The sequence below is a fragment of the Melozone crissalis genome, unplaced genomic scaffold (assembly GCF_028551555.1).
Source record: "Melozone crissalis strain CALT ecotype California unplaced genomic scaffold, PUWL_Pcris_2 ptg000027l_1, whole genome shotgun sequence".
NCBI lineage: Eukaryota > Metazoa > Chordata > Aves > Passeriformes > Passerellidae > Melozone > Melozone crissalis.
Genome location: NW_026535805.1, coordinates 23947961 through 24092139, shown reverse-complemented (window position 1 = coordinate 24092139; position 144179 = coordinate 23947961). Strand labels below are relative to the sequence as shown.

Here is a 144179-nt window from a genome sequence, read left to right as displayed (position 1 = left end):
ATTCTTCAGTCCAAGGAGGAGCAAATGCTCAATGCCACAGGGATTTGTGTACTTCCCAACACAAATTCAACAGTTCTTAATGCACTCAGGCCTGTACCCAAGAGATATAAAGGTACTTCTCTGTCTTTAAAGCTTAACCTGATTAGAGTCACCCCTATGACTCTTAATTTACCACTATCAAACTGCCTCTCCTATTGTTGTAACCTTTCTGTCTTTCATGAGGGCTCTTTGGAAGCTTTTCACATACTTGTTAAATGCTCTTGGTCACAAAGCCTGCTCAAAGTTCCCTTGATCATGTCATTGCTATGGTGTAAAATTGAATTACTTTTACAATGCGTGCTGTACCCTGGCAAAGCAAAGCCTTTCCCACAGTTAACAGAGGTGAAGGCCTCAAAAATAAATGAATAAAGGAGGACCAAAATAAGTGAATTTTCATTAAAAGGGGGAAAATAACTTTTTCTTGAAATGCAGGGAAGGCAAGCTCAAACAGCTTCTTTAGTGAGTGTCTGCCAGACACATTATATTACTGTTTCAAAAGAGAAATGGACAGCTGGAGAGGGGTTAATAAGAGTGAAAAGTAAAACATTTAAAGTTTGCTTGATTGTTTTTTTGTGGTGGTTATAGAAAACATCTTGTCTCCCAAGAAGAATCAAGAACATGAACTGCTTTTTTGTTTCAGAAAATGGCTGTGGGATATTGTAGGGCTGTGCATCACAAAGTTAGTTCTCATCCTTATTTGTGTCTTCTTTATAGGATTGGACATCAAATGAACAAGGTTATCCAAACCAGAAATAAGTATCAAAGCTAGGCAAGCAATACACTGAGAGCATACTCCCCATAACCCCAGAAGAAACCCTCTCATGCATCCCTTCCTGAAAAATAAGCCAGGCTTTGTTACTTGTATTGTATCACCTAAATGAAGGATTTTGATGAGCCTTGCTTGTTCCAGATTCTTGTTACACTGCGCCACAGCAAGGCCAGACTGGCAGCCCCTTGCTCCCTGCTGGAGATGGCAGAGTGCCCCTTGGAAGGCAAGGCAAGGCACACAGAATCCAAGGGAGAATCCAAGCTTTGGGAGAGCTCTGTGGTGTTGCACTGCCTGCAAGGTGTGAAACACCTGCAGCAAACCACAGGGACACGGCTAACATCTTTCTGGAGTTCAGCACAGTCCTCCAGTGACCCCACTGATCAACCACTTTCCCTGGTGTCAAGAACTCAGGCTAATTTTCCTTTCCCCTCTGTTTTTGGTGCCTGACTGTTCGTTGCTATTACACTGAGAGGCTCAGGGTCCCTTCTGTCACAGCCACAAATGGTTTCCTTCACCTTCAGGTCTTCACCTACTTAGCAGCACATCCAGTCCTCAGGCCAGGGCCGGGATCCCCAGGAGCTCATGGCCAGGGGGGCAGCAGTCATGGCCAGGGCCCTAACTGGAGAGGGTCCAGATGCACCCATTCTTATCTTGGGCAGCTCAGTCTTGGGAGTCCATGGGCTTCATGACAGCCCTGGGTGGCTCCAGTCCTGCCTGTCCTGTAAAGGCTCTGTGCCGCCCTATCATGGGTAATTAATAGTCATCCTCCCCAGTGGTGTTCTTGCTGAAAACATGCTTTTGTGAGAGCTTGGTCCTGCCAAGAAGGGGGATTTAATTGTACTATTATCATGGAAGGCGTTTGTGGGGAGCTGTTTCCACAATGCCCTGCTCTCTGATGCAGGCACAGCACATCTGGACAGATGTGACCCCTCTGTTGCTCAAAGGGATTCCCAGTTAACCAAGCAGCAAGGAGAACAATGGGAGCAACACCCTTTTGACTTGCATGTTTTTCATCTTTCTTTTGCTTCCCCTGGATTTTCTAAGGCAGGCAGTGAATACTGAAGTGTCACCACTTGCACTTAAAGCCTTTGCAGGTGATGGTGTGATGCTGCTTCACACCAGCATGAGAGGAACCCCCCAGCAGGAAGTCAGTTCTTTCAGGCCTCTTTAGAAATGTGTGATAATCTTATAGTGTATCAACACTTTCTCCCTCCCTCTCTCCCTGCCTCTAATTTCTCTTAAACAAGGCTGTGTTAGTCTCTACGTTTTGATGCTGCTGCTGACACAGCTCTCCTTCCTTTATATTTGTCTGTTTCACACCTCACTACTCAGGGCTTTGAGGACAGGTTTATGCATTCAGTCTGCACCTAGCCTGCTGTGTTGCACTCTCCATGATGCTCTTTTCCCACGTGCTTTGGAAAAGACACATTTGGTGATAGATATGCAGGCCTTTTTGTGTTCTCTTTCTTCCTTTTTTTTTCCCCTTGTGCTTTACCTTCTCTCTAAGTGTTGGTCCATATTTAAAATTTGCATGTATGAATCGCAATCTTCAGATCCAGAAAGATTTTTTTTTTTTCTTAACACAACCAGCTTTTATTATGTACTATAATTCTGAAGTTTTCCAGGAAAGGAAAGCCCGAGGTTCAAGTCCTTCTCCGAAGTCAATGACAATTTGAATGTGAATCCACATTCCATGGGGAGACACTTACTGTCAAAATTATATTTGTTCTATGTATGTATTTGTTTCAATTACCAATCCACCAAATAGCCTTTGAAAGATTGTTTTATCTTGATGTGCAATAAAGTTGAAGAGTTTAAGAAGAGTTTCCTGGCCAGCCCTATTTATGTCACTGAATTTCTCTGAGAGGTTGATTAATTTGCTCATGCAATTCAGCAAACAAAGCAGCAACTTGAGTTTAAATTTGGGAAATTATAACACAGAGGACGGGTTAAGCAATATTCCCAGGGTCATGCTCCAAACAGGAATGTGCTCTGCCACAAGACTGATTTGGAACATGTCACACCAGGCATCACATGTGTCATGATCATCCTCACCACAAAGCTGAGAGATGAAGGGCTTCAGAACCCAGACTTGGGCTTGGTTGCACCCAGTGCTACTGTTCTGTTTGATGCAGATGAGAGGCAGCTCAGGAGGAATTTATGTGTGAACAGGTAAGTGTGTGGCTAAACCATCACCTCTGGGAGCTGAAGGGGACACCTCTGCTCACTCCTGACCTGTAACACCCAGTGAGTAACTCAGATTAGGTTTGAAGTGTCTCTCTAGTGACAGCAGATAAGGTCCCTGTGGCTTGTTTAGGGAAAGACAAATTATGTACAGTGAAAGGCCTGGAGGGAAGGAGGGGAAACCATAGTGAGAAAGACAATACATTCAGTATTGCCCTGATCCTGCAAAACAGAAAAGGGGCAGTGACCAAAACCCTGATCTATCTAGATTAGATCCAGAGGTCTGGTTGAGGCTACAATAAGATCATCTTCAAAGCTTAAGTCCTGACTTCAATATTTGCTTTCTCATCTTCGGTAAGAGCTGGTTTGAGGGTACTGCTTCAGGCATACCTTGAATACAAAATAGTGTGAAATTCAAAGTGAGAAAAATCCAGATAGAAGTAAGTCATTTGGGAGATGGGAACTTTTACCAACACTGAATGAAATTATACAAAAATTCCAAGATCAATCAAGTAGGGTATCTTAGCATATTTTATTGTGGTTAAATGCCTATTATCATGGGCCTTTCCAGTAAGTGTCTTTTGGTGCATTAGAAAGAATCAGCAAAAGAGCAGTTCTCATGGCTCTTTGAAAAACTCCTGATTTTTAAAAACTTAAGTAAGAGTTGGATTTCTGCCTGAAATCCTGTATCACATATTGTGTCTCCCAGGGTGAAACTCTGTGTTCAAACATGTGCATATCTTTGCTATATCCAAGCCCTTTATTGTTATGGATTATTCTTTTTAGAGGTCCCTGAGGACTTTTAAGTAATTTTCTTATAATTAGGGGTACATGGTGAAGCATGCACACGGCACTCAAAATGGAAATATTCCTCACACTGCATTATCTGGCACACTCCTTCTGAGGGGTGTCTGGTTTGGGCTGTAGGGTTTTTCTAGTTCGTGTTTGTAGAGTTTGTCTTACATCAAAAGAGAACCAGGAGAAAAGGGAACAAAATATTGAACCCACTCTCTTTCCTTTGCCACTGCTGTGAAATATGTTCCCAAGAACAGGAACAAGAATGAGAGCAGGTCAGATTATGCAGTGCTGGTATATAAGTGCCCTGGGAAGGGTTACCGGGGCATTTCCATTATTTGCCGTGGCTGTTCAGTGGTTGTGACATTTAGAGGGTGCTTTGAAGAAAACAGCCCGGCTGGGAAATGACAGCAGAGAAAGGGGAAGGTAGGCAAACGGAGAGGAGGGAAGTTCACGGAGATTTCCTGACAAGATGAAAGGGGAAAGAAAACTCAGTTCGTTCTTATTCAGAAACCATTTTGGTGGCCTCTGTTTGAATGAGAGAACTGTTTCCTAGCATGCTTAACAACTCCTTGGTCCTGTCCAGGAGCAGGCCTCACCAAATGTCTGCTGTGTTTAACACCACAGTCAGCTTTGTAATGTGTGATGAGAATTATTTTTACAGCTGAGCTTCTTAAGACAGGCCCACATGGGTGTAAATCCTGCTGGGTTTTAACACACCTCTGTTTCACTAAAGAGAGAAGTACTGACCTTCACCAGGATTTATAAGGTACACAAAAGTATTTACACCTGATGTTTAAGCCAAATGAAAAGCAGCCTGGGAACCTGGTCTCTCTGCAGAGTGTGCATGTGTTGAGATGAGCACGATGATGACAGTACTTTCCCTGCTGATTCTCAGCACAGCTTTGGTCATGTTACATCCAAAACCTTACACAGACAATGATAATGATAATTGATGTTAATGATAGGAAATCTTCTGTCTTTTGCTTGTAACATGAAGCCAACAGTGAAAAGCTTTGGCTTTTGCTAAAACTATGGTGAAATGGGTGTGGGGTTTGAAGGAAAAGATGCCCAAGACCTTCAGCAGTGCCTCCATGCCCTGGGCAACCTGGCCTCCTCTGTTTTCATAGCAGCCTCTTTGCTCATGTGGAGCTCTTCACCCAACCATCAATACACTGAAGGTCACAATTTCCTAACCTGCCCTGTTGGCTTCCCCATGGGATTTAGTAGCTCCCTCCTTCTGGTGATCTCATTTCCATGTGTATGGGATGAGGTGAGAGCGTGGCCATTTCAAAGCCTCGGAAGTGGACCTCCAGCACTGGGGTGCTGAGGGAGGACAGGGGCATCAGCATGAGAATGTTATCCTAACACCTTGGCAAGAATGAGAGCCCTCACACAAATGTTTATTCAGAGGCAGAGGGATGGCCCTGCTGCAAAAATAAAATGCTGGCAGCATTTTATTTTTCACTCTTAGAAGTGTGAAAGGGGGACGGGTAAAGAAATTTACAGCTTGTAATTCCCCCTCTGAGACCTACAAGATGATACAGAGTTGTGGGGAAGCAAAAGGTTTTTAAGATGCGAGAGGGAATTCACTGCCCATGGTGAGCTTAAACCTGCAGCTTGTTCTTCTGACTGTGCTTGGAAAGAATTCAGGCATAAAGCTGATGTCAGCAGAGATGGATCAGAAAAGAGCAATGGGATTTTGCCCAAGTCATGGCTTTCAAAATCAAACAAGATCATTCTTGTTTGTGGCTGGAAACGCTCAGCAGCCTGATACAATCTGGCCACAGAGCTGTGCAAGGGGTGAGGTACCTACCCGGAGTTCAGCAAATCTGGTCAGGTAATGAGAGTTATCCTCTGCCTAGCAAAAGCTGTGAGGACTTATCTGGTGCTCCTAAAAGAGCTCAAGGCGTGCTAATTAGTGTTGGACACTAATGAAAGGTTAGCATGGTGATTGCTGCTGAACCAAAGCAGTGGCTGCTCCTGCTGCTGCTCAGCACAAGGTGCAGGAGAATGCAGAGAAAAGGTCTTGTGTTCTGAACAGCCCAATTTGTTCTCAGCCCTGTCCTGGGAGCTGCCTTCAGCTCCCAAGAGTTCTCTCTCATCTCTTCCATCTCTAACAGGAGCAGGACACGTGGTTTTCCACATTAACATATCACATCTTTCTCCTGGATGAGTGCACATATGTGATACTGCTAAACATTTTGCCCAATTTTTGAGACTTTTGCTGAAAAACAAGCCTTGTCTGCCCCCACAACATCCCTTGGGAGACCAACCTGTAAGTGTATTTGACATGTGTGTAGCAACAGAAAAATATAATCAGAACATACTGTAGACAGGAGTATTTCAAACCCAGAAAGTCCATGAGATTTCTCTTACCTGAACACTTGTGTCCTAAGGATCCTGGCTATGAAACTTCAGCCCATTCTTCTGTACTGAGAAGGGCTTTGACTCTGGGAGGATGATAAATTGCAGTGCCCTGAAGGAGATTAAAGCAGGTTAACAGAGAGCATGGCCTTATTTCTCACACAGTTCACACGGGTGAGTTCACCCAATTTCTAAGGTTACCTGCCTGTCAATGATAAGCAGTTTGTATTAGTTTCCTCTTTTAACCACCAGCCTCTGGCTAGCTTGTGTTACAGGGTCATGCCTCTCCTCCTGATCAGCGAGTCCGTCCCATGTCCAAGCCTGACCAGCTGAGGAGGAGCTGAAGGGATAAGCCTGGCACAGTAGCTTGATCTTACTGACCAACCACTCTGGACAACTGAAAGAGATTACCACATTTATCTGTACATCAGAAGACAGTGGCACATACTTCTAGCTTGTGTTAATGTGATCAGGATGAACATGAGCCAGGCCACTCCTGTGGGGCAATGTGTTGGCAAGTTTTAATTTTTCATTATATTTAGCTTTTAAAACAAAAGCAGGTGATTTAATTAAATGTATGAGTGCGAATGTGTTGTGCTCAGATGTCACAGCAGGCTATTTTCTAATCAATATAGCATATATTTTCACTTAATGAAAGCTTTTGGTTTGGTGTTTTTGTCCCATAGATGGTAACACTTACTCTTCCTTATTTGGGAGAGCAACAGGTCCCAGAGATTTCCAGAAAACCAACAGAGCCCATGGGTTCTGCAAAATGTCCTCTCTCCCTCTACTCTGGTATAAGACTTTAGGAAAACAATCTGGTTTCATCCCAGTGCTATCTGAGCTGCCCATTTCTGACAGCCAAAGGAAAAGCAGCACTTCCCAAGCACAGATCTGGGTCTCAAGTGCCCTGAATAACCTGTGTAAGAGACTGGCTTTCCCCTAGCTGGAGCAGCAGCAGAGGAACCATGAGGCTGACTGGGATAGCACACCTCAGGGAGCCAAGCCACCACCACCACCAAGCCACCAGGCTTCTAGCTTGTGTCAGCACTGCAGGCTCCCTTTGCAGTCAGAAACAAAACAGGCAGTCTGTGCCTCTTGGAGAATATTTTCCCACCTATTTTAGGAGGGCCTCAACTGACCTCTGAAAATACTTGCTATGTCCTGGGCTGGCAAGTGAAGAAAGACAGACTGCCAGTTTGTATCTGCAGCTTTCAGACAGCCGGTGCTGGATGAGTGCCCCTAGGTATCATAGGTTAGGTGCCTCCAGTTGGTGGGAATCTGGGCAAAAAATTGCCAAAGATACCTTTGTCAGCCTCAGAGAGGAGCTTCACATTTGCAGAACTGAAACCCTTTTAAAAAGAATCAGAAAAAAATATCGGAAGAGTTAAATTAATGTTGCAGGCTACTTATTGGACACTTAGGTCTTCAGATTGAATCATCTTCAGCTGTGTGGCAGCAAAACAAGAGCAACCAGAAAAGGCTGCAGTGATTTTTGCTGAGGAAAGAAGCCTTCCAGCCTGGGCTGAGATCTTGCACACAGCCTGGTCACTCTGGCTAGTGCTAATCTCACCAGCATCGTGGAAGGTCAGATGATAAGCTTGCACATCCACATGGAATTTTCCACAACAGCCACAGGCATAAGTTATTTTCAGTGATCCAACCTCAAACTTCCTATCAAGGCATTTCAATTCCCATAGAACTGAAGACAGAGCACAGCTGGCTACTGCTTTTGGGGGTAGTAAAACTGTATGGAAAATTTGGGCTATAGATTTAAAACCCTCAAATAATTATAATTAAACTCAGGACACTCTGAGTTTTATCTGTCGTGGAAGAATTATGCAAGCAACTTATAGCGAACCAAAGCAACATTATACATTCTTTTCAATGTTATAAGGAAGGATTCCTGATTTCCTTATAAATTATCAGGCTCAGCCCATATCTGGAGATTCAGGCAAAGTGAAGTGATGGTCTGATCTGGTGTAGCGAATCCCACTCTGGTTTCAGCCCCTTTTTTTCCAGCAGCAATAGTTAATGTTTGATATGCAGGGCACAGGGATAATTATCACCACATCTGTTTTCTCTGTTACAGACTGCATTTTTAGCCATGTAATCACTAATAATTGGATGGAGGATTCTCAGAATATGTTTATCAAAGACAAGCATTGAGAGGCATCTGTTTCATTTAGTCTGGAAAGAAAAAAAAGTAGTCAAAATTGAATACTTACCCTGGAGCAATGATGAAATTATGCTACACACTACAGTCCAAGCTACTACTCTATTAAATCAACTTTTAATGCATCCTTGTTAAATCTGCTAACCTTTCCTGCTCCAGACATGCCAAGATTTCATGAGCATCTTTGCCAATACTAGGAAGCAACTGATGGTAACCAAGAATAGAACGCAGCAAAATTTAATTCCCAGAGTCAAACCAGCTTGTATTTTCCACTGTTACAATAAGCAAACTCTAATTAAGTGTACTAAGCAAAGGCCTGGCTTGCAGAAGCTCTGCACAGACAGCAAAAACTCTGAAGGGCAGGACATGCTTTATTTGACAGCTCCTGCTAGAGAAAATAAAAATAAATACTTACAAGGAACATTCACATAACCCCTTGCTCATTTCGGAGTCTGTGGTTTGCAGATCATTGCAGACAAACTGAAATTGCAGTGCTTGGCTAAGTGAATTCCCACATTTCAGTCTCAAAGCGTTGTTGTTCTTTGAAGACAGAGGAAGTTTCAAGTATTAAAATCATCTTTAAGATCTTTATGAGGCGGTGTGACAAGGTACTTGGTGCTTGCAGGGCGATGAAAAACTAAAAACCTGTAATTTTTTTCCAGCTATTCTTATGTTACTGGTAAAGCACCCTGGTACAGGGAGACACTCTCTTCTCACCCATCTATTCTCCTCTCACCCCTCATCTCCCCTGCAGCTCCTGGCAGAGCTGCTGGTACAGAACCTTGGGCTGCAGAGCAGAGGCATCAATTGTTTGAGAGCTGACACTTGCTAGGTCTCAGCTGGGCCTCAGCTGTGCCCCATTCTGCACCTGCAGAGGTGTTCAGGTCCCCAGATCCAAACCCTGAAAGATCAGGTGGGATAAATTAAAAACATCTCTTCCAGTAGGGAAGATCAGAAGTTGCTTTGCAAGAGTTTTGTGTCTACATTAAAACTCTTAGATCTATGGTAACTTCCAACAGGACCTGGAATTATCTGTCTATCATTCACCCATCCACCCATCCATCCACCCACCCACCCATCCATCCATCCATCCATCCATCCATCCATCCATCCATCCACCCATCCATCCATCCACCCACCCACCCATCCCTATCAGTGTTAACTGGTGTTAATAAAGCACTGCACAGTCAGACTTAAATAGAAACACACATTTCAGATTAATAAAAATGACCACCAAAGGTTGACTTCATGCTAGTCCCTCAGCTGGCTGCTGCCAGTGTGATGAGCTGAGCAATTCCATTTTTTAATGCCATGTAAATGATAGCGCTGTGTTGTGATATATCAATTAAGTTCTTTGAATAAAATAATCAGAAAATTCTGTAAGGATGCTTCTTTGCTTTCTAAAGGGAAGAAATACTAAACCCAAACACAACCTCAGGCTTTGTGTTTATCTGGTGATTTGTTTTCCTCTGGAGTTAATTCATGGGTTGAAATCTCCATGCATATATATTCACACATGTAAATCAGGAATGAAAGGCTCCACATTCTGTGTGAAAGGCCTCAAAACACTTCTCATAATTTAACTTAATAGATGTTAGAAACGTGCCAACTAAATAAAGTGCCTTACACACATTTAGATGAAGCATCAGTTTTGCAGCTGACTGACTACTGCTCCATTATTTCTACTAATTACATATTTATCTGCCTTAAGGAGCAGTTCTAACTATTGATTCAACTAGAAACAGCTTGCACAAAGCCAAAAATAAAGCAGCATTATGAAGTCAGACTTTTACATGCAAATACAGGACCCAGTCAAGAGGGTATAAAGCAGCAGTCATGTAACTTCAGAAAGACCTGCACCACCTCGTGTGACAACTAAAATTGTTTCTTCTCAGGTTTTAACACAAAAGCACAGAAGTTGATGAAAATGGGAGGAACTTAGGAATGACACAGCGCATGAGGATGGCCTGTGGTCAATGTAAACACATCAGTGCTACACAAAAGAACGAGAGCCAGATTCATCAATGCTGAGTATTGCTCAAATGATATGAAGAGCTGGGACATTCAAAAGGCAGCAATGCTGTGTTTTGAACAGAGCCTAATTTCTCAAAAATTAATAGACTCTTCTTTTTGCTTATCTACTACTCACAGAATTATCTGAAATCAAATCTTGGTTATGCTTGGCCTATGTTCAAACATTACAAGAGCCAATACCTTTCCTACCTAAGTCTGGATTGCTGCATCAAACTTACACCTTTATGTATAATTTAAGTCCCAAATTCCATTTATATAAATTAAATCGTGATTTTCAGTGCTTACAGCTTCTCAGAAGTGGCTCTGGCTATCTGAGGAAATGAGTACAATGTTTATGTGTTGCACAGAACTCTCAGATGCTGATTTTGCTCACCCATCTCCAGTTATAACACACTTTCAGTAACTCATACAAGGTGCATCCTATCCCTTGTCTTCCCCAAAAAAACCATACAAACCAAAAAAGTGAGAATTATCATATGTCATGGACCTAAATCTCACCTGGCATGAGCCAAGACACTAATGCTGAGAGTCTGTGGAGTTGCACTGACTTATGAAACAAAGAGACTAGATGCTGAACTGATGCAGTTTCAAAATATGTTCCTGTAATTTCTCCAAGACTCAAAGCCCACAAGTGAACATCACAGCCAGGTCAGGCAGCAGAAGTTGAGGTCTTGCTGCTGACAAGACTTTGGGAGGTTGCCTTACACCTTCCTTCCTTCCTTCCTTCCTTCCTTCCTTCCTTCCTTCCTTCCTTCCTTCCTTCCTTCCTTCCTTCCTTCCTTCCTTCCTTCCTTCCTTCCTTCCTTCCTTCCTTCCTTCCTTCCTTCCTTCCTTCCCTCTTTCTTTCCTTTTCTCTTTTTTTAATAATTAATGCATATCTTTAGGGATTTTAACATCTAGCATATGAAAGGTATGTATGTGATCACTGTATGTAAAAGGAGAAAAGGTGTACATTGTATATAATGCTGAAAGTGTACTCATACATGTGTAAATGTCCATACATGCTGTGCATTTCCAAGGGAACCCAGGAGTGCTTCTCCTGGAATAATGGAGAGAGCAGTAGATGACTGGGGGGGGGGTGGAAAAGTCACCCCAGCCCCTTGCAAAACCAAGCATCATCTGCACTGCAGGCTGGCAAATAATGAGCATTAATGCCCTGAAACAATGTGTGCTTGAAGAAAAGGGATGGATGTATTGAGGGAGGGGAGATTTGTAAATATTGCCCACAAATCATTCAGAGCTGCTTTCACAGTGCACTACTAAAGACAGACTAAATTAGCAGTCCACTTCCCCCGCTCTCCTTCCCACTCAAGTCATGTCTGTTTACCCTCAGTAATGACAAAATGTAGACAACTGTCTGCTAGGACTGTGGTGACATTGGCACACACATACCAGACAAGCAGAATGTTGTGGGAAACAGAGATTGAAGCATCTTGATATACGAGAAACAATTATCATGGGAATTGTTGTTTCTCAATGCAACAGCTATAATAAATAGTTGCCATATGCTAAGCACAGATGCCTCCTTGAAAAGCAGCCGTGTGATGGCACAGCCCATGTTCTCCAGAGTCTGGGGCTTTGATGAAATGACTGGATTTTTGTTAGAGTTGCTGCCCCAAAGAAGGGTATCTCAAGACACTGAAGACCTTAAGGGTGTAAAAAAAAAAAAAAAAAAAAATAAAAAAGGGGTTGCAGTGGGATCTGAAGCTGATTCCTTCAGTCAGCTGAGAGAGCTGGGATGCCTCTGGGTAACATGATTTTCACCTCTGCCTGCTTCTCAGAAAACCAGGTAAACAGAGGGGCACGGAAAGCCTCTCTGAGGAAGAAGTGCTGCCTGCATTACTCACGTTTCAGACCTGCAGGAGGATTTGGTGCACAGCAGGGGCCTCAGGCTTTGTTTGATTTCAGGACTTATGGGTGGAGTGCTTCATCTGCATCTGTGCAGACACACACATACACAGGCACGTATGCACATGTGCATGCAGGCATGTATCTGCACCCATGCATCACAAAACTTCTGTCCATCTGGACAGCAAAAAGTTATTTCTGTAGCAGAGGAGAAAAAAGAAGCAAACAGAAAGATGATGATGTTCTTCCACCTATTTCACTAATACATCTCAGGAGATTTGCGCTGTTTAATACAGAAACAAAATAAACCAAAACCCTAACAGGTCCAAATGAACCAGGCAGTCTGACTTACACAGTGCCCTGCTGAGGCTGCCAGAACTGATGCTATTTTACCACCACTGCCGATTCTGCATCTTTCTAGAGGCCAGGTTCTTTAAAACCCTATCTTCCTGGCATTCACAAAACCCTGCAGGCACATTCCCAGCCTTTCCTTTCCCAGCACAATGCCAAAGCTAGATTGTTTAGGTGCCTGAGAAGAGCCCAGCCCTGGGGCCATTCAGTGTCTGAAGGCAGCTACCTACCAGGTTATAGTGACAGATAGAAGGTTAGATTCTGGGAAAAAAAAAAAAAAATCTTATCTTTATCATTTGGCATCAAAAACTTAAAAATAACCCCTGCCTCTGTATTCTTCAGGTTTTACAGCACTCAGCAGTGTCAACCCTCACATTGTGCTACAAACAGCTACCAACATTTTCTACTTCTTTGCTTGTGCAAAAATGGAATTATGGCCTCAATCTGGGCATCCAGGCGTTACTGTAACACGAACATCTGTTTAACACTTGGGTCTTCCCTGCCAGGACACACAGGACCTGACACTCCAACAGGTTCCACTAAGTGAGAAAAGTGGATGGAAATCTAAACCTGCCAATGATGCGGGGTCTGTGTGTGTTTTTGTGTGTGTCACTTTAAGAACATGGCAGGGCATATATTTGGAAAGCCAGCTGTAAACCCCTTAGATAGGCTTTGGAAAAAGCCAACCCATCGTGCACAGCAGATGCTGGCTTCATAAATGTCACAGAAGGCAATGATGTAACCTGCTGTACTGTTTGGCTGACATAATTTATGTGTGCTATCATGCAGAATGCTAATAGTGTTTAAAATATATTTTTAAAAGTGTCAACCAGACTAAGAAATGTGTTACAGAAATATCAGCTAGTTTTTCATTTCTCATATGATTAACACAGCAGTGTTTTACAGCTATGAGGAATTTCCAATAACTTTTCATGTTTTTCATTCATGCAGTCCCTTTTAACCAGAAACTTTCTTTTATCTGAATGCAGTTGTATGCTTTGCTAAGAACTGTTACTTCAACAATACCAGGAACTTCCTTATTATTATCCTATTTATGCCGAGGATTCTGATTGCTACCCCCCACTCCCATCTCAAATTTAAAGGAAAATGGAAAACTGTTTAGGAAAATTAAACCCTGCCGAGTGGTTGCTATGCATTTTGAATGGACCTTTTGTGCATGTATTATACATACATACATACTACATGAACCTTTTATTGGCTAAATTTGTATCTAGTGTATGTTTATTAAACAGCCAAAAAAAAAAAAAAAAAAAAGGCACTGTGAGGCACTGTGAAGAGGCTGCCTGTTTTCAGCCCTTACTGGATTTGCAACAACACAACATAGCTGAATAAAGGACAAATGCTGAAGTGTTAAAGATCCTCTTTTTTAGCATATGAAGACTTTACAGCTTCACACTTGGAGTTCTCAGAAGTGCCTCTGTTTCCAGGATCTTTTTGAGCTCTTATTTAAACCTGTCAAACTTTTTTTTTGTAAAGCTGACCTATTGGTCATTAAAAAACCAAATCAAATCAAACCAAACCAAACCAACAAACAAAAATCCAACCAACCAAACAAAGAAAACCCCAAAAAAACCCCAAGGACCAAAGCAAAAAAACCCAAAATCCAAAAAACTAAACAAACAAAAAAACCCCAGACCAGAAAAAAAAAAACCAAAAAAACAACCCACCAGGATTTTTCCCATAAGCTGCTGTATTCGCCTGTTAAAGATATCATACAATGATGGCAGCATCAATCCACAGGCTATTTTCACTCTGAATTCCACAGTGCTGTTGTGTGTGAGGGACGTACAGACTCAGATCCCATGGCTGCACTTGGCTGGTGACAGAGCAGCCTTTTCAGTCTCTCAGAGCTGATGAGAAGGAATTAAGTTCAACACTGGCACTGGAGTCTGCTTGACTTTAGACCTAGGGCTGGAGGCATTTTACAGTCCTTACCAAAACCTTCTCCTCACAACATTTCTATGGAGAGCAAGGGAAGCACCAGCCGGAGTAAGACCCCTTTTGGATTCAGCTTGTAGCTAATGCCGTGCAAAACAAACTTTTTGGTGAACTGAGGTTGCCCTTGACAAGTGTGGCACAATGAAGCTGTTTAGCCCATGGAGTGCTACCCAACAGTACGGGGCAACACCTGCAAGAGAGAGCTGAAGCCATGTGGATAAGAGGGAGAAGTTCAGTTACTCCAAATTTAGTGGAATTTAGCTGCAATGCGCAAGTTGGCACTTGCCAGCTGTGAAAAGTAACAGAAGAAGGAGTCAGGAGCCTGCCTTTAGAGTCTGTTTGAAGGAGAAGTTCAGGCACATCAAACAGCATCTATGATGGACCAACTGTGTTCATAGGAGACAGGAAGCATTCCTCCTCTTTTAGCCCATGCTCATTAAGGAGGGCAATTTCCTTCTGCTTCCTCTGGATGAGAAGGCTTGCTCTGGAGATATTTGCAAGTGAAAAATCTGACACTCAGATGAAGGGAAGGGTTAGAAAACCAGTAGCTGGTGGAGTTAATGACAAGAGGTATCTGCTCCTGTGTGTTGCACCACGGTGTGTGTGAGAGGAGTGGCACCAAGCACCCTGCAGGATAGATCTCGTGGAACAGAAGGACACTCACCTGCCAAGTTAAACATTTAACTAAGCCCTACTAGCAGGAGCCCTGCCCCAGCCTCCCTGTACAGATCTCCTAGCTGAAAACTCTGATCAATCAGCAACACACAGTACTGCCAATACACAGTCTCAGGATCTAAGAGTTGGAGCTTTTAGAAAAGACACATCTCTAAATTTATCTGAAAGATAAATCTCTAAAGATACATCTACATTTCCTCATTTCTTCTTATGAGCTCAGGTGGAAGTGTCTTTACAGAGAGTGTTATGGCACACTGTCTGCAAGGAGTTCTCCAGGAATGCCCTGAGCTTGAGCTCTAAATGCAAAGTGGTGTCTCCACCATCCCTCAACCCCTGCAATGGCTTACAGCACACCCTGCTCCAAGTGTTTCCTGAATGCAGCTGTGGGGCAGGAGAGCCCTCACTCCCACGTCTCACCAGCCACTGGCTGCCATGAAAGGGACGAGCATGGGTGGCACCAGCATGTCCCACTGTGGTCCAAATGCCACCACAATGGAAACACTGAGGGAACAAAGGGCTGAAAAAAGACAAGTGCAAAATGTTGCTCTTTACTCTTTCCCTAGTGCTTCTCTACAGCCACTCAGTTTTGACATTTATTACATCATCTCTAAGCACCTCAGCTGATTTATTTTAGTAACATCTGTGTGTTTTCATGGCAGATCAGATCTCAAATATTGTTGCACACCCTATTGCCAGCAGTTATCCCTTAGCCATGCTCTGAATGGGGGGTACTGCAGCAATCCCAAGGGACACCTCCTGCCCATGTTGCTCACTGGACTTGCAGGCTCCCTTTCTTCCACCTCCTCTGTCCCAGTGACTCATTTCTGATGGGCACTGAGGCCCCTGGGGAGCAGGGCTCAGCCTGCTGGCACAGGGCTTTTGTTAGCTCTGCTTTCTGACACCTCTAATTCACGGCAGTCTCTTAAGCTTTTGGCTGGAGTGTCAAGAGTTCCTGTAGTGGGATCTTCGTCTAATCTCCTCTGGGATAGCCTTAAATGCCTTGTTTTCCCTTTTGCTTTGGCTTGGGCATTGTTCTTTTTGGTTTGCATGTGGCTAAATTCTCAAGTTGACAGCAGCTACTGAGAGTATGGAGGTAACTTCAATTACTCCTTTCATGGTGAGAACTCCCTCCTATTTTCCTCAGCTCTGCTTTACACAGACTGAGTGGTTGCTTTGGCTAATTACCTTAATTGTCCCGCTCTAAGACAGATCTGCTCCTTGTGTTTGACTCTCAAGTTTTCCAAGGCATAGGAAAAAAATAGGCAAGAATGACCAATGGTTTCAAGCATGCAGAGCTGTTTGAAATAGGACAAAACCTCACATTGGAGACATAAATCTGTGTTCATTGTAGTTGCCTAAATTTTTAAAGGAGATAGGCTGTTAGGAAAAGTGACCTTGGCATCACATTCCTAAATGTGCCCAAGAAGTGGAGCCCAACACATCAGGGATTCACAACTGCAACAAAAGCTGGAGGAGGACAGAATATTATTAAACAAAGATAAGAGCCTGATGTTTAACAACCATTTTAAAACAAGTTTACTAAAAGAGAGGTTTGTTCAATAATTTTTCTGTACATTTGCCCAGACTCATGTACACTCAGCTCTTTGAATATCCTTCAAGTTGACTGGCCACTCTCCACTAGATTTGATGGAAGTTGAAATTGCACTACAAATTATTAAATTCTTACAAGTCTCTATGTAAATAGACACCTCGGTTGAGGAAGGTGGTTCTGTTTGTGGCCTCACTAAGGACAAGTCCCTATCAAATGCTAAAGCTCACTAGGTGCAGGGAATCTGCATGGGAGACATCACAAATTTCTCAGACATGGGGAAAAACCTCGATTAGAGACAATATTTTATTAAACATCAGACTATACAAACACAAAGGAGAAATCCTACAGACATCATGCTCTTCCAGTTTCTCTACTCTTGCTGTGAATTTCTTGCCTCAAATTTTAACTAATTTGCTTAGGTGCACAATTCCCAAGTTTCCCTGTCTTGCTCATTATGGGCCTTTTGAAACATCTAAATGAAAGCAAAAATACAAAACATTGTAGAGGTAGTTAATTTGCCTTATCAATCAGATTATTTAGTCTTGTATGTTTGTCCATCCAAATACAGGTGATCAAAGAAAGGTGAGTGGGAGAAGTGTACTAACAGTGTTCTGCGCAGGGTGTTGCTTTCTGAGGGTAATTATTTCATTTATGGCACTACCAAATACAGCTCTCAGGGCCTAAAGAGGGCATTTGCAACCCCATAAGTTTTTGTTATATATGTTGTTTTAATAAAGATTAAATTCTTCCCAGGAACATATTCATTTCAATGATTTTCTGGTCCAGATCCGTCTAGTCACTTCCTATTACAGAGACAGTAAAGAATGAATGGAAAGGTTTCAGTTTTCAAGACTATGAAAATCCAGTAGCAGGAGACTTCTCTATCTGGTTCCAAAGAGGAGACAGAAAAATAATAGAATATCAGAAATTTATATGAGTTGAAAAAAGCAAAAATTTGAATGAAAGAAATTTGTTCTGATGGAAATACATATTTGCATTTTTTTGCCGTTTTATCTTACTGAAGTTGTCAAATTCTGCCTTTTTGCTAAAATTTCACACACTCTGTGTGATATGGGGAAGTCAGAGATAGTGTAAAGAATATCTGCACTCCTCCTCCTATTCCTGTTTGAGTGTTATCTGAGGTGGAAATAGAGCACTGTTATTCTTAATCAATGACTCTGGTAACTAAGCGTACAATTCAAAGGGCCAAATTTTAAGTTAGGAAGGTTTTATTAAATTTTATTTTTATAGGAATCATCAGACTTTTCATCATCTCTTTGGTTTGGCTGTTGTTACAGAACTTAGCTAGGTGTTTTAGCAGCTAGATGACAAATTACTGCTGTCAACCTGGTTTAGCTTTTCCAAGATGGTAACCAAATAAATGAAAACTGAATACCACAATATCAGTTTTCATTATACATGTGCTCATTCTGATTATGTTTACCTGATGGTGAACTTTGCTGCTGCCTCCTGTACACATCTTCTATTGCAAATTTGTTATATCAGTGAAAGTAACCAGTGGAGAGAGAAGTCAATGTTTCTGAAACAAGAGAGAAAGCATGTGAGGGTCCAAACACTTCACACAATTTTGGAATGCCAAGCTCCGAGCTAAAGTCACATTTGACTGTTCATTTGAAAATACTCTTCTGAAAGCTGCTCAAATCTGCAACCAGATTCTGTTTCAGGATGCTGCCTGAGGCTTGAAGAAAAGTGAAGCATCACACATTCAAGACTATGAAAAGTATGAATAACCATGACCAAAAATGGATCTTCTGGAGTGCCGTTGGGTAAAAGGGTTAAAGCAGCAATGGCTGCACAGAGAGACATTTCCAGAAAAACAAAAAGCCAGGATCCAAGTAGTATGATTTTGTCTTCAAAAAGAAAAGAAGCGCAAAACTCAAAACCTACAACCCCATCAAAATACTCCCCTGACGTGATACTTGAGAAGACAGAGCAGCAGCAATTGCCTGTAAGATGTAAGAGACCATGTGCTGATGCTCAAGGAACATTGCAAAGAACCAGGGTCCTTGCCATTTTCAATAGAGAAACTGTGGCTGCAAGAGTTCACAAATTTCTGGTGGTGTTGCTATTTTACTTTCAAGCAAAGACAACCAAAATAACAGCACTGAAAAATACCAAATGGATAAGCCAACTTTTGGATATTTCACAAAAAAAAAAAATCCCTTTTGCATACCAGGCTATCTTTGCATTTTTCATGAAGTGTCTTTGTCAGTCCAGATATGATAGCAACTTATATCTCAAAGCAAGAGTGATTCTATTGAGAGAGAAAAAATAGAAACCAATAAATAATAGTTCAGCTGAGAAAAAAAGCCCTTGGAGCCCAAAAGAACCGGTTTGAAGGAGACACTAGGTATGTATCAGCCAGGGTGACAAAGGGAAAACAAATCACATATCCAGACAACTTGTTGATGGATATGCTTGCCAAAGATAATTTAGTGCTGAGCACCGAGCTGAAAGCAACCAAGTAAAAATCAATAGGCATCCGAGTGGTGCTGTGTAGAGCAGTTTTACAGAGGACAGCAGACATCAAAGTCTGCAGTGAGAGTGAGCTGTGGCCTTTTCAGTGCTCAGAACTGAATTAAGTCGAACGCACATGGCTTCCTCATACAATGCTAACAGGATAGAAGGAAGACTTAAGCCCATCAGCAAGAACAGAGCAACGGATAAACCTCTTTGACTAAGACTTAGTTTATTTAGTCAGATGGGGAAAAAAAAAGCAATCCACCAAAGCCCCCCTGAAACCATCACTATCCCATCTGTCTGTGTTATTAACAAAGACTTGTCCAAAGGCTGAGTGGTGTTAACAAGGCATCTCTGCTCATTTGAACCATACGAAGGTGCAGAAAGTCATAAAGTTAAAACATTGTTAAGCATTTACCAGACAATAACAACAAAAGGTGCTGAGAAATCCAAGAGGATCCTCTGCCAGCAAATATTTCAAGGATACAACTGCAGGACGTGAAATCCAAATTAGAGACAAGTGTTTTTTTCTTGTCCCATCAGCAAGTCAAACGTCATGAAATTCTTTCTTTAAAGATAGTGTGGGGGTGTGGGTGTAAATCACTATAGTAAAGTACATCTCAATTCCACTGCGATCCTCTCTTGCTCCCTAGTCAGAGACCACCACAAGAACACAGGACTTCTCAGAGAGGGAAGATGTGTGTTACACTGTATGCTCAAACAATGGGCACAACCCAGCAGAATTATAGATCTTGGCTAATGCCTGAGAAAGTCAGAAAGCAGCCACAAAGCATCACTCCCTGACAGAAATATAATAGTGTTCTCCCCTGGGACTGACACTTGCAGGGCACTGATTGGTCTGCATGTCTTCTGGGGATGCAGTGCTGTTGGTGTTGTTTTCAGACAAAGGAAAACTGGGAGCCCTAGAACTCATGCAAAGAAAATGTCATTATCAATATAACTTCTCAGTGTTTGGACAACCCTGGGAGCTTTCATCAGGCTTCTTTAAGAAATTACAAGAATTCACATGCCATCTGTTTGTCCCTAAAAGTGCAACAACTGATGCCATTATCAATCCTTCTCTGCCAAAAGGGATGAAATCGACTCCAGCCAGCTTCCCCCATGCAAAGATTGCTTATTCCAGCGTGAACTGCATGCAAACCATTAAGCAGGCATTTGGAGATGATTCCTGCAATGTGAACCCACTCTGCTGGATCCAGCAAGTTATGGCTGGACAACTGATGCCAAAGGGAATTTGGACATTCAGTGGATGCCTGAATCATCATCACCAAAAACTGTCTTGAAGCTTATGAATTACAGATGTGTAGTGTCCCTTCCTGCCAAACTGATGAATGCTTATGCATTAGTAATGGATTCAAATGCACAGAGATATGCAAGTTCCAAGCTGCACCAAGTAAAAGACTGAAAGGAACAGTTTGCAAGATCACTTCAGTGAAGATTTCGCAGAGGAATATTAGAAAGAGAATAATCATCTTATACAAGACCTGTGAAGCAAATATCTAACACAATTCCGCAGGGGGAAAATATAATGTTGTTTATTATGGTTTATTTAAAATTATCAGTTCCCTACTTGTGCTCAGAGCCTCTTTTTTAGCCAAGAGCTATGTGAAGGCTAAAGTGAAGGCTGTCAACAAAAGCATGCATAGCAGCTCTGAACTACTCCACTGAGGAAGCTTGCACATCTACACAAAGTCTAGAGGCAGCAGCACCTGCAAGGAGCTTCAGAAGAATTTTGACCACAGAACCATGAGCAAGAGGAATGCCTGACCTTGGCTCACCAGATGTTGGCTTGACAAGACACTTGTGCGTTGCAAGATCTCCTCAACTCTCTTCTTTTGAAAGATGATCCTTTCAAAGCTGCTAAGAATGGGAAACTGTCATTGTGAAATGGAAATTAAATAAATTTCAGTGGAGACAATAAGATAGTGCCAACATGGGGGAAAAGCGGCCCTGGTCTCTCTGTGTCCTGGCTCTCACTGTCCATCCTGGTGGTATCTTGTCCTGTCTCCTGAAACATGGACAATTCATGCCATGAATTAGACTGGGCAAAGCAGATTCAGGTACACCCTTGTCCTCTCCCAGCTACAGCTGAATCTGCTCCAGTTTGCCATTAAGCTAGTAAAAGTACTGTGGAAGGAAGAGAATGGCACAGGGGGAGAACAAGCAGTCAGAAGCAGAGGAAGTGTGGATCCACTGCTTTTATCAATGCTGAAAACTTATGCCAGCTTAAATTATTTGTCTGACTACAATCCTGAGATCTTCCAAATGGCTTCTCATTCCAGCTTATATATTACCACTCCATAATCCTGTCATCACCGCCTGAAGCTGGTCAAAACACTGCAAAGGAAAAGTTTTATTGAAAAGAGGGTTTCTTTCTCAAAAACTAAGCTCAGGGCTTTCTCCATGTGTGAAAAGGACTGAATACCTGAAGACTACTCCTGCACATTTGGATGACCCCAAAACTCACTTTGTCTCATTGCCCTTTACAATTACTACTGCCTGATCACTGAGCACTGAGTTCAAAGCAGAGAACATCCTACTGTGAAGGTGATTGAAGAGACTGAGGAAGAAAACCAAAAACCAAAAGCCAGAGCTGAATAAATTGCTCACACTCATTCAGAGACCAACCTAACTTAGACTGAGCACTTCTCTCCCAAATTACAGAAGCAAAACCATCCCCCTATTTCCCTCTTTTCTTGTATTCCCATACAGTTTCTTGTTGAGCTCTCACAGTGTGCAAACCCCATGGAGGGCTCTCATCTTCAGTGGAAAAAACAAGCATTATTCACACAGCTCTGGCTCGCTCACTTCTGTTCACTAACAGTGTCAGCAACAAGTGCCAGCTTGAAAGCTTTAGGTCAGGATTTTAAAGTAAATGCCTTTCTGTCCATTAGAGCTCCCATCTCCAGGATGCTTTGATTTCTACATTGCTATGAAAAGAAAACTTTTTGAATTTTATTAATTTTGTCACAACTTCTTAGTTTCATTTCACTTGTTATCAAATTGGCTTTTGTAATAAAATTATTTAAAACACACTTTAATAAATATTTTGTTTTAAAAACTTACCATAATCTGCCATATTTTACTATTAATTAATATGCCTTTTAATATTGCATTTTTGAGTGCTTTAATATAAGGAGCATAAAGAAATTGGCGTGACTGAAATCAGAACTTCAGCCTTACTGTAATAAAAATATTCAGTCAATCTGAAAGAGTAAAAAGGTCTCTTCTTTGACCTAGATAAACACTGATTCTGAAAAAAGCAGATTTCTTGCACACTGAATCTGGAAAGAAGCATCCATGGCATTCCTGCCGTCCCATTACTCTCCAGCCCTGCAGACCCTGGCTGTGCTGCTGCATCTCCTTTGGACAGAGCACGCAGCTCCCCCTGACCCGCAGCTCACTGCTAACAACTTCATGGCCATTGCTTTTTGGTGAAATTGATTTTTTAAGGCCAAGCTTCTGCATTCAGCACCTGCAGTCCTCTTGATACCTGCTGAAAGTAATTCCAGGAACAGCCAGAGATGCCTGTGGAGGGAGGCACAGTGCAGGTACCGCAGTCCCCTCCTTGTCCCCAGCAGCTCCTCCCCTGGACGGGAGCGCGCTGGAGAGCTTTTATGAAGTGACATATGTCTAATTGGCTGAAAGGTAATATTGAAAGCTGCTCTTGGAGCTCAGGGACTGCAGCTGGCAGAGTGTTAAATCAGTTAACAGTTGGGCCTTTGCTGCGCTGCACCGCTGCTGCTGCTGCTGCCGCTGCTGCTGGCGGGGCCGCTGCCCACTTGGGCTCATTGAGCTCCCCACTCAATGGAGAAGGCTTCTCTATTGTGCACCTCAAAGCAGGCTCACGGCCCCTGAAAGAGAAACAGGCCCCAAACTACTGGGGCAGATCGTATGACAGGATTACTTGCTTGTTGTTCCTCTTTCTTTCCTTTTTTCTTCTTTAAAGGACTTCTATTGGGCTACAGGAAGGAATTACGTGAGGAGGAGACCGTATTACATAGTGACAGCTGGAAACCCAGGGATTGCAGGCTAGTAACGGAGCTGGGTTCCTTCTGTGCCGGCTGGACACCTACCTAAGGCATCTTTTAATTAATTTGTGCAGAGTGATCTCCAGAGCCCAGGCAGCACAGGGCAAATCCTCTCACGACTGGTGTTGGTGGCAGCCTGCCCCAGCACTGGGGTGAGAATGGGATTTTTTCACAAAAGCACACACAGCAGCTCCTCATTGCCCGCCTCAGAGCACAGAAGTGTGAGTATTTGTTGTTCTTACAGGATCCAGACATCCAGGTTCAGGAAATGTGTTAGAGCTGTGATTAAACAGAGTTCTGAATGCCTAACACTCCAGTCACAGCAGAGATCAGGTTCTTGGCTGGCAAAAATCAGTATTTCTCTAATGGTGTCAATAACCATTGCCCAGCTGATGAAGTTCCCTAGCAGCCCAGCAGTGCTTCTGTAACTGGCTGTGGTACACCTGCCTAAAGCAACATCAGACAGGCAATTTGTGACCACCCCTCTCTTTCTGCAGGCTGAGGCTGTGTGTGCACCTCACACCCCTGTGCCTGTGTTTCCAGTAAGACATCTGCAATTTGCCTTCCAGTGCTGCAAACAGGCACAGCACCAGGGACCTCTGGCATTGCTCAAGAGGAGGATGGCAGTCATTCCATAGATGCCCATGATGGCAGCAAGGGAATTGCTATCTGGAGTTTCAGCATGACCTTTGGCCCCTACACTTCCCCAGAAATGCACAGACATTGCACATTTCTGGTGAATTACACATATATGCCTCACCTCACCTCACCTTGCTGGTAGCATCTCAAGGCTTCAAAGCTCTTTAATTGACCAGTCTCACTGTTCAAAGCACTCAGTTAAGATGCAGTGCAATCTATCTTCTCAGTGTGTGTAGAAGACAGTGCCACTGTTTAATCTGGGCCTAAGAACTGCACAAATGTGCACTCCTGCCCTGGGTAAAAATAGCACTTTCAGTTGGAAGCCACAAATCCTGCTGGGGGCTGGACTTTTAATGGCCAATGACGTTAGTATTCCTTCACATTTTGGACTGAGGGAAAATCAAGCTGTTGAATCTTGAAGCAAAGTGTTAAATTCTGCTTTGTTTAGATTCAAAATGCAGAGTTGTCTAGGTCTGTAAAGATACCAAAACTACCAAGCTCCATGTTCTTGGAAAGGAGAAAAGATCAGCCTAATTTTCATCTACATGCTGGCACATTTGCACCATTCTGGCAACCAACAAGGACACCAAAGTGGATTTAAAAGCAGACTGGCATGAAACAAGTTGCCACAAGAGAAGGTTTGAATTCAGAGTGCTCAGTTTCATTTGTGGTAATTGTGATAAGCTGCAGATAAATGCTTTTGTGATAACCACAATAAAGGCAAGGTAAGAGACCTGGCATGCAGCTCGACACGAGCACAGGGCACTGCCCCACGTGTGCCACAGAATAAGAGCCAACACTCAGGCACTCACCACAAAGCAGATGAGGCCGTGTAAATCCCCACCCTTGCTGGCTTTGTGGTAATTTGTTCATGTGCTTGTCCCTGGGGTGAGCAAAACCAGCCTGTTCTGCCAGAACGTCCTGAAATAGCAGCATTTGCTGAAATTGTACGTTATTATTAACACCTAGGATTACGTCAGAATGGATCATATCTTATCCAGCTCTACCACACGTGTCATGTGGTCTCCGAGCACACAACATTATTGTACTATTTAGTCATTTAATTAAAACAATAATTGATGCAGACGATGAAAAATAAAGAGCCTTTTTTCCGAAAAACTTGTAACTTAGCCTTATGAAAAGATGGTATAGATACCTGACAGAAATGGGAAGAGGATTTTTGTGCTAGGAACAGAAGAAAAGGGGATTTTAGAAGCATGAGAAGCAAGGGGAGCTGGTTGAAAGGCCAGCCAGAGTACAGCTGACTGGCCAGGCTACAGGAACAACTGGATTGAAGTAGGAAACAGGAAGGATAGGCTGGATAAAGACTAAAAGTTTGCTTTTGCATGCTAGGGACTGAAAAGGGACAATATATCTGAGAAAAGATTTTCAGAAAACTTGAAAGAGGCAAGGCTGGGAGGTAGGGAATTGAGAGAAATGGAAGGATGATGGGATAGTCTTCAGTTCCAAAATTTGGGGCTGAGACATCATGTCATTCAGGAACCAAAACCCCTGGGTCAGTGAGGAAAACACTGAAGAATATCCACACAACAAGTGAAAGACCAAGCCATTTCACAACTTCAGAGTGTTTAACATTCCCAAGCACCCAGACTTTCTGTATCCTAATGGCTGCCACATTTCACCCTCTCTATCTGGTCAGCTTCACCAACAGCATTCCTTTATCAGATGCTGCCCAATCCCCTTCACACATAAGATGGGAGGAACGACAGGGCAGAGTCTCCTCAGCCCTGGCGTCTGGAATGCAGCTCCTCCTGGCACCATGGCAGAGCTGGGGCTCTGGTGGGTAATGAATGAATCTGCTCTGGTGATCACAGCAGGCAAGGCTGGGAGGTGGGCACGCCGCCCGTCCGTGCCAGCTCTCACACTCGCTTCTCCCCCTGAGAGCTGGGAATGCCACCTGCCAGCCCCACAGGCTTGTCATGGGCATTGATTAATGCCTGCAGACATTTTTAAGAGAGGGGGAAGCTCTCCAGACAGAGCTGCTAAAAGGCTGAGTGCAAATGGTTTTATCACTGCTGTGGCCTAAACTGAGGCCCACGCCATAAAAAAGAATTGTTACATTTGGATTCGGTTATGTCCAAAAGATCTGTGGCTGTCAGGCACAGCTACAACATGCAAAAGTCTCAGAACAAGTGACTCTTAACCAAGGGGAAAAATAGCCCATCCCTTGCCTTTTGCTTTTCTCCAAAAATCCCTGTGTAGCCTTGCATGTCTCCGGAGCTGTGGGTGTTTCTGCATGATGCCAGTCACAGCTTTGTCACAAAAGCTTTCTGAGCACCACCAGACATGTCCCTCCATCCTGGGCTCCCACTGGAAGCATGCCTGGCCCTGGGTCCTGGCTGTAATGCCAGCAGTTGGTTCTCAGGCACATCAGCTCTGCTGCAGCCTTTCAGCAACTTGCCCCAAAAGCTGCACCTTGAATTCTGACCGCGCTCCCCAGCCAGGCCGAGGGGAGCTGCAGGGATGGGGCAGCCCCTGCCACGGCGGAGCTGCCATTCCAGAGCACAGATAAAAGTGAAACCCGAGCAGAAAATGTTTGCGGTGCCACTGGCAATCAAGGGCCGGGTTGTCCCAGCAACGGGAACACTTCATCAGCTCAGCTAACAGATGGTCAGTGAGCAACAGGCAGCATATGTTCCAATAAGCACTGACATCAGCACAGATGGAGGGTGGGCAGGAGGCTGGCCCTGAAACATAACCTGACATTTCCTTCTCATTTGGTGCTGCATTGTTATAACTCTCACAGGAAGATTAGCAGGGAAAAGTGAATAGCATTAGGGAATCTGCTCAGGAACCGATTACTAACACTTCACTGCAGTTTTAGATTTTTACTTAACCAGAGTGCAACATTGTTAACAACATTCAGGGGCAGAAAAGGAAAATGCACCGGGTTTTAACGATGGGGCTTTATTTTCATCACAGACAGGTTTTCCCAAGAACACTAGTTAACAGATTGCCACCTTCTAGGAGTCTAGATCTCCAGTTCCACTATTTCTACAGCTTTTCTTTTACTCCTTCCATCCCTCCCCCAACAAAATGCACCCAAATACCTCACCGGATTAAATAAAGCTCCACAACACATTGTCACAAAGGGCAAAGCTTTCCTCGGCCCAAATAAACTTTAATGCTTGCTACAAAAGACAGAAAAACAGCCACAAAAGGAAAAAAAACCAATTAAAATAAAACATATATTCCTGCTGATGAACATTCAATAAAAATAGGATTCAAAGAAGACTGTAGTCCTTGGAATCAACAAGTGATCCATCTGGGATTGAGGGCTGCTATACAAACAGGTTACACACAAGCTGTGTATTTGCAGACTTGCACTGAGGATAATGGGCAAGCATGCTGCATGGCTCCAAAGTGCCTCTTTGTGACAGGCAGCAAGACGCCAAGTGGATGCATGCAAGTGATGTAAGAGTACAGCTGTACCACAGGCAGATATTAAAGGGGGCAGCATGTGCAGCCACAGCCTTCTGTTACCTCGTGAGATACCTTTAGAAGCCTTTTCCTCCACCAGCTCGTGGGAAAGTTTAGCAGGCACCTCCCTTCAATGCTAATGGCACTTGTATGTTCATCCATCTCTGGTGTCAGCACAAGAACAGACCCTCCAGTGAAGCCTGTCTGCGGTCCTGGGGGACTGCCAAGCTGTTTTGGGAATGGCAAATGCTTCCATCCCTGCTCCCTGTGCCTTTCTTTGGAGAGCATAAATTTGGTCAGAGATTTGCAGCCTGGATAACCTCCTGTACATCCTCCTGTTAATTCACAGCTTCTTCTCATGAGCTTTACCCAGATGCTCTGCAGTTGCATTGCCCAATTCACACAAGCATCTCCTGCCTTTCTTCAAACCACAGTATCTCTGAGAGATAAATACAGCTTTTTAGCAAAGAGCTGCACAAGGAGTCATCTGCTGATATTTTCAAGTGGCTCCTAGTTTTGCACAGCTCAGTATCTGGCCTCAGCACTACAGAGTTATTGGGGTAATATTCCACACCTTTAGTGTGGAATACACACTGCAGCAATCACTTCTCATGTCTCTCAGCTTCCTAGAAACTTCTAAAGATGGATCTGTGCTCCAGCTGATGACAATGAGTGTCACAAGGTTCTGGTATATCTTGAGCAAGGTCACAGAGTCAGTAAATGATAGCTCTAGGAAGGTGCAGGGGAATCAATCAGGTTTCCTAACTCTGACCCCCATCCTAATGATTAGACAGAATCCTCTTAGAGCAGAACAAATTAAATCCTCATCAGCTCTGAACACGTGTTCAGTGAGAGCTCCCTAATGAACCCTGTGTGCCACTGAGTGGACAGACACAAGGAAAGATCGCTGCATAAGGAGCAAGGAGTCCCAGGACTGTGCTCTTGCTGCTGACTGCCAGAGACAAGCACTGCAACTCTAGCAAAGCCACTTAAGAACACTTTCAACCTGAGAAGACTGAGCAGCTGAGCCATTTTTGATCAATTTCAAGCACAAGGATGCCAGACTGCTGAGAGATGCTCATTTTATGCTCTGGGCTGTGTTATGCTTTATGCCATCCATGACTTTCAGTATCAGAAAGGCAATCTGCAAGTCTGGGACCGTGCTCTTGGGAGTCCACCTCTTCTAGTGCTGTTTGGGGAATGGTGTTCCAGTCATAGGGGATGTTTTGCTCCTTTCCTCCACTGCATGTACAACCAGAGCTGGTACATACTTACTGATTCGGTGCAGCCTCACTCTCCCAGTTACACCAAAGACTGTGGTTCAGTCATCACCATTGGGTCCTCTGGCACATCTTCACTGATATTATAGCAGTGCAGATCCTTGACAGTGAACAGTCTTTTTAAGTGGAAGTTGGAGATGGTGAATGATAGCTAAAGCCAAAATGAAAAATCCAAAGCATGTGTTTTAATTGCAGCAATAATGCTGACTGTTTACAAAACAGCTGCAGGGTGAGCATATACAGCCAGTTTCTGCCAGTTAGGAACACTTGGAACCACATTTAACAATTGAAGTCTTTCAGGATCCAGAAGGATTGGTTTTGTTTCATATAATGTGCTTTTTATGAGTAAAAAATTTTTCTGTATCTCTATTTGCACTACATATGTTCAAAAAGATGAGGCAAGTGGGACATTGGGATTATTTATCCAACAAGTGTGAGTTGAGGGTGCTATTTCTAGACAGAGGTATTTTTCTAAAAAAATCAGCAGCCAAAGGATGTTAACATTGCTAAGATCTGCAGAAGTTCCTGCCTCCATGTCCATCAGTTAAGAAATCAACCTGGCCAAGGTACCAGAACATTCCCTTCTAGTGAGTCCCTCAGTTCTCTGAAGCAGCATGGATAATCTGATGGCTGAGCAGAGGAGTAATCTGAGCAAGGAACAGAAAGAGGGGAGACAGTTTCCACCTCTCCTTCACTCTCCAACTTCCTGATCCTCAGAATGAGCAGGATATTCATGTTTACTGAAAAATGAAGACAAGGGGCAAGGAAAGGTTTAATTTCAATATAGTAAATAAATTCTTTACAATGAGAACAATCATTTACTGGAACAACCTCTGCAGGGATGTGGTGCGGTCCTCATCACTGGAGGTTTTCAATGTGTGATCAGACAGGGTGCTAAACAATTTCATCTGGGCTCCTTCTCCCATGGAAAGTTGGGCCAGGTGATTTTACAAGGCTCCTTCAAACCTGGGCTGTTCTATGATTCTATATCTCCCACTGCTTAAAAAAACCCATCAAATAATTTTTACAAAATGCTTTTGGGAAGTGAGACTGGTTTCACCTTAATGTGGAGCAAGTCCTTCTCCTAAAGGGAAGGGAAGGTCCTGTGTTCCCTCACCTGCTTCCAGCTACCAGTGTCTGTCCCTTCTTTGTGCTGGCCACAACAGACAGGTTAACTGATCAAAAGCTAGAGTTTGTTGCTAGTGTCTTGGGGAGGTTTTCTCTCAGTCAAGCTTGAGAGCTTGACTCCCTGACTTTGTGAACAAGGCATGAGCAAAGCGAGCCTGTGGACAGTAGTGTTCAGTTTGCTGTAAAACAGATGGCTGGAATTTTCAGGAGAGACAAGAGTAGTGTCATTTGCCTTTGACTTCTGTGGACACACAGCCACAAACGTGGCAGACACTGGTGGGTCTTGCCTTCAGCTCCAACCACTGAAGCCGCAAAGTGTGACCACGGGCAGGACCTTGTGCTGCACCCACAAGTGAAATCTTGTTCAGGCAGAGAAATGAAACCAGGGCATTGTCAATCCATAAAATACAGAAGAGTCTTTACTGAGAGCACATCATAGAGCACATCCTGGAAAAGCAGGGTGAATGGTGCAGCTTCTTCTCTTGATGTCTCCACCAACGTGAGGGCACCAGTGACATGTTAGAGAGTCACAAATAGAGAGATCCCAGCAAAACTTGCTCTGAAGCAGCATCAACAGAGCAGTTCTAACAGGGCTCATGCAATGTCAGGGCATATTTGTGCAGGGACTGGCAGTGTCTTACAAATAATTGCAGGTGCCTGATCTTAACGCTAGCAACTGCTTCTTTTTGTCTGTACTGTAGCCAGGACTTGTGAGCGAGAGAGAGATTGAATGCTTTGTAATGAAGGTATATTGTAACATTTCTCTCCAGGTGGCACTTTGTTAACAACAATTAGATCCTGATTCATCTTTGAAGGGCTAATTCTTATGTGGTTTGCAAGGGTCCTACAAGGAGCAAGTGTTGAGTGGGGGCACTTTAAAAGTATTAGTGAGGGGGGCAAAAAAAAGAATAGTGCCATAAGAAATTTGCAATACAATGCCGAAGCCTCCTTTGCACCCCACAGTAATTTGTTCTTATTCCTGTTATTATCCCCTCGGGCACTAATGGTCACTTTATTAATTAGTTGAAAATTGCATTCTAGGTCAAATGGCAGCTTTTTTCCCTCCCATTGTTGCAAATTGCTAGTGGTATGGCCCAGTAAATGGCAGTGTTACTGCAAAATGGGAAAGATCCTTTGCTTTTCAAGATAAAGCCTATGGACCAGCTGCACTTTCCATGACATTTCTAAGCAGAGCATTTCCCCAGGCCTGCTTTTAAGCAGTTAGGAATTAAACAGAACTCACTGTCATTGTTAAGATTTCTAATCATAGGCTGTTACTGTATTTGCTCTCACTCTCCTCACCCTGCCCCCCATTTTAATTCCAGCCGAGCCTGTTCTCTAAGGTGCATCTCTGCAGTGCTTAGCCCCATTTTCCAGCAAAGCAGGCAGTGTGTTTAGGTGCCTTCATTTCTGGTGCTCTGATGGAAATACTTTAGAGACATCTGCTTTTGCAGAAGAGGACAGATGCTTAGCTTATTTCTGAGAAATAAGGCCATGTCTGTGGCCTCTGAAGTTAGAGACACGAAAATTACAAATCACTCTTGAAAATGTTTGCTGGCTACTGAATGTAGGAATAGAGCAAACCACAGTCTCAGAAAACTAAATGGAAATTACAGATTTTGTGAAAGTTTTTTCATAAAGAAAACTCCTCCTGGGGACAATAGATGTTTAGCCTTTAAACCAGAGGATCAGCCCACCAGAAGTGAACATCAAAGCAGTCTATTTTCCATTAACTACTTTCTGCAGCCTACTGTGCTGGATGCAATCTGTCATGCCAGTTTGTAGTCCAGCAGTCAGGGAAACTACCAGAAGTCAGAAGGCCTGGGCTAATTTCCCAGCACTGTCAGCCTAACACATCTAAAAGGATGCAGTTCATATGAAGTAAGTTGCACAAGGTGCCTGAGACAAAGCACGGCCTTTAATTTTTAGTTTTCCAAGCAACCCTGGCCTCATATCTGATTAATTTTCTTTCGTAAAATTACTTTTAAACTTCTGTTCTGGTAGTCCCAACTTAAAACCCACAGAATTCAGACAAAAAAAAAGAAAATACCCTCCCTCTGGGCCTTCAGGGATTTTACTGAAGTCGTATAAAAAGCAAGAAAACTTTTTGTAAGGGAGGAAAATGCTACTGAGTCTCTTACAGCAACTTCACACATACTGCCCTCACCTACCTAAAAGCACAACTGTTTTGAAACTATTTCCTCTCTAAGGATAGATCATATCCAGCACACAGAGAGGCATCTTATCCTCCAGCAGGCTGAGCACTCTTCTTCTCAAAGCTTAAATGCTGGAGCTGGCACCATCTGTAGCCCCTAGTGAGCATTACACAGGGCAGCCAAAAACCCCCTGAAACTGCACTCCTGGATCATAGGGACAGAAAAAAAAAGCTTTATTTCTCTTTTTCCTTTTTGCTCTCTCCTCTCCCCCCTCCCTTCCTATTTTCTAGCATCATAAACGATCAGCCTTGCTAAGCTGGACTCTTTCTACAGGCAGATGGGGGTGTTCATGAGGGAGAGGGATGGTGGAGTGATTAAGCAATAACACCTTAGTGTAAACAAATGCACAGTGACAAATTTGGGATTTCTTTCCTGCTTCCAACAAGGAAGTGTTAAGACATGCAAACTGGCTCTTGTTAGCACTTAATATTTTTTCTTTGATGCTATTTTTTAACTTGCTTGGAGCAAAAGTTTCTTACAGCACTATTTGTTGCCAAGAATTAATAAAGTAACCAGCAATGCAAATAAGTAAAACAATTCCCTCCTCAAAAAACAAAAAAAGAAGGCTGAATTTGCAGGTTAGTATTTCTTTTGTTCAAAAACTTCAGGAAATCATTAAAATATAATATTTATTTAAAGCATAAACCACAATCAATGCCTAGATTTGCACTGGTGTCACACAGTTACAAGATGAGCCTAGATAGGCAGGCAGTCAATAAAAACCACAAACAAATCTGCATTAAGTGTATTCCAAACCAGTATATGCTCAAGGTTTCTGATTTGCTTTTAAAACCTAGAAGTTTTGGTCTAGATGCACTGACCAACTTCTAAATGCTCTGTGCTACTGTACATCAACTGTATAGCTGCTCTCCCTCTTCTGTCTGGAAATGCAATTTTGTAGGGGATTTGTTTGAAACTCTCCTGATTGCTCCTTTGTGAAATCCCCTCTCTGCATAGGGAAGGTGGAGCAGAAATTAAATCACACCTACAAAATGAATGCTTTGTTAAAAAGAGGAGTATTGCAAGTTGCTCAAGGATTTGGGGGCAGCCTTATCACCCTATTGAAATGTGGTGATCTTTCCTGTGTGTATTATGTAACAAGAGGTTCAGCACCCTGCCTCAGACCTCCACAAATGTCACTGGAATTGAAAACCCTCCAGCAGAACGTAGATCAGAAGGACTGAAGGACCTGATGGGTAATTAAACTGGGGACAAAGATTATTATCAAAAGGTAGCTCATTATACACTTACATCCCTTGTAGATGAGCTGCATCTTGATCACAAGTGAAAAATTAAAGTGTTATCAGGAAGTAGATACAGAGCCTGCTGGTTTTCTGCTATTAACAAACAACCTCTTGCCTAAAATAAAGCTGAATGTCACAAAGGTAAGTTCTGAATGGTTACCTTGACCTACCTTTTCCAAATGCCATAAATACCATGCAAGTTTCTCATCACTTTTCTAAAAACTGCGATTGCTTTCACTGATTAATGAGTTTTTAAGCCACCTAAAACATCATAAGGAAACACATCTGATATCAGAACATCTCTTACAGTACAGTTTTGCTCTTTAATATGAGTCCAAAAACCAGCTGCAGACTTGGCTACCTCATTTTTGAGACAGAGTGCACTGTTAAAAAGTCTGCAGCTTTATATCCAGGATTGGTTTCTGTGCCTAATATTTCTTGTATCTTCTGGCATGAAAAGAGAAGCTTAATACATTTGAAATATCAATGTATTAATATTTAAAAAATCATGCCTAGATTAACTATATAAGCAGTTAATATATCCCTGTTTATCTGTGGGAACACTGCTAATAAAAGGTCATTTGATAAGTGATCTAATATGTACTGGGAAAATAAGAATCAATGCAAAGACAAACACTCAAAAAGACTCAAAATACTTCAAAGCCTCAAAATACTAAATGGATGGGTTGTGTGCACCCATCCCTTGCATTCTGTCTTGTCCTTGCTGCCCTAGCCTGTGTAACTTTCAGGTTTGTGCTTGAAACTGATCACCAAATCAAGTCCTTCATCTCCAAAGGAATGGTAAATAGTCATCACAAATGTCACCACTGAGGAGAAGAGGGTCTTTTGGTGAAGCTTATTGGCAAGATACATTTTGATATTGAGCATGAACACCCAGTGCAGAACACAACACATTTCAGTGTGACTGAAATTCTGCACTCAGAACAGTTCTTTGCCCTGAAGAAATGCCCATCTCCCTATTTCACAGAATCACAGAATGTGCCCAGTTGGATCATCGAGTCCAACCCCTAGCCCTGCCCAAGAGTCACACCATGCGCCTGAGAGCATTGTCCAAACTCTCCTTGAACTCTGCCAGGCCTGGTGCTGTGTATTTGTATTTGTGGTTTTTAGAGGTATAGGAGACAGTAGGTGCAATTGCTACAGCTGATGTCCTGCCTGCACTCTGATTTCAGGTGTGTTAGTGAGTTTATGCTGTGTACTACCATAGCTGCTACCCAGGCAAGGAGCAGCACCCAGTACAGCATCACAGTCAGTAACTGGTTTGGATTCCTTACCTGAACAAATATTCCAGACTCTAAGATCGAGGGGTTTTAATACAATAAAGGTATTTTCCCAGTTGGCACAAGCAAAACCAAACATTAGACCCATTAGGCCTTAATTTTGTAGTAAGATAAATTTAAGATAAATAAATTTAGGCTGATGAGCACTCAGACAGAATACCCTGCCAGCTGCCCCTGTCTGTTACAGACAACTTTTCAACTCATGTGTTGTTTCAATGCCATACTTCTAGGTAAAAACTGTAGGCTAAACTTAATGCCTGATCACCAACCTAGGGCTCCAAAACAGTACAAGCCACAATGTTCTACAAGAATCAGTTTCAAGAACATACTCTTCAACAAAGGAACTTCTGTGTTCTGAACCAGCTTCACATTTGTGGTGGGCACAGCTGAAACACAGTGTACCCATCAGTCTGGCTATGGGTGAGAAAGGTCTGGGTGTCAGCTGCAAGGTTTAGGAAAGCAACGAAAGCAAGGTCCTAATTCTGCAGGGATGCACTAAGACACTTTGCTGGTTTGTAGCCATTTTCAGTTTTCTGAGCTGTTTTCAGCCCACAGGCCATATCTATTGCTTTGACACTATCAAAGCCCTATGGTGGTTTCAGCCAAACATCCTGACCCCCTGTGCTGTCATGGAGCAGCAAGGAGGGCCTGCTGCACAAGGGAAGGCAAGCCAGCAGTGGAGGGGCAATGTAGGGCAGTGGCCTCACTGCTGAGGCTGCAGTGCCACAGCACCTGAAGAGCAGCAGAGCAGGTCTGAAGGTGGTAACCAGTGTCACACAACAGTCCTGGGACAAGTCCATGGGGATGAGGAAGGTCCATGTCACACAAGGAAGTCAAATCATCAAGGCAAAGGCAGAATCAGACAGGCACAGTGCTGGATTCCTACAAAGTAGATTAGGCAAGCACCAAGGGCAAGGACCTGGGTTTAAACACTGCTCTTGAGTCAAGAGTCTCGTGAGATTCCCAGGAGGCTTCCCACAGCTCTCTCAAACAGATCCTCCTCACTGAGCAGCTGGATCCAAGGGCACCCAGCTGAAGGCAGTCAAACCCCTCTGAGGACCAGGAGGAGAGCCTGGCAGTGCCTTCAGGATGGAGGCAGGGAGCTGTCAGTCACCTCTGCACCAGGGACACGGGGAAACACTGGTGGCTGTAATAGTCACCATCACTGAGCCCCATCCTGAGCAACCTCAGGATGACCTGCACTGAGGAGCTGCCAGGCCAACAGCGTGTACCCACAAGGGCAGCCTCACCAGACTCAGAACCTCACGGCATTCCTGTGCTCCCAAACACCCTGTGCCTTTATGGCACAAACATAGCAAGGCTTCTGCATATTTACTGGGCTCACCATGCTTCCATAGAACCCAAAGTTACCCTCTAAGAGAAAGAGGCTCTGCACCACAGAGGACTGTCCCATCAAACTTCCAAGTGAAGGAGCATATACTAGTCTGCCTGCCAGTTCAGCTGCCAGTTCAGAGTCAGTGTTTAAATGTGAACATGTACACTTTTGATTTTCCTCCCCAGCATTTAAATAAAGATCACCTTTGCAATATAATACTACATGTTGGAGTATCCTTATACTTTTGCTCAGCATGGCACAAAAAGATCTGTAGAGCTCCATCTCAGCACAGCATTTGCTAAGATAGCAGAGCAATTAAAACTGTTGTCTCCTGTTTTATAAAAGAGGCACAAACTATAAGTTTTGATAATTGCAGTGCCATGACATCGTAAGATTAACTCATTGTTTCAGAGTTTTCTTCAGCCCAGATTCAGATTCCCAGTGTGATGGTGTCACAAATGAGCAAAGCAATTTGAGAGGAAGGATACATGAAGAGGAAAGCTGATAGATGTGCTCCTGTCAGTCACTCTCTCACAATGACCATGCCACAATTTCTGCTGAGTCACTGACTAAGTTATTGATGCTATGGAATGCTCTCTGGATCCCCTTCCAGAAGGAGAACACATAAAGCTATTAAATCAAACCACAATTTCAGCGAATATTTGATGAAAGGCAGCTACCCAGTGCACAGGCTAGAGAAGACTAAGCAGTACAGCAGAACAGCTTTCTTTACTTCACTTCTTTGAAGTGTTCCTTCACTTCAAATCCATGTCTGTTTGTCCTCTATTCTAGTAACCATTCAAAACAACCCTGTGGTCCACATATTAAGGAAACCCTATTAAACTGGAACCTTTATGGTCATGTTCTCTGATATGATTTCTTTCTAGAGTCCATACGCTTTGTGATATTGTGAACAATTCAAAGTTCAGTGAGACAGGAAAGCATCACCTCTGTGTTTCAGCTTCATGCTTCTGCTTTCCCTCTACTATTCCTGGTGGGAAAAAATTTTTCTGGCTTGGAAATAATAATAATAAGCAGCTTCTCCTTGTGGTCTAACATTAGGAAGAAAAACAACCTCACAGAGATGTTATCAATTCTTCAGTAATCAGGGTAATTATTACCAACAATTCATACCACAGCTAGCACAGCAAAACTCCCACTCTGACTTTATTTAACTTTGTTTATTGAGGATAACAGACATCTTTTCTCATATCAAAGCCTGAAGAGGGAATTACCAACAAATTCTGGCACAAAATCACATTCTTTTAAAATGCACTATTACACATCATGAGATCCCCGAAACCAGAGAAGTCTCCATAAAATTCAGACCACATTATTTCAAAAGGTTTGTCGGGGAGGGATAAAAATGATAGTAAAAAAAATGATACTACAATTACAGTCAGTGGAAAATCAATTGAAAAAGGAAGCAGGAATACCCCTATGATGACAGTGCATTTCCTGAAACACAAATCAAGACACAAGTGTTGTGTGAAATGGTGCCGGCTCATACTTTAAATAAAACTAGAAATCCTTATTTCTTTTTTATTGTTGGATTGCTGCTATATACAGAGTATGAAAAATATATTTATTAATTATAGAAGTAGAGCATGATAGATTCCTTACTCAGTTGAAAAAAATATAAAAAGTTCCTTAACTAAAAGTATCAAATGTAAAAGAAACTTTTTTCCTTTGTAAAAAAGTGTTACATTTTACAAAAAAGTCACATTGTTTCATTGGCAGATGATGCTTACAGCAGTGATGTCATGTTTCAAACTTTTCAGGGTTTCAGAAACAATGGTATAACCCTTAAAACACAGATATAATCCACAATCAAGACATAAACCACAATACAGCATAGACATCACACATTATTCATGGTGAGGAAAGTATTGTAATATAAACAACTATTACAAAAATATGCAAAAATTATAGTTTAAGTCTTAAATTTGCACTCAGGAATATCTCACAACGTTATAAAAAACAATTCAGACTTTCTCTTGTCAAATGGACCAAACAATGTAGCTATACTGGCATGCTATTGTGCCTCAGGTAGCTGTAAGTTAAGTTTTGGTGATTCTGGTCTCATAACAAGCTTAGACCTTACATGATAAATGATTAACAAGCTGAACAACCTCAGCTTTGTGTGATTTTCTCCACAGTTACACTGTCCAGTTACTCTGCACAGTTCACAAAAACAGGTGAAAGCATGAATAAACAAAAATGATCCCAGTGGCAATTATTCCATCATCCCATTTGCCACTTGTAGACATGAATTCTTTACTGAGGAGGATTGTGATACCTCCTCCCATGTGGATGCCCTGATCCTCTACCTGGAGAGAGTAAGAGAGGAATTAAATCATTCAGTGAACATTAAAGCAAAAAACAAGGGCTTATTAAGATAGCATGCAAGAAAAGCTACAATTATACATATCTTAAAAAAATACATGTCCCTCTTCAATTGGTGTGTAATTATGTATGTATGCATGCATGTATTCTGAGATCCTGGAGGATAAAGTGCATGGTGGCTCTTTTTAAAACTCTTGGGTGACTGTAACTTTCAAGCCTAGTCCAGCTAATGGGTTGGGATAGTGTATCTCATCTGTGCCTGGTAGATCTGACTATATGAATTCAGGTAAGGATAATATGCTGTTTAGTTAGAGACCTCTATTAGCAAAGCAGCACCCACAATGTAAATTTAATCTTTTCTCAGCACTGAAGCTCTACCAGGTCCCATCTGCATTACAGTTCTACCAAAATCCTATTAATCAGAAGCATGCTTGAAAGCAGCACCAGTATGGAAGACTTGACTCAGTACCTTGCAAATGAGAGGCTGCTTGTATTATCAGCAGTTATGTGTTTTACAGTGTGCTAAAACTGAAGTGACTGTACCCTTTTGATGCAATTACATTCTGTGAAGAAATGGATAATTAACAGTGGTTTCCATAGTTCTTAATGCTCAGTTTATTTTTAGGTTCTTATAGATTGAGTTAACATTGTGATGTAAAAACCAATGTATTAGTGGTCTTAACTTGTAATTAATGAAGTTTGTCTACCAATAGGGTATATGGGCTGTGGTGTGGTGTTGCAGCCACAAACCTAAAATCCATGAATTATCAAACAAGAAATATTAAGGGAAAATCTATCTTCCTGAGGCTTAGATGTCCTGCTCTGAGTAACACAGATGTGCTTTAGTCCATTTGTAACACACAGCCGAGAAATTTACGGAGAGAAGTTAAATTAATACAATCGAACAAACCACCCCTTCCCCCTTCCACCCCCAACCTTTCCAAAATGCAGAAAAAGCCACAGCTGAATTCCCGGCACTCAAAATACAGCACAGCAGCTGGGTACAGCAGCTACCACTGGCCATGTAACGAAGGATGCCTGAGTCCAGTTCTTGTTCTGCCTGAGGGCATTCCAGCCATCCTCCCAGAGAAATGCCACTGCTTCTCAGGTTGATGCTTTCTTGGTGGAGGCACCCTTTCCTCCACTGCTGAAGCTGAGACATTGTCACAGAATTCTTAAACATTAACTGATAAGAGAGAGCAAAGGCTGCCTAATCATTATATACACTCCCGATACAGAAGATATGGGTCCCATGGTTACTGTTCCATTACTTTTTACTGTATTTAATCCAATGATTTGTGTATTATTTGCAACAGTGGGAGCCATAACAGTGTGCCATGGAAAGGTACATAGAGGATGGATAGATAGATATCAGTATTATTACCAGGGAGTTTTATCACATAAGCTACCATGAACAGAAAATGGCTGTTCTTTTTTTCTGTCTCTTTGCTGAGACACACATGTAACAGACAACAGCTACATAGAGAAGTAACCCAAATACCTGTGCTAATATTAGCAAACTTAATAGAAGAATTTTGCCAAAATGAGTCATGTTGGCAGATCACTTTAAAAGGAGCTCTAAAACATTGAAGGGCTCTTTTATAAGGACAGATGTATTTTTCCAATAAACCTGTTTCACTTATAATACTGGCAATTTAACTGCAGTTATGGGATCATGTTTTAAGAGTGTCCTGAGGGTAAGAAATAGGGATAGTGTAGAAGAAGCCAAGATGTTTAAATAATGCTACTGAAAGACATTTATAACACAGCAGCACAGTTACTGTGGAACATACTTTGTGGAATACACCTAGCCATAAAATCTCTGGAGCTGGTCAGAGATTATCTGACCCCTGAATATCAGGTTTCTTCAGATGGTCAAGAACTGGTAACAATGACCAGTTTGGGTTTTGCATATGGTCAGCATACATACTCTATATTTTACCTTTATATTTTACATAGAGGATCAAATAATATTATTTATGAATCAAATGATATTATCTTACTCTGAAGCATTCAACAGTGGCAGCTGAAACACATTTAAGAATTCACTGTATCTATTTTTTATTTATCTTTCCTAATCAGTGATCTTATTTGAAACCTCACTTGGAAATATAAAATAAATTCAGGTTCTGCAGACTTAATAAAATAATTGATGTTTTTTAGACACCTCTCTTCCTTATTTTCTTTAATCTACATGTATGTGCTTCAACTCACAGTAACGAGGAAGTAAAACTGAATTAACTCAGCTCAACAGTGTTATCCACTGTGGTGTTTCGCTGAAATGTCTGTTCTTTTCAAGAAGTGAGACTGGTGAATGATTTAAGATTAATGCCAAGGCAAGACAAAACTTGCATTTGTATCACTTAGGCAGTGACCTGGAAGCAGGGACCCTGATCTAGAAAACCACTTAAGAATGTGTTTAACTTTATTCATATGCTTGAGGGTTTTGTTGAAGTATGAACCAAGATCTGCAGCTAAAGACTTCAGACACATTTCTGTGCAGCTGTGCCAATTTGTTTTAGAACTGTTACAATTTTAAACACAGTTCAGCTGAGACCAAGCATGAAAATTACAAATACCACATGAAAGCTTATTTCCCAGAACACTGTGAGTAGAAGATGACTGCAGATTACAGTGCTACACTCCATCTCACCCTGCAGAGTCGGTTTTTGCAAGGGGCAATACAAAACTGTGTAACTGATGCTGATGCCTTGCGAAAGCTGACCTAGAACAGAGGCTAGACAGAGTTAAAGGATGAAGCAGGTATTTTTTAAAAGGCCTCAATGGATACACCTTGGGCAGTACAAGAGCCCAGCCAGGACTACACCCAAGATGAACCCAAAATGGTCACAAAAATGGATGACCGGTCATGAGGTCTCACATTTTTGTAAGTTTTGGTCCATTAGCATATTGGAGTTAATTGTCCAATTACAGCTTTAGGTTATGAAGTCCCATCCTTCTTGTTTTCTCTCTTCTGTCCACATTGTTTATGCTTTGGGCCCGAGACTAGTATGGATTGTCCTTGGTCCCTAGCTGGAAAAGGACTTGTTCTGTCTACCTACTCTGTGAAGAGAGCTTACCAAGCCTTAAGATGAAACTCAGAACTAGATACTAAAGCAGCACAAAATCTGAAAAATATAAAAGCTAAAACTTAAAGCATCAATGCAAGTTTTGTTGCTGACTGCTGGAGGGTTACTGCACACATAAACATGAACTGCAGGTAGACACAGAGCTGTTATACTGGTGGTAGGGACAATTCCAAACCCACAAACATGCACCCATTTTTTACCTTGGGATTGCAGATGTCTTTGTGTGAACTCCCTCATCTGGTTGTGATATGGAGAAACAACATGACTTCTGTGTGGCTGTTGGAACCTGGGATTAAAATCTCTTTGTTCTTCTTCGGAAAAACCGTATGCACTGAGCAACTCTGACAATATGTAAGATTAAATGGAGAAAAAGAGGGACAGTGTATTCTTTTTCAGGAAACAGTATTTCTTAGCTCTGTGCCAAAATACTCAAGCACAATTACGATCTTTCCAAGCTAAAGTCAGCCTAACAAGCATGGTTCTTGTCCTCATTTCCATCTATGCACATCATGATTACAAGCTGTTAACAAGTGTATTTAGAAACCAGATCAAAATTTTATGACACAGATTTGGAGACTGCAGTCATTAAAACAAACAGAAATCCCTCTCCAAATTGGAATCACAAATCATAATTAAAATGGTTAAATATAGCTCTCAAGGAAAAGCAGATGCTACCAAGGTCTGGTATTATAAATCACCAACAGATATCCTCAATTTTGAGTGTCCAGGATGAGCTTGTTGTGAAGCCACATCAGAAGTATTGCTGCCACATAATGCAAAGTACTGAACTAGCAGAATATAATTCTGTCTGTCGTAATTTGCTCAAGGAATTCTGAAGGGGTAATTTTTATCCTCACAGACATTATAACTGATCAGGTATTAGGCAGGTAATAAATATAATATGAGCATAAACACTGAGATTCAGTGTAAATTATTTCAAAGTCTTGAAGCCTCAACATTCAGGCTGATATGTGATTGATTTTAAAAACTTTTTGGATGTTTTTTACCCCAAAAGTCAGGCAGCTCAGGTAGGGAAAACAAATTTGCAAACTGAGTTCTTTAGCAAACTGTGCTGTAAAGCTGGGTGAAATAGCAAGATCTTAAGCAAGAAAGCGAAGTTTTTCAAATTGCCCAAAAGCTCTCTTCTATTTTGAAATGTGTCAGCGAATGCAATAAGAAGTATTTAATCTTCAATGCCTCATTCTGACCTTCAGTTATCAATGTTAAATAGCTCCCCTGAGGGATTGAAAGAAAAAGCTGGGCAATTTCTCCTATAAAAATATCTTTAGTCACTGAATAAATAGTGATGTTTCTGTCAATTGATGATACTTATTGCACATATCTCACTAGCTATGTACCTAGATGGTAATATTATTCTACATAAACTTGGGTAATCAAATCCACATAAATTGCTAAAAAGAGTAAATATTTTCTTAGATCTTTTCATTGCTTCTTGGAGAAAGAACTTCAAATTTACTTAGCTTGATGGCCTGCCTATGTAATTGCTGCTGCTGTTGAAGGATAATTTAGCTCATCTATATATTAACTTAATTGAGAAAATTCACACAATGCTAACCTGCTAATTCATTCCCTCTTGGTCTGCTCTGTATTGTTCTGTTCTTTGCCATGCAAATCTTGCAAATGAGAGATTTCAGATTCTGGAAGGGTGTGTACAAAGACTCCTGCAGAAAACACAGTTAAAAATCAATGACTCTTCTGCTCTTCTTTCTTCAGGTGTAGCACAAATTAAACACATTAACAACAACTATAAGACTTGTCTTAGCCACACTTGTGCATGCATGAAGCTGGTAGATCTGGTTCACACTTTAACAGGAAATAAAGTTTGAACATTTAATATTAAATGTGGATACCTGGAGGAGTGAGTAGGGGTGCAGAAAAAATGCTTTCCCCTTTCTCAGTGAAGCAGCTTTTCCTTCTCTGCTCACATCTGCAAATCCCTTGCTGTCCTGTCCTATTCTATGACCTTGCACCTGTAGATACCCTTAACTAGACTTCCATCTGCAATACCTCAGGCAGAGATGGTTAAAGCTTCCAGATAAGGACTGATGAACTCATGGGAAACACACCAGTTAGAATCTGTCTCTTAATCTCATACATTCCCAACAGAACTTACCCAACAGTAATACATCTGCCCCAATTCCTGGCTGATAAAATATAACTCAGTCTAAAAAGAAAGGGGGGAATTAAATTCAAATGTTTACCTTGTAGTGTGATAAAAAAATCTACTGTCAAAAGGACAAGCTGAAGCTAAATAAGGGTGCAATATTGAGAGATGTGCTACATCCTTGACTTTCTCTGATTTCTGTGAGCTTTGAAAAAGTGACAGATCTTAGAATGTATTTTTTTTTTTTCTTTTTGGTACCAGGCATGTGGGATTTACTACACAATGAAGAGGATTAGGAAAAGAGAGATTTTAGAATAATATAATAATTTGTTATTTTCATAAAACTGAACTGATTTTTACAGGATGACATTTCCCTTTGAAGATGACAGGATAAGGTAAAAGAATCTATGTAGCAAGGCTGCAGTAACTAGAGAGGTTTCTTAAATTAAAGGTAGAGTCTGACTCCCTGAATGAACTCTGCTGAGAACTTCCCTAACTTCCCTAATACATTTCTGGAGTTAACAAACATCTTCAGAGAGACTTGACTAAAACTCACAGATTTTTTAAAAATTTTGTTTTACCATACAATCTGGGTCTAGCCTGTGAAGAACACAGAGAAAAACCTTTCATTTTATTCCTGGGAGAATAAACTCAGAATGTATGGAGATTGGATGAAAAGTGAGATCAGAAAAGAACAAAACATCAATTATGCCGACCCCATGATGTAATTTGGTTTTAATTTAAAAAAATTGACCATGAACATACTCATTAGTGAGAAGCACAATAAAAAGGCTAATAAAGTGATAATATCATTGCCTCACTTCTTTATGAGACTATTATAGCCAATTTTCTGTGTGGATAAACAAACTAATATGATTACAGTTTTGAAAAACAGAACTAGCATAATATGAGCTTAGCATAATTTTGTAAAAAAACAAGATGGCTCTATTTTTATTCTTATCACAAGCTGTCCATTTTTTTATCTTTAACAGCTGTTAGGCTACAAAGAGCTGAGCTACACAAAAACTTGCCCACAAAAATATCAACTGTATTTAGTGTACACGTTTTCTTCTTTTGGTATAAGAACCAAAAGGAAGGTAGGAAGCAAACCCTAAGATGTTCAAAATTTTTGATACACATGTAAATATTTAACCAGGATTGTATTTCCACTGTAATTGTCAGAAACCTATTAACTGTATTTAAGCCTATCAGATTGAAAACAACACTGATTCTGAGATTGCCTCAAGTGCCTGAAGTAATGCAACTGTCCAGATAACAGAGAAGGGACCTTAGGAGTTAGGAGACAAGCACTGAACAACCAAAGGAATAACTTTTTCCTATATTTTTTCTTTTCCATAACAAAACATACCACGTACAATAACTTCTTTTCTGCATACAGTACTGTCACTATCACCAGATTAGATTGGTGGTGCTCAAGGTTAGATTGTTAACAAACAAGTGCTGAAAGATCTTGGCTTCCAGCAGTACATTAAGCTCTGCCAGGAACTAAGTACCACTTTTATTTATTAAAGTTGAACTTATAATAAGAGGAAAAACCAATCACATATACTTGTTCCCTTGCCAGTGTTCCCAAGCAAACTGGCATCTCTTGGCAATTCTCCCCAGAACAGATTCTTGCCTCAAACTGATAAGCTGAAAGCTATTAGTCTGGGTACATATCTCTGCCATATATGTACCATAAAATTGTACCTAAAAAGAAAAAGGTATTTAAACTACTCTGAAAGTTCACATAGCTAGAGTATTCTTCCTCACAACAGAACAGTTTATCTGGAGTTTGTTTAAAACAGAGCATCAGGCTTTAAAAAACTCTAACCTAGATATTTCAGTTGACCAAACATATTTCTAACTCAGTTCTAGGAAAGTAAGATCTTTCTTCATCTTCATTATAAAACAGAATAAAATAGAACTCCAACACTAACACAAGATTTTAAAATGTTAGCTAAAACATACTACATGACACATTTAAAAATATCTGTTTCAATTAATATAAAAGGTGTACAGATTTAAATTTTTATTGTCAAAGTTATCCACTAACCTGAATTCTACCCAAGAGGAAAACAAGTATCAATTTAATTTTGGATACTTTAACATTTCCCCATTTATTCTTTAAACCCTCTATTGTTTTGTAAAAGTCCTACATGAAATTCCTGGATGAACCATTAGCCCAATCCAAAATCTACTGAAATCAACAGACCAATTAATAGAAACCACAGGATTTGGATAGAGGTTATGGTCCTAATCATATGATTGAACACATATGGAAAGGATTATTCTCCTCCTTCATGCTAAAAGCATGTTCATTCCACCCACTCACAAGAGCTGCACTCCTCACTCCAGACCAGCACGGTATGCAGCTGGACACAAAATCAAAAAAGATAACCAGTTATATAAAAATAACTGGCACTGATGCGTAAGATTAAAATAAATCAAAACTGAAACACTTTTTCTCTGCAATTAATTCAACCTCAAGTGATACGTTCAGTAGCAGGTAAAAGCATTTCAAAGGTAAGATTTTCAAAAGTAATTAAATGGTACAGGCTTTTCAGACATGTTAATTGAGAAAGACACATCATTGAAGGTCTTTAGAGCTACCTTCCCAGATGGGTACAGATCCACCCAAGCATCTCTCCACATATTCTGTGCTGGTGGGGCACAAGGCAGGTCTGGTTTGAGGCTTCCCCAGTGCATCAGCACAGTCTGGCACTGAGCCCAGCAGACCCCACCTGTGAGCCTGGCCATGCTGCCCCTGAGCAGTGCACAGTGCTCAGCAGCACTCCCTGCCCAGACAGGTCTGAAATCACACTGCTCTTCTGGTAACATAGCTTGCAAATCTTATAAAGCTCCAGATTTGTAAGATAAAGTGGGACTGAGAACCAAATAAGTACTTAGAGATACAGGAAGGTACTTGGTGCGACTCTAAAAGAAATACCCATATTTACCTACTCTAAAAGAATGTACCTTCTTCTGATTTGAAGTTCTTCTTTGAATTTGCCAAACCTTCATCTCAAAATTTAGGTTCCTTAATGCCTTTAAAAATATCACTCTTAAATATTTGGTTTTTTAAAGGTGTTCTTAATATGTTGCTTAAAATCTTATGGGAGAAAGATCTCATTAATATCTCAGTACTAGAAAACTATCGTGGGCATTTTCATTTTTGAAATTGACAACTATTTTCCTTCTATTATTTTCTGAGTAGTGGGAACAAAATTAAAGGTAAAATTACAGCTTCCTTCATAAGCTCAGTATTTCTACTTTTTTTTTAAATTATTTTTTGTGGAGAGAATGAAAAAGGAATAAGAGAGTGAAGAAAAAATACAAAGAAAAGGGGGAAGTGTAAATATGAATACAAAACCAATCAACAAAACAGACAGGTACATTTTTACAAAGGATGCAGAACTAAAAGGAAGTGATTACTTACATTGCCTTCCAAAAGTTCTTCCACAGAGCAACCTCGGTGTGCCTTCTGGTATTTTTCTTGAAAAAGTTTTCCATCAAACACTGCCCAAGGCATCAGATCATCCATCCTGAATGGAAAGCCACAGGCACTGTTGGCCATGAGCAGCGTGGTAAGGCCACGGATAAGGACAGCACCCAGGTGTACAGCCCTGGAGTCCACCTGTGCCAGCTGGGAATACACACACACACACACACACACATACACACACACACAGAGGAAATATGAGCCACGTCATATGGTTTTCGTACCCCATATAAACACACAAGCAGCAGAGAAAATGGTCAGCTGTCCCACTGTTGTGACAATGATGGTCCTTGACTCCACAGCACAATTTGTCTGACGGTTCTGTATCTAGTTTTATTCAATAAAGTGGAAAAAGTGAAGTTTAACAAATACAGCATCTCATTCAAGTTTTTAAGACAAATACATTCAAAATGTAAATGGAAAGACAAAATAAATGGCCCCCCCAGTATTTTTCAAGCATTAGCAGCTCTGCAGAGAAAAAAGTTCTGTTAGTGGAATGCAAAACATGAACTGGGAGTACAAACTGATGTGTACAGTGATCCACTGACCTTCCAGAGTTTGCTTACCCCGGAAATGTTACAGTGTTTAGATATCATTTAAATTGCAGCATTTGACAGAACAAAGTTTATTTTGTACCCCAGCTTTTATTTTAAACACTCCAGAATTTCCTTTGACTGTAATCTAAAAGTCAAATTATTTCACTTCAACCTGGATGTCTCCAGAAGAAATACTGGAATCGTGTGACCTCATTTAGAAAATGCAAAATGAGAAGCTCAACAAGACAATTAAAACTCACAGCCAAGATAAACTCCATGTGTGAATTTAACATCCTGTTGTGGCAGAGGACAGCAAAATATAAAAACCTTGAATCCAGTATGGGGAAACTCTAACTTTAAGTATTGTTTAAACAGTACAAAGCTCTCAGTGGGCAATGCCTTTTCCAGTCTGTTCCACAGCAGTCTGTCAGGATCAGGAGAGATTCATAACAGTGTGGCCATCCATGCTGTAATCCCTGGTAGCTGGTGTACCCTTAGGGTATAAATTATACCAGAAATGGAGTATCTGGTAGGGATATACTCAGGAATGGAGTAACCAAAACAGTCTAGCACAGAAAAGGCAAAAAGTGACTCAAATTGTCTTAGTCCTAGCTCCTGCAGAGGTGTGAACTATTTGTCTGAAATGCAATGGAAAGGGTTGGCCATTATTACTACATATTACACCTTGAAAGATCTCCAAAAGACTTAAAGGTATAAACATACAGCATCAGTGCCTTATGTTTTAAAAAATGACAAGCAAAATCAGTGAAATGTAGTACTAATGAATCACAATTTTTCCTTCCTAAGGCCCACATAACAAAATCAGGAAAACTTTGCCAGCAAAAAAGAGCTACAAAGCTTCTTCCAAGAATGAAAATCATAAATCGTTTGGAGAATAGAGCCAGACCCTGGTGAAGGAATTAGTTTTTCTGCACTATTATACAATGAGCTGAGGTCTGCTGCAAAATTTGACTAGGTGAAGCTGACTTCTGTGATGGGGCTCTCCCCTGCCACAGACAAGGGGCAGTAGGGTTCTGTTAAGCTGACTTGAAGATACAAGGTGCATCTCCATGAGCTGCTTTCTGCAAAATGCAAAAGCAGAAGAGGACTCAGATATGAAGTTGCAGGCGGGGAGATGCCAGGCAGGGAGGTTCAGAGCCCTCTGGGAAGAACTTATTTTGCCTCTAGTGATTCCTGGAAAGGCATCAGGCTCACCACCAGGGCACTGACCCAACATGACAGTCAGTAGCTGAAATTCATCCAGTGCAGACAACTGGCGACAACCACTGGCATCCAGACAAATGCAGACAACACAAGCTAATTTCACAGAACTGTACGATGGTTTGAGTTGAAAGGGACCTTAAAGTTCATCTTTTTAGTTCATCTAATTTCAAGCTCCTGCCATGGGCAGGGACACCTCCCACTAGAATTAGAGCAATCATTTAGAAAATGAAAGATCCATATTTTTCTGATCATGACATTTCATATTAGAGTAAGGAGACTCTCGAGACTCTCTCCTACCCTCCCTTTAAAATAAATGTACTTTCAGTAGGGGATAAGGCCATGGAGTTTCAGGAAGTTATTGCCTCCAGATGTCAGCTACCATTTTGCCAGCTGAGACTAGGAACTACATGCACACTCATAACTCTCTTGCTCTGGCAAGTAAAGCAGGGGTTTGCAAACTGTTTAACGATGTTGAAGGGTACTTGAAAGAGGAATGTGGTTTAAGTGAACCAGTATTTGTACTGAAGTAAACGGCTAGAGTGCACACAATCACTTATCATGGTGCAGCTGAGAATCTCACATTGCATTTACTAGATTGTTTCTGATCACCAGATCAAACCTAAAGATCTGCTACGGTGTGTGTCCACATCATTTACAACCCTAGTTGTGTTCTTTTCAGTTAAACTTGAGACATAGTGACCAAAAAGATAAAATAATGTTGCTGGTGAGAGCCTCTATGGTTAGAAGACTTCATTGTCTAGGGATATCAGTCCAAGACTTTCCTAAAGCACTTTAGTATTGGGGGGTGGAGGGTTTGTGTGTGTGTGTGTGTGTGTGTGTGTGTGAGGGATATCAGGTAAGGCGTGGTGTTTTAATGGAAATTATTATGAGCAAGACCAATGCAAGAGCTATCAACAGTGATTTCTTTATTTTAAGAGGATAGGAAATACATTGACTGAAGGGTATTTTCTATTTTCCATGTCTGGCAATGAAAACCAAAGAAAATGAAAGCACAGTGAGTCTGTAACAATGAGACTGTGCACATGGCAAACCACAGAGTGGCCTTGCCATGGGAATGCTCACAACTGCTTGGTGTCTGCAAGGTTAAGATGTCATGATGAGAAGAGGAAAATTCCAAAAGAAAAGAAGTCTTGTCTTGCAGGGCATTACACCCTAGAGATTACTTCCTTTCGGAAATTGTGTCCATTCTTTTTACCATTTCTATAAACTCAGGACCCCAGTGAACCACATGAGATGCAGCCCTGTGATCTCACTGCTGCTACTCCTACCACCAACTGATGACATTTGTGTGAGAGACACAGGGACTGTGTGAGAACTGCTCCTCCTGCACCAGCTGCCTCTGCTCTGGGCCTGCTGCTGAGCCTCCCAATGGCAGCTCCCCACCCTCCCAGCACTTGGGGAAAAAGTGAATTTTTTCCTGTTTGAAGACTCAGAACTCAAAAGTTCCCAGTCCTCTAGCATCATTGCAGCAGAGGTTACTGATATCAGAGGCTTGATCTGAACTGGGTAAGCTACTTGAAAAGAGCAAGAAAAGTGCTACACAACACTATGCATGAAGTTTTTTTCTAACAATTTCAGAAATCTCTTTGCTAGAAGACTTATATCACTGAGTTCAGGCCAATCTCTGTGGCTGTGTGCATGTGCTTTGGTGACAGAAAGAGGCCTGGCAGGGTGGAAGGTGTTTGCTCACAGCAGCACTTTGCAAGTCTAGACCAAGACTGCACATCCTGCTGAAGAGTTTTAACTTACAGGAAGAGAAAATACATGGATCTTGTATGTGAAATGCACACTTCCACTTCAAATTTAATCTAATGAAATAATAATGAAAAAATAATCAGGATGTAAAAAGACTTTTATGTTTAAGGAAATACTATTAGTCCTCTTTGTAGATTCAGAAGGGAGTTTTTGATAGATGTGTAAACCTTATTCTATGCATTTTGAAAGCTGCACAAACTATTTCCAGGAGCATACTAAAAAAGTCATTTGCCCCTCAACTGATTGGAGTTTAAAAGCCTCAAATTCTGTCAAAATGATAAATAGGTTCTATGGCAGTTGAAAAGTGAGGGTATCTGAACATGCCAGATGTCAGCAGACAACAGCAAAGCCATCTCACCACCTGAATTTCTCGAAACCAAGGAGAAAATATATGATGACAATTTCACAGTTCTTTACTTGTGCTATTTTACATGTCCTCTGTATCTCAATGTACTAAATACAACATTTAATTTAAAATGTGTTCCTTTAGTAGGATTTTCAAAAACATCCTGGGCATGCCCCTTTTCAATGTAAAAAGTCTGTATTAATAATTGTTACTTAGGTTAGAGTTTACTTTTTTCCTGTTCTGCTGCCTTCTTCCTGTAGTGAAGTTGAATACATAAGACATGACTATGGCTAACATTTTGATATAGAAATTTTAAAAGAAAAAGCTTTAAAATTACATAATGCATTTCTCCACTCCTCCCTTCCCCACCTTCCTCACCCATCTATAAAAGAACACACCTGTTTTTGTGATAAAAGGGAAAACATAACACTCAAGGGCAGTTAAAATTAATCAATTCAACAATAGTTATCAATCAATATAATTTGTCCCATGCAATAAACTGCTGGAATTCAAGTGGTAGTGATCAAAATCTGTGTACTTGTCTGGTTTAACCAGCTCCTTTTAGATCCATTTGAACTCGGTCAGTATATCATCAGCATTGCTGCTTCTTACATTAACTCTCCTAGCAGCCACCTGTATCTTAAATGATCAAATATTTAACCATAGGCAATTTGTGCTTGAGCAATAAAGGCAGCAGGTAGATGCTATCTCAGGAACTCGTCACTAGAACAGTCAGGCTTAGCTTTGCCTGACTGAGGCCAAGAGCTCTAAGGCACACCATGTTCTAAATATAGAGATGAACGCTCAGCTGAGACAAGTCTGCAATGGGAAGCATCACTAAACAACCTCAACCCAAGACAGGGAGCAGACTGTCTTGCCTTCAGCCATTACTATAAATTCCCAGTGGGAGCAGGCAAAGGATGCTAAAGCCCCTGCACACTGGAGCTCTACTCTCTGCTCTTGAGAAAAGGATACCTACACCGGTGCAATGCTGGTAAATTACAGGAGTGTCACCCTGCAGAGGTGGGCTGGTGAAATAGTGCATTTACTAGGCATCAGTCAGCTTTAAGCAACAAGCTGCTGGGCCCTGTCAAACTGAGGGGGGAGAGGAGTGCCAGTATTTTGAAAACAGACTAAGGTTTATTCTGATGAAAGATTATGGCTTAAATTAAGCTCTTCCTGCTTAAACAAGGTGTGTGCAAAGGAAAACGGGGATTGAGAAGAGACCCTATGAGGGCATTGGCTGCAACAGAAACTAGAAAAACCAGTTTTTAAACCCTTCTAAGACTTTGAAGTAAATATTTAGCTGTAAACAACCCAATTGTTTAGTATTTATATGTTCAGGAAAGTTTATTTACTGTGTTTTATCAGGACTTTGATGTAAAATGATACCTCTCTGTGGAAAAACACTTGTATTTACATTAAACCAAAACCACCACTGAAGTAAACTTTTAAAAAAATTAAATATTGCTTTTACCATTATGCACCATTAAGCACAAATAATAACACAAAAGTATTACTGCTAACCAATTCACAACTAGAAAAAATTTCCTTCAGTTCCAAAAAGATTACATCTTGTTTCTTGTTTAATTTTCATAAACAGTTGCTTTTATCAGAAATCTCTATCATATCCACAACAAACCCCAGCATAAGTGACACTTCTGTGATAATTACTTTCACAATTAAGAAGTTTTGTCCTCTCAGCTTATTTATTCAATTCTTCAGTGGACAGCACGTTAACACCTGCAGAAAGACTAAAATAACATTACTTCCCTTATTTTAGCCACAACTGCTCAACTCTGATCTAAAGTGCTAGTGACAGTCCCCAGTACCTATGACTTCTACAGAATGCTGACATCAATTTTGAATTATAGTCACCAAGCTAACCATCTGACTGTAGCCCAGCCAGCAGCCATGTCCCTTCTACAACTGTGAATGGATTTTAATTTCTAGTGTCTTAAATATTTACTCATGTTTTTGGTGACATACTTATCCTCACATCTCCTCACCTTTCCAACACATAGATAATATTGAATTTAGTTGGTAGGGAAATACATTTTATTTTTTGGGACTCTGAAAATACTTGTAGCCTGTAGCAATGTCTCCCTTTCACATGGATGCCCTAACAAAAGTGATGCCACAATAAAGTTTCATCCTGTTGGGCAACTTAGAGTGCCCTCTCCATCTTCCCTGCTGCCTATTTAAAACAACCAGCAGTAAGTATTGCTCTCTCAGACTCCTACATTTCTGTCAAATGCAGCTGAAATTGGCCAACACATCCAAACATTATTAGGGGACACAGAGAAAAAATTTAGAAAGCATGCAAAAGGTCACTTCTCTCCCAGTAACTTTCCACTGTAAGCCTTAAAAACACCAAACTTTTTCCACTCTTTTACTTTCTGACTTTCACCATATATTTCTGTATTCTACTCTACACTGTCTAGCTCCATTACCAAAATCTTCAAAATGAGGGTCTACATTTGCTGCTGCCTCATCCTGACCATACTCCTGACCTGAAGTCCTTATCCACAGATTAATCATGATTCTTTAATCATAGGACTGGTCCATGGAACACAGTTTCAGGTGTAAAAATTCTGCCACCAACAGAATTACTGGGCAGAGTGTGCTTGGCTGCCTTTGCTAATGCAGTCTGTCCTTCCAGAGCCTCAGACCCCACTGGCAAATGACAGCTGCTTAGGCCTGCAACTGCTCAGTTTGCTGCTACAATTGTCCCAGGCTTAATTAGCTAAGCTTAAAAATCAGTGTTCTTTATTTTCCTCCCTAGATTCAGAGTGGATGTTCAAGGTTTATTCAATTGTCCTAATGTAGGATCATCCCCTCTCTTAAGCTGATTGAGTTTATATTTCTTAAGGGTCTGATTTATTTCACACTGCAAACAACAGAAAGATTGGTGAATTTCACAGAATTTGACCTGGCAAAATTTAGCATGTCTGCAGCACTGCAGCTTCCAGAAACATGATCACAACTGTTACTCATGTCATAAGCTCTTCAAATAAAACTGTCATTGAACCAAGACACCTTGTGTAGAGAATTCTAGCAGAGCAAATATTGCTTGCCAGGGCAATATAGGTTTTGTAGATTCCCCCCCACCCCCGCCCCCTTGAGTTTCTTTGTATTGCAAAGCAGCTGCACAGTAAGATTGTTGATACTGCGGTTCACCCTTTGAAGTGATATGGGCCACAGCAAACAGCTCTGGCTAAGGAATTTTCTAGGTGTTAAGTCCACAGGTTGAGAAGGAAAAGAAGAACTTGTCTGCTTCTATTTCATGACAATCCCAAGCTCCAAGACAAATCAAATGAGTCACGCAGCAGCATTTCAGATGACCTGTGAAGGGAACTGACAAACTGTAACCTGTGATCAGGGATGTTCAAGATACCAGGATTTCATCTGAAACTAAGGTACAATAGAGTTTCCACTTCCAGAACACATATTCCTTTCAAAATGGAAAATTGCCAGACACAGCTTGAAAGTTGCTGCCTTTTGCACAAGAATGCCAACCCCGTGCTGTGGTTTAGATGAATGCATACAGAGAAATTAGAGAAACCTTCTTTGGTGCACACAGCTGTTGCATAAAGATGGTCTTCTGAGCTATTCAAGAACTGACTCAAAATTTAGGTTTTTAATGAAAATAAAATTATTTACAGGTAGTATTCTACATTTTCCTGTGTTAGCACTATGTCAGAGCAAATTAAAAATAAACAGGGATACAGTTAATGTGACAGTAACTTGGCCATTTTTAAAGACTTATTGAATACAGAGAAGAATGTTGTTTTAAAGAAAATGCATGCTCTGTAATAAGCCAAACTTTGGCATTGCAGCCCTTCAGCCAGCATTGGACTCTGCAGGCATTTTGCTGATAACATTTCAGCCTCAGGAACTGATACCCAGCCATTTTAAAACAAAGGATACCTTTTTTTTTCCTTTTTTTTTTTTTAATGCAGAAGGTGCTGTGCCAAAATAAACTTCCTGCAGAACACCACTATGCTTTCAGCCTCCTGTAATTGAAAAATACTACTTACCATTGCTCCTAGGCTGAACTATTCCTCTATTGTACTGGAGCCTCAGGGTACAAATACAACACACAATTGTATGATTTTGCTAGAAAGTTAAACATGCTGACATGCTGATGAGATTATGAACATTTAACTAAATCTCTCCATAAATCACTAATTTTCTTTGGAGGTAATACACAACTACCTTTACACATTTGGTGTTTATTGTCCCTGTTTGTTCTTTCCTCACATGTAACATTGGGATTAGAATGTCTTAAGAAGTGATGATGCCTTTGGATGTTAAAAAATAATGCTGGAAAGGGATATTATAATGTACTTTTATCACTTTTCTCTTAATACAGCTCCATTTCTTCAGAAAAAGTTCCTTCAAGCACATCTCAGCTGTTTCTCAGTGAACATCAAATGAAAAACAAGGATGAAGGGGAGGAGAATACATGTGTGACATCAATCTTTATGTTAATATATTAAAAGTTCACTTTCACACAGCAATTTTGGCTAAAAAACTTATATTATTGAGACTAGTGTCACAAGCAAGAACTAAAAACTGAACAATTTGACCAAAGTCATAGAAGAAGCAACAGATAGGAACTGGACACTGTCTTGACTTTTAACCCCTGGACAGTGGCCATGTCAATCAAGAATACACTTGAAAAGAAAGGGAACAAACCAGCTCTTGCTGTTTCTGACATCTTCCAGATGAACATTTCTACTATAGCAATTTGAAAACCTCCAGTAGGTCCAGCAAAGCACTGTAGCCACACGCCTACAAATGCATCCACCTCTCAGTGCTCATTTCAGCAAACACTTGGCTTCTCTGAAGCCGCACACAGCCATCTGCTCCTTTTTCCAGGGCCAGCCCGGCCAGATGTGCAGCTGGCATTGCTGCTGGGGCGTGCCAGAGGCGCGGGCAGGTGCAGAGCCCCGAGCAGATGCCGGGCAGGTGCGCGCGTGCCGCCGCTTCCCGACAGCGCCGCTCCCTCCCTGCCCCTGCCCCTGGATGTCACCTGCCCCGGGGGACACAGGGCAGCCCCTGGATGTCACCTGCCCCGGGGGACACAGGGCAGCCTCAAAGGCAGCGGGGAGCAACCCCACCCACGCCAGGCAAACACCACCTCCAACCCCCACGGGCTGCTGGCTCCTTCCCGCATACGATATGCAAGGAAGGCAGAACTATTGAACTCAGAAGTAAACGAACACTTTGACCAACACAAACTTGGCAGGAAAATGCCAATTGATACCAGAAATATTTATTTTCCCCTCTCTGTAATAAGTTATCTCTGACTTTTTCAAAGCTGTCAGTTTGCTTGATATTTTGGGAGAGCTTTATTACCCTCACTACTAACAAACATGTTTCACTTCCTGCAATATTATTTGGCATGGATTAAAAATTAACAGCAATTTTGTTATATGAAATTCCAGAGTGTCCTTTACCTTAAGAATCCTGAAATATTCTTTAAGCTATATACAGTCTAAAAACAATTTATAACTGAAATATTGCTGCATTTCCATGTTGTTGAAACCTTGCTAATTATGAGCTACAGGACAGTAAAGGGGAAAACTCACAGAAATGCACAGCAAATTTAACACAATTATGCAGAAACATGCAAGACCATCTTCCACAAAGGATAAAAATCCTTTTTTTAAGACCCTTGCTCAAAACCTTGAGCAAGATTTTCTCCCTGGGCAAACTGAATCCATGTAAATAAATGAATTTTTTTCACAAAATAGAAGAGATGACCTACAACTCAGCTCTTTATGACTACCTGAAAGGAGGCTCTAGTAGGTGGGGGATGGTCACTTCTACCATGTTTCAAGTGAAAGGATGAGAGAAAAATGGCCTTAAGCTGCACTAGGAGAGATAAAGATTAGAAAATAGGAATTTTTTTTTCACTGCAAGAGTGGTTCGGCACTGGAGTAAGTTGCTCAGGGAGGTGGTGAAGTCACCATCTCTGGAAGTGTTCAAGAAGCATCTGAAGATGGCACTTGGGGATGTTGTTTAGAGGTAAATATGGTGGTGCTGGGCTGATGGTTGGACTAGATGATCTTGGAGGCCTCTTCCAACCTTGACAATTCTGAGATCTAGTTATGCTGTGGTTTGTATTTGTGCCAGTTTCATATAACAGAATTTACACAGCTATGTGAATTCTGCCATTGGGGCTTACGTCAACTGCAAAAAATGTTCCGGAAAATAGACTCTAATGATATTAATAAATATACCAAATTTTGTCAAGAAGAAAATGGGGAGAGTGGGGCAGAACACCAACCTTGTCTGCAAGATTTCTTTTTAATATGCTTATGAACCAACAGTAGCAAAAAAGGTAGAGCTAGTTGTCAATAGACTAAGAAAACTTTATTCAGAACTTTAAAAGATGCTTATGAAAATAGCCACAAATTTAGAGATGGGTCTTTGAAAAGTGCTGTAAGCAGTGAGTAACTACAGCTCCAGAAAAATAATTGTATTCACACTAATGCTTGACCCATGTAAGTGCAGTGGAACTGTTCTATTTGGACTGGTTCATTTAAGATCTTGAGTATATGAGAAGACTATTTCTAATTTTCAACAGGGATTGAACCAATACCAACTTGAAATCACATCCCACACTGCTGCACTTTAGCTCCAGATTAGCCCAGAACGCTGAGGAAACCTAAAGACCGCAGATGAGAAAATGGGCTGGGGAGCAACGCCAAGATCAGCAAATCACCTCAATCCCCCCTGCTCTCCACCACCTGCCAGTTACAATCCTGCCTATAATTTTTAGAACACTTTTGACAGATGCAAATTTTGAGGGAATATGAACCCTGATTCAGTAAAGCATCTGGGAATGCACTCAAATTCCATTTTAGTTACTACTAATGTACATTACAGAAGCAGGTCCTTTGTATATAAAGAATAAGCTCTTTACAATATTCTTACTTGCATTTTATGTTTTACTCAATCCAATTAGACTTCAAGCAAATATTAATTAGGAAACAGTCATACAGACACAATAAACACACACTCCCTGGGGGGAAAAAGGATTTTTTAAAATAATCATATTTTGACAAATACAGATAACTCACAAAGGCTGTTTGGGGTGTGAAAAATATCACACATAATGGTGTTGACAAACATAGCCTGGCTTGCCAGCACATCAGGAGATTGAAATTATTGAGTGTTTAGAATCTGGATATTATTTATGTCTTTTAATCTGCATGGCACAGAAGAAAAAACACGGAATAGATGTAGCAACATCCTTTAAATCTGAGGGATCCCTATCGAGACATCCACACTACTACTCACGACTCTAAAACATAGTGCTATTTTACATGGATGTGGCCAAGTATCCCTCAGGAAAATAATCACAGAAAAGTACCTTGTGTAACATTGGTATAATACCAAGGTAAACCGAGGTAATTTTGATTCCATGACACTGCACAATGAAAAACACTCAAAAGTTCTGTGCAACTAAAATTCTTGCTAAAGCTATTTCCAGCTTTCAAGCTAGTTACCTAGTTCGCTGAGTACTTCTTCTTATTATTATTCCAACTGTAAATTAAATAATGCCTAATACATATTGTGTGAAAGTTCACTTGCAATCAAGTAGCAAAGACTCTTTGAATCTTATACTTTCATCTAAAATGACTGTGCTGGTTTCACATCAGTAACAACTTTAAATAACAAAAAACTCTTAAAAAATTGAAGAAATATATTTCAGTGCTTGACTGTCTCATACCTCATACACAGCCAAACTGCTCCTTTTACAAGTGGTACAAAAGATGTTATTACTCTTAAGCAAATATTCTGGCAAAATGGGACATTTTAAAGCAAAGCTATCAAGGGTTTGCAAATGCCCTGCATTCCAGCAGTGATGTGTATGTCTACCCATGCACCTGCTATTAACTTTGATTTCCTATTTTCTAACATACATTTCACTTCTAAAATAATTTATCAGGACCCAAAATTCATCTACCGATTTGCAGTTTTTATTTCCTTTTTAACCAAATTTTTCCATCTCATCTTGGGTCACAGCTTTCAGAAAAGATGTGATTCACAGCTTTACACCTCCAACACATTTTTTTCATATTGTCACATACTTAGTGAAATCTTAGAAAAATTGTAATTGTGTTTATAAGTCATTACAGTTTTTCCTGTTTGGGCAGTATTTTACATGCATTATTGTAATTGCACTTGTAAACAACCAGGGCCAGCACAATGAAGAAGAGTCTGGAAGCACAACTGCTGGTGCCTCTTTTTCTCTGCAATGGCCTCCAAGTTAGACTGATGGCTCCCTGGGCTTTTTGCCAACACCACACACCAGATTTAAATAGAAAGAAGGGAACTAGACAACCTGGGGTCCAAAATTTAATTCTGACCTTATGTATAAGCTCTATGGGAGGCTTGGGCAAAGTAGAATGCTAATCTACCATATAAGGGGGCACCACAAGAAAACTAGAAAAAAATCTAACGAGAAAAATGTCTTTTTTATCGTGTGCACATTTTGGTATTTTGAAACCATCGATCTTGAAAAATAATCAAATCTTCATGTATAAACATTATGTTATTCTCAGAAAGTAATATTTAATGTGCAGTGTTGTTACATGTTCACAGCCCACTTTCTTTCAGCATGAGATAAACTATATTTTTTATGGCTTTAACCCACTTTATTCAAACCATAGACTTTTCTGTTTCATAGACTTGTGGGTTTATGTATCTCATTAACTATGAAATATGGACAGCATATTAGAAAGTAGATGTGAAAGTGAAGGCTGAAATGCTCTCTTCATTCCATCAGGATGGGCTCTATTTATATCTCCTCTCATATTTCAGATTGGAAGTTAAGTATTCTGCTAAAACATATTTGATAATTGACTTCTTTACAGAAAGAGATATTTTTTAAAATCAAATTAGTGTTCTTCAAAGAAATACTTACAAGAAATAAACATTTATTTCTACATTTAAATAATACTATAATGTTAAGTCCAAAATGGCAAATGAGAAAATATCTTTATAAAATTTTGCAGATGCTGACTCATTTTACCATTTTCTTTGGAAGCTCTGTGATTTAGCTGTTTCTAAGAATTGCTTTTAACTTTTCAATGGAGAACAAAAACTATGGTAAACAGATTAAACTCTATTCCTGATTTCTGACAGTAAACTCCTTTTATTAATCAACTACATGCTAGTGTCATTCATTGCACTTGGATCCTTTGCTTTTAAGCACAAATATCTAGAAAATGAAGCTGCTAAATACCTATTGAAACGTTATTCACTATTAAAATAACTCAATAACTCTATTGAGCATAACTCAAGTTTGTAAAATAACTAAATAAATACAGTAATGAGTAAAATCTGTTTAAGCTATTCTGAGATGGGATCTTGAAAATTAGATGCTTGAATGGTAATTCTCAGAAAGCTAGCTTTATTGATCATTATTCTTAGAATATTTGTATAAGATATTCTATTTTTTTAGTCCCCTGCCCTTTCAAGAGAGAATTCCCAGGACATCATTAAGTTCTCTATTCTTGATACAGCTTGACACGACACAGATACACATGCAACTGAGAAACAGCAATTTTTTTCCACAGGGAAATTCAGGTCATCAAAACACAGGAAAAGAGGTTAATTTGAAGGCAACGAGGGAAAGTTTTGAAACTCTTATTTATGTATTCACAACCTCAGAAGAGAAAGAGACCAAAATCTTTCCTCACTATTCCCTTCAGAAGGATTTATTCTGGCTCAAACTATTACCAAAGGCACTACCATGAATTTTGACAGAACAAGACAAGGAACTGATCTACAAAGTGGCCTGATACAAAAAATTTCAGCTATTTTACATGGATCTTCTGCTGGTTTCTAGCACAGCAGAAGGCAATGTGGGACAGTGCATGAAGTGCTTATATAAGCAGCAGAGTGACATATCTTTGGAAAGGAGTTGGCAACGGCATCAGAAGTCAATTCCAACAACATTCTGTCCACTTCACAAAGTGGAACATGACACAGTGTAAGACCAGCTTCACACTTCCTGCACTTCTGTGTGCACATGTGATCTGCCATAAGCTTTGTGGGCAAATAACAAAATCTTGTGAACAACTTTCAATCAGCACAATGCTGATAAGTAGCATACATTGATTAATGTTATGCATTTGGATGCAGATTTGTATTTCCAAAGAGCCACAACACAAATGAATCAAACAAAGGCCTCTAATTTAAGCAGAAAAAACTTAGAAGCACTTTAGAAACTTATGTAACAATCCCTGTAAATGCATCTATAAACAAGTTGTTTCAACACTTCCTGCTTGGGCTTGATTTCCCTTATGCTGCTGCTGAATGACTGCCATGCAGACTTGAAGTACTGATCCTCCCAATGCTGAGTGCTGCACTATGTGCAGTAATGTATGACAGAAATAAATCCTACACTTCTGCTGTGTTCCATATTGCCTTCATTTCATTGCTTCCTTTTTGTTACACAGTCAGCTACAAATCAAATTTGTGATGACTTTGAAGAAACTTGTAGGAGCCTGGACTTCATCTGCTGTAAGGAATCAAATAATGGAACTGGGATCACACTGGTTTTGTTATTTTGGTACTTGTGCACTAGAAACAAATGGATAGTAACAAGAGTGTAACCTTGAGATCAACAAAAAAGTACTTTTCAAAATTCTCTCATGGACTGTTCAAAGAAACATGGAATTTATTGGAAATACAAGCAAGATTTACAGAATGAAGATATGTCAAGGTTCTAACACTTTCCCACTTACTTTTATGTAAACCCACAACTCAAATAGCAATTGACATGTGGAGTCTGTGCTACACATTGCCAATACTTTGATTGCAATTTCAGGCTAAGAAATCAAAAATGCTCTTGCATCATTTCATGCGCAGGAAGAATTTTTTAAATGGTTCTTCTGCAGTAACCATCTAGGAACCTTCAATCCACAGGTAGAAAGGCAGAAGATAAGAAAGGAAAAAACCAGATTTGCATGGAGTATATATAAAATATTTAAAAGAACTTCCAAATAGTTACAGAACAGTGTAATCCAAATGGTTTTCACTGCAGTGAGTCACATTAGGTAACTTTTTTCTGGTTAGGTTTATACTGTTTATATTCTCCCTCAAGCAGTAATACCAAAATTTAATACCAATACAACTCACATCCAAAACCAAAATCCTCCTCAGTAAAAAAAATGAAGCAATGTTGTATGACAGGATTCACGTTACCAATTTTTCATCAGATGGAAGTTTGGAAGCTAAGGAAGGAAGAAATCTGAGAATAATTTGCTCAGTCTAGGACTGCAACCACTACAAAATGTCCCTTCAATTTTAATTTTTTGTGTGATTAGCAAATATAAGTATTCACACAAAGTATAGCACACGAAAAGCCTACATATTTACCCTGACCCTTAGCTCCTGTATCTGTAAAAAAACGAATGCAGAATGATTTATCCCCAAAGCATTCATCACAAGGTTTCCATGAGTATTTCATGCTACTAATTATTCCAGTGCATACCTGCAGGCCTGTCAGTTGAGCTGCTGATTTCCCTTTGAGGCAGAGAACGAGTGCCAGAAATGCATTTAAGTCCTCCAGAGAGAGGCTACTGACCTAAAACAGATGAAAAAATGACACATTATCCTAAGGTTCTGAAGAGGACCTTTCTGAAAATTGAATCCTCTTGCTCAAGCACATGAAACTTGGAACAGTGACCTCAATGATGATCACCAGGAATGCATAATCTAGGAAAACACACAGGGAACAAAATACTTTCTTTCACAGCTTGAAGCAAGTGCATACCCCAATGCCTGTGTATAGTGTATACACATGGATTTCCACACACCAAACAAAATACCCACCCTTCATTTTTCCCTTCTCCACTTCCCTTGGAATTTCTTAATAACAGGAAATTTCTCCCTCTCTGTTACATCAAGCATAGTTAAAAAAAGGATATTAAAAAAAAATTCCTTTAAAATCAAGACATAGGATAAAAATCACCTCAGTGAGCCACAGATATGATGACCATCAGAAATTTTAAAAATTGCTTACACGTTTATCTGTTAAAAATTTCAAAATATTCTAAAATATTTCAATTACCTATTTTAACCTGAATTTCAGGATTTATCAAAACATATTTGACTTCTTTCAGGTTTTAAGGCTACTTATGGAAGCAGGGAAAACTTAAAACAAAAACCTAAAATGTTCAAGTGGGGAAAAGGAAATGACAAGTCTATATTGATGTAACAGCTCACTTTTATCTGTAAAGTGAGCACTTTTTCTGCTGTGAAAAAGTGTTTAGAGAGATTGCAGGGGCACATGATCAGCACAGAAGAAACACAGCACCTTGAGAGCAGCTAGCATCATTCCATGACACCACCAGTGGAGTTCTAATCCTTTCCTTCCTCCCATAAAACACTGTGTATTACACAAGTGCACCAAGAGCACTTAGCTGTTACAGCAGCTGAGGACATGCAGAGAGCTCCAAAGTGAGATCCACAGAGCATTACAATTCCTCATCATTTGGAACTTGAGGAAAGGTTTCTCTTGCAAAATGTGGAAATGTGCATTGTGGGTGTGCAGAACACTTAAGAGGCTGCCAGAACCTCTGCAATGCCTTTCTTTTAATAGGATAAAAATAATTCAACCACTATTCAGATTTTTTTTTAATCAAGCCCCATTGCTTGTCCCACAGTAAAATACTTTCTCCTCTATGACACTGTTAAATCTTGCATATGGCACAAGAATGTGAGGGATATCAGAAACATTTTAAGCTTTCAAAATGCTCCTTGGTATTCATTAACTCCACCTGTCTGCTAAGATCTGATAATGGCTCTCCTTTACCCTGTAATTCAAGTCACCTTTGTGTAGATGGCAACAAGAGAGGTTTACTAAACCTGCACATTTCATGAAGTAACAGAAAAAGTGAGTTTTATCTACAAACAATTCTTAATACCTGCACAATTTTGTCCCAAGAAAAGGAAATAAAAGATTGCTTTCAGGACAATAGCAAGAAAATGCCCCTAATAGAGCAGATCAGCCAAAAATGCTTATGAATGTAAAAACACTTCTTCAGAGAAATATTTTATTCAGTGATCAAATTTGGTGAGTTATCACAGTTGCAGTGTCAGATTTAATCCAAAACTGTTAGAGACTGAATGAGAAAATTCTCCTCCGTCTGGAGGCTTCACTGGTTGATTTGAATTCATTTGCTGCTTTGCTGACTTTAAAGACAGACCTAATATTTTGTAGTTTTTTCACTATTTTTATTTTCAATTTAGAGACTATTTGAAAGGTATCCTTGAAAAAAACACTTTTCAAACCAACACTCTTTTTACATAGTTAAGGTTGGTTCAATGGATTTCTTTTTCTTACTTAAAAAAATGCATCTGAAGTTCTCATTAAATATTTGCACATACATTCTGAGGAAGCCAGATGGGTTGGTTAGTATGCTGGTTCCTGCAAAACCCTCATTTTTAGCTTAGATTCAATTACAAGTAATGAAATTTTAAACAATTTTATTTTCCCTCATATGAGCTGAAGGAAGAGTTCAGGCCTGCTTCAAGGCAACCTACAATTTTCTCAACTTAAATAATTTCTGAGGAAACAATTCACCTTCCTTCTCCAATAAAAATTTAAGACCAAAGTGTAAGGACGAGAGTCAGAACACAGCTAGACAAGGCTTGTTTTCTCAGCTATAAAACAAATGGAAGCAATATGGCCAGCTCAAAGCATGGCTACTGACACTCCTGCCCTCATGTTTTCCTCTCAAACATCCCAAGAGAACAAACAGACGATATCAGAGAAATAACCGAAGTTTAAAATAACTCAGCAGTGAAAACCATTTTACTCCAAATCAATTCCCCAGTCTGGTTCCCAGGGTAGACTGTATCAATGCAACTCTGAGGGCAGAAGAGAATCAGGAAAATGGGGCAGTTCTTGAGAATCTGGCACTGCCATGAAAAACCTTCCATCAAACTGAGCCCTTTGCATGAGCTCTCAGCTGTTATTCCTGCTGAAACCAAGAGCTGTAAGTGTGATTTTGTCTCTGTTTATAACAGTGGCCATTGGATAGTAAGTTCTGAAAACCATTTTCCTGACAAGCATTTTTTTTTCTATTTTATTAATATCCTGTGATCAAGGTTCAGTAAATCCACATCTCTGCAGGTGTTCCATCCTGTTACTCCCCTTCTTAATCCCACTAAAGAAACCCTTCTCAAATAATTTAGTTATCATGCTATGAAAGGGCGCACAGAATAAGCCAATAAATAGTGGAACATTTATGGTGGAACTATTCCACAATAAAAAGTGGAATAGTGATAAATGAAACTGCATTTTCATATTCTAATAAGAAAAACACTTCAAGTATGTTGAAAGGTAGGTACATGATATAGATCTTGCTGATCTGAAACTGCAAGGCATGAAATGATGTTTAATAAGTATTATCTTTAAAAAAAAGTCAATTTGTATTCTGTTATACAAATATTAAAGAAAAAAAAAGACCCATACGGATCATTTGTGTAATTCCCATATGCTCTTCCTCAATATGTCATCTAAGTTTGAGTAAACATATGAAGGGAAATGAAAGGAAAATTCAGGGAGAACTTGTTTTCATGTATCACACACCAGTACAAATCTGTTATGGAGGAAATTGATGCCTAAAAAAGCAAAACAAAAGACAAAATACAGTTCAGTTTAAGTACAAGAGAAACTAAGCTTATCAGATTAGATAAATGCATAATCTGCTCATCCTCAGAGAGGAAAATCTGCTTGTGAGATCACCATTGGAAATGTGGCAAGTACAGACAATATATTAAATACCTGAGAGAAAAGTAAATAATGAAGCAATATTGTATTTAATCTTGTGTCCCTTTTTATTACAATTAAGGTATGCAGGTATTTTTATTACAATTAAGGTATTGCAGGATGCCAAGTATTTGGAATTATAACAGAAGAGCTACCTAATGATCCCTTATTACTCAGAATTTAATGAGAAGGGCCATATCCTCAATTCTGGCTTGAAAATTAGCAGACTGACAAGAAGGCATGAAAAAGTAGTCAGTGAGAGCTGACTAAATATTTATATTGTCTGTTTGCACAGTCTGCATAGTCACCTGAGGGAATGTCTCCTTTTGATGACACAAAGCAAAGACAAAAGGAGCAACTTTAATTTGCAAACAGGTCCCAAAGAGCAGGGGAAATCCCTCAGTTTATACTCTCTCTGCTAGACTGCCCGAGGGGTTTTGTCATGGGCACGTGAGAGTTATGATTAGCTACTAAAAACCCCACGTATTTCTTGAACAGGATGGTGCATGCTAAGTGGAGTAATTAAAAACACTGTAATGCAGTACTACTAAATTTGATCAGCTATGCCTACAGTAAGGATTAAGAGGAATGCCCAGCACAGGCTAGCAAAAACCACTTTATTTGTCTTTTGCACTTATCAGGGCTGACAGCCCTGACTGAGGGAAAAGCAACCATCCCTCTTACCTCTATCATAAGATAGGCCAGCAAGCAGCAGAATCCTGCAACAGGTGCTTCCAGAGCTTGGAGCTCTTCCATCTCATCTTGGAGGTGAAAGCATGCCAGAAATGTGCTATACCGTTGCTTCTCCACGTCAGGCCCCTTGGCAAGCCACAGGGTTTTCAAACTAGGTGTTCCACCTACAAAAGAAATCCATTATTTTATTTTGGCAGAACAAGATGAAACATGTCTACCTCATTACAAATCTGAAAGGAAATTACTGCTCTGGCAGGAAAGGAAATGAAATGCTCTTGGCACTTGCCAGGACCGCAGAGTCAAAAATAAAATGTATTTGACAAAACTTGCATTTGAAAAAAAAATTAACAAAAAAATGGCCTATAATTTAAACCAAATTTATTGAATACAAGCATGTTTAAGCAGAGTGGACTGAATTCAACTCTTAAAATAACACAGACAACCTCGAGACAGCAAGAATTCAACCTATGCAAGGGCAAAGTTTGCCTCCAAGTGTGCTCTTTCCCTTGGGGATGCACAGCATTAATTGAGGCTCACTTCATCGTGAAACAGTGATTCAGTAGTGATTCACCAGGTCTGTTTTTCTCTCTCTCTCTGCTGGAGTTAACATATCAGGGGTCCCCAAAGGATGCTCACACTGCCTCCCTCATGATCACCTGTTTCAATGACCACCTCAGCCACTCGGTGGTGAGCAGACCCTCCCCACCAGGCACTGTGTGGGTCTGGCTCCTCTGCAGCACGTTCCAGTTTGGGAACAAAAACCAAGGGGATCTGGTGCTTTTCACTTCCTAAGCTACTGTATGAAACACTGCTGCAAACACACACAAAAGATCTGTCATCAGTTATGAATAATGGATCTTTCCAGACTTTCTCTGGTATCATTCATGCTTGTCTCTAAATCCTTAATATTTACCCCATGCTGCCATCTCCCAGCTTGTGACACATGTGGGCTAATGCAAAATTTGCTCCTCATTTAAATTACATTTAATCTGTTATCAAAATAAACACTAAGGCACGTGAAATAACAGAACAGTGAACTGGTTATGCCTGGGAATCTCAATAAAAGACAGAATCGTACCATAAAGTACGGCTGCTTCTGTAGTTAAATAAAACAAGGTGAGAATTTTAAATGTGCACTAATTAAGCTACATTTGGTAACACCTCTTCCTTTTTCATGTGACATGCAGCAGCTGCAGACCAGTTAGGAACATTGGTGATAATAAATGGTTAAAGTGACAAGGTGCTGAAATCTACATAGATGATGTTTATTTAGCCAGGAAAGCCCATTAACCAAATGGTACTAATCCTCTGGAGAGGGGGAAACCAGAAGAAAAGTTAGCACTCTCTTTCTTTATCTCCCTGATGGACGTTTCCTTTACTATTTTCGAGGCTAACTCTCCTGTCAAACGTTTTAACCATAAAAAGAACTACCATCAGAAAATCCATAAGTTTCTAACCTTATTTCTAAGGGAAATGTATTATTAAGAAAAAAACCCCAATTGCTTGATTGGAGGTAGAAACGCAAGAAAGAGATAAAATAAATAGTGGCAGTGAGTGGAGTAGTATAGACAGCACAGTAAGATTCACATTACTGGTTTTGAGATTGGAAATTGCTGCCTTAAGAAAAAAAAAAGAACAGCAGAGACTGACTTCCAGGAAGAAAATTAAATATAACATGAATGAAACAAAAAAAAGCCAACTTCTGCTACCAAGCCTAAGCAACCCTGATGTGTGAGACAAGCTGTATATGGGTAAACTCAAATTGTTTTATGGTTTCTGCACATGAAGAGATACACCAAGAATCAGTTAAAAGAAAAGTTCTCTTTTGCATCCAGAGGCATAGCTAAAAACAGAAATCCTTCTTTCTTCAGAGTAAAACCATTAACTTCATCAATATTCAAGATTATAGATCTATATTGAGAGAGCTCAACAAAAAATTCAAGACATCTCTTCCATAAACAGTTTCTTCCACTTTCAGAAACATCTACTTGTCCCTGGGAAAAAAGGGTACTGATAAATTATGAGCTATTTACTGTGGGAAAGAAAACCTGATGCTGTCTCCTTTAGGAACACACCAACAAAAGGCACTTTTTTTCTGAAGGGTTCTCTTCTTCAAGTAATAAAATTCCATGTAATACCCAAGACTAATCTATTAAATCACATGAAAGATAAGTAAAACAAAGAAACAAATATCCTAAAGTTTAATGACTGTTCCACCATAAATGCAGTACACAGCACATCTAAGATTCATCTACAGCAGACCCTCAAAATGTTCTCTGCTTTACACATATCCTCACTACATTATTTACAATAATTAGAAAACATTTCTGAAATAGAAATGTACTTGGAGAGGCAGGAGAAATATTTCATTTTCTGAACATGTCTATACATTTCCTAAATTAACCTGAAAAACGACCAAAACTGAGTAACAAAAGGAAAACACCCCAAAACATATTTCTATCTACCTAATTGAAACACCTTTACTATAAAGACTAGTAATGATAGAATTACCTGTTGACGTTGTAGGAACCACAATTTCCCATTAATTACACAAACATATGCAAACATAATTACTCTCAACAAGCACAAAATTGTGTGAAAACCATATTCAGTTCACTATGTGAACTGCAGTCCTCAGGAATCTCAAGAAGAGGAGCTTTAAAAAGGCCTCTATGGAGGTGAGATATTACTTGCCTAAACACAAAAACTGACAACCCATCAATTAAATACAAAAAAAAATGGACAAATCACTTTTTACCTTTTCCTTTATATTCACACATTTAATACCATTACCATATAGAAAGCAGCATGAGAAACAAAAGCACTTCCAGGGACTACATACACATTTATTTCATCTGTTTGAATTTCAATAATCAATTTATGGATACGCAATACATGCAAAAGTTGTGGAATGCATTCATTCTATTATATAATTTAACTCAACACTTAAAGGTGATCCTCACACTTAAGTTGTAGCAAATTAAGTTGTAGCAACTTAAAACACATCATTACTGTGTATATAGATGTATAATAGTAAATGTTCATGTATATTTGAAGTAAAGACTATTGAAATTTTATTTTATAACACCACTAATAGAACATTAATACTTCTTCATTTTTACACGCTCAAGTAAATACCAAGCAATAAAAATAAGTTTATAAAAATGTACTTGCTAGGAACACTCGACAGTAACTTCTCAACAACCGTGGCCAAAAAACTCAAATGCCAATTAAATCTGACCATTAAAGACAGAGACAGCTTTTTGAACTTAAACATATTCATGACACATTCATGAGGGATGCAATGATTAGAATACTGAAAGTGGATCCAAACTCTGTGGTATGAAGCTACAATATCCTATGCATTGCAAGAAATAAAAGGAACAGCAGAATCTATACATTTCCAACAAAGACTTTAGAACTTTTTCTGTTCCACATAAACTGCAGACATATCAAATATAGCTGCTATGTTCACAAGATATGGATGTGAAACAGATTTTCCTAGATCTTCTAACAAAATTTATTTGCCAGTGACACTTTCTATCAATTTAAGCGCTGCTCTGTCAATGAGTGTAAATCATGATCATATTCATTCAAGTTTAAAGTAACATTCTAGAGGGAAGAAAGAGACACAGAGAATGCAAGAAAGCACAGATGCTAATTCAGAAGACCGTTTCTCAAAAATAAAAAATCTAGTTAATACATACTATATTTTAAATACATTTTAAGTTTTCATCTTACTTACCATCCTGCCTTTAGGATTCGATATTTCGTTTTTTAAAAAAGCTAATATTCAATCTATCACCTGCAACCTTTCCAGATGCAAGGCACTTCTGCTCTTTTATACACAACGTTAGTAGGAATTCTACTTTTTTTTAAAGACTGATGCAAAATTTAAAGTATTTATCATTGTGTACACTATAGTTTAAAGTTCACAGTTTCTTTAGACTTTTTGATCTAAATTAAACTGGAAGAGAGTCAGGATTTTTCCATACATTCTCAGTACAGCTCTAAGGTAGTTTTGATGATCAGGTTATCAGCTTTTAAAAAAAATATAGAGCCTTCCTAAATTAATTGCACATTTGATGATTCAAACAGGTTTTTGGTAAAATTATTTTTTATCTTTTTGAGTAACCTGATCTTGATTGACATCCTTGAACTCTAACTTCCTAAAACAACTTTAAATTTAGCTCTAAATATGATCCCTGTCTGAAAAATGTGATGTGCTGTTGAGAGCCTTATTTGGTGAATTAGAGAGTCATGCTGTGGAAAATCAAAGACGCATGAGCGAATGTAAGGCATACAAATATGGACTGCAAAAATTTTAGAAAAATATTTGTCTGCTGAAGGAATGACAACAGAGCACTAAAAATAAACACTAAAAGTCCTCCTCCCATTTTTTAATAGTCTGCTTGAACAGCCTTTCATTACTGAGTTAGTAAAGATTGTATCTGAGAAGATTCTGTTTTTATAAACTCCACTTACGTGGTTGCTATAAACAAACACACTTAAAATCCTGTTTATTGTCAACATGAAGGTGGGTTCTATGTGTTGTATGTTTGCAGAGCTATAGAACCAGAGTACATGAGATTAAGTGCATTCTCCAGAAAGGGAGGAAGGAAGTATACTATCTGGGACGGAAAATTCCACCACAATAAATATAGTATATTTGCTAGACAATTTGAAATGTAACTACACAGGTATGGTTTATACTTTCAGTTTTGTTTCCTTGTTTAGCAGCATGTTCCCAGTCCACTGTATGCTGAAATAAAACATTTGCACAGTACCAACTGATGAATTTTCAATCTGCATATTCATATTCCATTTGAAAAATTTCACAGCAGTTTCTTGCTATCACAAAGCCAATTAGATAATCACTCTCCTAATATTGTGTCAGGGGTACTGGACAGTGAAAGCACTGTATATCAAATAAAAACTCTTTTGTACTTTACCTATATAACCAATTTCTTTCTGAACAGTCCTTTAAAAAAGATTTTGAAAAGGATGCTATCTAAAAAGCAACTGATTTTCCTTCATCTTTGATTTCAAAGACTCTCATTAAATATATGAGTTTCAAATATGAAGATAAATATTCAATCTTTGGATACTGAAAAAGAAAATTTACTATAAATTTACAAAGATGTGCCTGCATTTCAGCTTCTGAATTTGGATTTAGACCAGATCTGCAGAAAGACTGCAACAGAAGGATGTAGGATGCTGAGGGAAGATGTGCTGGTAATTACTCTCCAAAAGCTGAGTAGATAGTAACTTTCCTTAACAAGATATCAATGCTATTGTATATCAGTGAAACAAATACATTTCATGTGAAAGACTAGAAAAATCCCTGAGCTGCTGATCCATTTGCCAACAGATGACAGAGAGAGAGAGAGCTGTGAGATCAAGGATGACTACAACTGCATGAACAAATGAACATTTAGAACAATTTTCCTCTTGACATAATAAAATCGTTTACTTCCCATCCTAAACTTGTACTGAATGATACAATTGTATATATATATATATATATATATATATATATATATATATACACACAATTACATATATACAGTGCTCAATCTTTTCACTGAAAATGTATGATACTTCCTCATAAATGTAACACATTTCTCATAACTCCAATTTCAATAAAAGTGCTCATTAATGCGTCTTTTTACCAAAGGGAAGAAGATAAAACCACACAATATACCTAAGAGGGCAGAAACAGCTTCAGAGAAACAGCCCATTTCTTTTTTTTAATTAAAAGCTGGAATCTCTCTCTGGGTTGTCAGAGATGATATAAAAATGTCTGCTTTTTACATTCTCCACTGTTCTCATTAACACAATCTGTCAAACAGCTTAACGGATGAGTTTTAATATGGCCCCACACACCACTTATCCTGGCCTCAGAGCAGTATTTAGAACTTCTAAGAAATTAAGAAATTGTCTGCATTTTAGAACTGATATTTGAATTAGCACTGGGTTTAACAAGACCCAGCAAAAACTTGTATCTCAAAGCTGAATCCTATTATAATTACAAAGGGTAATTAAAAGCAACTACAAGCATGCAGCTCTTTATTTAGGTCCTTGTTCTCCACACTCATCCTGGATTCTGTATCAAACATATGATGGATTGTGCAACCTCATTTTAGTGAAGTGGTTCTTTCAGTTTAGATTAATACACATTTTTATTCTACCTGTAACAGAAGGTTGTACAGGTTGGATCAGGTCTGGCTGCTTGAGAGGATTTCCAAAATAGACAAACCACTCTTTTACCGAAGGACAGGTTCCACCTAAAAAAGACAGAATTGGATCAGTAAGGCAAATGCAAGTATTGACACTACTGTAACAGCTGGGATAAGCTGTGATCAGGATTCCAAATAGAAGGCACTTCTTGATGACTTGTTTGCTCAGCTTTAGAAACAAACCAAGAAAAAATTGTTTCAGTATCTTTATGACAAATCATCAGAACAAATAAAGAGTTTCAATTACGTACTATAAACATGAGTTTGGACTGGGGAACTGCAATCAAAACTGTAAATACAAGAGTCTGTGGAAAACACTCTGAAACAGGCTTAGGCCTTCCCAGCCCAAGGCAGCTCAGGAAGCTCTGGAGACATGTGGCATAGCTCAGGGACCTGCAGGAGCTACCTCAGTCTCTCAGCACTGTTACACTGCCACATATCCAGGCAGAGCTTAATATGATTCACCTTCCAACTTGCCCTGACGTTTCCTGTGTCAGGGTTTGAGCCAAAATCTTAATAGGGAGGCCTTGATGCCTATTTGAAAGCAATGGAGTCATCCCACCATCAGATGCAGAGCTTTTACAGCCCATTGTTCCAGACCTTTTATTGAGCATAAAGGAATTGTTTATACATAATACTTCAAGTGGCTTTCCTAGTTCCTAACCTGAACCCTGCTCAACCCCTCTATAGATGGCCATTAAATTAAAAACTTGACTTCAGGAATTGTGCATCTAACTACTTGATGCTTAAAGAAACCCAAACAAACCAACCTACAGGAAAAAAAAATCACGCATTTGAGAATTTTTGAAATGCAGACTATCCAATTTACAAAAACCAGCTCAAAATCATTCAAATGCAAGTCTTCATTTAAAAAACCCCAAACAAACATAGAATCAGTGCTACTATCTGATTCTGTATTCTGTCCAGATTTTGGTTATGGTACCCATGTCATAGTGCCCTAAATTTCCTCTCTGTAATCTGGTAAACAGTATGAATTAAAGAGATTTAGCTAGTCCTGGGAACTTGGAGTAGTATTTTCAAATATTTCCTTTTTTTCCCTCCCTTGTCCCTTTCCAGATTCACAGGATTGCATGTCTAATTTCTTCCAGCTCTCAACCAATACTGAAGCCATTATCCTTTAAAAATCCTGCCTTTTATCACCAATTCCAAACTCCCTAAAATTTACTGCACAAGTATTTTTGATGCCATGTGAATCCTAATCAAAAACTTCCCCTAGATGAAACCAAACCTTTAGATTAAAACAAACCTTTCCAACACTGTCCTTTCCTTGTCCACTCAAAAAGGTTTTGTCACACAATTTCCTGATCTCACTCATAGCTCAATGCTGGAGATAACTGTTGACATGAATGAAAAAGTAGTGTGCTGTGGTGCACGGGCAGAAATTCCTCAGATGAATTTCTAATGCCAGGGTAAGAGAAGGGGAAAAGAACACTACAAAATCTGTTTTACAACCCTGCTCCTTCCTTCCTTCCTTCCTTCCTTCCTTCCTTCCTTCCTTCCTTCCTTCCTTCCTGCCTTCCTGCCTTCCTTCCTCCCTTTCTTCCTTCCTTCCTGCCTTCCTTCCTTCCTTCCTGCCTGCCTTCCTTCCTGCCTTCCTTCCTTCCTTCCTTCCTGCCTTCCTTCCTGCCTTCCTTCCTGCCTTCCTTCCTTCCTTTCTGCCTTCCTTCCTTCCTGCCTTCCTTCCTTCCTGCCTTCCTGCCTTCCTTCCTGCCTTCCTTCCTCCCTCCCTCCCTCCCCATGGACCTACAGCACAAACTCCCAATAAAGGTGAGGGACTGAAGAACCAACACATGGAGTATGAGGGACTGTGTTACACATGACTTGCCATGCTTATCTATTCAAAAACCAATGACATTAAAAATAAAATTTAAAATGCCTACAGTACAGGGGGAAAAAGCCTTAAACTGTACATTCCAATAGCTGAATAACCTCACATCTTGATTATAAATCATTGTCTATGATAACATTATTTCATGAACAAAACCCTTCAATCAAATAACCCAAAGTCACTTTCAGAAACATTCTGATGTTTTAACATTCAGTTTTAAGATTTAGTGTGTGGATTAGTTCTGCTTTGTTCAATTTATTCAGTTCACTCAGACTCCTAAATTTTAGCCTGGTTTCTTAAGGAGGCAAACCTAATGCAATTAGGAAATCTGTCTTATAATTAATTCATGGATGCACTGGTCTCCTTCAACTAAATCTGCCAAGGGAGAAGTGATTTCAAATGGATTTCAAAAGTTCTAAACATTTTGTGAAACTGAAGACTCAGCTGACAGAGGGATCCTATTAGGGCACCAATTGAAAGAAATGCAGGAAAGTCAAGTTACCTGTTGTATCCAAACAGACTGAATGGCAAATCAATACACAAATATCTGTAGAAGCGCTAGAGGTGAGAGAAAAGCTAGATGGGATTTGGGAAGAGCAGGAAACAATAGGGAACATGCTTAGGAATACCATATACTGCAGGAGGGCATTGTCAAGGACATGAGGAGAAGTTAAGATGGTATAAAGAAACATGGAAATAGAATAACTTTGCTGGTGAGGAGCATTGCTCTTTATGAGTTCCACAAGTCACATAAATACATATCAAAATGTGTCTTGATCCTAAATACCAGTGAGAGATTATTTTTGACATCAACCATTGAACTCATGCCCAGTAAAAAGGGAAGCTGAAGGAAAGTCTACAGCTTCACTCTTTACATGTTTGTGAGTGTAAGTACAGGACATAGTCCCACATCAGCTGAGTGCTTTTCATTACTATAGCCCATTAGTAACAAACATATCACTGTTCACATAAATAGCCAAATAAATATAGCTGAAAGCAAGGTCCTGCAAACTGACAGCCTATGAACATACCAAGAACAAAGTGGAGATATGATTTCTAAATGTCAACCCTCTCTGCATGGAAATATGTTGGGGAAAAGAAACCCCAACTTTTTCCCCATAATGCATATAAAGAATATCACCAATTAAATAAAAAAAAAAAGCAGTTCCTTTGTTTAAATAGATTCTGAACCACCTGTGAAAGCACTGCTTAGGCAGCCTAAGGAATCTTCAACTATGTGCAAACCACGAGAGAGTTGGAAAATGCTGTTATGTGTGTTCCTCTACACCTGCAACAGCCCCAGCTCTCCTGAGAAGTCACTGGTGATAACTGGCAAAAATTCTGCTAAGGGACTGGTTTTGAAAGTGTCAAAGCAAGAATCAGTCTGGCTTGCTAATGTTAGAACTGGGAGTGATGCCAGGACTTCGAGGAGCTGGCCACGGGCTCAGGCTACATTACATAACCTCCTAATTGGCAATGGACATGCAGGTGCAGGTATTTTCATGGACTGTGTTAGTGCCAAAACCTGCTGGCTTTGTTCTGAACCCTTTGCACACATAAGAAAGCTTGGCTGGCCTATCAGGGTGTATTATTTACTGTTATTTCCCCCTCCTACCTGAATTTTTCCAGAAGTACTTTTTCTCAGAAAGATGCTAAAGTGTTGACAATTTCTATCACTGTATGCAATATTTCACATACCGATCAGAATGGCTCAGTTAATTATAAGTGCACTTTTGAAATACACAGACAACAAATGCCATGTTGTCAGAATCAGCCCCCTATTTATTTCTGTAGGGTCAAAAATAAGGCTGTGATTCTCCAACATTTCCATGAGTAAAGGTACAGGCACCACACACCAAACTATACCAAAGGCAATGTTATATAAGCAATTGTTTCAGCAGCTCTGCTATCTTTTACAGGCAGGCACTGATTTGCTCATTCCCACTCCCTGCCATTCCCTAGGGGTGTTTCAGCACAGCTGCTTGTGGCTACACAGAGCCAGATGGGGAAACAGACAGGTTAGTTACCTGACTACAAAAAAGGCAGGGAAGAGAGACAGAGGCTATTTTCAGTTTCTCAAACTAGGCCACCACACAGATGCACAAACAGCTGCAACAGCACAACTGAGACGATGTGCAAGGATTGAAATGAGTGGCTGTGCAAGAAAATTATTTAAAGTGGCACTGATAGGAAAAGCAACACATCCCACTATGGCTTCAGGCAAAGTGGCATGGTAAGGGCCAATGGCTTCAAGGGATATGACATTCTGCTCCTATGGATTTGTGGGTCTCCTAAGCACCCTTAAAAATCACAATCTAGACATTCAGAACTAACAGTCATTTTTTCAGAGTAGGGCAAACAGTTTACATTAGCTTTAACCTGCTCTTACTAAAACTGTAACCACTGCTTTTACTAACTTTTGGCTGCTTTGCCAATTAATAGTAAGTAAGCAGATCTGCAAACTGCAAAGAGCTCAGTTTCCACCATATTTTAATTGATGATGTTAAGGAGTAAAAAAGAGGATCACTGACACATGCATGACCACTGCTAACTGGAACAAACATTGTGTAGAGTAAGTCAAGTTAGCTTCAAATGTGCTACATCAGCAGTTGTATATGGTGGCAGACTCCACATGGACTCATTTAATTTGTTGTCTTGTTTCAGTAAACTCTTCAATAATGCTAATTCAACGTCATTCTACCTTATACTACGACAGTGTAGACTACTTCTTCCCATACTATCCCTTATCAAATTACAAAAACCAATCAACTTGATCTCATCTGAGGGAAACTGGCAAAGGATTCTACTTTGTAAAGAACAAAGTTTTGTAGGTCTAGCAGTGAATCCATAAAACCTAATGCTTACACATACCTATGCATTCCAATATAGACTGTGACTAATGATTGACATTAATGATCTACACTCTTGACTTAGAAGCAACTATACACTGGAATAAAAAAACTCATGAACTACTAGGAAGTGACATGGTTAAAGTAGCTAGAGGTAGACACATGCATTGAAAATGCAGATTTAATAGACGCACCCATGCAGACACAATCTACCTACCTTTCTGGAAGGGTTAAGGACTGATTTTCTAAACTATGACTTAGTTTAGAAAATTATCACTAGAATTGGAAGCCTGAACTTAGAATAAATAACCCATGCTGTTATTTTATTCTAAAATCACTTCTTTAAAAGAAGACAACTCTCCCATTAAAATTTCATTTTCAATATGACTCTAAATAAACATTTCTGTATTTCAATTCTAATCTTCTCTGAGTACTAAACCCACTGTAACACAAATGCTAACCTGCCTACTACCTTACCATCCTGCAGCAACAACTGTTAATTAGGAATTTTGGCCTGGGTGTTTCTGAAAACATCAATGAATATCCTGCTGTTTAGATGAATAAGTAAAACCCAACCAAGTTATAATTATCTACAAAATTTGGAGGCAGTACACCAAAAAATGAAAAATGACAGATGTGCATGATTACTGCTGGGATTTTTGTTATTCTCTCCAAATTGCTATGTAAACTCTAATTCAGTTTCTCCTATTATGGCACAACTTCAACCTCTGGCTGCTGAGTGAAATCATGTACTTAATTACCTTTCTGTGCCTTTCTAAGCAAATAGTTTAATATTAGGTTTGATGGCGGTGCACTTTCATCAATAAAATGTAAAGCGATTACCACGGAGAAATCAACACATTCAAACGAATAAAGTTCAGTGCACTTTTAATTTTCAACTCACTGGCTGAAAGACACTGTAAAGATAACACTTAATTAATGGAAGTCTTAAGAACATGAAATTGGTCCAAGGATGTGAATAAAGACCTCTCTGTCTTCAAGGAGATGAATGCAAGCACAGATGTAAGTACCTGCTACTGAATCTGTTTATACCACTGGATAAGGAAATCATATTTTCTAGAACTTGGATGAAAGAACTAATAATAGCTGGCATGACTACTTGCATTTGTATTATTACAGTAACTGTATTTGACTGCTCTGAAAATTTCAGACTTAAAATCAACAGAAGGTAAAACTTTAACAGTGAATTATTGTTCTGTAAAAGTGTATTGCAACTCACTAATTCATCCAGAGCCAGAATTACCCAAGAACATTACGTTTCATATACCTTCAAACTTCCAAAAATCTCGTAAAGACCATTGCTTTGCTCAATTTTTTGATCATTAACAACTTTCACAACTTCCCATTTAGCAAGGAAAAAAGCTCCAATTTTTAGAGATCACTTTAAAAGCACTGAAATGGAGCAGCATGTAGAAAAAGCCCCACAATTTTACATTTTCTCTTACTTCCATGAGAATTACATTTCAGCTGCTCAGAGTTTTTATCCTAAATGCATTTTCTATCCTAAATGCTGATAAAGCCACTGAAGCAATGAATTCAAGATTTCATATTTCAAAATTGAAAGTACAATGGTGTAAGTGGTTTAATCCTTACCTTTTTCAGACTCCAGCAAGATAGAATAAATATGCTGACGAGCAGGGCGGTAGATAAGTGCCTGTCCAGGAATCTCTCTATCAAAGTCATCTTCCAAGGAGTTGCTGCACTCAATCTCTCCATGACTCAGGATATTGAAGATCGAATAATTTTCAGATTGGATATGCTGTTCTTTAGCTAACTGTTAGTGCAAAGAAGGAAGAAGACATTATCTCCAAAGTTAAGAATAAGTAAAAAGTAACAACATGTATTCACTGTTTGAGGAAATAGATATTTCTCTATCAGTAGAAATGGAGGGAATAGCCAGGGAGGGAACAAGTGCTTTTTCAAATAACACCAATATAGTTTATTTTCATCTTTTTGTGGAGAGGAATCCCCAGGAAAACTGTCATTACCTTTCTTAGCCCCTCCTTTAATTCTAAAAATTTAAAAGCTTGAACAACAGTTTTCTAGAAAGTAATTATTCTTAAAATTAATTCTGAATTCTAGCATAGCTGCCCTCCTTTGGTCACCTGAAAATGTATCTTCCTTCTTTAAGCAGTGAGTGAAGGCATGACAAAATGCAAACTTTCCATTTTATCACAAGATGAACTATATGAGACAGCTGTATTTCTTTCCTGACCTGACTTGGTGTAGTTTACATTCTGGTAAAATTAGAATACCTAATTTCACCATACTTTTATTTTGCAATAGCTCTCCACTGTGAAAAGAAATGCCATGTACTCTAGTGAGGAAAACCAGGTCTGCAGGCATGTTGCTGAAAAGCAGAATTAACAGCATCACCCAGGCTGCACATTAACCATGACTGGATGCAGACACATCTGGCTACAGCAGCTGGCTACAGGCAGCCTCAGTACCAGCAGGGTCTGCTGGTCTGGAACAGCCTAGGTGAGAAAGAAACAAAGATGCTCTCAGCATCATTCTGTGTTCATCAGCACAGAATTCCAACCAGTAACACTGGCAATCTGGATTGGTCAAGTGCACAGACAGACAGACAGACTTTCTACTGCACAACCCCAGACCAAAACTTGGGGTGTTTAAACAGCAGAGCAGAGTGAGTATTTCCACGGGGTGCCACTAACAAATTCTCCAGGACCTGTGCCATACAGTGAGCAGGCACTGATGTTTCTCTGCTCTGCATTCCCTGCATGTGTTGTGCCAGTTGTACTATTTGGGTTGTGCCATCCAGCTGAAGCTACCACAGATTCTTTCACCAGGAGTTATTGGACCACTGGCCAGAAACAAAATCATTTCTGCAGAATTCCAGTATCTGCAAACCTGGGAACTCAGCAGGTCAAAGCTGAAGTCATTCACTGGGTAATTAGTGATCAAAAATAATTCTACTAAAATGTCATATTTTCTGTGATATAAATTAAATAAACAATAAATTAAATAAATTATAATTAAATTATTAAAGGTTTCCCTGCCAGAAATACTTCAATATTCCTAATATGTGTAAACAATGTAATCCCATCAAGTATACTTTTGTATAAAATAAAAACAGAGCATCAAGTATTTCTAAGCATGATTTTAATGAAGCACTGAACTATTGCACAGAAACCAGATGAGACCATCAACAACACTAGCTTATTGCAATTTGCCAATAAGCTACATATCCTTATGTACTGAAAAAACTGCAAGCTGATTTCAAAAGTACTGCTGTATTCAATGTCTGTATCTTGAAAAATATTTCTGATGCATACCTACAATCAGCTAGAAAGTTATGCTCTTCTGAGAGAAACAGCAACATGAGGCTGTGCCCTCATGGTGGGAATTGAGCTTTGTGTGCCATTTACGTGAAGCTCAGGCAATGTGCAAGGTAAGCAGAACTACATATGGGTTCCAAAATATGAAGCAAAGCACACACATTACATATACAAATATTTGAACACTTGTAACAAAAACAAAAGAGAAGTTAACATGACTGTAATTTCCTTGGCCCAGGGATTGGCTTCATGTAGGATTCTTGTAGCAACAGGGAAGCGTTGTTCAATGGAGTTTCTAAACATTATTATTTTATTAGAGCAGTAGCTCAGCATGATGCTTCAGAACTTCAACCCTTCAAATTAAAGACCAAGCCAAGAAATAATGACCATTTGTCATAAAGACCACATGGTACATTCTCTTAAGGAATAAGGATATTGCCACTATTGTCCTGGCCATAATCCAACCTAGATAATTGCATTCTGGCTGTTTATTCCTTGCACTTCAAGCAGAAAGAGATTTTTCAACACCTTATTATGATGTATGGCTGCTGATTTTTTAAAATATCTTCTATTTAACTACAACAGTAAAAAGTGATATGTACTGTAGCTGTGTGTGGTGAATATAAAAACCCAAATATACCTACAGTTTAGCTGAAATGAGCACTGCATTACAATGCAGTTATAAAATGTTTTACAGTCTTTTTAGAAAGCAAAATGTAAATTATATTGTTACTTTACAGTAACATGAGGAAACAAAAATAGTTTTAAAGAAAATGCTGAAGATAAGCAAGAGAAAGAAAAAAAAACTCCTGTGTTTGAAGTCTACAAGGACCTAATAAAATAGGGAGTAACAGATGGCTAATATAGGGTCTAAAATACACTTCCTTGTATAGATTTTTTAAAAAAATCTCAATATGTTATCTTAATTGCCACGAATTGACAGAATTGTACTCTAGACTTACTGTTGTACCATAAATTCTGATGCAAGGTAGCACATTTTCTATTAGCCAGGTACACCACCCTAAGCTAATATATCCAATTTCCCAGAGTGACTCAATCTGCCATACCGTATCTTACCCCCACATCAGTGCATCCCTGTCAATGTGGGATGCCATAACTAAAACTTGCTACTGCACCCCTGCCCTTTGGGAATTAATAAACACATTGAAGTGCTTTTGGGTCATTCAGGGACAAGGAAAACAAGGAGAATTTAACCTGAACCAAAAATACAGACTTATTGCATTTGACACTGTTCTGTACAACATCCTTGTCCCTGAACTGGAGAAGCATGGATTTCACAGACGGGCCTCTTGGTAGATGAGGAACTGGTTGGATGGTCGCACTGAAAGAGCTGTGGCCAATGGCTCGATGTGCAAGGGGAGGCCAGCGCCAAGCGGCGTCCTCAGGGGTCATACTGGGACCAGCACAGTTTAACATCATTGCCAGGAACGTGGACAGTGAGATCAAGTGCTCCCTTGCAAGGTGACACCAAGCTGTGTGGTGCCATCCACATGCAGGAGCAAAAGGATCCACCCAGAGGAATCTGGACAGGTGAGCCTGTGCAAACCTCAGCAACTTCAACAGGGCCGAGTACAAGATCCCGCACTTGGGTGGGAGCATTCCTGACCACAAATACAGGCTGGATGGAGAATGGATTGAGAGCAGCTCTAAGAAGGGCTTTAGGGTGTTGCTGAGTAAGCAGCTTGACCTGTGAGCTTGACCAGCAACATGCACTAACAGCCCAGAGAGCCAGCTGAACCCTGGGCTGCATCCAAGGCAGCGTGACCAGCAGGGCAAGGAATGGGATTCTCCCTGTCTGCTCTGCTCTGCTGACACCCTACCTGGAGTGCTGTGCCCAGCTCTGACATCCCCAGCACAGGAAGGACTTTGACCTGTTGGAATGAGTCCAGAGGGCTGCAAACGTGATCAGAGGGCTGGAATATGTCTGCTATGAGGACAGGCTGAGAGAGCTGGAGTTGTGTAACTGGAGAAGAGAAGGCTTTGGAGACACCTTAGAGCTGCCTTCAAATACCTAAAGGGGGCTACAAAAGAGCTGGAGAGGGACTTTTCACAAGGGTGTGCAGTGACAGGATGAGGGGCAACGGATTTAAACCAAGAGAAAGCAGGTTTAGATTAAATATTAAGAAGAAGCCCTTTGCTGTGAAGGTGGTGAGGCACTGGCCCAGGTTGGCAAGAGAAGAGCTAGATCATCCCTGGAACTATTAAAGGCCAGGTTGGATAGGGCTCTGAGTAACCTGGTCTAATGGAAGTCTCCCTGCTCAGGGCAGGGGTTTGGAACTAGGTTATCTTTAGTCCCAACCCCAACCATTCTATAACTCTACGACATGATTCTGCAGGAGTTTCCACATCTCCACCACAAGCAATTTCAACTTCTGCATTCTTAGCACAGCTACCTTTGATACCTCCACTGCAAGGCACAGCCAAGCAGATCACTGACCAGCTTATGGCTGGCCTGTGGGTTCTCAAAGTAAAAACCAAGTCAATACACAAATTATATTAACATGGGAAATCATATAATACATGGGAAGTATGTTTCTGTGTCCAGGTGCTGGCCTAGACAGGAGCTGCTCCCCATTACGTGACCTAGCCGCCATTCCAAAATGAGAGAAACTACATTTTATTAAATGTGCTGCATCTGTGATCATATTAATGCATGCAATAATCATAACTGGAGCTCTACTTAACAGACAAAAGATTCTTGCACAAGCAAATTGAAATCTGTAGGATTGATGTACCCATTACTAACTTCCATTAACTAGTCATGGCAATGAAGTGATCATTAAGGTTTAAAAAATAAGTTACCTGAAAGATTTCTTTATCTTGACAGAGAGGTGATTGTTGTTGAAGGGATAACATTTGACAAACTGTTTCATTGTGAGGAACCCATGGAGACTGCTGCCCAGGCAAAAGGTAGGAGCTCACTCCTCTGCAGAGCAACGTCTTGTCTGATCCCAGAGGTAGAATCTCTTCCAACTTTTTCAGGCTGCTGTAAGAGCATGGAATTTTTGAGATGTAATTTGCTACAGACAGCAGTATGTCTGCTCTTCTGCTGTAGCTGCAGTTCCTGTGGCGACTCTTGGTTAAACATTTGTTCCAAAATCCTTCCAACATGCTTTCTGGAACAATATCATTGCCAAGCAAGCACGCAAAGAGAGGAAGGTGTGTCAAACTAATACCCAGCACACGGCAAAGGACTTCTCGAGAGTACATAACAGTGACCAGTCTGTCCAAACGCAGGTTCTCAATGGAAAAGTAGGGACATGTGTCATAGATGAGGTAGTCACTATCTTGCCCCAGAATTCCTATACATTTGTGCTGCAAACCATATGCAGCCACCTCAAAGTCTGCCTCTTGCAACGTGCAGACTGTTTTTTGACCGAGTGATTTCAGGGCATAACGTGTAAAAGTAGGCAGAGCTGAAGGAAGAACAAACATTTCTCTCCCTGGCTGTATCCTGTAAGTCTTGATAAACTGAAATAATCTGGCTATTTCCTCAGTATTCTTCATCCTCCGTTTGATCCACTCATCTCTCTTTTTCTCTTCTACCACCCCGTCGAAGTAAAACACCAACTTGATACCAGCTGCCATAAAAGCATTGATAAAATCCTCTAAAACAGCAAGGTACTCTCGCCACTGGCCACCGCACACCCAGGATTCTGGAGTGTACCAGCGTCTAACACAGCTCATGGCATCTACCACGATAACAGGTGGGCAGTCAGGATGATCAGTGCGATGCTTTTCTGCCATTTGTCTCAGATCTACCGTTTGGCACGCATGTGGGCATACTCTTGCCACAAATCCCTGCAAGCCTCTAACACCCATGGCTGATCTCCAAAACTCACAGCAGTCTGAAAGAAGAGAAATAAAAACAATGTTCTAAGATGCAATACTGGAAAACAATGAAATTCTACAATAATACTTTTAAAAGCTGCTTGGAAACAGAACTGTTATTTTTCTGCATTTGCTGATAGTTCATTGCTGTATGCCAGCTTTTAACAATTTGAAAGAGTTTACATCCCCTCTGCAAACCGAACATAGGTAGTCACTCATTTTCCCTTCCACTTCTGGCTTTTATATCAGTGAAAAATATAAGTATCAAAAAATTCTGGTAAGTATGACCAAACAAAATTCACTCATTCATTCACACTGAATGAGTAAGGCTGGAAGAAATCACGAGTCCAACCTGCCTGCTCCAGCAGGGCCATCCTAGAGCACACAGCACAGGATTGCGTTTGGACGGTTCTTGAGTATCCCCAGTGAGGGAGATTTCAGGTTAATAGCGTATAGAGAAGAACACAATACAAGAAAAACGAGGACAAATTTTGGTTTTTTATTCAGAAATATACAAGCTTATGGTATTCAAAAGGTAAAGGAAAGTGAGTTTACAAACTACAGTGATTAGACAGCTTTTAAAAGCATTCCCGAAACCTATCAGTTAAAGACCGAGTTCTGAATGCCACCCTCTTTAATCACAGTCTGGCTTGGAAAGGACCTCGCAGGGTGCGGGGGCCGCTGCGTGCAGCCCCGGCAGGACCGAGTCCCCCGCCCCGGAGTCCGTAAGGCTCCCGGACCGCGCTGCCCGCGCACCCCAGGACCGGGACCGGGACCGGGACCGGGACACCGGGACCCCGGGACCCGGCGCGGCGCCCCGCCCCGCCCCGCCCCGCCCCGCCCGGCCCGGCCCGGCCCGGCCAAGTCCCGGGGAGTCCCCGGGCCCCGGCCCCGCCGCCTGGCACTGACCCGAGCGCCGCTTCCGCTTCCCGCGGGGAGGGCGGGGCCGCGCCTGCGCAAGGCGGCGGGGCGGGGCGTGCCCGTGAGGGGCCGAGCCGGGCCTGTGGAGGGGCCGGGCCGTGCCTGTGAGGGGTCGGGCCATGCCTCTGGAGGGGCTGGCGCCGGCAACCGCATGTGTCCCCGCCCGCGGGCTGCGGTCCCTGGGCTTTGTACGGCTACAATGGGGCCGGAGGGGCCATTGTGCCCCCGAACAAACCCGGCCGGCACGGGGGGACGGGGCGGGGGACATGAAAGCGTGGCGCACCGAAATCGCTTCAAACCCCCCCGAGTCGCACTTGGGAGATTTATGTCCCCCCGGGCAGCGCGACCTTTGGCGGGGGGCGGGTTCGCTTTTCATTGGGCCGATTGCCAGCGGAGGGGAGCCCCCGTTGTCCCCCGGGCCGCACGTTATCCCGGGATAACGCCCTGGGTGCGGGCCGGCAGCGAGACCCGCTCGCAGCTCGCCGGCAACAGGTGGGGACCTGAATAACTTCACATCTTTCCGGGAGGGGCAGGAGGGACACGGGGGAACCCATGGGAAGATTAGATCAAATGTTATTGCCGGTGAAAAATTAAAGAGAGCGGTGCACTGGGGAGTGCAGATTAATATATTTGGTGACTCCGAGTGCACAAAGCCTCACCATTGTGACTGTGTCTGAATGCCTGTGAATAGGACGGAGCATATGTGGCCTGTCACCGCAGGTGCCCACATCTGTTCGTCTCCGGGCAGATGCTCTCAGAAAAGGGGAGAGCATTTCCAAAAGCTCAGGCCCGCCCCATCCATACCCATCCTCTTTCTCATAATCACCTTCTGCAGAGTAGTTTTTGCCCGCACCTTCTCCCACCCCTTGCCTACCCTGAACACGGAGAGATGAAAAAAGAAATAAAAACTCCACAAATTGGAAGTGGCTTGGAAAGCTCTGGAAGCACGTAATCAAACTGCTGCCCCCTCTCCTCCCCCAAAGTTTATTAGCAGCAAGTTTTGCACTGCAGCCAGCGTACAGTGCACAAGATGCACACACTGTGCAAAGGAGGGGAACACAAAAACCCTTCATGCATGAAATGCAACACAGTGCAGGAGCACTCTGTGCTGTCACAGGGCTCTGGAGAGTGACCTGTGCCGGAGTGGCAGTTTGCAGCTACTATTTATAGTTCTGGCTTAAGATGATGATTAATAATGCTGGGCAAAAGTTTTCCTACAAGAACTGGCAGAGACAGTGAATATTGCTACTGAAGTTGGTAGCAGAACAGGATCTTTCCGGCCATCCAACAGAATCTCGTAGCTGCTACGCAGGACATTTTTTTGAGGAGTGCCATCCCATTTTTTATCACCTGTACACGATCTGAGTCCTGTGGTTCACCCTCCCTCTGTGACCCTGCTGCAAAGACAAGCCAGGCCTCAGTGCTGCATGGGGTCGCACTGGCCTTGCTTTGCAGGGCAAAAGGGGTGCTGGGGTGCAGGATAAATATCAGGATCAAGGGATATTTAATGTGGTAAGGCACTTCAGAAGGTTTTCTAGTTCAAATGTGTTCGGTGGCTTCTGGTGTGGTGGAGACCTTGAGTATCCTTGAATTTAAAGGCAGGCAAAGATGCCAGTACTCCAAATGCAAGGCCGAGGTGCTTCCCAAGAGGGGCACAGGCAGGAAGAGCCTTTGAAACTGCGTATCCCAGAGCAGGGGCTGGGGAAGGAATGGCACCTGCCCAGCTCAGGGCACCCACAGGAGGTTTCGGGAAAAGTTATGTCCCAGACCGGGGTGGGTGGGGGGGGGGGGGGAACCCGAGGGCTAAGGGAGGGCAAGGAGGGGGGAAGCCTTATTTCCCCGAACCCCTTTTGTCCTGTCGTTCCCTGGGGGGTCCCGTGGTTCTGGCCTCCCGGGCGGAGGTAAGCAGCCCTTCACCCTTCCTACTTTGGGAGCAATGACAGCTCACGCACACGAGTGATCAATTTTATCCCTCTTAGTTTCCCACAAGCTAAATCCCGTCGGAAGCGAGCCAGGGAGCAAACCCAAACAAACAAGTAGCGCAGAGAAACGGGGCCGGGACGGGGGGAGGGGGTATCTGGCTTTCTCCTCGTGTGCAATCAGTAAAACACATATAGGGGCCACTTCGGGATTTGCCCAGGGAAGGGTTGGAGAGCAGCTGGCTGCGGTAATCTCCTCGGGAGACAAAGGAATGCCCCGTCCCAGGATCACAGGTAAACACACAACCATTGTAATGAAAATGAGGGGCTAGGATAGGGCCAGAGCAGATGATTTGCGATTTCAAAAAGGGGGCTGGGGGGAAGGGAAGATCCTGAGCTGCTTATCTATCATCTGGCCTCGCTGTGTGCCAGCTGAGCCACGCGACTGCCCTTTCTTATTCTAATCAGCACATGCCTTTGCAACTTTGGGCTAACCTACACGTTAAACTTCTTAATCCTCCTCCCCGCACACGGCAAGGGCGGCGGAGCGCCCCTCCGGCACCGCGGCCCCTCCGCGCCCGTCACGCACCCGCCTCGGGTCGGGGCGCCCGGCGGCGGGGCCCGGGGCAGCGCCAGCACCCCCGGTCACGCCGCCGAGCCTGGGCCAGCGGGGGAGCCGGAGCCCCGGCCCGACGGCACCCTGCCTGCCCTCCCCTCGCTCCCCATCCCCTCCCGCCCGGCCCGGCACGGCACGGCCCGGCCCGGCCCGGAGGAACAGGTGAAGGGGCGTGCGGCGGACGGGCAGCCGCGCACACATACCTCCGTAGGGACTATAGATCTAATTAAAATATTATGCACACTCGGCTACACATAGCTCCACACGTTCACGTCCCTCCGCCGGCGCACCGTTCGCCATATGCCCGGAGCCCTCCGTCCCGGGAAAAATCAGTGTTGCACGCCAGCGATGGCAGCGCGTCGCCCTAATTAATATACGCACATATCCCACCCACCCCCCTTTTTAAGTGACTTTTCCCATAATCTGGCTCCCTTAGAAATAAAAGCTGCGGCTGATGGGGAGCTCTCGGCCGCGCTGGTCCGCGGCGCGACCGTAAATACTCTCCGGAGCAGGAGAGGGGGCCGGCGTTGCGGGAAGGGTATCAATTAGGGGCAGGGAGGGAGAGCACAATGCCCCACCAGCCCCAGCGAGCCGCTGGCAGGCGGGGCCGGGCCCGCCGCGTCCCGGCCGTGCGGGGTCACCGCGCCCTGGCGGGGCCCCGCTCCCCGCGCCCGCCCCCGGGGGTCCCGCCGCCCGCTCACCCGGGGGGCGGGTGCGGCCGCGCGGAGCGCCGGGCGGGACGGGACCGGGCGGCCGTACCCGGCAGCGGGGGCCGGCGGCGGTGCGCGGGCACGGCGAACAGCGCGGGGGCGGCGGGGGGCGGCGGGCGAGCGCGGTGCGGAGACACGCGGTTGGGAGCGAAAAAGCGCCATTTGGTTGGGAGCAGATGGCTGGCTGGGGGGCTGATCGCGTCTAAAGGCGTGTCATCCCCCTTCAGCGAGAATCCCTAAGGGCTCCCCTTGTCTTCGAAATCAATGAAAATTAAAGTGCAGAGAATGGATGAATAGTTAGACCTCGAGTCCCTCCTTTGTTCGCCTCAGCTACTGGTGGGCAGGAGTTAAACTACAACAGCCTCCTATAGAAACACTTAAGTTAAACAGTCTCCCCGTTAGTCCAGCATCTGAAAGAGAGAGGGAGAGGGGGGAAAAAAGCAGAAAAAGGAGCTTTCTGCTTGATTTCCCCAATACAGAATCGCGTGGCATAAATTAAGCCAGAGAAGAATGAGCGCCGTGGGCAGGATCCTGCCGGCTCTCACGGCGCCTTTCAGTCACGCTCAGCAGCGGTAATCGAGAAATCTGTGCCACGTCAATTTAACAAATACCCGGTACCGAAGGGGGGTTGTTAAGGATTTGGGGGCAAGTTTTTTCGGTTTGGTTTTTTTTTCCCCCCATCGCTAGGTTAAAGCCCTCGCGCGTGTAACTTTTTATTTCCAGTTTTTTAAGCAAGGAGATGCTAATGGACCAACTTTCTATCTCTCGTAGATTAAAAGATCCGCGTTGATATATCACTTCTCGCCTCCGCCGACGGGCCACCACCCAAATTTCAAGAAAGATATTGCCGCTGACCCCCGCCCTCCCCGCCCCACTCGCTTAGTGAACCTCATACGAAGTGATGTTTTCCCCCTCTCTCTCTTTTTCCCGGGGATAACGCCGCAGCAAAGTTTGCGAAGCAGCGACAGGCCACTTGAAAAGATGTTGACGCTAGGTGGCAAAAGTAATGTGCAGTGGAGACCGGCGCTGCTGCGGGATGCGCGCCCCCGCTCCCCGCTGCTGAGGCCGGGCACGGCGAGGGCGGGCGGCCGGGCCTCCGGGGATCCGCTCCGCTCCCTCCTGCGCCGCTTCCCTACGTCCTCGCACTATGCCTGCGGGATCGTGGTCCCCCCTCTGCCCGGGCACAACTCCGGGGTAAAAAAAAAAAAAAAAAAAAAAAAAAAAAAATCAAACTCAAACATTCCTGTACATTTTAAACTTTTGCTTATGCCTCGAGGGGCGGGGAGAGGTGAGAGGAAGAGCACCTGGGGGTAGATGGCTCGTTCGACTACAATTTGATGTAAAGGATGTATGCTGAATAGCAAAATGTTGCCAAGATCTGGATGCTTGTACCAAGGGTTGGAGTAGGTGGCCTGGGTTTGGGGTAGGTGCCACAAACCCCCAGTAAATGAATGTGGGCAGCTACAGTCCTGGAACAGTCAAGAAGAGCTGGGCTGAATGAACTCATTAGTGATTTTCTTTTAATTGGTATTACTCAATGCTTTTACTTTAAGAAGTCTTTAAGATTTTTTTTTTCCTAGCGCATTGTAAGATAATTTGTGATCAAGACATCTGCTTCAATGGAAGCCACATTTTGCCATGCAAATGCACGTTTCAACCCAATAAAGTCGCCATAATAAGGCTTTTAGCACGGCATACCTACAGTGAGGTTATTGTAGCCAAATCCTCTCCTTTCGCACACAAGCTTAATCTGTGTTGAAATGATCTGTTACAATTAAAATGACATTTACAGAGACAGTTACACCTTGCATCCTAATGAATCCGCCTGCGCCTACTAAAGGTGTTTAAACAGAGGGCCTAAACAAAGTGGAAAACCCTGCTTCGAGTGACACGCCAGAGTTGCCCTACAACTTTTATCCCCTGCTTCCATCCATCATTAAGAAGCTGCCCAAATGGTTATAGTCTCTATCCCTTTTTCACCGCACCAGTAAACTCCTTTCCGTATTTTAAGGATCAAAACAAAAGTTGTACTGTCTAATGGGCACGTAAAAAAAAATTATAAAGGTGACGACTGGTGTAAATTCGGGCTAGTTTATTTTGTGCGTGTATGTGAGTGTGTGTGTATGTGTGTTGCGGAGGGGGGAAGTGCTGGAAGGGATTTCTTTAAAAAATGTGCGGACATTGTTGTAGAGGCAGTAGCGTGCGCCGAGGGGAGCTCTTTCTCTCCCTCGCATTGTGCAGGGAGCAGGTGCTGTCTACATTACCATACAGCTGAGAGCACAAAGAGCTAACTGATTCAGCCCTCACACAATAACAAACGGCCTTAATGACAGCCACGCGAACGACACACACCAAACTCACTTTTTACTAAGCTGAAGGACGAAAAAAGAGAGAGGGAGAGAGAGAGAGACGGAGAGGGAGAGGTTGCTGGTGATGATGATAATAATCATAGAGGGGTGCGGGACCCGGGCGCAGCGAGCGGCTCTCTCCGGCAGCGGTGGCGGCGGGGACGGGACCCGCGGAGCCCCGCAAACGGGTCCCCTCCACGAGTCCCCGCCGCCAGCCCGCCCGCGTCCTGCCTCGCCCCGGACCCCCGGGATCCCCCGCGCCTCCGCCGGCGGGATGCGCGCCGTGAGCGGAGCCTCGGGAGGAGCGAACCCCCGGTCACTTCGTCCACGCTCGTTGTCCCCCTCCCCAATTACCCCGGTTCCGCCAGGGTAAATGCAGTGTGAATCTCATGGGATGGGACTCCCCTGGCTGTGGTTCGATGGCTCCCACCTCCCTCGTCCCTTTAACGCCGGAGAAGCCCCTTGGAGTAGTCACGATCACCGAGTCACTTTTTGGGGTCACGGCGGCTGCTCTGCGCGTTCCAAGAGGCAATTGCAGCCCGCCGTCCCCGGGGCTGCTCTCCGGCCGGAGCGTGTTGCACTGCCTCTCCCCGGTGCGGAGGGGGTGTTACCCTCTCGCCGGAGCAGAAGGGGGATTCTTGCGGTTACCAAATTTGCAGGAATGTAAATGAACACGTTTTGTGAGCGCGAAGGGGAGGGGGAGGAGGGTTGCACATTTTACAGCTCACTGACCATTTGGCGATCCATTGAGAGGAGGGTTTGGAAAAGTGGCTCCTTTGTGACAGCTCTAGCCAGATTGGGGGGCTGCTCATTTGCATCTCATTAGGCATGCAGTCGGCCGGCGGGATATAAGGGCGGCAGGCGCCCAAGGAGAGGCAGATCCTTAGCGCTTCACCCTCGGAGAGAGCCGCCGAGCCGAGCCGAGCCGCGGCACGGAGCGGAACGGAGCGCAGCAGCGCAGAGCAGGCACCCCCTCCCCCGTAGGAGCACACCCGGACACGCTCTGGTCGCTGCTGTTGAGACACGAGCTTATTTTTGTTGGCTGGGATTCCTCTCAAAACAAAAGTAAACCCACAACAAGGAAAGAGAGCTTCGCTTCCTTTGCAAAAAAAAAAAAAAAAAAAAAAAAAAAAAAGAAAAAAGGGGATCAAGGCTCCGACGTGACCTGCCCGCCACCGCTGCTGTTTGACACCCACCAGCCCCGACGTGCGCAGGGCGAGCGCAGCCGCGCAGAGCCGCTCCCGAATCGCACTGCCCCGGGAATTATCGCCGCTGCCTCCGCCGCTGCCTCTGCTGGGATTTCCAGATCGCCAATTTTTAATCTTCCTTGGGAAGCCTTTTCTCTGCCTCTGTTGGGAATTAAGTTGCTTTTATTTTATTATTTTTATTTTTTCTTCCTGAAGAAAAGGAGGACCATCGTGGATTGCGAAAGAAAAAGAGTTTAACAGATAAATATTATTTTTTTTCCCCGTCCTCTTTTCCTCTCTTTTTCTTTTGCCATCCGAAAGAGCTGTCAGTTGCCGACAGACTACATTTAGAGGTATCGGCAAAAGGGAAAAAAAGTCAGAGACACTCCTGAAAGAAGGAGACCGTGACACTAACTCTTCCAGCTCTGCTGGGACGAGCGGCTTTGGCCGCTGTTTTTTTTACCCTTATCCCGAAAGACACTTTCCCCTTTTCCCTCTGACGAGAAGATAAGGGGGAGGAAAGCGAGGGCACCAGAGCTGCACCTCCAAAATGGGAGGTCGGTTCCTGCTGACGCTCGCCGTCCTCTCGGTGCTGCTGAGCCGCTGCCAGGTAAGTGCCCGCGGCGTGGGGGACAGCAATGCCTGCACCGGGGGGTCCCTGCCCCGGGGATGCCGGGGACAGGAATGCCTGCACCGGGGGGTCCCTGCCCCGGGGGTCCCGCAGGGATGCCGGGGTCTGTCGCTGCCGCTTGCAGCCGTGAGGAGCGGGCAGGGGGTGCCCGCCGGGGCCGGGCTGGGGAGCGGGCTGCTCGGGGGCTGACGGCCGCTGTCCCCGCCACGCAGGTTGGCTCCTCCGGGGTCTTCGAGCTGAAGCTGCAGGAGTTTGTCAATAAGAAGGGGCTGCTCAGCAACCGCAATTGCTGCCGCGGGGGCGGCCCCGGCGCCGGCGGGCTCCAGCAGTGCGACTGCAAGACCTTCTTCCGCGTCTGCCTCAAGCACTACCAGGCCAGCGTGTCCCCCGAGCCGCCCTGCACCTACGGCAGCGCCATCACCCCCGTGCTCGGCGCCAACTCCTTCAGCGTCCCCGACGGCGCGGGCGGTGCCGACCCCGCCTTCAGCAATCCCATCCGCTTCCCCTTCGGCTTCACCTGGCCCGTAAGTGGGGGCGATGCTGGAGGGGGCGGCACATATCCATCCCGTCCCGTCCCGTGCCATTCCAAGAGGCCACCAATCCCCTTGAAGTGTGAAGATGGGAGGGGGATAATGACTGCTGACTCCTGGGGACTGGTGGCACTGTCCCTTGGGCCTACCTGCTCTCATGCTCTCCTGGTGGGTTGTGTCTCCTTCTTTTCACAGGGCACCTTCTCGCTCATCATTGAGGCTCTGCACACGGACTCACCTGATGACCTCACCACTGGTAAGTGCCCTGAAACACTTTTCCCCATAATAATCCCAGTCCTGCACCCTATTTTGTCCCCTCTCTCTGCAGTGTGTAGCACATTCTCCTCTACAGCAGAGCTGTGGCAACAGAGGCCAACCTGTTGGCATGCAGCCATGTCATCCTGCCTCTGCAGCTCCCCTCCCACCAGAGACCCCCTATGCCCTGCCTGCTTTGGGCTCTCTAACCACTCTCCTCTCCACTTCCCCACAGAAAACCCTGAGCGCCTCATCAGCCGCCTGGCCACCCAGAGACACTTGGCAGTGGGTGAAGAGTGGTCCCAGGACCTGCACAGCAGCGGCCGCACCGACCTCAAGTACTCCTATCGCTTCGTGTGCGACGAGCACTACTACGGAGAAGGCTGCTCCGTCTTCTGCCGGCCCCGGGATGATGCCTTTGGTCACTTCACCTGTGGAGAGCGTGGCGAGAAAGTCTGCAACCCGGGCTGGAAAGGCCAGTACTGCACTGAGCGTAAGTGTCACCTCCTTGTCTCCTTGGGTGCCCCTTGCAGCAGCGTCTCCTGAGCTCTTGGGGTTGGCAGAGGGCTGATTCTCTGACATCAGGCCCCATGGGGAGGGAGAACCAAGCAATGGTGGATGGATGTCTGGTTCCATGCCCAAGCCTTACCAGTGTGAGGGATGGGAGATCTCAGCATTGCCACAGAAAGTTAATGCAGACAGCCCCTTCTCAAGCCAACAAAATGTCAGTGCCAACACTACACTCTTGCTCATTTGCTTTAGACCATTTAATCTGGAAGCAAAATGTTCAGCAGTTGATTGAGGATTTATTAAAATATATCAGGACTACTTTTTATACCTATCCACCCTCCAGCCACACAACTTTGATATCATCACCTACAGGGTACATAGCTTCAGGGGAGGGAGCTAGGCTTTGGCAACATCCACGTGACATACCCTTGTGGGTAGGCTTGCTATGGTCTGATCCTCTGTTGCCTTGTATTAAGAAAAATATCGGGAATTCCAAGACATTCTCTATGGCTTTTAGACTGCACATTTCTCATTTGGGGTACTCATATGCTGCCACTAACAATTTCTGCACGTGGGGCCACGAGAACGTTCAACTTATTCCTCATCTCTCTTCTGTCCCATTGCCATGATAATTAATACCAATAAAGTAGTGAGGGACATGAAACATACCCCAGAGCTTGAAGTTTATGAGGAATGTGGTGTGTTGGTACAGCAGGAAAAGCTGGGACAGTAAGCAGATCACAGACAGGATAGTCCAGGATGTCAGATACTTTCCGGTTGTACGAGATTCCGCCCTTTGTAGATCCATAGCAGTGTACACCCAAATGTGCCCACAGAGCCCCTGCTGCAGCCTGTGATGGCATTCTCTGTTTGTGTGTATACACGGGTCTGAAATACGCTGGCAGATGACGTACTGGGCCTGTGCTCCTCTGCAGTCATCAAAGGGCCAGGCAGGCAGGAAGAAAACAGTTCCAGGCTGCAAAGCAGCCTCTCAGCTTTCTTCTTGTTGTGTTTTTGTTTCTCTTTAAACCCACCTACACTGTGGTCTCAGCTGAGCTGCTATCAAACCATTCCTGATTGATTATTCGCACTGTTAGTGAGGGCTAGGATGCTTTTAGCAGTTCATGGTAAGATGTTGTACAATAAACAGCAGGCAAAGGGGCTTGCATTTTCTTTGATAGTGTTTTAAATGGGAGTTACAACCTTTCCTATGATCAAAAGTGCCTAGCCCAGTTGTGTCAAGGGGTGGGGAAAAAGGAAGCATTTTGATAATGAGCTCTTTTGGGGCTGTCAGCACTTTTGAATGCCTGTACATCTCTGCTATTCCCACAGCGAAGCAGAAGGCTGTCCATCTTTCTTGACTCATTACGTTCGTTCTTTGCTGTGTTTTCCCTCTCAGAAAAAAACCCCAGCTTTTAGCACTGACACAAACCTACTAGGCAGGGGAGATGTGTTTATGTGTGCATGCAAAAAGAATGTTTTGCCGTTAGTGAGTGGAGCTGCCAGTTGCAGATTGCTTCCCGTTGCCTTGCCCCCAGCTCCATTCTTTCCAACTTGGAGGCGATCTGATTATCAGCACTGATTCTTTCTTTCTTTTTCTTCCCCCCTCCTTCCCCTCGCATGCCATTGTCTCCGGCTGGCTTTGTTGAATTAAAACTTTGCAGTGCCTGCTTAATGAGTTCCATAACCAGGCGAAGTAATGAGCAGAAGTCCCTTTTTTCCCTTCTCTCATCCTCCCTCCCGCTGGCCCGGTTACCTCTTTTACCAGGGCTGCACCCACCCGCCCGCCCCTTTTCGGAGCAGGGCAGAGGGGGGAAGGAGGGAGGGAGGAAGAACTTTAGACTTATTTATTTGAATAAGAAAAAAAAAGTTTTTTTGCAGCGAAATCACGCGCGTGCCATAGATTAGCTGTGGGCAGGGATAGGCTGCCCGGTCGCCGGCCGCCGGCCCCATTGGCTCCGGGGCCGGGGTATTGTTGCAGTGGGGCAGCTGCTGGGAGAGAATAGACAATAGAGCAGCTGTCTTGCACTGGCACCCTGCACACCAGCTGTCCACTCTTATCTGCACACACACTTTCGGGGGATATTAAGAGGTGGAGCTGTGTGCATAGAATTGGAAAAAAGGACTTCTGACCCTCACTGGGAAGGGAAGGGGGGTGAGGGGCTATGGGGAAGGGAGCAATTGTGAGCCCTCTTTTGTCTGTGTGCAACTGTATTAAGAAGAATGCTCATCCCTGGTGATAAGTAAAGTGCCCAGTTACGGGGCAAGATCAATACTCCTTCAGACTCCAGAGATTAATTCAGCTGCGCTTAACTGCCCCAACCCAGTAAAAGGGACTCACTCCCCACCCACAAGGTGCTCCCAGACTCAGACTTGTAAAAGAGAATTGTTTTGGCACCAGTGCTGATGTCTTTCCCTGCTTGGTTTGTTTACAGCGATTTGTTTGCCTGGATGTGACGAGCAGCACGGCTTTTGCGACAAGCCGGGGGAATGCAAGTAAGTTTTCCACTCCCTTCCTGCTTCCTTCTTTGTCTTTCAGTGTTGATGCTCTGGTGTTAAATAAGCCATTGGACATTTGAAGGGTTGGTTTAAAGGCCTTTCATCATATTAGATGGAAATTTGAAATATCCGGTTGATGCCAGATCAAAGTATTATTCCATAAGTCAAACATCACTGCCATTAATATTAACCTAATGGGTTTACAGTGCTGTGTGTAAGATTTGGCTCTTTGTTATTAGAGTAAGCAAATTAACTATCAGCCATGGGTCTATCTAAGGAAGTGGAAGAAATAGCTAGGGCTGATGAAAGCTGATGCTACGGTTGGACTTGGTGACTTTCTCACATGAAGGATCACCGAGGGCTTTTAGGAAACTTGATCCCTGGCATCAGTGTGCTTGCAGAGTTTGTGACAGGCTTTCCAACTGGGAGAATTCTAAATCTGAAGAGAATTTTTTGTCATCTTTTTTTTCAGGTGCAGAGTCGGCTGGCAGGGGCGATATTGTGATGAGTGCATCCGATACCCAGGCTGCCTTCATGGTACCTGTCAGCAGCCGTGGCAGTGCAACTGCCAGGAAGGCTGGGGTGGCCTCTTCTGCAACCAGGGTGAGTTCTCAGTCCTTGCCTGAGCATCTCTTTTAAAATGCAGAAAGCAGGCAACTATTTTCAGCTCGCCCACTGTCTGCTAGTCTTGCAAAGTAGCAAGCATATTGGCTGCTCTCTTTAAAAAAGGAAAATATATCTTTTACAGACCTGAACTACTGCACTCACCACAAGCCCTGCAAGAATGGTGCCACGTGCACCAACACTGGTCAGGGGAGCTACACTTGTTCGTGCAGACCTGGGTATACAGGCTCCAACTGCGAGATTGAAATCAATGAATGTGACGCCAACCCTTGCAAGAATGGTGGAAGCTGCACCGTAAGTTGTTTGCTAAACTCCTCCAAGGGAGGAGTTAATGTCAGTTTTACTAATTTTTAAAATCCCTTTTTGGATTTCAGAGCAAGTTCAGACAATGTTTTGATAGTTTCTCGTTTCCTCCCCCCAGGATCTGGAGAACAGCTACTCCTGTACCTGCCCCCCAGGCTTCTACGGGAAGAACTGTGAGCTGAGCGCCATGACTTGTGCGGACGGGCCGTGCTTCAACGGCGGCCGCTGCACCGACAACCCTGACGGGGGCTACAGCTGCCGCTGCCCACTGGGTTATTCTGGCTTCAACTGTGAAAAGAAAATCGACTACTGCAGTTCCAGCCCTTGTGCTAATGGTAAGGCCAAACAGCATACCCTTACTTTGGTGTCTGGTCTGGACATAACAAGGCCTACTGATCAAGGCACACTGATCAATCATAGAGTCATAGAATGGTCTGGGTTGGAAGGCGCCTTAAAGGTCATCTAGTTCCAAAACCCTGCCATGGGCAAAGACACCTTTCACTAGACCAGGCTGTTGAAAGCCCCATCGAATCTGGCCTTGAACACTGCCAGGGATTGAACATCCACCACTTCTCTGGGCAACTTGTTCTCTCACAGTAAAGAATTTTTTCATTGCATCTTATCTAAACCTGCTCTCTTTCAGTTTAAAGTCATTCTGCCTTGCCCTACCACTATATTCTCTTGTAAAAAAGTCCTTGTCATGTCAATAGTTGACTTGATGGAGGAGGATCTCTACTAAGAAAGCAGTGGCAATGGCCACTGGCTTGGGCCATTGCTTCAGATTGCATTTTCTGATGGGGTGGCTGTGGCCAAGTAACTTGGTCTGAAGCTTCATGCATGAAAACGTGGAAGATTATACTTTCAAATCCTTTACAAAGAGTCTTAGAGGTCTGTGGATGCAAATGCCACACAAGTGCTAAACATTATTACTTGTAATCTGGTAACAGTAATTTTCCTGTTTTGATTAAACTCTAGTGAAGACTTTCTGTACTGTAATCCTCCTTATTCATTGCCACTCAAACTCTGTAACATGAGATGTGGTGTTAATCTGACCCGGACTAGTGTTCTGGTTCAAGCTGAGTGAAATGTTAAAAAAGGAATAGAATTGAGAATGAAAAATAAATCTGCTTAACAAAAATCTTTCTTAAAAACATGTGCTTTTTATGTTGGATTAGACTTGTCAAAGGTCAAGCTGACCTTTCCTCAGCTGCTGGTTATACCTTTTGCCTCAAGAGCAGCAAGTGGGGGGCTGTTGTGTCTGGCTGCCCACCACTCAGCTCTTCCCCCTTGCTGTGTTGCAGGGGCCCAGTGTGTGGATTTGGGCAACTCCTATATCTGCCAGTGCCAGGCTGGCTTCACTGGGAGGCACTGCGATGACAACGTGGACGACTGCGCCTCCTTCCCCTGCGTCAACGGAGGGACCTGCCAGGATGGCATCAATGACTACTCCTGCACCTGCCCCCCAGGATACAACGGGAAGAACTGCAGCACCCCGGTGAGCAGATGCGAACACAACCCTTGCCACAATGGGGCCACCTGCCACGAGAGGAACAACCGCTACGTGTGTGAGTGTGCCCGGGGCTACGGCGGCCTCAACTGCCAGTTCCTGCTCCCGGAGCCGCCGCAGGGCCCCGTCATCGTGGACTTCACTGAAAAGTACACGGAAGGCCAGAACTCCCAGTTCCCCTGGATCGCTGTCTGCGCTGGGATTATTCTGGTCCTCATGCTGCTGCTGGGCTGTGCTGCCGTGGTGGTGTGCGTCAGGCTCCGAGTGCAGAAGAGGCACCACCAGCCTGATGCCTGCAGGAGTGAGACCGAGACTATGAATAACCTGGCAAACTGCCAGCGTGAGAAGGACATTTCCATAAGTGTCATTGGTGCCACTCAGATTAAAAACACAAATAAGAAAGTAGACTTTCACAGCGATAACTCTGATAAAAATGGCTACAAAGTCAGATACCCATCAGTGGATTACAATTTGGTGCATGAACTCAAGAATGAGGACTCAGTTAAGGAGGAGCACAGCAAATGCGAAGCCAAGTGTGAAACGTATGATTCAGAGGCAGAGGAGAAAAGTGCAGTACAACTAAAGAGGTATCTCACATCTGAGGGCAGGGGGCAGCTTGGCTTTGAAGGGGGAGTTTATATCTCATAGGTAGCCTTAAGCAACAGTCATCTGACTTGTCCTTTCTCTTTTTGCCTTCAATAGTGATACTTCTGAAAGAAAGCGACCAGATTCAGTATATTCCACTTCAAAGGACACAAAGTACCAGTCGGTGTATGTCATATCAGAAGAGAAAGATGAGTGCATCATAGCAACTGAGGTTAGTAGGGTTGGAACAGCAGAGAAAAGTCTGCAGCTCCCAACTAATACATCCCAGGGCAGATAAACTCTTTTCCATGATGACACTCAGTGGTTTGTACCTGTTGAAATCCAGACAGCTTGAGTTTATGATGCTGTGGATGTTGTAAAGACAAGCTCAGTGACTTGCTGCTGTGCATGTTGTGGGTTGACAAGTTTTGTAGACTAGGGTACAATGGCTGAGGTGTGCTGACCCACTCCTTGGTGTGCTTTATGCAGAGTCCTGACCCTCTGCAGCCTTACAGCCCTCTTCATATGTTTCTTAAACCTCTCCTGATCTCTACTTGTGTCTTCTCTTTCCAGGTGTAAACCAGAGGTCATATGGCAAGGTGGTTGTTCAGAACAATTTCAGAGGAGACGTGCCCCAATGAATGCTGCTGAAAGAGGAATGGGAGATAGATTCCTTCACTGACTGCTGCTGAGAAACTAAATTCAGGCTTGAGCTGGTTCTCTACTGAAGTTAGCAAAGTGACTGCAAAATAAAGAAACAAGATGGACACCAGGCAAGGGTCTGTGTTCAAGGATTACTGTTGCACTGCCTTTTATGAATTTTATCATTGCACTATGGTCAGTTGCTTTTCTATATATATTTAAATGAATGGACTTAATTACTACATAAGAAGCATGCACTGCCTGAAGTGTATATTTTGGATTATTATGAGCCAGTCTTTTCTTGAATTAGAGACACAAACACTGCCTTTATTGTCTTTTTTGATACTAAAATGTGTTTTTACTAGGTGAGAAAAAGTGTGTTATTTTTTTGAATCTGTAAAAATATTTTCATGATAATTGTAAAGCTTGAGTATTTTGTGATGTTCATTTTTTTATAATTTAAATTTTTTGGTAAATATGTACAAAGGCACTTCGGGTCTATGTGACTATATTTTTTTGTATATAAATGTATTTATGGAATATTGTGCAAATGTTATTTGATTTTTTTTACCGTTTTGTTAATGAAGAAATTCATTTTTAAAATATTTTTCCAAAATAAATATTATTAATGATAACCAGAGTGCTATGTTTATTCCATATCTGATGATGAACTGACTGAACTTTGCAACCAGGCATCTGACAGGCCTGTGTGGACTCATGGGGGCATTGAGTAGGACTGAGACTTATTGCAAAGATTGGGGAACAACTTGTTGTCTGTAGACCATCCATCTTTCCCCTCCTAACCTTCTGACCTTTTGACCCCATGGCTGTGCTCAGTCTTACCCCTAAGGCAAATGGCAAAACCTTGAGTAATATTTGCCCCGTCATGTTGGGCTGTGTGTTTATGTAAACACATATGGAGTCACTTCCTGAGGAAGAGCAAGAGTTGAGTGCACTCCATTGCAATCCAGACCTGGAGCATGTCATGACTCAACTCCTCATTTTTTGAAAGCTCAAACACTTGCCTGGAGTCCAGGGGAGTTTGGGACACACCAGCAAGGGAGAGCTCCTAGCTCAGGTCCTTGTTGTGCTCCAATGGGCTGTGAGCTCCCCCAGATCTCCTTCTCCAGGAAATAACAGTGAGCTGTAACAGTGAACTGACTGGTGGCCACAACTCCCCTGACTAAACACCTACTGAAGTACCAGCTGTGTCTTTGGTTTCTGCTCTGCCCCTGGTGCCTGCTGCCTTCATAGTGGGACAGTGTGATCCCATTCCCTGGCTTGGCTCTGAATGCTCAGGCAATTTCCCCAATTTAGTTTGCTCTAATGAGCTCGCCTTCATGTTGTGCTGCATGTTAATCTGCAGAGACCCTTCAGAAACAGGCAAAGGGTTCTTCCACTTCAGGAAAATAAGGAAAATCTAGGGAATAATCTCATTTTTACTCAATTGTGGGCCACCTTCTGCAGCTTTGCGAAGATGGTGAAAATCCTCTGTCCCCATTCACTTCAGGGGAGGGGGATGATATCCTAAACACAAGGAGTGGGATAGCAGATAGAATGAAGCAATTATTGCAGCTGGTGATCTTTATGTATTCCCCTTATTTTAGTGTGCATAAGTACATGAACCACTGGAACTCCACTTTTGTCTGAGGTCAGTGGAAAACTCACACTGACTGCACAGGCTTGTCTGTTCATAAGCTTAGCTTTTTGCAAAGTGAAACCTTACACAAGGCATACAGGCTCACTTCCCACAAAGTGTCTTGATGAAGTTATCATCTTCATCTATCCCAAAGTGTCCTTTAAAGGAAAGTTTTCATAAGGAGAGTGACATGAGAAAACCATCCTGTCAGTGACAGTCTGAACAGCAGTTTTAATTTGAGCAGTGACATAACAACCTGCCAATAATCAGTCAATGCATCCTATATTAAATGAGGCATGATGGTGTGAATGGCAGCAGGTGCTCAGTGCAACATAATCTCACAGATTGGACAGAAAAGTGAGCCTTGGAAGGTGTTGTTGCTATCTTTGTTGCTCATTTGTTTTCCAACCTTGGCCAAAGTGCTTTATTTCTCTGTATTTCCTCTTTCTCCCAAGCTTTATGGAGCAGGCTCATCTCTCATGATGTACTGCACTTTGCAGTCAGTGCCATGGTCTTGGCTAGGCTTTCTTAACGCTGCTTCTGTAGAAACAGCAGTAACAAAAGGAAGGCCATCAGTGGTTGAGTACTTCTGCAACATCAAGTCTTCAGTGCTACAGCAGGATCTACTTTAATTTACTGTCAGGTAAAGGTCTGGAAAAGCACACAGCTCTGCTCTTGTGAAAATGCACAGTGTGATGGTGTTCGCAGGGATTTTAGGATGAGGGAAGAGATGAGAATCTTGACTTCATGTTTTAGAAGGTTGATTTATTATTTTATGATATATATTATAAGAAAATTATATACTAAAACTGTACTAAAAGAATAGAAGAAAGGATTTAATCAGAAAGCTAGAAAGGAAAGGAATGAAAATAAAATCTTGTGACTGACTGGAGAGTCTGAGACAGCTGGAATGTGATTGGCTATTAATTAAAAACAACTACATGAGATTAATTAAAGATGCACTTGTTGCATTCTACAGCAGCAGATAATTATTGTTTTTCTTTTCTTTTGAGGTTTCTCAGCTTCTCAGGAGAAAAAATCCTAGCAAAAGATTTTTCAGAAAAGATATCCATAACAGCACAGCATTGGTATCTACCTATCTTTGCTTACAAATAAAACACCTTTGGAAAGATAAGTTTTTCCAAGTGTTCTAATTATCAGCAATGCTGAGTTTGGTGAGTGACAGAAAACTATAGGCAAAAGGAAGGACATGGTCCTGTCTTTCTGAAACACCTCCTGAAATGATAGCTACACAGATCAGCCCAATGACTTCTTCTATTTCTGTCTTGAGCAAGGTTAAGGCTACAGTCACACACAGGATTTATTTCTTCTACAGAATCAGCAAGTCCCCCAGCCCTGAGTGGCTCTCAGTGACCAGAGTGGGTTGAGGTACGCAGTGTGGAGCACTGGTCCCTTCTCCTCACCTCACTTGGGCCTTACTGAGTAAAAAAATGGGTGATCTGGGCAGGGGGTGGAAGTGGAGCATGTCTTGCTTGGGAGAGAGGATGGCAGATGCAGGTGTGGAGCCATGTGTGCAGGTGGAGCACAATGTGGCCAAGGGGCAGTGACAGGGCAGTGCTCACTCCAAAGAACAGCAGGAACCTCCTGGTCAGCAGGGTCTCTGAACGGCCTCCCCATTCTAAAACGAGAGGAGAGCCTTCCTGGGGAGTCCATTTAGCTGGGACAGCTGAGAATTCAGGGCCCATTCCAAAGCCCATTAAGTTAATGGAAAGGTTCCAGCAAACTGCAGGGACATGTGGCACCGTGCCCTCCTGACACAGCACATCTCCGTCTCTCCCCAGGGAAGCCGCAGGCACTGATGCAGCGTGTGGCTCTCCAGGTGGTGGACAGGAAACCTGCGGCTGGTCCAGCCAGGCCTGTGCCCTGAGCATCATCCCCCTGGAGCCAGGGCTTTGGGGGCCTGGGGTCCCTCCTCAGGCTGGCACTGTGGCACTGTTAATTCAACCTGCAACATCTCCTTCTCTCCGTCCCCCAGCATCCATCCCTCCTTGTTTGGGGCCAGTACTCAACTGGGTGGCCAGAGAGGACACCCCTCAGCCCACACCTCTGCCAGCCTGTGTCTCTGTGGCAGGTGGCATTTGCATTGTTGGCACAGACAGGACATGTCAAGAAATTAGAAGCCCTGAAGAAGCAGGCGAGATTAGGTGCTGGGAGATATTATCTGCCCTGGTGGTAGACAGAGATTTCTTAAGAGTGTCACATCTTTCAATACATAGAAAACTTTAGGTTCAGACATCAGTCTTAGGTTTAATTGCAAGACGCAGTTTTATAAATTGATTTAAATTTATATTTGTGCTTCTTTTGTACACAGTGCAGGACAGTTTGTGTGTCAGGAAATTTGGGTGCTATTCCTGGCTCCACCACAGACCTGATACATAGCCTTGGGAGAGGAAGGATGGTCTTGTGGTCAAGCACTGCAGAGGGACTCAGGAGGGCCCCCTTCTATTTCCAGCACTCCTTCCAGACTTCCTGTGCAACCTTGGACCTGTGTCACTTAATCTTTCCAGGACCTTAGGAAAATGGGGGCCTCCTGGTTGCTCTAATAGGGAGAAGGTCATTTGTGCTTGTGAGAGGATACCGTGGTGGTGGGGAATGCTAAAACACCCTTTGAGGCAAGTAAGGCTATTTCCTATTTCTGCACATCAGACCGCTTGTCTGTGAGGTGTGAGCTATTTTTGCAGAGCACTTTCAGATGCCTGCATGGAATAGAGCCCCCTCTCACAATTGAAACATCCATCATCTCAGAGAGGATATGCAAACCCTGCACTGGCAGCGAGGAGACAAACTGGAAGGGGGAGGGAATGTGTGTGCACAGTGTGTGCAGGGGGAATGTGATAGAGCTGTGTGTCCATGGCCCAGAGAGGATGTCACACACCACAGTGTTGGCATGGATGGCCACAGGGCCATCAGCCTCCTCCTGCAGATCAGAATCTGCAATCAAGGTCTGTAATCATCTCTGCTGTAGGTAGATTCTTTTACAGCAAAACAATTTGGAAGGTAGAGATATAGATTAAACTCAGCTTGGAACTATGAGGGTCAAGGAGGAAAGCTGCAGAAATGATACAGATGGTATTTTTTCACTGACAGACCCTGGGAAGCTTCCCTGTTGTTGCAGCCTAACATCCAAAGTCATGTACTCAAAAAAAAATTATCTGAGAACTATTCCTAGGCCAAATCCCAACCTGAGAAGCAGTCTCTTCTGACACCTGACATCTACTTGTGTCAGAAGAATGAGGAGCCTCTGTTCCCTTCCCTCCTTGGGAGGTACATTTTTCACCTTGCTTGTAAGACCTGGCTTTCTGTCTGTGTCTGGGTTACCTGCTATGCAAATCAGAGAAATCAAGAGCCTGGCCAAAAAGACCCAACAGGTACTGAGAGGCAGATTTTCAGATGAAACCTTGAGCCTGCTGTTGTGACAACAGGACAGCTGATGCTGCTGCTCTCAGTGAAGCAGAGGTGGGTCACAGACCCACTGCCACTGGGGGCTTGCTGCCTTGTCAGTGGGCCAGGGCCGTGTAGGAGGTGGGGCTGGGGGTCACAGCATCCTTGTGACAGGTTGGCATTTTTTCTTAGGAAGAAACACCCTCAGTCTTTTCTACTGCTGCTGCAGCACCAATAAATTCAACACTGCTGGGGCTGCTCTCTGGCCCTATAGCCAGTCAGTGTGGGTCAGTCTGCACCCACAGTGCTAAATTGCCTTACTCCATCAATCAGCTGCTTACATCCACCCTGCCTGTGAGGGATGGCTCCTGCTTTGTGCCAAGGAACAGCCTGGGACTCTGATAACTGTGGGGCAAAAGCTTGGCAGGGACCACCGTAGCAGTCCAACACTACAAATGATTGCATTTTAGTGACCAGAATCTGCTTTTCCAGGACAGGTGTATCCAGAGTATCTTAGTGGCGTGTTCAGGAATGCCTTACTCCTTGGCACAGATGAGGAATGGTGTGTGTCAGCTGCGGCAGTAACTCTGAGGGTCAGTGCAGATCCATTTCACCTGCTAGGGCAACTATATGAACTGGCATTGCTTACTTTACAGCCTGCCTTATGCATGTGTTACGTGTGGATGAAGCTATATTGAAAAAAGTTATGTACATCAGTGTAGATGTATGTCTCTGCACTGATTGTTTATCAGTTTCTTTCCCTTGTTTATTTATCTAAAGTGTGCCAGTGAAGAGGCAAGTTTGTACCACTGTGTTCTCCAGAGCATGGCTGTGCAGCTATAAAGAAGCAAGTATCATTAAAAAGTTACATGGCTGTTTGGATAAGGTTTGAGTGCTTGCAGCGAGTTAGTGCATCTTCACATGGTAATTTCCCAGGGTGCTGGAGGCTGAGCAGGAGAAAGGATCAGAACGGGGCTGACCTGTGTTCTTTTTCATAACATGAAACTAGAACTTTGTGGGGACAGCACTTTTCTGTGGGAAAGAACACAGCAGATAGACAAATCTGACCAGCCCTTATTGCAGCAAGGATGTGCTGCAGAGCCATTTCTGCTCCCACCATTGCCAGGACATTCATGCTGGAGGCAGCTGATGGTCATTTCTAATCAGAATTTTTACGTACCAGAAAACTATGCTTTATGACACTTACAAGTCAATGCTTTTACAAAGGAGATTTTCAGTGGGGAAAATGTTTTTCAGCAATGGTAAACTAAAATACCCTCTTGAAAATCTCTTATGAGTTTCATTTTCTTCATGAAGCAAGATAGCAAAATGACAAGTGTTTCCCAGTAAACAACAAATTATCTATAAACTTCCTTTTCTTTTTTTTTTTTCCCCAAAATTAGAACTGATCTGGGAATTTTGTCTCATTAAAAAGTTGTATATTTTACTTTTGATTTTGCTTTAGAATGCAAGCATTTTTAAAGATAAGTTCTCCCCCTTATCCCATTTTTTGGCCCTAAGTAGCACTTCAGGGTCCTGAGGAGGGTTGTACTTAGTATAAGCAAACTGCATTTTTGGACAGATATCAGAAAATACTTTTAATGGTAGCCTGGAAAAGGAAAAACTGGTATTCTCAAGCACATCTAATTACATGAGGCAAAATGTGTTATGAGGTATGAACTTTACTGTAATATTTTACCATTAGTCTAAACAATTCAGGAAGTTTTCAGTGAAAATACGTTAACTAAAACCTAAGCTATGTCAAACCACACACTCATCTACATTTAAAATAAACATTGTATGGAGGAGAACCAGGTCTTCTGCATGATCCATGTTCTGCAACCAAGACAATTTGGCTATTAGTTGTGTGCTTTCCTTTTTAAGGCACTTAGAGATTTTCCTTTACAAGGTTTTCCGTACATGCAAACGGGGGTGTTTACCAAGGCCACCTGTCTGAAAAATGTGAGCCTCTCACTTCAGTCTGGTTTTACCTTAGTGTGAATCAAAGGGCCCATGGAATTCTCCATTGGCTTGCAGTGGTGATGGCTTGGCACAGCTGCTGCTCCTGTGACTGCGGGCGTCACAGGACTTTCTTTGGAAAAGTCGGATGCCCATTACTCTCACTCAAAGCCAGCAGGATTGTTCAGAGCAAAAACCAACGTGGAACTACTACATATCCTGCTTGTCACATCCTGTATCTTAATTTTCTTTCTTTTTTTTTCTGTATCAATTTAAAGAAAGGAATTGTGAAAAATGTATGGTGTTGTGTAAGTTCTTCTAATTGACTTCAGGAAGTGTTATCTGGAATGGCAGTTGTGAGCACACAAACTCAGCAGACTTATCTGCGTTATCTAATTACCAGACTATAAAGTTCTGCTGACATTTCCTTTTGATAAATACAATACACTGCTTTCTTTATCTATCTGTATTAAAGAAACAATGTTCTCCTAAATCCAACCCCATGCATACTTTTTACTAAAACAACATTATAAACCCCAAGACTAACAGAAATGTTGTCACAACGTCAACAGTCTTAAATGAAAACAGTGGCTTTCAGGTGGTAGGAAACCACTACAAATCTCAATGTTTTAACTGTGAACAAGCATGAAACAGATTTCACAGATATTTATTAATCAAAAAAGAGACCTAGAAAAAGAAAATGGTGACAAAGGGCAGCATTATTACATGTATGCTTACATTTCTTCACTAGTGCTGTGTTTACACACAGAAATAGAGAATCAGAATCATTTAGGTTGGAAAAGATCCTTAATATCAAGTCCAACTGTTAACCCAGCACTGCCAAATGCACCACTAAACCATGTCCCCAAATGCCACATCTACACATCTTTTATATGTTATTTTATACTATAAATTACTGTTTACCATAAGTTGTTTACTCCAGGCTAGACTCTCAGGCTGTACTTCTGCACATGCACAGGAGGGTTTTTGATGATTGTGGAAAGCAGCTGTGCCAAACTAGCTTTGCTGCTGGACGTCTACAGGTAATAGACCTCAAGGAAAATGCCTCTGAACAACGCTTGTTGCTGTTTGATTTTCTGTTGTCTCCTGATTCACCAGGCTCAGATGCCTCCTGCATTGGGAAGAGGAAGGGCAAGAGGCAGCCAAGGGTTGTTGTAGGGTTGAGGTAAGGCACGACATGGTTTTGCTTGGGGAACGCTGCTCCTCTGGACAGTGTCAGGGTGGGGAAAGGCAGGTGAGGAACCTCCTCCCCAGCTCTGTGGGCTACCCTGGCTGTGCTTGATCTGAGCAAGGAGCTCTGACAGAAGGCAAAAGTGACATGGAAACCTTGCAACACCTGTAGCACCAAACCCCCAGTTGGTACGCTCTCTGCATTTGCATTTACCTCAATGAGAATTCGGCACCGGGGGGGCCACAATGGCTGTGAATCCTTTGGCACCTGTACTCACCCCACAGGCACTGTGTGCCCCCACCTCTGTGACCAGCTAACCAGGACACACCAAAAATTAGAGGCTGCAAAAATGTTCAACAAAGGAAATGGTATGTTCAGTGCTTTTAGAATCTATGCTTTAAAAAAAAGAAGGAGCTCACAAGTGAAAGAGAAAAGCTGTGATAAGATGTAAACACACATTGTAGATCAAATGTAGCCACCGAGTTCTGGGGATGTTCCAAAGATCACTTTTCTATCAGTTAGAAAAGATACCCATTTCTGTCAGAAATGCTAAAGGAAGTGTTAATGACTGGAATAAATAACAGGTGCTGGGAGCAGCTGTTACTGATTAATGACTTGTCTTTTTTTAAATAGGTTTTCTGTTGGGGGAATCAGAAGTTTTCAGTAATACTCCTTTGTAAGACATTAGAGGAATGGTTTTTTTCCCTTTTTCTAATAATGTGCTCCATTATTTCTAAGGCTAAACAGATTCAAGATTTAATCTAAATTAATATTTGAATTTCAGGCCATCAATAATTGAGGAGGATTCAAACCACAATACTTCTCAATTACACAAATTACTTGCTTTCTTTAATTTATTTTTTCTGCCAATTTCCTTCTTGTTTTCTCTCACTGTTTTTGTTCCCTGCTCTCTCCTTCCCTTTACCTCTCTACACCCCTCTTTCTTTTTACCTGAGCTACCTGGAGATGGTGCTTCCAATGCTGGTTATATTTGGTCCTAAAGTTGGTTTTTTAATAAGCATATGAAGGATGATGAGATTGAATGTCACAAGAAAGACTGCCACTGTTGCCATTTCTCAATGATGAAGTAATTTAGAAGTCACTGAGGACAGCTCAGGGAAAACATCTGCTCTGTGCCTTGAGGCCATCAGGGAAACAAACAAAACAGTGTGATGGAAAAGAATACGGAAAATACAGTAATAATTAGAATTAATTCTTATTAAATAATTTTATATGCATGTAAACCCACTTCAGAAATAATGGCAACTACCATAATACCTCAATTTTAGCAAAAATGGCACAGGGGCTTCTATCCTGGCCCCTTTGAAGTCAATGGCAAGGCTGGTATTGACTCAGATGGAGACAGAATATCTTACAGAAATCTATGTCACACAAGACTGCCTTTCCAGTAGTCTAGAGCCCCATCTCCCTGCATCCTAAAATGCCAGTTCCCATCTCTGCACTTCAAAGCAGGTGGCCTCATAACTGAATGGACTTCAGAACTGGTGGAGGTGGTGGGGCACGTAGGAAGGCTTTGGTGTCATAATAAAATGTTAGAGTTTCCTCACTAAAGAGTAAGTAAATATGAACAGTAAGAACAATTTCAAGAGCTTAGCATGCTTTAGAAAAGTATTCTTGTTCCTATCAACTGTGAGGCAACAGTAGAGACAATAAGGAATAGAATTCAAGCCTTAATAAGGCTTTACCATACCTGAGGCATGTTATGTGTTACATACTCTTCCTAGGTGAGTTTCTGTACTTAATGTTCATTAAAATTCTTTCTCTCTTTCTTTTCAAGTGGTAATGTAAAATCATCACCAAAGACAAGATGCAGTATGAAATAAACACAGAGATTTTTTCCAGTTTAGAGAGAGCTGAAGTCTTGCTTTGCATCCTGACTGTTTGTGAGCATGCAGAAACTCTGAGTTATCTTCATCTGATCTGGTTTTTTTTTCACTCACTTGTCTGAAGTTGTTAAAAATGCTGTCAAGCCATGACTTCCATATACTGACCAACTTAATTCTCTTTGCTCACACAAGGAAAACATACTTATTTTGCAACAGAGCCTTAACTGGGGAGAGCGCTGCACTATTCTATACAACACTGGTTAGTTGTGACAATTTTGAAGAGAAAGCAGACACAACTGTTAATATGAGGGGAGGAGGAGAAGGTTATGGCTAGGCAAAAGGTAATGACATGGATGACATGGGCCAGTAGCTCATGATCGATCTATGAGGATAAATCAGTTCCTGTTGTGTGCTGTGCACCATGGCACCCACCGAGTGTGGTTCCAGGTGTAATGGCACTTGCTGTGTCCCCACTGCCATCTCCCAAGTGCTGTGACACCAGGGCTGTGTGTGCTCCCACTGAAACCCAGCACGGCCCTCAGCCCACTTGCAAAATGAGGAGATTGAAGGTTGATGGAGCAAAGACACATGGATATGGTCCCAAACAATTCTAGAGCATCCTGCACAGTGGTGTCTATTTGCCATCCACCCGCTGTATTTCTCACCTGTAACCACATCTAAGATTTTTTTAGCTGACATGACCAAAACAAAAACAATCTCTGCATTTAGAATTGCTGATTACTATGAACACTTCACAATGGTTCCAAGGAAACATCCTGGGTCTAAAACAGTTTCCAAAAACATGAAGTACCAGCCTTAAGGGATATCTTTGGATGTGCATCCAAGTCATGACCATCCCCAACGGGTTTAAAGTTCTTCAAGAAGTATTCCCTCTCCCCAAAGAAATCCATTCCACAGTTTTCAGCATCCCTCTCTGACAACCAGGATTTCAAATCCCTTTATCTGGAGACAAACAGAAAGAGTGTGCTTGTGGTGAATAATTTGAGCTGATATTCTTGCCAGCTGTTAAGGGACACATGCAAAAAAAGAAAAAAAAAATCAGTGACATCTGGTCAGCACTGATATGTCCTAACAGAAGTACTTGTTTGGGAGTGGGGAAGGGGTGGTGGGGGTAAAGAGAAATACCATCTCCATGCACCTCCTTGCCCCCTTTTGAAAACTGAAAGCGATAACATTGACCACAGCAACTGGAACAAAAATCGCAACTTACATCATGGGGAAACAGTGACATTACATTAGCCCTTATTACACAATGGTTGAGCAGTTGCTTTCACACACTAAGCTTTCAACTTTAACTTTTTTTTCCCCTTAAGCTACACAATGGATTTTTTTGCTGAGTTGGAAAATATCAGGAGACAGGCAGAAAACCTTCCTTTTGTTCCTTCATCCTGCCAAGCACCTCATCATAAAGATTTTTTCCCTTCTGTTCTGTTTTTCTTTCCCAACTTCCTTTCCCCTTTTCACCCTCCCCCACTTTTTTGTCAAATAAATGTGACTAATTAACAGCATGGCTCCTCTCCACTAAATCGTAAAACCAGCTCCTTTAATTTCATGAAGGTGATAACACTGCATCCTGGTTTCTTCTTGGGAAGTAGACTTGTAAACTACCTTCCAAAGTGCTTTGATTCAAGTGATGGTTTTCTTGGGCCTCAAACTGGAGGACAAGCTGGCTTTAGTTCAATAGGAACTTCAGCTCTCTCCTTCTCTTTTAGGCCTGCTCACTGAGGTACACCCAGCACAAGGCAGTAGATAATAGAAATCCCAGAATGGAAACACATAAAAAAAAAGTTGTTTCCTGGGGTCAACAAAGGACAGGAAAAGAGCCAACAATCACTTAAATAAACAGTATTCAGAGAAACAAAAAAACCAAAAAAAACCCACAAAAACCCCAAAACTAAAAACCCACAGCAACAACAAAAAACCCCCAATGCCCAAAATACCACAAAAACTCTCAAACCAAAAAATAACAAAAAAGCCCTTAGCCTTACATATGAGGGAAGCAATGGTTTAAAGCAACCCACTGCTCATTCTGCTTATGTTTAATACTGTTAGGAAAAGGAAATCAAAACCAAATAAAATTTGGAGGGCACTTATTCTCAGAAAAACAACTTTTTCCCCCGCTTCCCACCTCATAACTATAGTCTGTTTTTATATAACACTTTTCATCATCAGAGCAGTAATGTCTGCCGGGTGGACATTTCCTGGGGATTATTAACTAGCTGAAGGTTAACGACTTTCTGCTGCACCTCAAACCAACAGCTCCTCCCGACTTCTCAGTAACTCTTTAAAAATACTGCTTATCAAGATTAGAAGAGTGAAAGACTAATCATGAGTCTTGTACTTGACAGTATCTTAGAAGAAGCATGACAAGAAAGAGATGAAAAATGTCTTTAGCTGCAAGAAAAAGATACAATTCATTATTTCTGAATTCTGCACTGTGATTTCCTGTTAACATGGCAAAAATCACCCATACCAGCAATAATGCCAGTAAGTTCTGACTTCTTAGAGAAACGATAGGGCAATTGCAGGGGAGAAAAGGCAAGTGAATTTACCCTGTTGTGAGAAAATGCTTTGCCTTCAGTTCCAGAATGCTCAAGGAAAAATCCAGATTTGACAATAGGCAGATGATCTGTAAATTTAAGGCATGGAAAGCCATTTGCTCTCCAATGCAATGGCTCAGCTGTTAGAACATAGCCTTTCAGAGTTTCCTGGTTGGAAAAGTTTAGTCTTGCAGAAAACAGTTTTAAGGCAGGTGACAAGGGTCAGGGCTCTGAGAAATCTGTGGAAATGGTGGGTCTTGCTCTTCTTGAGAACCTGTGTAAAGAAGGGTATGTGAGGACACGTGATTTATCTTTGTCATTCTTTTGAGCTCCGCTTCTCACATTTCCCTCTGCACTTTGGTGTTAGACACTGGCTCTCTGCTCACAAGAGTGGGTGAGGTGTTCTGAGTAAACCCATTTGGAACGAGAGACCTGGAGTCTCCTTTAAAGGAAGGAGCCCTAACTCTTGAATAGCTGCTTCCAGAAACACAAAACCTATCAGAACACATGTCAAGATCAGCTGAGACACTCAATTCTATCTAATCTGCTTCTTCCTCATTGCAATCTCTTCTTGGAAACATGAGTTCAAATGGGTGAGACATTTCAGGCCAAGAGAGAAGAGGAATACTTGTGTCTCCAGTTTGCTGTGGTGCCACTTTTTACCTTGTGAAGCTTTGTGCATGGAACTCATATCCTGCAGGATATCAGTAAAAAGCTATATACGTCCCTAGCATTTAAGGCCTCAAAACAAGAATTCACTGGCACACTAGCTCCTTCTGTCCATATGTTCAGAGGCTGTCTTTGCTCTATAAGAAAAATCCAGTATATTCCATATCAACATCAAAAGGTTAAAGAAAGGTAATTCTTGATTCTAGTACTTAGAATTACTTATTTATTTTAAATTTATTTATCAAACACCTAGAAATAAAGAAATGAAGCAAATATATATATATATTTCTACACATGTGTATCTTAATCCCTATCTCTGACATACATGCACACATATACCACACACATCACCATATTCTGTTTCTTTCTATGGACTCCTCAGAGATTTTAAAATTTATTTCATGAAATTTAATTGTTCCTTCAAATATTTTTGAGACTGTCTTCAATGAATTTCTGATCGGGTGAGTGGCAGCCATTATCTTCTTTAGAACTCCCACAACTAGAATATATTTTTGGACAAAGGTGTTCTCACAGTCAGGAGAGGGGTCTAGTACTTCTGGATCATAGTTCTCACACTGAATTGATGACAAGCTATTGGGCTAACTCCTGTGCTCCAATTTCCTATCTCCAAAAACTGAATTGTTGCACTTGTACTTCTTGTAGTGTTTTAGAAGCACCTCTGAACATTAGCACTCCAGTTATTCCCTTCAAAACAAAGTAGAAATAGCAGCGGGATCAGTTGTCAGGAAGTAAGTAGCAGCCTCAGAGAAAGCAAACAGCCCTTCAGAGTGCATACAGCACTCCAAGTACAGTATAATCAGCACTTCAGGTGCAATGGCTTGGGAAGAAAAGTGTTGTATAATTAGATGAGCAGAAGTGGTGAGGTTCAGTGGTGAGTGGCAGCGAAAGCCTTTTGGATTATGAGTCCTTTTAGAGCAGCCAGAACTATTTATTTAAATTGTTGATCTTGTGTGGCTGATTTTCAATGTTTTTTATCACTGAAGCAGCATTGAATTACAGAGTGTCACAGGTCGAATATGAGAGCAGAACTATCAGATGATCTGACTGATAAGAAACATTTCTGTGGTAGAATAACTGACAAAATAAAAGCCAGTCACATCAGGAACATTGCTCTGAACTGAGCTTAACTTTATGAGGATCAGTCTAAAGGTTGCGATAACAAATAACCAAATATAAATCTTATTTACATGATTCATTCAACCGTGGCACCTTGAGTCAGCAGTGAAGGATCAGGTACTAACACACAATAAAGTCATAGGATGGGATTGAAATTACACCTTCCAGGACCTCGTACAGGAGCTAAACAAGACTGAGGCACAAAGGGATTGATTTAGAAACCCAGTTCCCCATTGCTGGGTACCTGCTTGGTACCATTTAGCTTCTGAGCTTTGGATCACATAGTTCCCTAAAATTCCCTCATCCATAAAGCTACAGGAGCTTTGTGATTCTGGGGGCAGGCACCTGCCTTCAGGCCCAGCTGACTGAACTTTGGAAACATCTATGCCCTGCCTGAGAACCCTAACAGGGCTGACCTCTGGATCCTAATGCATCCCAAGGCATGGAGGCCCGTTCAAAGGATGCTAGGTGGGGTGGGGTGGGTGATTGCTTAACTGACTGAGCACAAAGAGAAAGACAAAGTGTGAGCATAGAAGGAAAAAATGTATGGTTTGCAGACATCGTAGTTTGCTGATAAACTGGCAGCAGCAGAAATGATGCAAATGATCTTCTCAGCTGAATAATTAGGAAATTTAGTGGGGAGGAAGGCAAACACAGTCCTATCCAGAAGAGAGTCCAGTTGAAGATAATGGCATTCATGCAAGCAGTTCATCACTCATAACCTGCGATGGTCAAGCTGATAGCCAAATTAAATATCTGAAATAGATTCTTGTTTAAGGAGCGTGAGAAGAAATTCTGCTTTGACAGAACTAAAGACTGGCCTATCCAAACTAGAAATTGAAACAAATGCAGATAACTTCTGTGAAGTTCATACAGAAAAATCTGAGGAATTAGTATGTGCTGAAAAAAAGTCTGCTGGAGACAGTTTGCCAGTAGTCTGTGACTGCGCTATTCCTAAGAACCTTGCAGAACTTTACAAGCAACTCAGAATTAGCACTAATAGAGGCTATTTTGAGTCACAGAGAATTTTCAACTGTGAGGTATTTCTGATTTTTCTATTCCTCCTTTTCTCTTGATGCTTTCTGATCCTCAGCTGCATTGCAGAGCCTGACATGGCAGGGAGGTCAGCTTCAGCAGGTAAGATCAAAGCCCACAGGCAGGCACAGCTTCACACTGTGCTCTCTGGCCAACCCATTTTCATTAATGGAGACACAATCCAAAGACTGCTGCAACTCTTGGCACATATGTAGCTGTGGGACTAAATCCCTCCGTACCGGTTTTTGCAGAAACACAACAGGGATCTCTGCTCCTTGCTCTGGCCTGTCATCTTTTCAGTGATTGCAAGTAACAAAAAAGAGAAGTGTGTGTGTCTGGGGAGAGAGCAGCACATTCTGCAGTAGGTGGACGGGGTCACGGCGCGTGTGCATGGCCCGAGTGGCAGTGTGCAGTGTACGCCTGAAGCAATGTGCACTTACAATTAGTTGAATTTCACTGTGTTGGAGATGGAAGCTGACAGGCCACCACACAAAACCTCCCTGCAGCCAGACTCATGCTGAGATCCAGAGCGGAAAAGGATTTTAACTGAAAGGCTTTGAAGGCTTTAAATATGGAGGCAGTGAATTCATGCACTGTTTACCTTTGCAGGCCTGGCTTTGACTCTGTCTTTCATTTTGTTTTAATGAAGTAGGTGGTCTCATGTAATTCCCAATTATCGTAAAACTCCAGTGCCCTAAACCCCATAGCTTACAAGTTATGAATATTCACTGAGGCTCACCAAATTCTGAAGAGCTGACAATATTGCAGCATTTAGACATAAACAGCTCAAAACAGGTGTATCTTCACAGAACTGTCTATTACAGGCATGTAACAGCTTCTGAAGAAGCATGTGCTGGTGACTCCACTGGGATACTGGATTAAGTGGACCAGAGGTCTGAGCCACTGTGGAAATTTGTTTCCAGCTGAAATTTCCAGCATTCTGCCATTCACAGTCTATTTATTCCAGTACTGATCTAACTTAAGAATAGATCAAGTGATTCAGAGGAAGGTCAGAAACCTCTGGATGATGTTTGTATCTGTCCCTGAATTTTTTTTCCTGGTTTGTAGCCTAAGAGATGAAGACTAGTATATAACATACAATGCATGTTTTAGCTTACCCATTTATGATATCTGAATGACATTCTTCTTAATACAAATCCTCACCCTTTGTGATTCACAGACCTTATATCCCACAGCATACCGTGCAGATGGGCTCATCCTACAAACTCTACATCTTGGCTCTGCCATTTAACTTCCTTGTCCACAGCAGGACATTCATTCCAACTCTTTATCCACGGCAGCAAAATTAACCTTGCACCTACCCTACTAGTAAACCTCTGAGCAAAGTAAGTTTAACTTCATTTGAACTGAGAAAGGATAGTAGAAAGGAAAGGCTTCAGCCAAAGCCCAGATAGCTCAGTTGTCATTACATGTACTTCTGACTTGCAGTCCTCTAAGTGGTTGCTCTTCATCCTCCTGCCTAGAGATGGACTGAGGATCAGGTGAGACCAATGCCTACTAAACCATTACTTCCTCCTATGGCCTCCTGAATACTTTAAGCTAGCAAGCAAGCAACAGCTTTCTTTTAGATTTTGGTAACACCCTGAGAATTCCCACTCTTCAGACTGTGAGCTACAAGGGAATTCAGTGTGCACAGACAGCTTTGATCGTGGACCATGTTCATTAATGTCCAGACTGAAGCTGCTGAAAGTTTCCTTTTTTTTTTTTTTTTTTGTTGAGAGAAATCAAACTGGGGGATCACCAATGAGAACTGAAAGGGAATATCTTTCATGTAGATGTATCACTTATTTCTTTCCAGCTCTAGAGAAATGCAGTAGAGATTATATATGCCTGTGAGGACCACTTCCAGCCTTCCACATGGATCGCCTCTAGCCACAGTCCATCTGATGATGGAAAGGGAACTATGGGAGCTCAGGAGGGCACCACATGAGGGATAAGCATGTTTTTTTTGAATCTACTTTGAGAACTGAGTGCTGCTTTCCTTTGTACCTAGTCTGCCAATGAACAGTGATGCTTGATGTAGGTGACGAGAAGGACATTTGTGTATGTGTGAGAGGAGCACGTATGGTAAAGACCTGCACAAGGCACAATGTGCAAAAGACAGATTCCTCCTAATTTTAAGGCCTCTCTCATTCCTTGTCCATGCATCCCATATCCCATGCATCTATGTGTCATAACTGTACTAGCACACAAACTTCTCATGAACTGAAGTGTTGGGAGTAGCTCATTCAGATGTCAGGTAATCCATGAGCAGCATGGATCCTTCTTCCACTTGAAGATTGCCTGATGGGAACTCACCATCTTAATACTTTTGTATGTGTCCCTGAAAGGGAAAACAGATAGTTACAAGGCGCATTTTCCACTTTTTGAGGTTTGGTTTGACAGCGTTGCTGGCAGCTCTGACACCCTTCACTGCTTTTCTTCTTGTCTGCAGTGGGGCAGGCCCAGCTTTACCTTGTGGAAAACATCACTGGCCAGCACCAGACTGGCTTTGAGCAGGCTTTGGAGCACCTGTTGGTGCCCCAGCTAGCCAGACCATCCTGGCATCTCTGATGTCCCATGGCAAAATCAGCATTCCCAGGAGGTATCTGAAGGACACAAGGTAGGCGGCTGTGGCTTACAGTGTAATTGAAAGTCCTCCTCACAAAATCTTCACAACAGGGAAGGTGTCAGCTGCTCAGAGAAACACTGATCAAATAAAAGATTAAAGCTCTCCTCTTAAGGGCATTATTTTTTATTAAGCTATCAAAGTTCACATTTTATTTCTTCCTACATTATTTTAACATCTTAGATTGAGCTCACTTTGTCAGGTCCCCCCTCACATAAACTTATTAAAGTTCTTCGGACATATCTGCTCGTGAGCCCCGATGTCCCTACATGCACATCAGTGAAAGCTGGGCTTAGACCTTGGTCCTGCTTTGCAGACAGAATTTTAACTATAGACCCTTAGGTCCCAGGGAGTGGGCTTGATAGCCTGATGGGTCCTTTCAGAGCCCCATCCTACCACCAACACTCTTCTGGGGCCACCAAAAAACAATGGTATCCACCTGCAGGGCACTGCTGGCCTGGGGCCTTACTACCCCTCAGCCTCCCCAGGATCTGTGTTGACAAGAGGTCTTTACCACTTCAGAGGACTCCCCTTTGCCCTGAAGTCTTTTGTTGCCTGAAAGAGCAGATGTGGTGCAAGCAACAGCAGTGCCAGCTTCCCCCAGCACTCACCTGGAGGGAGCAGCTGAACGAGAGGAGGAGGTGGTTCAGCCCTACTGATTTTTCCATTCTTCAGCCTTTTAGCTGAGCTGGCCTCAAAAAAGCACCAATTACTGCCACCTGTAGCAGTGGCCTTGATGATGTGGAGAGCTGTCAGCTGGGAAGTGGACTGACACAACCAGTTCATTTCACATAGGTCAGCAAACAGCCATCAGATTAAAATGATTTTTGTTCGCTATCGACCTGGGCTCGATTGGAACCAGTGACCCAGAGATGAAAGGCTCAGAAAGAAGGGTTTCTATCTGGTGTATGGTCACACATCACTTCTGTCTCCATCTCTCTCATTTTCTTGTTCAAAATGCTTTCTTTTCTTTTTTTTTCCTCCACCCAAAAAATTAGAAATCCATCCTCTACTCTTTTAATTGCAATGCACCATATGGGGATCTGTTGAGGTTTTGTTAAGGCTTCAGTAATCTATTAGTCATTCTCCCCTTTGTGTTACAAAAGATTTATCCTTCAAGAGGCATGTATTGATTTCAGCATTTCTGCAGCTTGTTTGAATTTGGAGGGTACTTGGGGAAGTAAACCAGAGCATAGGTTGAAATCAACAACAGTAGCAACAAAGCATGAACAAGAATCAGTCTTACAGATACTTCAACATGCAAACTACACAAGGAAAAATTAAAATGAATGGGACAGGAGATATGCTAGTAGCCCAGGCCTGCTACTTTTGATGAATAAAGCAATGTTCTCTTGGATCTGAAATGTCTCTAACCATTTTTAAAATACGAACAACTCTTTAATTTCATCTTATCATCCCATTCTCTCTCGTTTTTTGTTCCTTAGACTCCCCCTACAACATATAAATGAAGCTTCTAACCTTTTTTGTTAGAAGAAAGAACATATACTAAAAAATGAATATGCTTAACAATTTTTTTGTGGTAATATACTATTCCAGAGCTTCTTCATTTATTCTTTGTTAGAGAGACCTTCCCTCTCATCTATGCTGAAGTCCCACTGTAATAATAGGACCCCCAATATTCTCCTGAATTGTTGCTTATGAAATTCACAAGATGCTCACAAATCTTAGTTTTATGTTAGCACATGCATAGGTTTATTTTTCTTTTAAAGTCAGGGACAAAACAAATAATAGGACTCAAGTAAAATTTTAGGGCTTATACAAGTGATGCCAGTAAAGATGTGGAACTCTGCAGTGGTTCTTTTTGCCATGATCATAACATTAATACCCATTTTTTAAGGATGGCAAAGAATATCCACATAAAAATGCTACATTCTCTTTTATTCTAAATTAATAGTGCAAATATGGTAGCCCACTACTTAAATCAATGTAATTTTCAGGCATTCAGAACAAGGCATTTTTCTAGGACCATATTCCCCTGTAAAATTCATTATCTGTGATAAACTATTCATTTTGATTAAAACTGTAATCCGTCCCCTAAAACACTGGTTATTATCATCCTCGCTACAGTTCAGCAGTACCATCATCATCCTCACCACCATCATTACCATATGAATCACTGGTAATAACTGATTTTGTTGGGATAATTGCTTCTTTGTCATGTCTGCAGTTGCATTTCCAGCACATGGGTGATGGTTGAGAACCTGGAATGGGCAGCAGTTAATTTCTCCAGACACTTTCATTTAACCCACAGAAATGTGCAGGCACTAGCCCTTATTCTGAAGCTTTTAGCATTTACAAGCTGGAGCTTGCTAACACACTGGTCTTTGGGTCTTTAGACAGAGAATTCTTTCTTTTTTTTATGGAGAGTGTGTCCTTTATATTCAGGCTGTAACAGTAGAAACAGAAAAATAGTCTTGGAAGGTACCCTGGGAGGTCTCCAAGTCCATAGCACTGCACCAAGGCAGACTCATCTCCCTTCCTGAGAAATATTTTCTATCTGCTTCTTTCAGACTTTCAGTGTCACAGATCCTGCAACCACTCCTAGTGATCCAGTTGGGTGCTTCACTGTCACAACTGTCAGAAAGATTTTCTCATGTCTGTCTGTTTTCCAATGTCTAAACTCCTGACTTGTGGATAAGGAGAGCAGGTTATTCTCTTCTTTACTGGAGACCTTTGCATATTTGAAGACTCTTATCCTAGTGCCAATCAGACTTTTCTGAATGTAACAGGTTGAAATTATTCAGCCTTCTCTTATCTTCTTGGGGATTCCTCCAATTTCTGTGCATCTGGCTTCAACAGCTATACTCAAATTTGCACAGAGCACCAGTGGTGAGCTAACTTCAGGACTGTCACACACTGACAACACCTGCTGTAAAGTCATTAGATACATATAACATAGAAAATAAACTATAAAATTACATATAGTTATGAAAATTAGCAGAACATCTTATACAGGCCAAATTAATACAGCAGTGGCATCATTCATTCAGAGTGTACAACAACTGCAGTCTGACACAGTCCTGGCATGAGGCTGGTACCTGCGGCTTTACCAGTTGTTTTTCTTGGGAAGAACACTATTCTGCCCTTGAAAAACTACTGGACTAGATATTTTTGCCTCTTTCCTGGAGAAGTCACTTCCAGATTAGAAGATTTTGACCTGTTTTTGTCTAACTACAACAGATTCTAGAAATAATATTTTTTCTTATGAATTGTACAGCAATATTTTTTGCTGAGAAGTCTTACTCAATGGACTTTTGAGTGGGTTTTTCCCATCTCTTTTGCACACAAGACTATGCAGAATACCTTTTTGTATGGTGCTGTGCGATAATCTGCTTGTTCAGTGAGGTAACTGGACCCAAGGCAGCTCCAAACTGAAATCTGTGGCTAAAGGGATGCTGAGCCTTTGCTAGGAAGTCTGTTGAGAGATGCAGGAGAAATCACCTTGGATCTATGCAGCACTAATACAGCTGCATGGTTGCTAGAACAAAGTTTCCTTGGCTTTGACTAGGGTGGAAAGAGTTTGTGCTTCCCTGGAGTGTGGGCAGAGCGAGCTTGTGTTAGCCTACAAAGGTTTTTGCAGCCAAACCCTAAGTCAGTGATGCAGAGTCTAGGCATTTCTTTATTATGTTCTGATTCATTCCAAAAACTCTGTCCCCTGGAGCTTTTTTGAAATACTGCCTAATCAGTTGTTTTCCAGCCTGAGTGCAGTACACCCTCAGCTGTCCAAGGAGCTAGTTTATGAAACAGTATTCCCATTGGAGTGCACTGAGCTAAAAGGTAAATGTTTAAGGTTACCCCAAGACAGACAGAAATGTGAATGGCTGTCACAAGTCTCTGATCCAAAAAGCCTGATAGGTCCAACACTGAGAAAGTCTCCCAACTCTGCATTACTTCTTCTCCAACCAGTAGCTGTTTTGCAAGACCACAAAATCTGGTATTGTTCAACAGAGTGCTGATGCCTAAATATAATGGGTCCACAAATAGGACTCTGCAATGCTACATAAAAATAAACAACGCAGGAGGCAGTGCACAACACAGCTAATGATGGAGTAGTTCAGGTTTGAAAAAGTGTTTATTGCTAGATATTGTGCAAGTTTTTGAAAAAATGTACACATAGCACCAAAGTCTCTTTATTATTGTGTTTAGTTCCCCTGATGACTTATTTTTAGGCACAGATTCTGTCTACAAGCTATTTTTGGGTAAACCAGGGATTGCATGGTATGTTGACCAAAACAAATTGTGTGAATACTGGTAAATGGAAACTGTAGCTTTGTTCAGCTCTCCTGAGTATTTGCTGTGACAGGAAATTCACTGTCTCTGGCTGAAGCACTAGGAATAAAAATTATGTATAATAATAATAATAGGAAATATTATATAACTAACATATATAACTATGGTCACTTTTGCTCTTTCCTCATTGATTTGCAGGAATAGTTATCTTCATCCCTTTTCATAATACTACATTGGGTTGCAATTTTTTGTTGTAAGAGGCATTAGTGCTGAACAATGTGGTGACTCTTCTTAAAAACCCAATAGCTTCCTCTAGAGGATGTAATAAGGGACAAAATTTAGAAAATTGATAAGGGAAAGCTAAACTTCACTAAATCGGTATCTGGAGTTGCTAAAGACAATGAACACAAATTTTTAAACTACAGTAGTAACAAAAGAAATCCTGTTGATATGATAAATATTAAGAGATGAAGATTACAAAAATTGATTACTCAGATGTGGAAAAATAGATATTTCACAGCTTTTTTTCCTTTTCTTGATGTACTCCTATTTTCAAAGAAGTATCTTTCAGACACTGCATTACTGGAAGAAAAACAAGTCAATATCTTTCAGTGATAGCCATTCATGAAACATCAGGGATCAGTAACTTACACACAGAAATTCAGAAACCACTGACTGATGAAATCCTCAGTTTGTTGACATTCAGTTTAAATCCACCTCAGAGCCGGATATTCCAGCTGTAAAGGGTGCAAAATATTCAAAGAGAGCAAGTAGGATGATTCAAGGAACAGTGACCCACTTAGCCTACCATTTATCTGAGGCAAATAATGATTAGACTAGTAAAGATTTCAATCAATAAGGAATTAGATGATGGAAATATTTTTTGGATTAATGACACCAAACAAAGTTGAACTTGCCAGATAACTGACAACTACTTTAATGAGATTCAAAGACTTTAAAGTTCAACTTTTAAAAATAACTATGGAAATAAAATATACTTCATACAGCATTGATGCTATGGGACACAAAATAGGGCTGAAATTCTTTAAAATATCACAACAGATCATATTATAAACAGATCAAGAGCTAGACATTGGCATGTATGGAAAAAAAGGTGTCCCTGCATAATTATCTTTCAATGAGATTGTTCCTAGTGTGCTTGTCAACAGCCAGATGCAAGCCTCATCCTGCTTATCTTGGAGTAAAAATTGCCTTTCTAAATGTAAATTTACATAAAAAGATTAGTGGAATGCTTCAGCACACAGCAGTTCATATGGAGCAATGTGATTGTGTGTCCAACAAAACACCTTTAAAACTCCAAAACAGTGCATACTTAGGAGGAAAATAGGTGAGCCACTCCTGGAAAAAGTGGGTCTTCCTCCTGAAATATGACAATTTTGGAAAGGGGGGGCACTTACAGTGGACAAGCTGCTTGAGCTATGGCAAAGGGGTCAAAGCAGTCCTTGGGTGCCTGCACAGGATTTGCATGTGACAGCAGTCAATCCTCACTTAATAGCCAAGAAAGATCAAGGAAGTGGTTTTCACTGAACACCTTAAGGAGTTCAACCAAACAAAAAAAAAATACATATAGACACAAGTTTGTGAAGAAATACTTTCACAGGGTGAAAAAGTCAGGTTCAGGAAGGCCAAATCAGGCAAAAATGGACATGGAAGCAAGGCACACTCAAATAAGAAATTAGGTACATGTTTTTCAAACTTAAGGTCATTAAAATACTGGCACAAACTACCACAGGAGGTACCAGTTTCCTTTTTTTTTCCCTTTAATTTCTACTCATTAAGGCGGGATGGGTGATCTGTTTTAATCAAGTACAGGTAATTAGGCTCAATATGGGAATAACTGGGAAAAAATATGATGGCATATGGTACGCAGAAAGAGCAGATGATCTAAAAATCCCTGTGGTCTTTGTGCAAATATGAAATCTGTCTGATCAAATTTAGTGCTAGCCAAGTGCAGACCTCCAAATCTAGGCTTGCCTTAGGACTGTCTTCAATGTCTTTAGAGCCAGGCAGGTCAGCCTAATGTTACCTTAGGCATCACAAGTGGATGGACTCGTTGAAGCAATGGAATGTTGAAACTGAGCAAGTTTACAGTATCTACCAGCTGTGACTGGGTCTGGCTGGGTTGAAGGAGGAGGTAGGCAGCAGCAGATGTTAACCTTTTGGCAGTGACTGTATACAGATACACTGTATACAGTGGCAGGCCAAATCTAGATAATCAGCAAGATCAGTGGGAGGATTCTCACTGATTTAAGTTGATTTAGGATTATGCCAAACCAGTGTGATGATATTTCCACTTATTTAGATAGGAACAATTCCAATCCAGAGGAAGTGATAAAGGGTTTAATATAAATACCATACACACGCTGCTAATGGAAGCTGATGGTGCAGTCATTCTAATTCAGCAGCTATTACATGCTGAATGCTCCTCTTTGGCATGTCAGACATACTAGGCTTTTAAATATTTACCATACTGTAGACTCATAGATTGCAATGTCATCTTTGCTGTTACCTGTGACACAGAGCCTGGGCTTTGCTTACAAAAAAGCTGGGGGGGGGGAAACACTGCAAAACTGAAGAGCACTTAGGGTCAGGCCCAAGCTAACAGGGGGCACAAACCACCAAGCCCAGACTGACACGCAGGCCCCTCCCTGCTCCCCTCGATGCCATAGAGCAAATGGCCTTGCAACCCATGCTAGCAACAGGGCTCTCCCCTTCCATCCGAATGGCTCCAGCACATGGTGTGGTGTTGAGTCAAGCTGCCCTCTCCAGGACTAGCCAGCAACACTCCCTTCTCCTTCATATTGCATCCAAGGAATGTATTAAAACTAATCAAAGCCATCTCCTTTACCAGGCACTTGTTGTCTGCAAGTTAAAAAAAAAATGAATTAGTTAAAGGCAGGACATCAGACATGATGTTCAATTTCCTGTCTTTTGTGGTCAGTATCTTACAATCCTCAGACATTATTTCCAGGCTGTAGTGGAGAATGATATAGATTTGTATTTTTTAATGATTTTAGTGAATATGGGGCCTAGTCACTCTTATGTGCAGGTTTGCTTTTTAGGATTTTTTTTTTTCATGTTCTGTTGTTCTTGCTGCTGCAAACACTTGTGCCTGGCGAAAAAAAGAATTAAAACGGGGAGGAAAATAGATCAGCCTCTATCAATTGGCCTGTTCAGCAAAGAAGGAATAGATTTTACTCTAATCTGTACCATTAGCATAACAAGAGAAATGCTGGAGCAGTTGTTAATAACAGCAAAGAGGTTGTTTAAGTCAAGCATGTGTTTCAGCTCCACGGGCTGATTAATCTTGTCACCATTTTTTTTTTTTTTTTTGGTTCAGAAAACTTTTCACTGGAGGCAGTGGGGAAGGGAGGGGGAGTTAAAAAAAAAAAAGGAGGCATCAGAATAGCCACGTCCCCGCCTTCAAACCTGTCTCTGTGTCTACCCTTACTTCTGCCTGGATTAGTCGACATAAAGCTGTTTTCTACAGGCAGGGCCCTCAATGGCAAGTTAAATTCAGACAGATTGTGAGGAGTGGAGAACATGGGCCTGAGAAAAGGGACCCGGCTCCCGCCCTGACCCCGCTTTGTTCCCCCGCCGTGGTCACCTGCCACCCCGCACAAAGGCCCGCGCCGCCGCCACCGCCGCGGCCGCCGCCGTGCCGCCCTGACCCGCCACGGCCCCATTGGCTGCCGCCCGCTGTTGCCGGGGAAGGAAGGCCGGCGAGAGGCCAGAGAAGGCCGGCAAAGGCCAGAGGAGGCTGCAGGAAGGATCGCAGCCGGCCCCGCTGCTGGGCGCTGCTGCAGTGGCGGCCGGAGGCCTCATGGGCCATGGGAGGGAGGTCGCTCGTGGCCCCGAGACCTGAGGCGAGCACCTGGGCGGCAGAGGGGACGATCAGCCGCGATCTGCTCCCCCTGTGACCCCTTCCCCATCCGGGCCAGGCCTCTCCTGCTGCTACTGCGCTGTATTTCCTGCTCTGTTTGGCAGGGCGGGAGCTGGAGCCGCTTGGCTAAACCCACAGCAAACAGAGGGTGGGTGAGCAGGGGCGGCCCGCGGCTCTCGCTTGTCATCCAAACCTGCCCGCACACAGCAGGGGCCCTTTCCAGTTTGCAAACGGATCTGCTGGCAGTCATGCTGCAGGCAGGAGGAGAAGCAACAGCTCCTCACCTAAATACCCTGCACACCCATCCTAAAAGGAATTTTGTCCATACATGTTCCTGCTGCTGGAACAACAGGGGGAAAAAAAAGACTGCTGCAGTATTTCCTGACACGCGAAAACATTTATACACAGGCTTTTCTGTAAATGTGCCAGCGCTGCTCTTCACTCAGGGCAGCTGCTGGCAGCCTGGCTGACGCTGGTTCAGGTGGGGCTTGTGCCCCTGGCTGGCACCTCTCACAGCAGCCGTGTACTGGCTCCAGCCGGGCCACCAGCAGAGAGCTGTGAAAATGAAAAGCATCAGAGTCTGTGTGGTTGGCCTGAAGCTGGAAAAAGTACCCAGTGAGGCTCGTTGAACCTGTATTATGCCAATAGGGTGCAAATCTCTTTCTGTCGAAAGCAGCGCTTATGTGCTTCCTCACATCACATCTGGGGTTTGCTGTGTATTACTGAAGATCATAGTGACCTTTGTGACAGGTCTTAGTTTGGTTCACCTTGTTACAGGAAATAATAAACACACAGGTCCTCCTGTAAAAGTCAGTAAAGGATCCCATATCTTAATGGCAGTAGCAAAGGAAGCAGTGGTGCCTCAGGGACCTACAGACTCAGGAATGGTGGGTGGTAGGTTTGCAGCAACTTAGCTCTCACAGCTGACCTGGGAGGCTGATCTGTAGCTTCAAATCTGTCGTTCAGAGCATTTGTATGTTACAATCCTGCTCAACATCACAAGTCATGTTTTCTGGCTGCTAAGATAATTTTATTGCTTTCTGCCTATTTTATAAAAGTGGATCATACACAGTTTGCACATGTGAATTCCTTCACATACATGCTTTTTCATCCTCCATTTTAAAAAAAGAACTGGTGAATTTCTCCATTGCTCAGATTTTGTAGCCATTGTGGAGACTAGATGCTAAGTCCAGGGGTCCAGCTCTAGACAGTCTGTGCTTCCCCAGGATCATCTCATTTTAGTGATAGAAAAGCTGCAAGTGAGTTACCCAGACATGTTTTCCTGTTATCTGTTGTCTGTGGGGAAAGGGTTTCAGACTGCAGAGAGGACCTTGATCATGGATTCAGCAATGTATTTTAAATGGTCTTTACCAGCAGCAACTCAGCAGATCTGTTGTCTAACATCATACCTGGCTTAGCCTGTAAAGTGCCCTTATTCTCCCTAAACTTGTTACATGCTCAGAGAGAACACAAACCAGTTTTAAATCAGAAGTCCTCATTTGAATTTATGGTAAAACTGAAAATGGACGTTAAATAACTTGCAAATGTTTGAAGGCAAGGTGATCTGGTGCTAAAGAGAGTAGTATGTCTGTACAGTACTTGTTCATGTTCCTTCCATGCTCTTACTGCACTTGGCCTTATTTGAACTGGCAGTGTAAAAACACCGTTGAAATTGCTCGAGTCCCATTTAAAATAGGAATCACAGAGATATTAAATGCTACCGTTTTTTCCTTTCCTCAGTATTTTTCCACCCAAAAATGTAGTACAGATGATGCAAAATACAAATGAGACTAAGAAACAGTAGCCAAATGCAGTCTTGTAAATGCTTCTCTGATATTTGTTTTGTCACCATGTGCTGTATTGCACTGCCTGACAGTTCCTTGAGACTAGGTGGAAGAAGAGATGATGATCTGGGGAGTGGGGGGCCTAGTTTGAAAAACCTTCTTCACAAGTTCCATTGTTGTTTTTTCCCCTCCCTCTCTCCAGTGTTTTGATCAGCACTAAAATGGATTTAAAAATTCAGCTAATTATTAGTACTACTTCCAGAGTCAGCCACCTTGGTTACTTTAACGACATTGAAATTTTAAAAGTACCTCTGAAGGGATTAAGTGTGATTTTATGTATAGTCAGTAGCTCCAAATTAATGAAAAGGTGAAGAGAAAAAAAAGAGGATAAGAGATGCATCAATACATTTGGGGAGATAAAATATTACTTGTGATCTATGTATTATAGGGAGAGATATTTACAATGCGCATGTGGATATAGAAAATGCCATAAATACAGATGTAAGTGATAACTACATTAGTGGAAAGTCCACAGTGTTACAGATGACTCAGGGGGAATGGCAGAGGCGCATACACAGGAGAGGTGTGATGTCTCTTTTAATAGCTCCGCTTCTCTACGTGAAGATTTATGTGAACAGAATTGACTTGAAAAATCCAACCGCTAGGAACCTGGCTGTCTTTTAAGTGGGTTTTGGTCAGAAGGTACATAAGGGCAATAATTTCACCCAATTGTAAACGTGGTTTTACTAGTAACATCTGTTGCGCTTTCTTTCTCCTTGCCCCATAGTGGGCTATTCTGAGCTGACACCAAGGATATTGTTGTGAGTTAAAAGTGGCTCTCTGGAGACGGGACCGTTCTGCGCTTCCAGGCTCGTACTCCAAAAGTTCCCAGGAGAAGTGCTTGACACACTAACTGTTTGACAGAAGGACAAGGCAAGATGACAGCTTGGGACGCCTATGTCCATCAGAAGTCTCAGTCTGTATCCCACTAGCAGAGGGTATTTAAAGATCAGACACATAAATAATAGCATTCACACACATTTGGTTACAATGCTTAATAGCCGTATCAGGAATCAGGAGAAAAAACAATGCATCCTTTATAGTATTTTTAAAGGAATTAAAACTGCTAGTTGGGACATTTTTTGCTTTTTGTATCTTTGCTTGTTTTTAAACCTGGACTTAATGCCAAACTGTCACTGTTTTAAAAGCAAAAAAACAAAAAAAACAACCCCAAACCTAAACCAAAACAACAACAACAACAACAAAATCTGCTTCATTTTCCCATCCATTGCAAGCTCTGAAGCTTTTTCTACCAAAAATGGTCCAGCCTGTTTCTTTTTATTTTAATGATTTGATGCATAGGAAAAGGGTTAACTGCATAACTCAATCACACAATATCTTAGATTACAGATAGCCTGCAAGAAAAGGTTTTGCAGCGTGGCAATAACTACCATTGCATCGTGGGAACAGGCTGTGGCAGACAATGATGGAATTGACAATGGTGCATACAAAGGCCACCTTTGGGAGAAACCATATCTCACAGCATGCTGGGAAAAGTGAGAAATAGTAGCAGATGCTGTCAGGACTATAAGCAACAGATGCCTCCTGGCCAGCGTTCAGCCAGTACAACCAGATCACACCATTCATAAGCAGGGAACATTTTTTCTTTTCTCCCTCTCTTTGTAGGAGGGAGGTAGCAAATACAAATATTGCAGAGGAATTAAAAACAGCAGATGGTGGCAGCAGGATTTGATGAGATCAGGGTCAGGTATGGGTATACATTTGGTAGTGGCATTAATCATCCTTTCCCTTTGGGAACTGAAAGTTCAGGCCACTAACACAGCATTAAATTGACCACCTTCAGGTTATGTTTTACTTACCCAGTCACCCTCAATACCCCCTTGTCATCCTCCCCCCTCTTGAACAGCATGGCCGCATAGCTCTCTCGTGCAAGGCTCTGGTAGATTTAAGAGAGTTTAAAAGAACATATGTTCAATATTTGGTTAATTCAATTTGTGCTTAAATCATTAATAAGCCAGCCAATCCCGAACAGGAAACGTTAAAAGCCTCCTATTAAACCCACTGCATTATCTCCCTCTCTCTCTCTCTATTTCTCTCTCTCTCCCCCTCCCCCTCTCTCCCTCTCTCCCTCTCTCTCTCTATCCCTCTCTCCCTCTCTCTCATGCCAAGCTGGTTGTTTTCACCTACAAATGCTCTCTGTTTATTACCCGCTTGAATATATTTGGTCACCTTTCATCTTCCATGTATTGCTCGAAACATTTAGCTTATAGCTCCTGTCGTAAATGCTCCAAAGGAAATGAGGAGGTAAATAATACAGCTCCCTTGGAAAAACAAAGTTGGAAGTGTAAATGAGCTTTCTTGCATGGGTTGCTCAGTGCATTGGGTTCAATACAGTCAGATCATTAAAGGAATGTAAATGAACAGTTCATTTCAGAAAGTGACACAGATTCCTTTTCAGCAGCTTGTTTCAGATTTTAGTTTTAAGAGTGGTTTGAACTTGTTACAGGTCTCTGCGTGAGGACTTGTCAAACCTCTGAGATAATTTTACAAAACCAAAGTGTATTTTCTCCCAGTCTTTGCTCTATTACTGAATTGTTGAGTAAACAGGATAGTGATGATGGTATAATCGTTCCAGTGCTAGGGTTGTGGGTTTATTTGGCAATTAAAAGAACACAGTCCAGTAATTAGAGTATCTGCATTCTAGCATTGTCTGTGATGCTGGTTTCCTCACCTTAGGTAGGTGATATTTTTTCCATTCCTCCATTTTCTCTGTTGTGAAATTGACATTTTCATTATACCCGCATCAAAGGAGTAGTGTGGATGGTTAAACAAATTATTCTTCATTTGCCCAGTGAGTTTCTGGAGTCTGAAAAACATGCCCAGTAGGCATGTTGTGTCAGATGCCAAAGTCTGACAGTGAGGCGCTTGTAATCTGAAACTTTGACACATAAAATGTAGGTTCTGAAATTCAAGGTGCAGGAGAGGTGAGACTTGACTTCCCTTTATTGAATTTCTTTTTTCAAACTCTGGCCCCAGGCTTGTGCAGAGTGTTCTGGGAAGACACCCAGCATTGCTCCAGCACCCTGACTTTCCAGGCCAGTGGACCTTCCTGGCCACCCAAAGCATTGATTCCCTAGAGACATAACAGGGTATCTGGCAATGGGTTGTGGGTCAAATCAGGTCCTCCAGTAAAACCATCAGATTTAACTTGACATGATTTGGTCGATATTTGCTATGTGGATGATAAAGTTCTGCATTCTCATTAGATGTTTTTCTTTTAATTCTAATTCTAAAATTCATCCTATCCATGCTGGGGATGGATTGGAGATTAGGGAGGTACTATTTAATTTATTAATCTGTCTGTTGCATAAATATGCTGAGATGAGCAAGAATGAAGAAGATATTTTGTGCCCAGCAGGGGAAGAAAATATTTGCAGTCTCCTTTTCATATGTTTTCCTTCTCCCAGACTGCTGTCTTCGGCATCATGAAATTCATTTGCCTCAGGGTCTACTCCTGCTAAGGCCAGGTGACTCATCACTACTGAAAGGGTAAAAAGCCTGAGCTTTCATTATCCAACATACTCTTCTGTTGTAATTACTTAACCAAAAATGGGGGAGATCTGTGTTTTCAGTGGGAGATTGCACTGGAGATAGATGTTATTTCCTACTTATTCTAGCACACAGAGTACATGAAAAATGAATTGTCTCCGTTAAAAGGCAGAGGGTGTAAAATTAGCAGAAGGGAATGATTTTTTTATGCTAAATTGTTTCACAGAGCTGTGGGCCAGATGGGATGACTAAAAAATTTAGTTTGACCTCATGTTTATCAGAAAAGATTACATTTTTTTCCAGTTACCCTTCTCTCAAGCCTGGTTGAATGCACGCTTTCCTAAATCACAGCTTGTGCACTCCTGATGCACAGGTGATTATCTAATGAAATTCACAGCTTTGGGATATTAATAAGTAAAATAAATAAATAAAACAGCAGCAGAGACCTGTATGGATAAAAAGATTACCTATGTGAATGCTATCCAGTCTTTTATTATGAATTGTAGGGCTCTTCTTGGACATTAACATGCAAAGTATCTACACTACAATATTGAGGGGTTTATGATGCATTTTATTATCTTTTTGAAGGCTCTGGCTTTGGCCAATATATTTCTGATACTGGCAAAGTTATGAGAGAGGAGTATTTATTCTGTTACTGCTGTGATATCCTGCTATATGGCAGGCTTCTGCTGGATCTTATTGGAGGAAATATTTGTATCACAGTCTGGGCAAGCACTGAGTTTACAATTACCAGCAGCTAAATGTCTACAGAGTAGCACAATCTACATGTCTGCAGAGGCTGCTTTTACTAGTAGATATGGTTCCTATGACTTAAAGATACCAAGGAACCATCTTGGCTCAGACGCCTTTGAAATTTTGAAATGCATGTGGTTTTTTTTTTTTGTACAAAGTGCCAGACTGAAAGTGAATTTTTGTGGAGTCTGAACCAGACCTTTCTTTTCCAGAGGTATGAATAACACACTAAACTAATCCCTAAACCAGACACTACAGAGCCCTGTAAATATGAATTTGAATGATGGTGTTTTGGTATCCACATTGAGTTGTGGATCCAGCTGTTCAGAAATGGGAAAAAGATTGTGCTGAATCTTGGACTTCAAGGTACTGAAATCTTGCACACAGGGTTATAGATTTGTTCTGCTGAAATAACCTTGCTTGTAACAAAATGTCATGTTTAAATGTGTTGGCTAAATGATCCTATTCCATATTACCCTTTGATAGGATAAGAAAGATGTTTAGTATTATGTACATGCCACCTGGCCTATAAAAAGGCATGCTGGGGGCTGGCAACAAAGAATTTCCCAGCAGAGAAGGCAGAGCCATGTTCTGGGTGGTGCTGGTGGGCTTTGCAGCATAGAGACAGAGATGAATGTAGTCAAGGATGTGGGCAAGACATGTCCATGCTCCATTGGGAATATGGGGATGTAGCTTTGGAGACTTTGGAGTGACTGCAGTGCTCTGTGACTCAGGCAGAGTGCAATCCATGTTGAGATACAGGTTATCTAGGGTTTCTTCCTCAAAGATCTGGCCTGTCTTTAAAAATACGGACCTCCCTTTTTAACTTATGCAGAGATTACCAAAAGCTTTTTAGTGCCTCTGCAGATCATGTCTTTGATTGAAGTTCTAACAGCTGGATGAAGCTCTGACCTCCCACACCTGTCTCAGACAATCAGCAAGATCCATTCTTCTAATTTCCAAATTGAAAGAAAACTGCTTGTTTGAGAAATTTTTTTAAAATAGCCAATTGTGTGTAGTCAACACAATTCTTTTCCCTTGCTCTTTCCACAAAGTTTGAGACTCCTGTGCTTGCTGGTGAAAGCAAAAAAATAAAACCCAGATCTTTTGAAGCTGACCAAGCCTGTGTATTTGTTTTCCCGCTAGTTTTGGGATAAATCCACCCAATAGGAAGTTCTTTTGTTTTAACTTTCTGTCTCAAGGAGCCAATCATCAAACTTCCCCCAGTGCCCACAAGTTCAGCTGTCATTAGTCCTTTCTTCTGAAATGACTAATTTCCATCACTCCATGTCATCCATGAATGGGAAAGTAATCAGCACCATTTAGAGAGAAAAACCACTTGAGCTGCAGGATCCTTTTCTCTCTGTCGGCTGATTGTGATTTCATATCTTTTATGTAAAGCAGACTTTCAGAGCTGTTACCTATTTAAGGAATTTTTCAATTAACATTTTTTTTCTTCAAGAGTGACCAGGGCCTTTCGATTCCATCACAAAGGATTGGCTTACTTTTCATATAACACTGTGCTCAGCTCAGTTCCTTCATCCTGAAAGTCTTTTATTTGGCAGTGATAATTTGGTTTAAACCCTCACCAATCAATAGCTGATCAATGCACAGCAGGAGAGGATTTCTATTGAAAACCCATTACACTTCAAGGGACTAAAAATTTCTCATTTGAACAAAAAGTCCTCCAACCTTATTCAAAATCTGTCTAATTGGCTCTTGGTTAAAAACAAAAATAAGCCTAAATAGGGAAAAAAGTCCCATATGAACATTAAGAAGAGACTGAGGACTTGTCCTGAAAGGTAACGAGAACCTTTAGTTTTGGAAGAACTTGGTCTTTCAGGACATGCCAAGGTTAGGTTCCAATGTTAAAGTGCATATTATGAAAAAGGTTGTATTTATTTTTAAATGTTTTCATTAGGATTTGATTTTTCTGGAGTGTGAATTATATTATTTTTGACTATTAAGTCCTTCATAGTTTTTCTGCCTTCACAGGACAGGACAAAATCAAATCCCAAACAATGTGTGTAATCTATTATTGCTAGCTAGTTGTTCTCCTAACCAGGGAGTATCATAATCACAGGTTGTAAATATTGTAAAGCTGGGCTCAAGACTGCTTGTGATGTTTGTGCTTTCCTGCAGAATGATCTTCAGATTTCTCCTGTGCTGTGAGCCTCATGTAACTGACACTGTGGGAAACTTCGTCATTTATTTCTGTGTCATTGCTTCTCTGTCCAGCCAAGATCACAGAACCACACTGACAACAGTTTTACAATACTTTCTGAAGTTACTCTGTGAAATGGCCATTGCAAACTCCTGTTTTGGCAGCTGCTGGTGGTATCCTGCTCTCATTTCCCAGAGTTTTGTCTCCATCTCACTTCTCATTCCTGTGCTACTTCTCTCCACTATCTCAGGCAGATGAGGCAAAAGACATCTCCACAGCTGCCAAGAGCATGTGCTTCTGGCAAAAACAGTAGCTGTATCTGTGCCCCAGCTGTGTGACTGCTGCCACAGAGCAGTGGTGGCTGCCTCCTGGCCTCAGAAAGAAGTACCAGGAGTGCACCTGTGCAGGCAGTGCCCAAAAAACACCTTCTGCCATGTGTTACCTCTCTGAACAATGTGGGGATCCCTGTTCTCCTAGGCCAGGACAGGCTGTGCCCCACATCACCTCCCTGGGGAATCAGTAATGGTTGCAGGCTTCTCAGAAGTGGGGGAAAATTGTACTTCTCCACATGATCTGCAGAGAGAAGGAGCGCCTTGATTTTCTCATCTTTAACTCCACTGGGCAACAGATACTTGGGCTCTGGGTTGCTTTGTCAAACCAGATTAACCCAGAGGCCCCAGAGAACACTGGTATCCTCTTTGATCACTCCTGCAGTGACTCTCTTGATGAGGGAGACCCCATGTCAATGAAAAGCCTTCTTCTCCCAGCTTGCCTCTCTTGTAATCCATGTCCTCTGGAAGTACTGATAACCCCAAACTGTGAGATTCGTACCAGACTCAACACTTAGACTTAAATGTCCTTTGTGTCACAGCGGAGTTCAGATTGCCCCTCCTAGGCTGGCATGATGGATTTAGGCTCCTCTATGTGGAGTTAATGCCCCAGTTTTCATGCCAGAAGCATCTTTTTGAAGAAGATCCTTTAAATGCCAGAGACAGATCAGACAGATGTTAGGTAAAATGAGGAAGCATGGGAAATCTGTTGTCAGATTTCAGTCCCGCCTGCAGATCTGCTTGGACCAGAATAATAGTAGTGTAGTAATAATAGCAACAGAAGTAACAGTTGCACATGATGCCTGCTTTACAGTAATTTACTCAGGAAATCACACCATAATGCTGGTTCTTGAGCAGTTTTTGCAGGAAGTGAGGTTTCACAGGTTGTCATTTTAGTGCTCTTGATCTTCCATGACACTTTCTCGCCCATTAGCCAAGATTTATTTTGCAGGGTGATGTTTTACTTTACTTTGCAGAAGAATTGTATGTCCACATCTTTCTTTCTTTCTTTCTTTCTTTCTTTCTTTCTTTCTTTCTTTCTTTCTTTCTTTCTTTCTTTCTTTCTTTCTTTCTTTCTTTCTTTCTTTCTTTCTTTCTTTCTTTCTTTCTTTCTTTCTTTCTTTCTTTCTTTCTTTCTTTCTTTCTTTCTTTCTTTCTTTCTTTCTTTCTTTCTTTCTTTCTTTCTTTCTTTCTTTCTCTCTTTCTCTCTCTCTTTCTCTCTTTCTTTCTCTCTTTCTCTCTTTCTCTCTTTCTCTCTCTCTTTCTCTCTTTCTCTCTTTCTTTCTTTCTCTCTCTCTTTCTTTCTCTCTCTCTCTGTCTGACTTAACAGCAATCAAGTAAAGCCACTGACATTTCCAGCAATGCAATCTTCTACACTGATATAAATAGTGACTATCAACTGTGTATTTGTCTTTCTATACACTGAAAAATTCCCAGTCTAAGCACTTCCAATGATGGTTAAAAAGTAGATAAACAAGCATAAGGAGGAGCGTTTATTTTGTCAGGACAAAGTTTTGGCACCTTTACCCACACTCCCTAATCTGTTAACCCAAGCACTGGCTACAGCAGGCTCCTGGGACAAGGTACTATTCAACAGGGCAGGCTGAAAGCCCTTACTTTAGTTCTGAGTAGTTAAAATCCAAAAAGGTGCATTGTGCTAGTAGTCCTTTCATAGCCCCTGTTCCTTTAATGATAGCCATTTCTCCTTATTGAACCCTTTCTACTCCTTTTCTTCTCTGTTCCTCTCTCCTCCTTTAAAGGCTCCTTTGACTAAATGCTGTGCCTCTTATTTTTCTTTTCCTTTTCCTGCTTCCTCCCTCTTATTTGTTTAAACCATTCCCTTGTTCATCTGCTCTCATTTTCTTTCTGCCTTTAACCCCCCATTCAGTGTTATTCTCTGTTGTTTTTTTTTCCTGTGTGGGTGTGAGCACATTCTCCTGCCTTATCAGCTCTCTGGCCCTTTCTCTACAACATCTGAGTGGATGCTGGAATGATCTTTAGCCAGAATCTCCCTAGGGGTCTCAGTCCCAGGCTCCAGAGCTTCTGAAATGAGATGGAAAAAGAGAGACACCCTGGCAGCAGCTTGTCCCTAATGGCCAGATGGCCAGCACTCACATTAATACAATATCAGGCATTGCTGTAGTTCTGCCCTGGAAACTGCTTGCCTGTGCTGGCATCTTCTCACACTACTCTGACAGCCATGCCAGTCCCAGCACCCTCTTGGGAAAAGAAATGGAAATGACCACATAAATACTTTGAATTCAAGTCACTGTGCAACAAGAATCATCTAATATTTTCATGCGTGAATGTTTACGTTATCCCCTCCCCCTGCACACCCTCCCTTCTGTCCCCCTCCACTTCCATTATACATTGTCCTTTCCTGTATATTTTGCTGATATTGAATTCAGCTCCCTTGCAGCCTGGGACTGATGTTTTTGAATTTACCCTTGCTTTCATGTGTACATCCTTTCACACTGTGCTTTGTCGGGTGGGACACCAGAAAGTGATTGCACATGTCAGGGCTGGAAGCAGTCAACTATCTACAAAGGAACAGTCAGTTGTTAGTGTTTGGCTGTGGTGAGATGGAGGAACAAGCAAGCAGGTAGCACCCTTTTTTCTTTTTTTTTTTTTTTTTTTTTGGATTGCCTTTTTTTCATGACCTTGTAATGCCATGGGGCTTTGCTTTGTGTCATGCCATTCCCAGAAAAATACAGATGTGAAACAGAAAGTTTTGTGGCTGATGGCAGATCAGAGGAGGCAGAGGTGGCAAAAAGCTGTTGACTTCATCTGCACTCACAACCACTCTTCCTTGTGCCACCAGGAGTGCATGACTCAGCCTACCTCCAGGGCCAGAGCTGCCTGTCTGAGTCTAGCTTACCCTGTGCTGAAAAAAACCAAAAACTGTGCAGAACATGGTGCAGTGTGAGCAGGGCTGCCTGTAGGGCTCTTTCTCCTGGCCCTTTCAGGGTATGTTTTGGTTCAGCATTGGCTCTTGTGATCTCAGACTTGGCCTGCTGTAAAGAAACTCGTGTGTGGTGTCACTTGAATGTCCAAGCTGCAGTGGCTCACCCCAGTGTGTAGGCTTGTCTGTGTGCAGCAGCCTCCATGCTGTGTGCCAAAGGAGGAGAGTTACCTGCCTGTGTGGGAGCACTGTCTCCTCGCGTGGATCCTACACCTTCCCATGCTCACGTGTTGGGATGGGTGGGCAGCCCAAGCATGTGGGAGCACCTAACACCTCAGTACAGCGTGAAAGGATAAACCACTGAGCAGAAAGGTGAAATGTGAGGCACATTTTAATTCCTCCAAAGGAGCTGAGCATGGAGTCCCTCATTCTCATTCCCATTGGTAAGGGACTGCTCAGGTGGACATTCCCCTGCTGGTGTGAATAGGGGCACCACCCAGTGCTATGCATGCAGCTTTGTTTGCTTTTTAACCTCTGCTTGTCTCTTGCTTATCTGTCTCCCTGACAGCTTTCTAATCTTTCCTGGTTTTCTTTTGCTTGGAGTGGAAAGGGGAGGGAGACTTAATCCTATACCGCTTCCTTTTTTTTTTTTTTTTTTTTTTGGTAGGATAATCCTTGCTTGTTTAGGATCTGACCCTGTTCCCCTGAAGTAAATCCCAAAACTCCCATCTAGTTCAATGAAAGCAAAAGTAGACTCTTAAACCATTACTGTTATTAATTACATTGCGATGATGCTAAATGCAACTGCTATGACTGTGATGTCTTTTATAACTATAAGTATTGCCAGTATCGTTATTGCAACTAATAATATAGCATTATCTATTGCTTTTCTCTTTGGAGCTCTTTGTCAAGGCTGGGAGCAACCTATGAGCCTTAAAGGATTTCTGGTTGAGAAGACAGAAATTATTTGGTGAGAATCCTGACAGGAAATTACCTCATGCTAGAAGAGGCAACAGCATTTAGTTGAGTTTGCATCTAGGGAGTGTACAGTAGCTGGAGTTAAAAAAGACAGAGGCTGAAGCAAATAGAGCTTGGCAGATCTGGCTCAGCTTTGTTGAAGATGTTTATGAGCCTCTGAAGTGGCTTGAATGTTGTAGGTTTAAGCAGGCAGCGTTACCTTTAGACTTAGGGAGACATAATGAGAGGGGAGAACAGGTGGCCTGTCACTTTATGCACAGAAGGTTAGTAAATATTTGTCTGCAAACAGGGCTGGCATTAGCGCACCAGTCTGAGTGGGGCTTCATTAAACACAGTTTCTGCTTCAGATCATTAATTCATTTTAATGATGTGTCCACTGGTCAGCGTGGGTTGGGGCAGACGTGGGAGACACGTGGGAGTCTGCAGGGATGCCCTGTGTGCAGCAGCCGGAAGGGTGCCCTCCATGCACCCACACCATGTGCTCCTTTCTCGTCCCTCTTCCTCTCGCCCAAGAGCTAGCAAATTTCACACAGGACATTTCCTCTGGGATTAAATAATGCCTGGCTGGGGTTAATGGCACTTAGCTGTGCTTCATGTCAGCAGCTCCACCTAGCTGGTCATTAATCCATGGCCTCAGGGGAAGTCCTGTATTTCAATTATTGTTGGATTAATGAGATTAGATCTAGTCTGTACCACTCAACACTAATTTCCTCATTTGAATGTTTAAAATTGTGTGAGTGATGGGAAAAAAAAATTATGCTCTTAATATATGAAAAATTCTCATCTATGTAAACCACATCTAGGGCCTTTGTTTGATTGAGGCAGCACCTGAGGAGACAGTGGGTATTGAGGGAATCAGGAAGTGCAGAAAGGTTAAGGTCTCTGTTAGAAAGAGAAATTGCTCTAACCATGGCTGTCACATTAGAGCTGGCGCAATGGACTGACAGTGAGTTCCACTTAAACACCAATCAATATTAATGGCAGTGGAGAGAGCAGCTTCTGGCCTGAGTAGCGCGTGAAGTACTTCTTGTGCATATTTATTAGGACATAAGTGTGTAGTATGGGATCCTCTTCTGCTGATCTAATCTGATTATATTGTCCAAGACAACTAAATATATATAGATAATAAAAGTACATGCTAATATATCATTAACTTCAATGACAAATGTGCTATTTGATTTTCCTTTGTGGTGGGAGATAATCTTGATTCATCTGTTATCATTTCTATCTCTAGACTGCTGAGCTTCTGTATCTTTTGCTCATGTCTTTTCTCCAGGTTTAAGACAAGGTATTAATCTGCAAGTATTATTCTCAAATTCTAACATGTGTGCACCTTTGTATATGTGTATCTTGAAGCCATTTGGGTTGGTGTTCTCTCCATGCTGGCCTCTGCCTTTACATTTCATGCCCAACAGTTAAAAGCACCACTGCTGCCCACTTTTCACTCCTCTGTGTTACTGCACACTGATGAGGTGCTGCTGTGTCCCTTCCTGGACTCCAGACTTTCCCTTCTGTCCTCTGTTCTTGGCTGCCAGTGGGGACAGACAGGAGATGCTGTGGGCTCTGGGGTGCTGTGCAGCACTGCACAATGACTCTTGACTTTCTGAGAAAGAGGAGGGAAGCTCACTGATTTCTTAAAACTTCTGACGTGTTTTCAGGCAAAACTGAAGCAGCTGTGAGAGTTCTATGAGAAGAAATACAATATAGGCCTAATGTTCTTTTCAAAAGCCTAACTAAAGACAGGGATATCCCCATTACAAATCAAAATGAGCAACTTCTGTCCAAAGACCGGATCATGTTAAGTACAAATCCACCGAGGGGTAAGGCTGAGAAATTGAGACTCATGTACGCCTTTAAATGTGAAGACTGCAGCACAGGGCTCTGTTTGACACTGCTTCTCCTTCTAGCCCTTGAAGCCTTCATGCAGTGGCCTCTTGTGGAAGGAAAGATGGAGGCACTGCCTCTCTGTTCAGCCTCTTCCTCAAGGCTTTCCTTCCCCAGACTGGTGAGAACATGGGATTAAGTCCTGTGGGAGTGGTAAAGGGAACAATCTGGGTTTTCCACTTTCTTGAGGGGTGTTCCTATCCCAAGTTCACCACATCAGAAGGCCAGAGGAGCTGCTGACATTTGTCCTCCAGCTGTGTTTAAAGGGTAAGAAGGTCCTGTTCAGTCCTGGGACATAAAGCATTGAGGCATTAACCTTTAGATGGGCAGTGAGGGTGGTAGATTAAGTGTGTGGTTTGTACAATCCTCAGTAGCATGGTCAGAGATGTAAGACATGGTTTTTCCCTAGCTGCTCTATGAGTCTATCATGGCATAAACTGCTTTGGAAACCTGTGGGCAAAAAGTGTGCAAAGTGCCTGGGCTGTGGGGAGGCTCTGCACTTCCTCCTTAATGCAGGTGTTGCCAAGAGTCCAAGGGCTGCAGAGACCTCACTGGGGCTGAGACCAAAGAAGGAGAAATGAATAGACAAGAAGATTGGCCACCATTCCATTTATCAATATGAAAAATTTCAATTAAAAAATAGAAGCAAGTAAGACCTGCAGGTATCATGGGGTCTCATCGGTGATCTTATCTAGCCCATTGTCCTGTCTTGATAATGCTACTTTTAGGAACTTGTCTTCATAAGAGGAAAGTGTATTAGTCTCAAAATGGTTACAAAATAACTAATTCTGGCAGTGCCACTCATTGTCTGGATTACACTGAAAGCCTACAATTCTGTATATCACATATATATATATGTAACGTAAAATGATTCTGTCTGCTGTAACCAGATGTCCCCATTATCCATGTGAAGGATAGAGGGCATTGTGAATTTTTCATGCAGAGTGATTTCCATTTAAGTGCTGATCTGGATAACATTGATCTGTAGTGCCCTGGTCATGCTATTATTCTTTCATAGACACAAACAGTTTTGATTCTTCCAAGGGAAATATAATTTTTTTTTTTTTTGCCTCTAGATTGGTGTAGTGAATAGCACATAGAAAGAAAAAGAAAGGTTGAATGGAGCAGGAAGCATGCGTGTGACATAACAAAGAGAAGAGTTTTTTAGAGAACTTTCTAAAAATGCAAAATGTTGACCAGAAGTATCCTTTAGGAAAGTGATACATTTGATTATTATAGCCGTAACAATGAGCTTTAGTTACAGGAGTGGTAAATTGAGTATCTCACTGGGGACAAGGCTGCAGATTAGACTTCAACTTGGAAATGATATACATTCAAGTAAGCTGAATTTGATCCCAGCCTGACTGTGTAATGTGGTTGGGGGGGCAGGGAAAGCAAGAAGAAAAAGAGAAAGAGATTATGGGGCGTGTGGACCATATAATGCTGTGTTTGAACTTGATCCACCTGAGGAACCAGCAGGATGATATGGTAGGGGCCCACCTTGTCCCTTTTGTCTTAAAATTCAGGGAAAGGAACTGTTTGCATCATAATTTTTCCTCTACTAGAGGTTTATTTTGTCATAATCCTTGTCTGTGCTAGACAAGGATGGACAAACATTGTCTTCCATGTAAATCCTCTGCGTTCTCAAACACACAGCAAACATCAGAAGGGCTGCTAACATGTGCATAAAGGTGGCAGAACATGGTGAGGGAGAAGATCTTTACCATCTTGCTTGAAATTCAAACTGAGGAGAAGAAAGCCACCACTTGTTTTGCCCAGGCCATTTTTTCTGGGTAGAGATGACAAATATCCATCTCACCTTATGACTGTGGCCTGTATCCTGTGTGATGAGATGCTGCTGAGCAATGGAAAACAGCATCTGTGAGAAGTGTCCCACATGCTCAGGCTCTCTCGAATGTTAGTCACTGTTCCTGGCACTGGTTCCTCCGTGCCCGAGCTGAGCACTTTCCCAAGCATGTGCTGCAAGGCTTTGCCTTCTCTCTTGCCACAGCAGAGCCAAAGCTGAGAGGTGGAGGGTACTGTGGCAGGGCCTAAGCCTGTAGCATCAAACCCCAGAGAAAAAGAAGCAGTGTGTTTAGTCTCTCTCTCTTTTGTGCAAACATTCCCTGAAATCAGCGGATTTGCTCACTTCCACGAATTTTTCACTTTTGCTTCCTGTGCTGAGGATGTTGTTTGAACAGACCCCTGGGTACCAGGTATCAAGAGGGCCAAGGCAGTAAGATGTCCCTCCTTCTTCCCCCCCCCCCCCCTCTTTTTTTTGGAAGCCACCAAATTTTACACAATCTGTTCAACTCATCTCCAGAGGTAGAAGACAGAAACAGTTGCCAGTTATGTGGGGCTCAGTGATCAGCGGTATCAATGCAGTCCCTTCATTTGCCTCCTGGCTCTGGCTTCCTGATCGGTATGGCCGTTAGCAGAGACAATGCCAGCAGAGCAGATGCAGAACTACAAACCACTGAAGGATGAAAGGGAAAGAGAAAAGTCTGTTTATTGCAGCCAGCTCTAAAGGAGGGGGAAAAAAATGACCCGAACTCCATCCAATTAAATTTTCTAATTAAACTGGGGACACACACATTCTCTCCCTCTCGCACTCCCTCTCTGCACACACGCACACGCTCATGCCCACGCGCATCCTGAAGTGGGGGTCCTGCCGTGGAGCTCATCCTCCCAGTTCCTAGTGGGGCACGGTGAAACAAACAGAAGAGTGTGGTCAGGCTGTAGAAATGGTAGTGAATTTTTTTTTTTATGAAAAAACTTCATTGCTTCAGCAACAGTGTTTATGGAAAGAACAGCTGATAAGAAAAATATAGAAGAAGCAGTAAGGAAAAAAAGAAACTATGTGAAATAGGTCAACCCTCCATGTTTTATTAGCAGAATCATAAAATTAAACCAACTCTCTGGAAGACTTAAACATTCTCTGTACTGACACAGTGTTTTGTTACTTTTCCAGTTCTTTGTGTGGCTGGAGAAATCCTGATGTGACTAGCTGAAAGTCCTTGGCCGTGCAGCTGGGCCTCACAGCTCTCTGCTTTGTCCCTGTCATTGAGAGAGGATGGCTGGGGTGACACACTGCTGGAGCCAGCCTCTGCCAATACCATGAGTCTTCAGGGTAACTTTTCTTAAAGAGGGCTTGGAGATGGATCGGTCTCAGTAGAGCACTGAGGAGCTTCTGTTCCCCCCTAGCATCTCTTTCCAAAACAGTTGCAAGGGAAATGCACAAGGTCAGTCAATTTAGAAAAATGAGAGCTGTAATAATACACTTGATAGTAAATACACCCAAGTTAAGCATGAGTCCCTCTGGTAGTTCAGTTGTGCTTTGAAACTGGCAAAGATATTGTCTTGAATTGAGACTTAACCCATAGC

General features: G+C 42.2%; 2 protein-coding genes across 2 annotated transcripts; one reads left to right on the top strand and one right to left on the bottom strand.

Moving 5' to 3' along the window:
• Positions 1–37067: 37067 nt before the first annotated feature.
• FAM120B (family with sequence similarity 120B) lies at positions 37068–85357 on the bottom strand. The gene is made up of 10 exons (XM_054280463.1): positions 85329–85357; positions 83391–84436; positions 78862–79042; positions 72502–72597; positions 66302–66474; positions 62333–62425; positions 46867–47073; positions 42879–42984; positions 41503–41643; positions 37068–38197 (listed from the first exon to the last, which is right to left on the bottom strand). Exons 2-10 carry the CDS (start codon positions 84408–84410, stop codon positions 38145–38147), a joined length of 2070 nt encoding a protein of 689 aa, XP_054136438.1. The 5' UTR covers positions 84411–84436; positions 85329–85357; the 3' UTR covers positions 37068–38144.
• A 7313-nt stretch (positions 85358–92670) lies between these two features.
• Positions 92671–100697, top strand: DLL1 (delta like canonical Notch ligand 1). The gene is made up of 11 exons (XM_054280093.1): positions 92671–92730; positions 92964–93275; positions 93477–93537; positions 93772–94029; positions 96482–96542; positions 97018–97148; positions 97294–97463; positions 97591–97807; positions 98774–99566; positions 99682–99796; positions 100138–100697. Exons 1-11 carry the CDS (start codon positions 92671–92673, stop codon positions 100141–100143), a joined length of 2184 nt encoding a protein of 727 aa, XP_054136068.1. The 3' UTR covers positions 100144–100697.
• The last annotated feature ends 43482 nt before the right edge of the window (positions 100698–144179 follow it).

Bases quoted from the DNA above. Each gene is read 5' to 3' on its own strand.
- FAM120B (XM_054280463.1), bottom strand. From the start codon at position 84,410: ATGGGTGTTAGAGGCTTGCAGGGATTTGTGGCAAGAGTATGCCCACAT. The intron at 42,985-46,866 runs GTAAGTAATCAC...TGTTTTCTGCAG, and splicing joins AAGAACTTTTGGAAGGCAAT to GAGTCTTTGTACACACCCTT. The intron at 41,644-42,878 runs GTTAGCATTGTG...ACATATTGTCAG, and splicing joins AAGAGGGAATGAATTAGCAG to AGTTGCTCAGTGCATACGGT.
- DLL1 (XM_054280093.1), top strand. From the start codon at position 92,671: ATGGGAGGTCGGTTCCTGCTGACGCTCGCCGTCCTCTCGGTGCTGCTG. The intron at 96,543-97,017 runs GTAAGTTTTCCA...CTTTTTTTTCAG, and splicing joins GACAAGCCGGGGGAATGCAA to GTGCAGAGTCGGCTGGCAGG. The intron at 97,464-97,590 runs GTAAGTTGTTTG...TCCTCCCCCCAG, and splicing joins AGAATGGTGGAAGCTGCACC to GATCTGGAGAACAGCTACTC.